This window comes from Schistocerca americana, chromosome 3 (assembly GCF_021461395.2).
Source record: "Schistocerca americana isolate TAMUIC-IGC-003095 chromosome 3, iqSchAmer2.1, whole genome shotgun sequence".
NCBI classification, from domain to species: domain Eukaryota; kingdom Metazoa; phylum Arthropoda; class Insecta; order Orthoptera; family Acrididae; genus Schistocerca; species Schistocerca americana.
Genome location: NC_060121.1, coordinates 620528997 through 620673175, shown reverse-complemented (window position 1 = coordinate 620673175; position 144179 = coordinate 620528997).

Below are 144179 nucleotides of genomic sequence, written 5' to 3'. Positions count from 1 at the left end.
TACAACTCTCCATTGACATCCGAGCAACCCTAAGTATTTGATTTATTTTCGCATTGAAAATTCATTGTAAACTTTCCTTTTCAGACAAACTGTAAACTTAGCTGTGAAAACCTTGTTCAGTTTACTGGCCATTATAGACACTGAGTTTTTTTGGCATCCAGTTGCTTTAGTTAACTGTCTTAGAAGTATAAATTCATCAGTTCGTTCTGTAATTTCATTATTAACAGGAAATGTTTGTATTTAGCCGAGGAGTTAGGCTAGACAATGTATTTGAGGAATAAAAATACTTATCTGTCTGCGATTATTTCTAGTAAACTTGTAAGCATATTGTCGTATCGCCGCTTACTCTCTCTGGAGAGGGAAAAGCGCGATTGGAAGGCAGTCTTTATTTAGTTTCTGTGGTGCAGCTATCTAGCAGTGCCGACGCTGCGGCCACAGAACGCAAATAGTGATAATTTAAGTTATTTCCACGGAAGTCGGGTATTTACAAAAGTGTTGACGGATCTTCAGTATTGATATATTTGAGAAATGATGACTCTGGAATAATATATCGTGTCGCGAGAACATGAATCAACCATGTCGCCACGGTTACAGGGCAAGTAACGTGGACTGGAACAAATGTGAGTGAACATTTCAATTGGGAGAGAAAGACATAGGTTGACCAAATTTCGGAGATCGTATCGGTAAGCAGTCACTTCACAATCGCTCACCCTCAAGCATGTGAGAATAATTAGTAATGCCAATACAATGAATCACCGGTAATCGGAAGAATTGTGCCATCTGTCTAAACATATAAAACTTTATTCAATTTCATTTTTAAACAGTGCAGCTCAACTGATAAGTTCACCGTACAATATATCTGGATACTACCAGATAAATTTTGATCTTATTACGTGTTTCCGCAACATCTCACAACTAGTAGGACTTTCACCTAATTGTGAGATAAGCCATGGCAACAGCCGTGCAGAATCAACCAAATAAGTGGATTTACGTACGCGGCCGTACAACATCTAATCCATCTACTGTGTTGACGCAAGTTCGTGCAGCATTCGCGAAGAGGGGAGACAAATTTTAGATTATTGCCCCCCCTCACCCCCATGCGTGTTACAAATGTATTTGACTATTATATTTTTTTGGACTAATATATTTTTAATAAACTCTAGATCTGGTCTTAACTAATTAGTCGCGGCACATATTCAACAAAATATCGTCACCCCGGAGTCAGTGGTAAGTACTTAAGCTGTACGAAATGACAAGGGGACGTTTGATTTCTATTTTCCTCCACATCTAGGAGACGAAGCACTTGCCAGGGTTGGGCGAAGATGAAGAAGGAAATTTTATGTGACCAGTCGTGGGAACCATCCCAGCATTCGCCTTCAACATTTGGGGAAATCACATAGAGATGATAACATCCAGGGACCACAGGCCCTGCAGATCACTCGCTGCTTCCAGAAACTGCTTCCATTCCTTTCTGCTTCGTGCTCGGTTCCTGTAGGCTTCTTCAGTTCTTCAGTCGCCAGAGCTGCCAGGTAGTCGCCAGGTCGTCCATGCAGCGCTGCCCTGGTCGTCCTATGGGGCGTATGGTGTTTGGTTTTCCGTCAAGTGCTTTCTTCACACGTCTTTCTTCTGGCATATGGGTTTCGTGGCCCGCCTACTGGATTCTTTTGTTGTTCAGCTTTTGTCTGATTGTTGATTCTTACATTAAGAAGTAGATTTCCTCATTATTCCTTTTCCTCCACTCTCCTTTATGGAAGACGGTTACCCAAACCTTCTACTCTGGTTTCAAGTCTTCATAATTTTTCCTTTTCTCATGCTCCAGGTTTCTGAGGAGTACATGACTGCTGGACATATCAGTTTGTTACGTATTCTCACCTTGTATTGTATTGTATTGAACTGGCGATCTAGAAACGACACAGAGGCTTCGTCCCCTCCGTAGCCCTCAGTGGTTCACAACCCCACAACAGGTTACAGCAGTACACTCACCCCACCGCCGCCCCCACACCGAACTCAGGGCTATGATGCGTCTCCCAGTGCCTCCCCCCCCCCCCCCCCCCCCCCCGCCGGGAACGTCTCACACCAGACGCGTGTAGCCCCATATGTTTCCACTGTAGAGTAATTTTGGTGTACGCGTACGTAACGGAATAAGGGGAACCAGCCTACATTCACCGAGGCAGATGGAGAACCGCCTTAAAAACCATGCACAGACTGGCTGGCACACCAAATCTCAACACTAATACGACATTAATAAGGAAGGAAGCTTTCCTTTTTTAAATATTTACTGTCTCACATTTACTCTGACACTGTGTTTTGTGGCTTGTTGAGGGTAAATAATTTGTTAAACCCTATTGTTGCTCTAAACCACTAAATAGCATTACCATGTTGGTCATAATTACTTGAGTGTATTGTATTTATTTATTCACCCTATGGTGGATAAATAAATGTAACTATTCAAACGACAAATAACGCTGCTATCCTGGGTTCGCACTTCCATGCCCATTCTGTGCTTAGGAATTTCAAAAAAATGGTTCAAATGGCTCTGAGCACTATTGGACTCAACATCTGACGTCATTAGTCCCCTAGAACGTAGAACTACTTAAACCTAACTAACCTAAGGACATCACACACATCCATGCCCGAGGCAGGATTCGAATCTGCGACCGTAGCAGTCACGCGGTTCCGTACTGAAGTGCCTAGAATCGTACGGCCACCGCGGCCGGCTAGGAATTTCAGTATTATTTAAACTAGCAAGGTTAGGGCCAGGTGGTCCTCTGTTACATGTAGCCAAACATTCTACAATTTGCATTATAATCATTACAATAAGCATGTTATAATCTATAAACGATATAAAACTTATATGGAGGTACAGGACGGTATATTTAAGTGCACATGGAGGTATCAGAGCAAGAGAAAACCAAATTTTGATGAATATTGACGAAAGAAAGTGGCGAGAAATGTAAAGGGACAGAATCGCAAGCGCGAAAAGTGGCCATGAACTCCTACTTTTGAACGAATGTTTTGTGGGTGAAAGAAGGGAGTGTTTCCCGATCTTTTTAAAAGTGACAGGGCATTGAACTGTGTGCACAGTGCGGGATAGTTTGTTCCAAAGATGCAAGAGTATCCACAGAGAGGGACTTTACAAATGTTGTAGTTTTTTGGATGGGAGCAGATAAGGTATTAGATAAGTGAGACACTTTGTTGAGATGAGAGGTACTTAACCTCTGATGCGAGTTACTAGGGTAGGTTTTCACTGAGGAACTGGCGAAGTAAACATAGCGTATTTCAGTCACATAACTCGCCTCGCCTGGCCGCAACCAACATTATCGGTTGTATGTAGCACTGGTAAGGACAAAAAGAATTATGTTTGAGATGAAATGCAGTCAAGCATTCGCGCTTTTGTTCTAACCGTCTAGTGTTCACCCTGATCATACCATACTGGATTAAATTGCGGCTGTGTCGGTTTGACAAAACACTTATTTAAAAAGTTTTCTTTTAACTCCAAAATGGTTTGAAGAGCATAGAGACAAGCAGGAACCCTATGCCATGTCGTTTACATATTTTCTGTCCTGATTATCAAAAATCAAATGGCTCTGAGCACTGTGGAACTTAAGATCTGAGGTCATCAGTCCCCTAGAACTGAGAACTACTTAAACCTAACTAACCTAAGGAAATCACACACATCCATGCCCGAGGCAGGATTCGAACCTGCGACCGTAGCGGTCGCGCGGTTCCAGACTGTAGCCTCTAGAACCGCTTGGCCACATCGGCCGGCTCCAAATTATCCCCAGTTACTAAAACTTCCTGACAGATTAAAACTGATTGCCATACTAGGACTCGAACGAGGGACCTTAGCCTTTTGCAGGCAAGTGCTCTACCACCAGTGCTATCCAGGCGCGACTCACAACCAGTCCTGACAGCAGTACTTCCGGTTAACACGATGTCCCCTACGCTCCAGACTTCACAGAGGTTTCCCTGCATACCATGCAGGAGTAAGAGGCCCGGAAGAACACTTCTTAGCCACAGCTAATCTCCTGTGTAGTTTGGGAAGTGCTAGACGAAGTACTGGTTAAAGTAAATTTGCGAGAACGAGTCGTGACGTGCTTAGAGTACTCAGTCGACATAGCACTTGTCCGCGAGAATCAGAAGTCCCTGGTTCGAGTCCTGACCCAGCAAATGGATTTAAGCTAACAGGAAGTTTCAAATCAGCGCACTCGCTGTTGCAGAGTGACAGTTCTTTGCGGAAACAATTATCATGGCTGTGGCGCAATATCCTTTCTTCCATTACTGCTAGTCCCTCAAGGTTGTAGAAAAACTTCTGTGGAGTTCCGAAGGTAGAAGACGATGCACTGGCGGATGGTAAGCTGTCAGGACCAGCATTGAGTTGTGCTTGGGTAGCTCAGTGTGTAGGTCACTTGCCCGCGAAAAGCCAACCTAGCACATCATATTTCCTGGTCTCCTAATCCAGTAGCGTCTGCTTTTGTTTTAAACATCGTAAGGCTTATATTAAAGTATTAAATAATTTGAAGACTTGGATAATTAAAAAAATGGCTCTGAGCACTATGGGACTTAACTTCTGAGGTCATCAGTCCCCTAGAACTTAGAACTACTTAAGGGGCTCCGGAAAGGCTCAAAATCATGAAAAGTTCAATTTTTACTTTTTTGCGTTTTCTGAATCTGCAGACTATTACCTTTTAATAGATATATAATTTATTCAATTCCGAATACTACAACTATTTTTAAATTTTTTTTTGAAATGTGTTTTACATGGGCGTGACCCACTGTGGCGCTGTTAAACTGCTGTCAAATGGTGTTATTATTAACGTCCGTGTTCATCAGGTACATTTTAGTAATGTGAGATAAAGTATGTGTTGTGGCTAACCTGTGTGGGAAAGAAAATACTTCACAGAATAAGCTTGGTTCAATGAGTGAAAACTATGAATGTTTTATGGGCGAATCGGATGTGAATGAAATATTTGATATGTCGGTTCTCAAAGGAATTTTTTCAAACTGTGTAAGATGTATTCATTGTAGTGAAGTTGGTCTGGAACTCTCCATAATAAAGCACGTAGGACTTGCTAGTGAAATACAACTGAAATGTGATAAGTGTTCATACATGACCACCTTTTGCAACAGTGTTGCAGTAACTGCAACTGAAGAAAATGGTAGCAAAATCTACGAACACAACAACGAGCGATACTTGCTTTAGACAAGGAACGCCTTCGGGCTGCAGACAGGGCTGTAAAGAGTCTAGAAACACAAGCAAGAGTAAACAGGAGGAGGAACAAGAGGAAGCTGGAGGAGGAGTTTGCAGAGGATGAAGATAATCCATCCTATGGACCTGGAATGCACTAAAAAGTTAATCCAATCTTTGTCGCTCGATTCCCAAAACTTTTATTTTCTCATACTAATGACATGTTTTCTAAGGATCTTCCAAACATATTTGTTTCAAACTTCCAGTAAATGTTACACAGTACCTTCTGCATAATTTAACACTGCCTTTTTCCAAAAAACTGTATATTTTTGAATATATAAATAAAAAATTGCAAAAAAATGTTGTGAATTTTCATTACAATTGAAAAAAAATCATCTTTAATAACTGAACTAAAATTTTGTAACATCCCTATGTTAAGTTGTAGCCCATATTCCAATAAATAATCTGTAAAAAAGTTCAACTTCCTACCTCAAATACTTTCTGAAGAAAGATGTAATTTATAAGCGTTATTTTAACATTGCAAGTATAGGGCGTTCCGGAGCCCCTTAAACCTAACTAACCTAAGTACATCACACACATCCATGCCCGAGGCAGGATTCGAACCTGCGACCTTAGTGGCCACGCGGTTCCAGACTGTAGCGCCCAGAACCGTTCGGCCACCCCGGCCGGCTTGATAATTAAAAACTGGAAGGTTTCCTTGCGGACCTGTTCGGTGTTAAAAGGTATTTAGTGTACATTTTGAAAGTTCTCGAAATTTGCTCAACATTGTAATATATGGACCTTAATTTGAGAGACCTCTGCCGTAGACGGAGCGATAGGAGAAGAATTTTTACACAGTGGTATTAAAGAAAATGAGGTTTGTTGACAAACGCCTACAAAAACTTCACAAAATTATCAACCGAAATACTGCTATGCTCGTTCGGTCAACGTGCTTTATCGGTAACTTTGTATGCAGCTGAGTGATTCGAGGCAGCGCATTTGGTGGAGCCTTGTTCATATAGAGAAGGGCGTGTGCCTTTGCGCCGGCGCTAGTGAGGGGATAAATGCACAGGCAGTGTCGCGGCACGCCTCGGCCAGCCTCCTCGCAGCTGCGACGTCAGCGGCCCTCGTAGCCCATTCACGAGCTGCCGCCGCCGCCGCCGCCGCCGCCCTTAACGATAATGGCTGTTCGTGCACAGGGTCCCTTCCCTGCACCGTGGCCGGCACGCCTGCTGCCACCGGCATTTGCTCAAGGACCGCGTTTCACTGCCCGTAATCGCTAATGCCGTATTCATCATCAAGGTACTGCCGGAAACGCTCCTCAGGCGCCTGAACGGTTGTAGGGACGTTGCCATCGCACGTTGAAGAAGGTGATCTCAGAAATGCTACGATATTTGCAATAAGGGACCGAGACAGAGACAGAGGAAGAAAGACAGAACGTTTAGCGACGGAACCATACTAACAAGGTGTAGCTGCACAAGATAGAATTAACACAGTGATAAATAAGTATCCAGATTGGCTTTTGGAAATACACTACTGGCCATTAAAATTGCTACACCACGAAGATGACGTGCTACAGGCGCGAAATTTAACCGACAGGAAGAAGATGCTGTGATATGCAAATGATTAGCTTTTCAGAGCATACACACAAGGTTGGCGCCGGTGGCGACACCTACGACGTGCTAACATGAGGAAAGTTTCCAACCGATTTCTCATACACAAACAGCAGTTGACCGGCGTTGCCTGGTGAAACGTTGTTGTGATATTTCGTGTAAGGAGGAGAAATGCGTACCGTCACGTTTCCGACTTTGATAAAGGTCGGATTGTAGCCTGTCACGATTGCGGATTATCGTAACGCGACATTGCTGCTCGCGTTGGTCGAGATCCAATGACTGTTAGCAGAATATGGAATCGGTGGGTTCAGGAGGGTAATACGGAACGCCGCGCTGGATCCCAACGGCCTCGTATCGCTAGCAGTAAAGATGACAGGCATCTTATCCGCATGGCTGTAACGGATCGTGCAGCCACGTCTCGATCCCTGAGTCAACAGAGAGGGGCGTTTCAAGAAAACAACCATCTGCAAGAACAATTCGACGTCGTTTGCAGCAGCATGGGCTATCAGCTCGGAGACCATGGTTTGCGGTTACCCTTGACGCTGCATCACAGACAGGGGCGCCTGCGATGGTGTACTCAACGACGAACCTAGCTGCACGAATGGCAAAATGTCATTTTTTCGGATGAATCCAGGTTCTGTTTACAGCATCATGACGGTCGCATCCGTGTTTGACGACGTCGCGGTGAATGCACATTGGAAGCGTGTATTCGTCATCGCCAAACTGGCGTATCACCCGGCGTGATGGCATGGGGTGCCATTGGTTACACGTCCCTGTCACCTCTTGTTCGCATTGACGGCACTTTGAACAGTGGACGTTACATTTCAGATGTGTTACGACCCGTGGCTCTACCTTTCATTCGATCCCTGCGAAACCCTACATTTCAGCAGGATAATGCACGACCGCATGTTGCCGGTCCTGTACATGCCTTTCTGGATACATAAAATATTCGACTGCTGCCCTGCGAAGCACATATCCCAGATCTCTCACCAATTGAAAACGTCTGGTCAGTGGTGGCCGAGCAACTGGCTCGTCACAATACGCCAGTCACTACTCATGATGAAGTGTGGTATCGTGTTGAAGCTGCATGGGCAGATGTACCTGTACACGCCATCCACGCTCTGTTCGACTCAATGCCCAGGCGTATCAAGGCCGTTATTACGGCCAGAAATGGTTGTTGTGGGTACCGATTTCTCAGGATCTATGCACCCAAATTGCACTCAATGCCCAAGTGTATCAAGGCCGTTATTACGGCCAGAAGTGGTTGTTGTGGGTACCGATTTCTCAGGATCTATGCACCGAAATTGCGTGAAAATGTAATCTCATATCAGTTTTAGTCTAATATATTTGTCCATTCAATACCCGTTTATGATCTGCATTTCTTCTTGGTGTAGCAGCTTTAATTGTCAGTAGTGTATAAGGCACCAAAGAGGCAGTTCTGATCATGCGCGTGATGAGGGAAGGAAGACTGAAGACAAATCAGAAAAAGTCCAAAGTGATGAAAGATGTCCAAAGTTCTCAGGAAAACAGGTGTATTAGTTAAAGGCAACGACGGAAATAAAATAAATATTCAGAAGTGGGACTAAAACTCACGATCAAAGGGTATCAAGACACGCTGATTACATTGCTATCGTCAGTCAAAGTGAAGGCGTGTTGGAGATCCTATTGATTTGTATGGGCGCGCTAGTGAAGTACATTGCTATGGACTGAGAGTAAACCGAAGGAACACGAGTAGTGAGGAGTAGCAGAAATTAGACTATCGGTAAACTTAACCGTTTCAGTCCGTGGGCAGGCATACGAGTACTTAGAGTTTTCGCTTCTTAAAATTCATAGCAGGTTGTTATCAACTCAAGTCCTGAGCGACACATTCGTGCTGGCTGCGTCATTTCAGTTTGTGTTGCTTGATCGCATCACACACAGCTTGCAGAACCTCTTAAGGCATTTTTCAGATATCGCTCACCACACAGGCTGCCCACAGTACGCGCTCCGATGGTATTTCGAAATAACACATTACACTGTACCTTCGATTTACCTTATTTGTTGCATGTAATACGTGAAAAGAGTCATTTATTTGACTGATATGTGTTTTTACTAGACTTAGTTCTTATGCTGGCCACAATACAAGGCGAAATATGAAGTAGATATTACGAATATTTCAGATTACATCCTTAAAGCTTTTGTCCGCAGCTCGTGGTCGCGCAGTAGCGTTCTCGCTTCCCGCGCCCGGGTTCCCGGGTTCTATTCCCGGCGGGGTCAGAGATTTTCTCTGCCTCGTGATGAGTGGGTGTTGTGTGATGTCCTTAGGTTTGTTAGGTTCAAGTAGTTCTAAGTTCTAGGGGACTAATGACCATAGATGTTAAGTCCCATAGTGCTCAGAGCCATTTGACCCATTTTTGAACCTTAAAGCTTTTTCTCAATTTCCTATACAAGGTAAATCGTAAAATTTTTTATTTTGAGTGGCTATATGTACGTTGGTGTAAGGAAACAGATTATTATAATGTCAACAACTAATTTATGTTACCATTTTCAGTTATCAACGATGAATAAATACTTAGCATGCTGGAGGAGACTGGTTTCAGTCTCTTATTCTGTTATCATCCTGTGCAGGGCGCGAGCTATTACTTACAAGTCAAGTGCTCGAAGAAACATAGGTCACAAGCTGCGACATTACCGGGAATAAAACAGTGACCCGAATACAGATTAAATTTAATTTACGTCTATCGTCAAAACCTTTTTGTCGACAGATTACCGGTTTTGTACTATAGTGACCATCTTCAGATCTGCGGCCAAATGAGGGAAAACATAAATACACTAGTCGATTGTCTACAGCTTAAAACAATAAAATAGACCACAATGAAAAGTACTACTGACATCCATATACATTTCTGCGCTTTAAGTCTGAAGAGACAAACCTGTTTCATAAAAAACAATGTCCTAATGTACTATAGCCATAGTGGCATCGTCAAATGTTAAACGCAAAATCAGAACCAGCATCGTCAGATAGATATAAATAACAGCATATGCAAGAGTCATCTTGTCAGCCTCACTACTGTTCAAAACAAACTGCCGTACATTAGCCACAAGATGATTGTGCTGTAAGTCCACCAGACGTCGCTACTGTAGCCACACACAAGTCTTCAATGATTTAGTGAAGAACGTAAAATATAGGGGGGGAAGGATACAATAGGTAAACTCTGTAACGGGCTTGTAAGGTATAAGAGGCATTACAGTAATAAAAAGGGATTAAATGAAACACGACAAAAGTTACATTGTGAGAAAGAGGAAGAGTTGAGAGACAGTAATTGACATATGCTTAAGTGCCAATATTATAGATAATGACATAAATAATAAACAGCTTTCATAGTGCACATAATAATATAAAAACTATAAAACAAAATGCTAAAGAAGCCACAATGAAAGAAAACATACTGCCGCACATAATCAGCGGCTTCTGTTAGCGCTAACGCCAGAATTACTCATAGGCGAGAAGTGGTTAGAGCAACGTGACCGCCAGAGGACCCATCGTACCCTGCGGCACGCCGTTGCAAGAAAAGAATGATAAAACTCCGTATGGCTGCAGTAAATTAGGACATTGCTTTTTATGAAACAGATGTGCGTCTTCATACTTAAAGCGCAGAAATGTATATGGATGTCAGCAGTACTTTTCATTATGGTCTATTTTATTGTTTTAAGCTGTAGACAATCTGCTAATGTATTTATGTTTTTCCATATTTTGCTGCATATCTGAAGATGGTCATTATAGACCGAAACCGGTAATCTTTTGACAAAAAGTTTGTGACCAAAGACGTAAAGTAAGGGAAATTTAAAATATAGGTCAAATATCAGAACAAAAAATGGCCAGAATGTCAAATTAAGACATCTGTCAGCCGTCTAAATTTCGTGATTGTTATTTTACGGGGCAATCAATTTCGCCGATTTGTTACGCCATCCTCAGGCTCCCTGACCGACGTGTAGGAAGATTACCATCTCAGGTCCAGCCAGAATAGGGGACAGTGTTCAGTGACTGGTATCCGTAGTTTTTTGAGAGAGCGATCACGTCAATCATCACTTACCGACCAGTTAGATTGCATAAAAATTTTCCTGATTTAACTTCTGTAATTCTTGGATTGTGTGCAAATGTCGTGCACCAAGAAAGGAGTACGAAAATGTAATATTGTCACTAATAAAATTTAGACTGAATTTGGCTAATGAGAAGATGAAGTCTTGTCACGTGGGAAGTTCCTCACGGCGCTCCAGAGAAGTATATGCCGATGAATGGGAGAACTCTGAGGATAGTACAACCAAGAATGAACTGTTGCCCCCAGCCAAGAAACAGAAGTCGATATGACCAGGTTAATCACTGTCTCTACTACGCAGAGGCGAATAATGTATCTAAATGGCACTGTTAAGGGGGCTGAACAGTACGCAAGTAGTGCAATTAATATTTGTCTTACTTAAAACAACCATTTCTTAAAACCTCATGAATCATAGACTACTGGGAAACTGGAAAAGAAGATAATCCAGACTTCTGGTATGTGGCACTGCTTAAGGACGTTAAGGTCTAGGTGGACTAGTAAGACGGGAGATGTTAAGACGTCAGGGAATAACTTTCTTTGTACTACAGGGAGTTGTAGATTGTAAAAACTGTATAAGAAGACAGAGATTGGAATACATCCAACAGATCGTTGAGTATGTTGCATGAGAGATGGGAGCTACGGGTTCGTACAGGAGACAGATTCGAGGCGGGTCACGTGAAAGGAGTCATACGATTGAAAACCATTGGTAGGTGCTAGTAGGAGTCGCGCACTGAGGGTTCCGCACAAACTTAATTAATTGTGTAGGCAGTTCACCCATTTCGAGAATCGAAGGTCTGGACCATTTTTGCCTATTACCTACACTGGCAACATACCGGCCCCAGGGATTCCAAGACTTTCGAGAATGTTTAGTTTCTGATGTTAAAAATCGAGCTGGCCGTGGTGGCCGAGCGGTTCTAGGCGCTACAGACTGGAACAGCGCTACCACTACAGTCGCAGGTTCGAATCCTGCCGCAGGCATGGATGTGTGTGATGTCCATAGTTTAGTTAGGTTTAAGTAGTTCTACGTTCTAGGGGATTGATGACCTCAGAAGTTAAGTTCCATAGCGTTCAGACCCATTTCAACCATTTTGTTAAAAGTCGAACGACAAAAGACAAGAGAAATAGTTTTTCTTGTGATATAATACATGTATCAATTTTTTTATATTTTTTCTTTACTTGTACTGTGATAACTTCCTTCTTCCAAAATATCATGCTTTTACGCCAAGAGGAAGTCCACTAGGGGTTTTATTAAGCGAGCTTGTGACTATCAAAACAGGTGGCTCAAATGCCATATCTTTTGGCGGCATTGACTTGGCACGTTAACAGTTGTACACCACCAAAGGTCTATAGAATTAGTATGTGACGTAAATCTCAACTTGATACGTCAATCCATTCTTGAGAAAATGTAGTTTTTTGGATGGAGAGACAGACAGAAAGTCGAAAACAAAGTGACAAAAAATTCGTATGGTATAAACACAAGTTAACAGTTTCGGATTTTTCGCTGTGCCTGTACTGTGAAAATTTTCTTCATACCAATTTTTATGAGTTCAGACCAACAGGAAGTATCCTATACGTTTTACTGAGGGAGTATGAGAGTATTAAAGTACATCACATAAATGGCCATATTTTCTGAATGCACTGACTTAGAAGATACTCATTATACCACCAAAGGACCATAGACCTTTAGTACGACATAAATTTCAACTTGATATATCTAACCATTTCTGAGGAATAGGAGTTTTAACAAATGGACGGTCTGACAGTCTGTTAACATATGAAAAGAAAAAATAGTCGTGTGATATAAGTGTAAGTTTTCAGATTATTCCCTTTGGTTTTAGCGTGAAATCTTGCTTCTTGGCAAACTGCATGATTCTAGGTCAACGGGAAGTCTCATGTAGGTTCTGACGACTGAATCTTCGAATATAAAATATGTTACATAAATCGCCGTATCTTTTTATTGCATTAAGTTAGAAAATGGAAATAAGCGCACGGCATCGTTGGTCGGGAGGCCCAATCCGGGGAAGTTCGGCCGTCATATGCAAGTCTTATTTCAGTCAGCGCCATACTGGGCGACTCGCGCGCCGGTGATAAGGATGCCGCGCGGGATTAGCCGAGCGGTCTAGACGCTGCAGTCATGGACTGTGCGGCTGATCCCGGAGGCGGTTCGAGTCCTCCATCGGGCATGTATGTGTGTGTTTGTCCTTACGATAATTTAGGTTAAATAGTGTGTAAGCTTAGGGACTGATGACCGTAGCAGTTAAGTCCCATAAGATTTCACACACATTTGAACATTTGGTGATAGGGATGATATAATGATGAGGACAACATAACACCAAGTCTCTATCGGAGAAAATCTCCATCCCGACCGGGAATCGAACCCGCGCCCGCTTGCAAAAAAAAAAAAAAAAAAATAGCTCTGAGCACGATGGGACTTAACATCTGAGGTCATCAGTCCCCTAGAACTCAGAACTACTTAAACATAACTAACCTAAGGACATCACACACATCCATGCCCGAGGTAGGATTCGAACCTGTGACCGTAGCAGTCGCGCGGTTCAGGACTGATTCGCCTAGATCCGCTCGGCCACCGCGGCCAGCTGCCTGCTTGCGTGGTAGGCGAACATGTTACCACCCAGCTAAGCAGGCGGAGTTTAACTTAAAAGTTTAGATTTTGGAGGTCTACCACTTCCTAAGAAAAAAGGGTTATGAACAGTTGGACAGACAGACAGACAGGGTTTCGTTTTTACCAACTGGGTACGAAATTCACACTTATGCTCTTCTCAAAATAAATATGGGAACAAAACAATTTAAGATAAAATATTAAGACATGACTTGGATAACTCTGTCTTTGTATTAATTCGAATATTATAACGAGAGATACTGAAACAATGTTACGTATTTATAAACATATTTTCTGAATTGTCAAGAAAGTAAGCGAGAGAGATGTCAGGGCAACAGCATGGGGTCTATATGTTGATTAACGGCCTTTTCTTGAGTATTGGATCGATTTTTCACAATAGCAGATTCACTGGATGAGAGGTGAGGGCGAGGCCATTAAATCCAATCTCGTTGGAGGAAACTAAGATATCTTCTTGAATTTATCAATTTTCCGAGATGACTTTCCCAGACCATAAGAATATGTCCCTTGCCATCTTTGCCAAAGCCACTTACTTCAGAGGACTTTCCTATTTGTGACCCTTACCGTCGACCATCAGCAGATGCTGGTTAAAACACATATGGCTCATACAAAGTCTATCCCCATACCTCTCAAAATTGTAACAGAGATAGAACATTGCGTTAAGTTTTGTATGGATAAACAAGTTCTAACACCGTTACCAATTAGACTGCGTGCCGCCCTACCTTCTTCAATTCAAGAAGACAGCCTTTGCTGGAAGTGAACTATACGGGCATGAGACATAATTTTGCGCAAATGTCACATTCTGCTGGGTAACCACTTCTCGAGGAACATCCACCAATCTCAGGCCGGTCATTTCCCCACACTGCCCATTTACGATACTACTTTGTTTTGTATTTGTTTGTTTGAAATACTTGTTCCCTTGTCACGATTGTAAGCTATTAGTAGGCACCCCTGGGACCACCGTTAGGTATCCCTGCTGCTCGCAGAACCCACCTACACCATTATTCTCGTCTTCTGGATGGCCCCTTTCGAGACCGTACTGTGTCATTGACCTCCATGCAGTACCGAGAGCAACCTTTGGCACCAGCCCTTCCCACCACAGAAAACCCATGTGCAAAATCCTCTCACCTACTATGGTTAACCCTTTACTTACCATGGCACACCATAGGTCCGTCCGTGATGTTTAATATCTTCTCTATTACAAACTATGTATTTCATTTTTATGAAATTTTATGACTTTTCCTAATTGGTAAAGTTAGTCATAATATTGGAAACAAATTATAAAAAATTATATTTGACTTTGCATTTAGTTGATGGTGCACGTTTTCTCCCGCACGGGTCTCGTAGGGTCGTGCGGTTAGAAGCAATTTTTGAACGGCCAGAAGTCCGTCTGCGAAGCCTCTGTTATTCGCGCTGTTATTCTTTCGGTGCTCAAGAGTCCCCACTGTGATAAACACAACTTTACTTTGGTGCGTTATTTCATAACAGATGTCTTTTCTACAAACCGAATATTCACCGGAGAAGAGAACTATTAGAAGAGGAGGATAAGGGAAATGTAGGAGCAGTATTCTGATTCTGATATCCAACCTTATGAATGTGAGTCTTTCAATGATGACGATAATGAGCAGATGTCAGTGAAAATTCAGAACTACACGAATATGACGATCATGAAGAAACCCTTTCAAAAGGTGGAGAAGAACAATTTAGTGCAAATTCTGTTGAGTGTGACTTATTGTTTTCTCATTATGGCAGTTAAATATAGGCTACAGCCCCTCAAGTTGGAATTTCTCATAGACGCAGCAAAAAGATTGTATTGAAAGAAGACCAGGGACCAACAAGTTATTCGTTTAGGAACTGTGTTAATGAAGAACCTTGTTTTATGTTGTTCTTTCGCGAATCCCTCGTTGACAAAGTATGCATATTGACCTACAAGGGAAGTCGAATCATTTAGGAGGCCTGGGTGGATAAAGATATACATGACATGAGAAAAAGTTTATTGGTGTTCTGATACTGGATGGAGTTGACAAGTCAAGAAATGGAAACATCAGTCAGCATTGGAATCTTGAGAATGGCCGACCATAGTGCCAAGTAATTTTTATGTCTGGAAACCGCTTCTATGCTGTTCTGAAGGTGTTGCTCTTTGAGAGTGCAGCAGTGCGACGTGAACACAGTTCAAGTGACAAAGTGAAACCAGTCAGAGAAGTTTTTTAGATGGGGGAAACTACTCTTAGGGGTGCCTACATTCCAGGATGGTGCATGAACGTGATTCAACTGTTAGTCATATTTCGCGTAGCTGCACACTTCGACAATACATTCCATCGAAACCTGATAGATACGAATAAAGTTCAGGGCGACTAGTGACAGTGCAACGAGCTACTGCTGGAAGATGAAAGCGTATTTGAAGAAGGAGGAAGAAACTAGACCCATGGAACTTGGAGAGAATGTTGTGAAAACCTTGGTGATAGACCTTGAGGAGTCGGACGTAATAGCACCTCCGCTAATTTTTTTACATCTCTCGATTTAGCTCATTATTTGTTGTCAAGACATCTGACACTTGTCGGTACCATCCGTAAAAAACAAAGGCGAAATGCCTTCCGATTTTACTACATCCAAAGGACGTGAAGTATACTCTACATTATTCGCTTTTCTACCAAATGTGGTGATAGCCTCTTATGTTCGTAAGAAAAACAAAGTTGCTCCGTCCTTAGCTCTCTTCATGACCTACCAAAGATCTCCTCATCACAAGTGAAGAAGCCTGAAATTAAAATGACATACATTACCGCAAGGGGAGGAGTTGACGCCATAGACCAGAAAACGCGATGCCACAGTGTGAAGCGAACAACAGGGCGCTGGCCGTTGGCGGTTTCCTCCAACATGATTGCTCGAAGGGCAATGAATGCATACGTTAATTTGGATGATACCAACAAAAAAAGGACGTCGGACTTTCATCATCAATTTTGGAAAGCAACTAGCATGGCTAAATAAGACAATGAATTCATTAGTAGCACCAGATCCAGGAAGGACAGTGAAACCACCAGCTAAGAAAAGGAGAGGATGTGCATAGTGTAAAGAAGGAAGGTAGAAAAAGTCAAATTACATCTTGTTTCTGTATGCTCTGAAAACTCTGATATTGTCTGTAGACCCTGAGCAAATTTGCAATAAGAATAAAACCCCCCAGTAAAAGTATAAAAATTGTAATTTTTCAAAATGTAAACTTTAAATAAATAAAATTATTTTAAAAGATTTATACCTCAAAATTCGTTCATGTCATAAGTCGTCAAAATAAAGTAATTTTATGTCAGTTTAACTAACACGGGCCTAAGAGGCCCGAATGGTAGGCAACACTATACTGATTTTCTTGTAAATCCATAGTGTCTCCCCCCACATGAGTACAACACATAGAAAGTTCATACAAGCATGTGAAGCTGGCCAAAAAGTCATCTTTATCATGTTGTTCAACAGGGGCTTCACATTTCCGTCATCAAAGTGTTTACTCTTCATGCGAATTTCTGCTTTTTTGTCGTTTTGTAGAAGGTTAGTAGTGATAATGTCAATTCGCAGCAACCTTGATGATTTCTCCACAAAACAACTGTCCGCGATTTTCATTTCAATCAAGTCGGGGCAGGTGTCCAGGCGTGATTGTTCTTGTTCCAGAGTAAAAATGTGCGGGTCAAACTTTGTACACACTTTCCTCTTCTTCGAAACATTCTGCAGAATGTATTCAACCCTTGACTTAGATATGTTCAGCTCGATGCCACACTGTGATTTACAACACAAAAACATTGACACACATCGGGCCGCATATTCACTAATTATCGCTGCTTGCTCACAAATGGTCGTATACAGATGTGTTGTTAACATTTTTAGTACAAGCTGTTATCGCACATCTTAATTATACATAATTCACCATTCACTCAGGTGTTTGAGTACAAACGTTAAAAATTTTAAGTGTGAAACTGAATGAAAAGTCCAATAGTCCGCAATAGCTGTGTTTACGTAAGTCGAATGGAGACTCACACGACCGGTTTCCCAACTTTGAAGTTGCATCTTCTCATATATGTAGTGCTATGTCATATGCCTATAGTGAACTTCTGCAGAGTGCCGCAGAGTAACAATTGGCGTGGCTAGGCAAAATTCTCAGCCCTCTTCAGTAGATAAAACCATCATAAATGGTTAATGTCCAGTCCGTGTTAAAATAACTATGAACGGTCATCATAATCTTTTTGGCCTATGTCAAGAAACGGACTATGCCCCTTGTAAATGTTATCCAGAAAAATATTGGTTCCGGAAGCCGGTACGCTATTGTGTGTTCGTCACCAACGTATAGTAGCCGTAGCAGCTGGCAACGCAAGCTGCAAGGTGTGCAGAGTGTTGCCGGCGTATCTACGGCGGCTGCCATACTGGTACTGGGACGACTTCGCTAACTACGACTATTGCGGCCTATTGAACTTTTCATAATGTTTTATATTTTAAAAGCTGTATGCAAACACCTGTGATATGCAGAGTTAGTCTGCAGTCAGTTACGAATAATTACTTTATCTGTGGCTGCCCTAGTTTTAAAATTATCTGCCACCGTATTTGCTGCACTGGCATAGTCTTTACGCAAGAAATTAAATCAGTGTTGCAAATTATTTGACGGAAGGAGTAGGTATTGCAGTTGCCGAAGTTCTGCAACGGTACATGAGCCGCCAAGGTCTGCAATATTCAAGTTTACGGAATGGGAAGATTTAAAGAGGAAGTTGAAGTAATTATGGAAACTATCAGTTACGATTAACTGGTAGGTAATACGAAACATGCAGAGATTATTCCAAAAGCTTCTTTTTAGATTAGGTCAGTCAACGACGTATTAGGTATTTTTCTGTTTCCCGTTGCACGTTGATTTTATTAGATCGTAATTTACATACCACGAATCTCTTTTCGGCCATATTCAACTAATCCTGCAACATACAACGGACGTTACGAAATGGTTTTGCATGTTGTGACTGTGCAACAACATCAGCTGTTTGCAACAGAACAAAATTTGTGCAGGATCAGAACTCAAACCCGGATTTTCCACTTATCGCGATCTGTCTCCTTATCACGTTGGCTACCCGAGCACGCCTCCAGAACTCATTCAGACTTCCACATACACCGACCCACAATTGTAATCGCCAGAACAGTGCATGCACGGCTGAGGGACATTGTGTTGTGAAGGTACAGACACTGTATGAATACAGACATTGAAACTATCATTGATTCAACAGACAGATTTTGCATAAAATTACAAAAAAATTTAAGGTTGATGGCATACGTACATTTTGGTAGATATTTACGTTTTATGTGTGACAATATAGTGGCTTGGAATTTTTTTGAGGTTGTTTCTCAGTTTCCTTGCTGTTAAAAGTTTTTCAGAACTCTGTCTACAGTGCCCACTTTTTTATTTGCGCATTTCTTTGTTTGGGTTTCACAATCCATTACAGTGAGATATATCTTAACTATAAATTTACAGTTCATATTCATGATATTCAGTGATAATAGATAGATACACAAATAGTATTCTTCTATGGTTTCATGCATTGTGCAAAGATACACTGACGTGACGAAAGGCATGGAATAGCGAAATGTACATATACAAATGGTGGTAGTATCGCGTACACAGTAGGGATAGGCAAAGTCGTTCATCCTTGGGAACTAGTTACCTGGTGATAGGTCTTTTTTGTGAACCGTTCATTTTTACTCGTTCACCGTTCATTGTGCTTGGTACATGTTTCTTACGAAAAATTTAAAATTAGTAGCATAGGTGACTGAAGATGGAAGGCGCCGAGAGGGGGCACTTGCCCTCCCGCCTGGAGTACAGAGTTTTTATTCATAACAGAGTTCTCACACACTTGTAACTTTCGTGATTCCGCAAAACATCTCGTTTAGCCAACTGTAGCGTTATGTGGCTGGTCGCAGTGAAACAATACAAGGTAGCACAAACTGCTCGCCCATTACGCACGATTTGTTGACCGCTACGAGCAGAATAGATAAACACGTAATAGAAACTTCCTGGCAGATTAAAACTGTGTGCCCGACCGAGACTCGAACTCGGGACCTTTGCCTTTCGCGGGCAAGTGCTCTATGTGATAATTAGGTGGTGAAGAAATAACAAATAAGCTAATGCAAACAACTTCGAAACAATAGATGACGATTCGTAAGCTACGATGAGCAGTCTCGTACTCGGGGCCGATTTTTCGTGCGCCACTCTGTACCACTGAAATAATGTTGTGGGAGTTATCACATTCTCTTTACAAAATGTCACACCTTACACTCGATTACGAAGCGCGGGCTTCATTCGGTTGTAAGTCGGTCTGCCTTCCATGACAATTAACATGCTGTTTTACCTTGGAACAAAAAAAGAGGAAAATGGCCACTCGTGTGTGCCGTACCAACGCCCTTTGCATGTGTAATAACAAAAAATCTTGGCTTTTTACAAGTATTTCTTCTGCTGCTTATCGAAATTGTGAAGTAAGCTGATACGCCGTTTTGTTACCTGAAAAGATGTATGTATTACATATCACGTAATTTTTATGTAATTTGCGTAATTATAAAATACATTTTAATTACCGGTCGTGGACACTGAATAGAATAGGAAAAGAACCAGAAGTTCAGAGTTCAAAAAAGGTTTGAAACAGATCTAGAATGGACGTGAGAAGCGCACGAAACGAACAACAACTCGATACTGAACTAACTATAAGCAGTCGGCAGTGGAACTGCTACGAGTGGTCACACGAAGAAGGACGACACCGGCCGAGGGAGACCGGCCGACGTGCCGTTCAGAAACGATACCGACCGTTTCCCGTTTCCAGGAAGTATAAGTGGAAAGCCGCGACCGAAGTGAACTATGAAACACCGTTCCTTAGGAATCGTTCATCGCTAGTTCCGTTCATCATGGTGAACCGTTCCTTTGGACCCGTTATTTCGCGAATGACCCATCTCTAGTACACAGGGTTTAGAAGGGCAGTGCATTGGTGGAGCTGTGATTTGCACTCAGGTGATTCACGTGAAAAGGTTCCCTATTATGGCCACACGAGGTGAATTAACTTTCTGAACGCAGGACGGTAGCTGGTGCTAAACGCATGGGATAATCCGTTTTGGAAACCGTTGAGAAAATCAATATACCGAGATCTACAGTGTCAAGAGCGTCCCGAGAATACCTAATGTAAGGCATTACCTCTCACGACTGGCAACGCAGTGACCGACTGCCTTCCCTTAACGGCCGAGAGCATCGGCGTTTACGTAGATTTATTAGCGTTAGCAGACAAGCAACACTGCATGAAGCAACCACAGATATCAATGTGGGTCGTACGACGAATCTGTCCGTTAGGACAATGCGACGGAATTTGGCGTTAGTAGGCTATGGCAGCAGATGACCGGCGCGAGGGCCTTTGCTAACAGCACGAACCTGCCTGCAGCGTCTCCTCTGGGGTCGTCACCATATCGTTTGGACGCTAGACGACTGGAAAACAGTTACCTGGTCGGATGACACGTGATTTCAGCTGGTAGGAGCTGATGATAGGGTTCCCATGCGGCGCCGACCCCACGAAGCCATGGAACCAAGTTGTCAACAAGGCACTCTGCTTGCTGGTGCTGGTTCCGTAACGGTGTGGGCCTTGTCTGCACGGAGTGATCTGGATCCTGCGGTCCCGCTGAACCGATAATTTACAGGAAATGGTTATGTCCGGCTACTTGGAGACCATTCTCAGCCATTCATCCACTTCATGGTCCGCCCCGATAGCTGAGTGAATTGCCGGCGCGGTAGTTCAGCGTGTTCGGTTACAGGGTTAGCTACCCTCTGTAACAAAAAACCGAATGAACGGATCAACGAAGAACCTAAACGGGAGTCATCGGGCCTCCGCCCCGAACAAATTCAACGAACAATATAGAACAAAATGAGATTTGAAAAAAGAAAAGTGGTCAGCGTGACGGATTACCGTCCTACGGGTCCGGGTTCGATTCCCGGCTGGGTCGGAGATTTTTTCCGCTCAGGGACTGACTTTGTGTTGTGTTGTCTTCATCATCATTTCATCCCCATCCGGCGCGCAGGCAGCCCAATGTGGCGTCGAATGTAGTAAGACCAGCACCAAGGCGCCCGGACCTGCCCCGCAAGGGGCCTCCCGGCCACTGACGCCAAACGCTCACTTTATGGATGGAATTTATATGGATGACAGTGCGCCATGTCACAGAACCACAGTTGTTCGTGATTGGTGTGAAGATCGCCCGACATGAATCCCATCGAACATTTGTGGGACATAATCGACAGTTCAGTTCGTGCACAAACGCCTGCACTGGCAAGACTGACACAGTTGTGGAGGGCTACGGAGGCAGCATGACACAATATTTCTGTAGGGTACTTCCAACGACTTCCTGAGTCCATGCCACGTCAAGCTGCTGCACCACCCACGGCAAAAGAAGGTCTAACACTATATTAGGAGGTATCCTATGACTTCTGTCACCTAATTATGTAATTTCTGTTGATAGTTCTGCTAAAAAACTAAACTCCATCCGAACAAGACATGAAAGCCCAACGGTACTGACCGGCCGCCATGTCATTCTTAGCTCCCAGGCGTACTGGATGAGGATATGGAGCGGCACGTGGTGAGCACACCGCTCTCCCGGCCGTATGTCAGTCAACGAGACCGCAGCCACTACTTGTCAATCAAGTAGCCCTTCATTTTGTCTCACAATGGCTGAGTGCACCCCGCTTGCCAGCAGTGGTAGGCAGACAGAATGGTCACCCATCCAAGTGCTAGCCTAGCTTGACAGTGCTTAACTTCGGTGACCCGACGGCAAGGCCATTGACATAGAGAATTGTACTGCTTTGATTTATTTATTGGCATGATGAGGCGAAGAAATTTATCCGTTCCCTGTAAGGGCCAACAAAGTATTCAAAGTATTGCTTGTGCTTCAGTTGTCTCTGTTCATTAAGCTGCTATTGTGAAGATGGTGATAACTGACTTCATTAGTTGGAAGTACTTTTAGGAGTATTGTTCTTTGCGTAATTCGCATCAAAACATAAAACGAATACCGCGACAGTATAGCGGCGTTTGTTACGTAGTGGCGTTGAATGGCCAGCTTGCGGCACGGCACCGAACGAGGTAAGCAGGTAATGGCCGTGGATGCGCAAGCGGACACCTGGCGCGTGTAGCCTTTGTCCCGCGACACGCCGCCACTGATCAATAGCGCCGCGGCAGCGCATTGTCTGAATAGCAATATCCTGGCCGCCTGCCGCCGGCCTCCAGGTGTCAATCATCGAAATAATTAGTGGTATGGCTGCGCGAGCTCCCAAGCAGGCACCTGCCGCCTGCTGCTCCCGCACCCCTCTTCGCAGACCATCCAGCGCTGCGGGTCGCACGGTGCTTTATTTCGGTGGAATCGTAGATACTGATGAGTACGTGGTCACTCCTGTCGCTCTTGAGTATTACAGCGATTTGTCAAGAACACAGTACAAAGTTTATGAATTTCAGGATATCCATGCTCAATCCCATAGAGATATTCAACGGCAGCCGAGCGAGTAGCGCCCGAGAGGACAGACATATTGTTCACTTGGTCGGGTAGGATCCTACAACCACGCAAAGGCAGTTTCACATCATGTATATAGTAGATATCTAGAATTACTGTTTCAGCACAGCTAGTCATTAAAATTGCAGCGTCATGAAGACTACATCAAAAATCTCAAACTGACATCAAGTGTAGTACATGCTTGCACGCCATCCAGCCACGTTTAGGTGACCACCACTTATGTTTCTTTTTTTTTTTTAAAAAAAGTCTTTATTCAATTCATTACATTATGCATAATAACCCACTACCTGACTACATTAGTGGGTCCTAATGATGATACAGAGAAAATGCAGCTTGTATTCTACACTACAGGTAATTTTATTATTGTTGTTATTACTCTAATCTTACCGCTATGAGGTTCTAAGCTACTTAATCTACAAGGAAACTACATGCTACCTGCAGCGTTACAGGTGTGCCAGTGCTACTATAAACCTACTGGGTGTTGGCCAGGCCCACTGAGCTAATCCCAGTGGTCATGCCCCTGGCACTGGGCTTGCCCTTCACTTAGTAACGCTGCAGTCTATTCTAAGGTTATTGATTGGCGACTCCATAGTGTCCTGTGCACTACGATCAGATAATGGGTATACTTGAAAGGAGAGACAGCATTGGTCGCATATTTTTGTTTATTACCAATCACATAGACTCATGAGTCTATGTGATTGCCGTAAGCTTATTGACACCAGTGCTTACTAATTTAAGTTATATATTACAGCACTGAAAATGGTCACTAAGTGACCGAAAATCGATTTTGCGATAATAAACAAAAATATACGACCAATGCTGTCTCTCCTTTCTAGCATACCTATTCTAAGGTGTTATACTATCTTCTACATCTAATCGAATTACATACGTCATAATTGGTGTGCGTTCCAGTCCGGTGTTTATGTACCCCCCTCCCTCCTAGTCCAGAGCAAGGCGGATTCCAGCCGTGAAGCGGCTGGCCAAGTCCTTACTCGGCGGTACAGGAAGGGTGCACGAAGTCTAAGTCAGTGAAAAGTTTTTGCCTTTAATGATGATTGTCCCTTAAAAAGTTCTTAAGTACTTTTTTTGATATTTCATCAGTGAGTTTATTTAGGGTGTTAAAAGTATTGTCGTGCCTTAATAAGTGGTACGTGTCATTGTTTGGTAGCTGTTGTCTTAGATCATGGGCTACATCATCGAAGAGGTGGCACTCATACACCACAGGTTCTGGGGTACCTTGTACTGCACCACAGTCACACGCTGGTGTAGCCTGCTTCCCAAACCGACATAGATATGTTGGGTATGGTCCATGTCCAGTAAGAAAGTGCAGCATTCCTCTCGTAGGTGTGAAAAATGTAAGTCTTATCCTTTCCTCTATATCCGGTAGCAGCTCATAGGTTCTGCGTCCCGTATCCTCATTGTTCCATTGTTCCTGCCACAGTTCGATCCCTCTCTTTTTGATGGCGTACTTATCCTCAGCATAAACCCCAAGTATCTCCCTGATTTTGTCCCTGTTCTCCTTCTTCGCCCAGTTCCAGGCGGCCTGCTCACGAATTTTTATGTCCAGTGGACAGATCCCCATTAGCACTAACAGCGCTCCCCCAGGTGTTGTCCTGTAGGCCCCTGCTGAACGTAGAAGCATGTTCCGCTGCACTCGTCTTACGGCCATGGCAGGCATGACCCTCGTGAGTCTGTGTGCCCAGACTCCGGATCCGTATCCTACTATTGAGGTCAAGATACTATTGTGGTATAATTTGATTAAGCTGGGTGGAAGGTGAAATCGCTTATGACCAATTCCACTGAGATTGTTTAATAAAACCAAAGATTTTTTAGATACGGTATCAATGTGTGATGTAAAGTTCCACCTCTCATCGATGATTACACCCAGGTATCGGGCCTCGCGGCGCCGAAGAACTGGTGTGCCATTAATTCTGACAGTGGGGTTTCTGAACAGTTGGCCTTTGAGAAGTAGGTATGTGGATTTATTGGGCGCAATCGTCATTTTGCTTTTATGACACCACGATGTAAGTACGGTTAAGGCTCTCTCCACTTTCGGCTCTAAGTCCTCGCGGATTCGGCCGCCGACCAGCAGGAGGAGGTCGTCAGCGTACGCTATGACCTCTAGCACATCGTCACAGTTCTTTAGGTCTTCAAGAACTTATGTTTACTGGACGTGAACGTGCAATAACCACTCACAAACGGCAGGCAGCAGCACTCGTGGTGGATGTTATACAAAGCGTGTTTTGAGGTTGCGTGGGGGGGGGGGGGGGAGGGGGAGGGGGAGGGGGAGGGGAAGGGCGGAGATGCGAAATCCAGTGCATTCATTGTGGTGGCGTGAAGAAGGAGCGATTTATCTGACAACCAAAAGGACATGATCGTTCGCTTTCGGGCCATGGGTGGAAGTTTTGTGTTAACAGAAGAGCCAACACCGTGTTACGAGCGGAGGGCGAAATGCACGCGTTTTAGCTCACGCAGGCTGGCGTGCGGAGGGAAGAACTATACTGACGTGAGGTCTGGAACATGACAAGGAATGAGAATTCAGAAAGCGGACGTAATTAGTTTGATACTTAACTTTAATCCATTAATGATGAACGTCGCTCTTGACGGTACATGATTCACAATATTATCTGTTTAGAAAACATTCCTGAAGATAGTAATTATAGTAACTGAATAGGGCGCCTTGCTAGGTCGTAGCAAATGACGTATCTGAAAGCTATGGTGAACTGTCGTCTCTGCAAATGAGAGCGTATGTAGACAGTGAACCATCGCAATGACGGCTGTACAACTGGGCGAGTGCTAGGGGGTCTCTCTGGACTAGATCTGCCGTGTGGCGGCGCTCGGTCAGCAATCACTGACAGTGGCGACACGCGGGTCCGACGTATACTAACGGACCGTGGTCGATTTAAAGGCTACCACCTAGCAAGCGTGGTGTCTGGCGGTGACGCCACAGGAAGCACTTCCGAATAGGCGTAGTTTATAAACTGTTCGCTGGGCGCCCTGGTGAAAGTATGGACACGGATGCACGAGGCTGTGGAGATGTGGAACTGTTAATCAACAGACGACAAAGATGAACCAAGGGACTATCAACAACGTCTCCTCAACGATCGATCGCGGCAGGAGGCGCCTGGATCATGTACCCATGTTGACTGCTGTTCATCAAGGAAGGAAGCAGGAATTTGAGCGCAAATACTGCAGCTGAACGTCCACTGAGTGGCGACATGGAGCCTTTTCAAATGAATCATATTTTATACTCCACCAAACAGATGGCTGTTGGCGTGTATGGTTCTGAAACATCGTCGTAAGGGTCCAGGCCAGAGGAACGAGCGTTGTTATCGGGCGAATCATATCGTGGCGTTCCATAGGAGAGCTCGTCATTTGAGAAGGAACGCTGAATCCACACAAGTATGCGTTTACCCTTGTCGATCGTGTCCACACATACATGCAGTTTGGTTCTCCTCGACACGAAGGCATGTACCAATAGTACAATGCAACTTGTCACACGCTCGCAGTGTGTGTGTGTTGTTGGAAGAGCACCAGAATAAATTTACAGTACCAACTGGCCATCACACTCCCTGGATTCAAAAAGTCTTACCTACCGTGTTATAAAATTAACAGAAAAAGCTGTCATGTCTTGAAACTGTTGAAATGAATCTGTTCCAAGTACTCTTCGCTACTCACGTGAACGCCCACAAAACTGCCACTACTCTTCTCACGTCTATAAAAGTATAAAACCAGTAACAATGTGCGCTGGTACGTCGAACTACCCTGACAGTGCTGTTTCTCACTCTCTTCGCGCATACAACGCCAATATGGAGTCACTTATTCACACTCCAACATGTAGATTATGAAATCACTACAATAAGAATTAATTGCGTACGTGGTGGAATGTGTATTAATTACTCATTAGTGTTTGTACTTATCTCAATATGGAACCACGAATCACTGACCTTAAGCCTCGTCTTCGCTGATATGAAGTTACAATATCAAGACACTAATTGATCCCCCAAAAGTGTCGCAAGGTCTATTCGTGTTCTTTGCTATCTGTTTATAGAACCTGTACGTCAAATAACGGTGAGAGAATTTGCTGTGACTATGTGCTTTACTAAGCTGAACTAAAATAACCTTTCGATGATTATACAATTCTGCGTTGCAAGCCTAATTTAATCTTTAATATTTATTTTCCTGTTGCAGAAGAATGATTTCGTACGTAATTAATTCACTGAACTGCAGTGACATATCGAAGATTGCATACTTGATAGTTGTCGTAAAGAGTTTTTGTTATGGTTTTGAAGGCTGTCAGACTTGCATATCTGCGATGGTCCTACCTGACGTCGACAACAGTAGCCGGTAGCGGAAACTGGGTGTTGTAATACATGGACCGCTCCGTCTCTGGTGAGCTAAGCCAGCGTCAATAACGTTGTAGCTTTGCTTAATATCCAATAAATTCACTGAAAATGGCTTCCACTGAAACATTAGAATTTGAAGAATTTCTGCAAATGCTTTCTTAAAGAACTTCATGTTTAGGAGCACGCAATGCTGTGCAGTTTTTGAAATCATCTACAGGTAACATCTCCTCAAACTTACTTATATTTACACACATTGTTGGTGCAATCAAATGTAGTTTAAAATATTAGAAGGCACGATCGCTGGATGTAAAATTGTTTATTTCATAACCACTTTCGACAGCATATAGCTGTCATCTTCAGATTTTCAGATCTCTCAGAGACTGGTGTGTAGGTATGTTTATGGGAGATCGGAGAATGTGAAGAGGGCAGCTAGTTACTGTCGAAACTGGTCATGAAATAAACTATTTCGCATCAAGCGATCTTGGCTTCTAATATTAGAAAATAATTACGCTTCTCTTCACAATGCCTCTTTTCGTAGCTCCCATGTACATTTGATCGTATGTACAAGAGATTTTTGAATCCTTTTGCTTTCGCAAGCAGCTGGCGTATGTCCTTTTCAGTGGTGAGATATTCACGCACGTTTCTTGATGGTTTATGCACTGTGTCAGTATCGTGTCTCTGATGATGCAACCTGAGACTGTGCGAATAAGAGAAAAGCGTGCTTTTTAGTTGGCTCTACCTGTGTCTTTATGGCCTTTCATATCTCCAGCGTTACGACACGGAACGTTAGACACAGAAAAATCCTTTGAAACAAGGCCTAATAGCCTTAAAATTCGTCAAGGACCTAAATTCTAGCCTTGAAAGCCTTGGCTGTAGATTAACGTATGTTCAACAGAATGTCTGTTAACTGAAACGCCGCTTATCTGACCTGCCTTCTGTTGCAATCAATGTCGTTTGTCTCTAAGTGTGGCGGTTTTTGTTGTGTATCATCAACATCGACAAGTGCAATGAATATGGATGATACGATACTCTATGGTATTCTGCGGTTTGAATTCACTCTATTTTTTTTAGCAGTTGCATTGATTTGATTTTGTAAATGATACTGACAATATTATACACATGTATAATGCATTATTCCAACTACAACTTCTCCCGGATAATTATTTCGTTCAAATTGCACAAGAATTCCACCTGACTTAGTGTAATAATGTTGACTGTGAGCTGTGTTCATATCACTAAAATTACGGGTCGTACATCAGAGCTTTTATAATTTATTTTTGTCTTCGATGGATTTAATTATTCTTAGCAAATTCATCATGAAAAGGAACCACAGAATACCAACCGCACACAACATTGACGTATGTTACCAAAAAATATTTATCTCCTTGTTTCGTGCATAGTTTAATTTTGGCCACATACATCAGCAATGAAATTTGTTCAACAATAAGTACCATCAGCACTGTTCTTAGAAAATGCAGCCTAATTATATCAATTTTTTGTAAATAGAGTTCAGTACCACCGGTGCACATTTATTTCTTATACATCGGAAATTGAAAGTCTGCAGTTCCAAGTAATTTAAATTTGCCGCTGTAATAAAAGTTAAGATGGCAGCCAACAAAAGATAGAGGATTTTTTTAAAATTAAGATTTTCCTTTTCCCACTTAATCATTTAAATTGATGCTGCCATTAAAGAAATATTAAATTGTTTTTCAAATTAGTTTAACACAAACCCATGCTATTTTCAACTAGAAGTACAGACGAAGTTGCTATATAATCGCAACTGACAATGGCTGCGTTTATCGCAGCTATGATAAAACAATTAATACAAAATTATAATTAAAAGAGGAAGTGAATTTTCAATAATTAATCATAAATAGTTTTAACGCATTGGCTCTATTTGTTTTACCAGCAAATGAACATAAAAGTAAAATAATTTTACATTAAATGTTTTTCATTTAACAGACCTCAAATCGATTCGCATCTTGTGATGTACATCAGAAGAAGACGACAAAAGGGTACATCACAAAAGAAAAGAATGACATAGATTAACAAAGAATGAGAGACAAATATTGTCTCTGTTTTACACAATTATCATCCTTATAAGAAATAATTACATAATTGATGAATATTATCAACATGTTCATATTCCACTCGTAATAAAAAAAATATATATCGTGGATGTTATATTGCCAATTGGGCTAATAAAAAAGTAGTATATTAACCATTAAAGTAGTATAAACCATTAAAGCAGTATATTAACCATTAAAAAGTAATATATTAACCATGTCCCCCCCTTGAACCATGGACTCTGCCGTTGGTGGGGAGGCTTGCATGCCTCAGCGATACAGATGGCCATACCGTAGGTGCAACCACAACAGAGGGGTATCTGTTGAGAGGCCAGACAAACGTGTGGTTCCTGAAGAGGAGTAGCAGCCTTTTCAGTAGTTGCAGGGGCAACAGTCTGGATGATTGACTGATCTGGCCTTGTAACTATAACCAAAACATCTTTGCTGTGCTGGTACTGCGAACAGCTGAAAGCAAGGGGAAACTACAGCCCTAATTATTCCCGAAGGCATGCAGCTTTACTGTATGGTTAAATGATGATGGCGTCCTCTTGGGTTAAATATTCCAGAGGAAAAATAGTTCCCCATTCGGATCTCCGGGTGAGGACTACTCAAGAGGATGTTGTTATCAGGAGTAAGAAAACTGGCGTTCTACGGATCGGAGCGTGGAATGTCAGATCCCTTAATCGAGCTGGTAGGTTAGAAAATTTAAACAGAGAGGTGGATACGTTAAAGTTAGATATAGTGAGAACTAGTGAAGTTCGGTTGCTGGAGGAACAAGACTTTTGGTCAGGTGATCACAGGATTATAAATCCAAATCAAATGGGGGTAATGCAGGAGTAGGTTTAATAATGAATAAACAAATAGGAGTGCGGGTAAGCTACTACAAACAGCATAGTGAACGCATTATTGTGGCCAAGATAGACACGAAGCCCACGCCTACTACAGTAGCACAACCCCCAGGGGCTCAGCGTTCATTTGCTGAGTACGGGCTTGGGGACCCCGGGGTCCTGAGCTGGGGACTGGTCAGCGCCGCCAGTCTCCTGTCACCGTAACCCCTGGACGTGCTTCAGCGACCACCGTATGGTGCGGCGGTGGAATGTTGTGTGCTGCGGGGAATGGTAATCTTGGCTTGACAGCCTGGATTGCGAGGAAGGTAAACCTCTATAAAAACCCCTCAATCTTACGGTGTGCTGCGCACCTATAAGATGCATGGCTGTTGGGGTGGAAGAGTCGCAAGCGGGCAACCTCTGGGGCACCTGCCGCACCCCAGTTGTATACGGCTTACTCAGGCACGCGGGGCTCTGTCTGCGCGGACCTTTAGTTCCCTAGCTGCTTGTGGGACCGCAATGGACCCTTCGACCTCTACATTTCCCCCTACCAGTGGATTGGGTGGGCCATTGGTAGGAAAACACACCCCATCGAAAAAGCGACTTCGTGCTGCGAGTCCTCCAGCCCCTAGTGTTGTTCGATATTAATCAGACTGTCGTAACAGAGCACATGCTGAAAATCAGAATGTGTTTTTGGTTATTAAACGGAAGGAGGGTAGCATTGAGAGGGTTTCTCCCTTTTACATCCACAAGGGTCTTGAGGGAATTGCAGGTACACTGAAATCTGTTAAGCGACTGCGCAATGGTACTCTCTTAGTTGAGACTTCTAGTTTCCGCCAAGTCGCTTCTCTTCGGAAAGCACCCAGTCTCGGAGAGTATGCTATCGAGACCGAGCTCCACTCCACACTCAACTATAGTAAGGGCGTTGTGACATGTAGGGACTTGGTGGATATCTCCACAGACGAGTTGAAATCTGAGTGGGCTGACGAAGGTATTGTTGCCGTGCAGAATATTATGAGGCGAGTCGATGGGGACCTAGTAAAATCCGACTCGTTTATTCTCACGTTCAGTTGCTCGAGACTTCCAGAGCATGCTAAAGCGGGATTCTTACGTTTGCCAGTACGGCCATATTTCCCCAACCCAATGCGCTGTTTTAAATGTCAGCGCTTTGGGCATACTACATTGGGGTGCAATGCGATAGCCACTTGTGGTAAATGTGGTCAGCCTGCCCATGAAGGAGCTGATTGTTCATCGCCTGTGAAGTGCGTGAATTGCTTTGGGAGTCACCCTGTCTGGAGCCGGGTCTGCCCCATCTATCTCGAGGAACGGAAGATACAGGAGATAAAAACATCTAAGCGCATCCCCTATGGTGAGGCCAAGAAGCTCTTTAAGGCCATGCAACCTCCTGTGTTTACGACATCTTTCGCTTCCACCCTGAAAAAACCAGTACAAATGGCCACTGTTGCTACGCAAACGGAGGTTGCTAGTGTTAGAACTAATACCTGCCTTTGCCAGTGCACTTGTGCTGCTGCGGTTGTTTTGCAACCTGCGGCTCTCCCCGCAACGTCAGACAAGGCCGTGGTTGCTGACATTGGGGTACTTCCTGCCTCTTCCCCTATGGCACCTTCTGCCCAGGCGAGTAAAGCTCCAACTGCTGACAAGGCTCTGCATTCTGAGCCCCCTAAGACAAAGACGCCGAAGGAAAAGATTTTGCCACCTGAGGAGACTGGTCAGGGTCGGTCCGATGACGAGGCCATCGTACTGTCTGACATCTCCCGTGGGTCGTCATCGGAACTGATGGACATTGATGTCGACCGGGGGCGATCTTCTCGCCCAAGGAATAAATCTCCGGCCAGTACGGGCTCTCCTCCAAAACACAGAGGCAGGGTGAATGTTCAGCCACCCTGATCACTGGCTCCCATATTACAGTGGAACCTGAATGGGTTCAGGACGCATGTGGCCGAATTACAACTCCTTGTACGTGAGTTCCCTTTGTGCTTATGTCTCCAAGAGACACATTTTCGGGCCACTGATGCTCCTTCTTTACGGGGCTATACCGTCTATCGGAAAGATGATCTGACGGGGGAAAGGGCAAAGGGTGGTGTTGCGGTTTTTGTCCGTGACATGCACCCCTCATCTGAGCTCCCTCTCGTTACAGACTTGCAAGCAGTTGCAGTTGACCTTCTTGTGGGTCGGAGGCTCACAGTCTGTTCACTTTACTTACCCCCTCAGGATGCGATAGACTCTGAGGCTCTCACAGACCTTATTAGCCAACTTCCCCGCCCATTTCTTCTTCTGGGGGACTTCAATGCTCATAATGTCTTGTGGGGCTCTTCGACTACTTGCCCCAGGGGTCGCATTCTGAAAAGCCTCATGATGTCTGAAGAACTGTGCATCCTTAACTCTGGTGCTCCCACTCATTTCTGTACTGCTTCTGGGTCGTCATCAGCTATTGACCTTTCCTTTTGCTCTCCAGCACTCGCGGATTCTGCTCTGTGGGAGGTTGCTGCTGACCTCCATTCTAGTGACCACTTCCCCCATTGGATTCGCCTCCTGGATGAGGCTATGGCATTTCCGGTACCGCCCCGGTGGCACCTCTGCAGGGCTGACTGAACACTTTTCAGCCAACTGGCTGTTTTGGAACACCGTGCCAGCGTCCACGAATGGGTAGACCATGTTACGGCCGTGATCTCCCATGCTGCTGAATTGTCAATCCCACGGTCATCCGGTCATCCCAAGAGGCGTCCTGTCCCTTGGTGGACCACTGAGTGCCGCTCAGCTATCCGAGCCGTGCAGCTCTGCGCCGCTTCAAGTGCCGTCCCTCAGCTGACAATCTAGCGGCCTTTCGGGTGGCAAGGACCAAGGCGCGGCGAGTGATTAAAGAGAGCAAACGACGTCATGGCAATCGTTGTTGAACTCCATCTCCCGCTCCACTAGTTCTACGAAAGTATGGGAAGCCATCAGGAGGATTTCCGGGAAACTCGGCCAGTTACCTGTCACGGCATTGCTGCATCAGGGAAGTCTCCTCACGGCGCCGAGAGACATTGCCCAGACACTGGCCATGCATTTTGCGGGATCTACCGCCACTATTAACTGTGATCCAGATTTCTGCCGCTACCGCACTGCCATCGAGAGGGGTCACTTGGACTTCCGGTCTCCTAATTCTGAACCCTACAACTGCCCCTTCACAATGTGGGAACTGGATTCGGCGCTGTCTGTGGCTCATGATACTGCGCCTGGTCATGATCAAATCCGGTATAGCATGCTGCAGCACTTGTTACTGCCTTCCAAGGGAGTTCTCCTGAATTGTTTTAATACGATATGGTTATCCGGCACGTACCCTGACTCGTGGAGGGAGGCGATTTTGATACCCCTCCTCAAACCAGGGAAGGACCGAACGCATCCCAGTAGTTATCGAAGTATCGCCTTGACAAGCTGTGTCGGGAAGACGTTGGAACGCATGGTCAATCGTCGCCTGGTTTGGCTGCTCGAGACCAGGCAGCTCCTTAGCCCCTCTCAGTGTGGCTTTCGGAGATGTCTTTCCACTATAGACAACTTGACCCTGCTTGAGGCGGCCATCCAGCAGGCCTTCCTGCGTAACCAGCATTGTCTAGGTGTCTTCTTTGACATTCATAAGGCGTATGACACTACTTGGCGCCGCCATATCCTCAATCAACTCCATGAGTGGGGCTTTCGTGGCCGTCTCCCCATCTTCATTCGGTCCTTTCTTTCCCATCGCCTCTTTCGCTATAGGGTTGGTAATGTGCTATCTGATTTGTATGTGCAGGAGAATGGTGTTCCTCAGGGAAGCGTTTTAAGTGTCACCCTCTTTGCCGTCGCCATTAACAGTATCACGTCCACTGTCCGGAGTCCTGCCCAATGCTCCTTGTTTGTGGACGATTTAGCCGTTTTCTGTTCTTCCTCCAGTCTTGTCACTGCTAGTCGGCAGTTGCAGCTTACGATAAAGCGATTAGAGGCATGGACTGCGAAGACGGGTTTTACCTTTTCTGCAGACAAATGTGTGTGTGTTTATTTTAATCGTTCTCGACGTCTTTTTACCTTCCCTGAATTGCGTCTGAGGGACACCATTCTTCCTTTTAGCGACACTGTGCGGTTCCTGGGCCTCACTTTTGATTCAAAGTTGTCGTGGTTGCCTCACCTTAAAGACCTCAAGGTGCGGGCCCTGAAGGCACTGAATATTTTGAAGTGTCTGAGCCATCGGTCCTGGGGAGCAGATCGGGCGCGTCTGCTGCAGTTTTATAGGGCTTTCGTCCGATCGCGTCTTGACTATGGTTGCACCGTGTATGGGTCAGCAAGGCCTTCGTATCTGAAGATTCTTGACGCAGTACACCATGAGGGTATCCGGCTGGCCACTGGTGCCTTCCGTACTAGTCCCATCCCCAGCCTGTGTGCTGAGGCAGGGGAACCGCCGCTCGCCATCCGGCGGAAACTCCTCATGGTGCGACGGGTGTGTCAATTCCTTGCCTGTCCTACCTCCCCCGCGTACCCTACCGTTGCCCGACCGCCTATGGAACGTCTCTTTTCCAGTCGTCCCAGGGCAACGAGACCATTTGGGATTCGTGCGAAGCATTTGCTTGAGTCCCTTGGTGTGGAGCGTGTGGCCCCCCAACGACAAGTTTTTACTCGCCTGCCTCCCTGGTTGCTCCAGAGGCCCAGCGTCCTTTTAGACTTGTCGGAGTACCGGATGAGCTGCACTCCTACGTCTGTTTTTACCTCCTTATTTTACGATATTCTAAACCAGCATCCCGACCATGTACCAGTATTTACGGATGGCTCTAAACAGGGGGACTCTGTTGGTTGTGCTGTTGTTTTCCCTGATCGAGTCGTCAAGTTACGGCTTCCTGCGGCGTTTACCATCTTTGATGCCGAATTGTTTACGATCTTGCGGGCATTGAGGCAGATGAGATGTGCCCCAGTCGTAAGTTCCTCATCTGTTCTGACTCCCTGAGTGCCCTTCAGACCATGCAACACTTGTACCCAGCGGATACGGTCGTCCAGAACATCCATGATGCCCTACTCCACCTGCAGCGGCAGGGGAAGGAGGTTTCCTTCTGCTGGGTGCCGGGGCACGTGGGTATTAGGGGAAACGAGCTGGCGGATGTGACTGCCAAACATGCATGTTCCTTCCCTCACGTTGTTGAATGTGCCGTCCCCCTCCATGCTGTTACCTCCCTCCTGGGTTTTCGCGTTATGCGTCAGTGGGATGAGGAGTGGCTGGCAGTCGGTGAAAATAAGCTGCGTCTGGTCAAGGCCACCACGCGGCCATGGCGTACGTCCTACCAGTCATGCAGGCTGGATGAGGTTCTCCTCACTCGCCTCCGCATCGGGCACAGTCCCTTCACACATGGTTTTTTACTCCGGCGGGAGGATCCCCCAATCTGCAATGCTTGTGACGTCCGGATTACTATCCGCCACATTTTACTTGACTGTCTTTTATTCTCTGACCAGAGGGCGGTGGTTTCTTTGCCACCGGATTTGCCCTCTATTTTGAAAGACGACGCATCGTCTGTGGTGAGGGTTTTACAGTTTTGTGTCCTGTCCAATTTGTTGCCACGGCTTTTAGGGAGAGGGTTTTAATGTGCTGCTGGATGACTGGCTCACCCAGATTTTAGGTAAGAGGTCCGCCAGTCACGAATACCTCCTTGTTTCCCTTCGGTTTCTGTCCTCCCTTCCTTGTGTTTCCTTTCCTTTTTTTAGTGCACTCCTTCTCCTCTTGTTTTGCCTCTGTATGTGAGGATTTGGAACTGCGTCAGGTCTGTGTCTTTTAGCTGTTCCCCTTGTTCGCTGTTCGTCTTAGTCCCTTCACTGCATGTGTTCCTGTTTTTATGCGTTTGGGAGCTGATGACCCCGCTGTTTAGCGCCCGAAAACCTCTCTCTCACACACACACACACACACACGCTACAGTAGTACAAGGTTATATGCCAACTAGCTCTGCAGATAATTATGATATTGATGAAATGTATGATGCGATAAATAACAAACGTGTGGTTCCTGAAGAAGGGCAGCAGCCTTTTCAGTAGTTGCAGGGGCAACAGTCTGGATTTTTGACTGATCTGGCCTTGTAACAATAACCAAAACGGCCTTGCTGTGCTGGTACTGCGAACGGCTGAAAGCAAGGGGAAACTACAGCCATAATTTTTCCCGAGGGCATGCAGCTTTACTGTATGGTTAAATGATGGGGTCCTCTTGGGTTAAATATTCCGGAGGAAGAATTGTCCCCCATTCGGATCTCCGGGCAGGGACTACTCAAGAGAACGTTGTTATTAGGAGTAAGAAAACTGGCGTTCTACGGATCGGAGCGTGGAATGTCAGATCCCTTAATCGAGCAGGTAGGTTAGAAAATTTAAAAAGAGAAATGTATAGGTTAAAGTTAGATATAGTGGGAATAGTGAAGTTCGGTGGCAGAAGGAACAAGACTTTTGGTCAGGTGATCACAGGATTATAAATCCAAATCAAATGGGGGTAATGCAGGAGTAGGTTTAATAATGAATAAACAAATAGGAGTGCGGGTAAGCTACTACAAACAGCATAGTGAACGCATTATTGTGGCCAAGATAGACACGAAGCCCACGCCTACTAAAGTAGTACAAGTTTATATGCAAACTGGCTCAGCAGATGATGAAGAAATTGATGAAATGTATGATGAGATAAAAAAAATTATTCAGATCGTGAAGGGAGACGAAAATTTAATAGTCATGTGTGACTAGACGTCGAGTGTAGGAAAAGGGAGAGAAGGAAACATACTAGGTGAATATGGATTCGTGGTAAGAAATGAAAGAGGAAGCCGCCTGGTAGAATTTTGCACAGAGCATAACTTAATCATAGCTAACACTTGGTTCAAGCATCATAAAAGAAGGTTGTGTACATGGGAGAACCCTGGAGATACTAAAGGGTATCAGATACATTATATAATGGCAAGACAGAAATTTAAGAACCAGGTTTTGAAGTGTAAGACATTTACAGGGGCCGATGTGGACTCTGACCACAATCTATTCGTTATTAACTGTAGCTTAAAACTGAAGAAACTGCAAAAAGGTGGGTATTTAAGGAGATGGGACCTGGATAAACTGACTAAACCAGTGGTTGTACAGAGTTTCAGGGAGAGCATAAGGGAACAATTGACAGCAGTGGGGGAAAGTAGTATAGTAGAAGATGAATGGGTAGCTCTGAGGGATGAAGTAGTGAAGGTAGCAGAGGATCAAGTAGGTAAAGAGACGAGGGCTGGTAGAAATCCTTGGGTGATACAGGCAATATTGAATTTAATTGACGAAAGGAGAAAATATAAAAATGCAGTAAATGAAGCAGACAAAAAGGAATACCAACATCTCAAAAATGATATCGACAGGAAGTGCAAAATAGCTAAGGACAAATGTAAGGATGTAGAGGCTTATCTCACTAGTGTTATGATAGATACTGCCTACAGGAAAGTTAAAGAGACCTTTGGAGAGAAGAGAACAACTTGTATGAATATCAAGAGCTCAGATGGAAACCCAGTCCTAACCAAAGAAGCAGAATGGTGGAAGGAGTATATAGAGGGTCTATACAAGGGCGATGTACTTGAGGACAATATTATAGAAATGGAAGAATGTAGATGAAGATGAAATGGGAGATATGATACTGCGTGAAGAGTCTGATAGATCACTGAAAGACCTGAGCCGAAACACGGCCCCGGGAGTAGACAACATTCCATTAGAACTACTGTCGGCCTTGGGAGAGCCAGTCCTGACAAAACTCTACCATCTGGTGAGCGAGATGTATGAGACAGGCGAAATACCCTCAGACTTCAAGAAGAATATAATAATTCCAATCCCAAAGAAAGCAGGTGTTGACAGAGGTGAAAATTACCGAACTATCTGTTTAATAAGTCACAGCTGCAAATTAATAACGCGAATTATTTACAGACGAATGGAAAAACTGGTAGAAGCCGACATCGAGGAAGATCAGTTTGGATTCCGCAGAAATATTGGGACACATGAGGCAATACTGACATTACGACTTATCTTAGAAGAAAGATTAAGGAAAGGCAAACCTACATTTCTAGCATTTGTAGACTTAGAGAAAGCTTTTGACAGTGTTGACTGGAATACTCTCTTTCAAATACTAAAGGTGGCAGGGGTAAAATACAGGGAGCGAAAGGCTATTTACAATTTGTACAGAAACCAGATGGCAGTTATAAGAGTCGAGGGGCATGATAGGGAAGCAGTGGTTGGGAAGGGAATGAGGCAGGGTTGTAGCTCTCCCCAATGTTATTCAATCTGTATATTGATCAAGCAGTATAGGAAACAAAAGAAAAGTTTGGAGTAGGTATTAAAACCCATGAAGAAGAAATAAAAACTTTGAAGTTCGCCGATGACATTGTAATTCTGTCAGAGATAGCCAAGGACTTGGAAGAGCAGTTGAACGGAATGGACAGTGTCTTGAAAGGAGGATATAAGATAAACATCAACAAAAGCAAAACGAGGGTAATGGACTGTAGTCGAATTAAGTCGGGTGATGCTGAGGGAATTAGGTTAGGAAATGAGACACTTAAAGTAGTAAAGGAGTTTTGCTATTTGGGGAGCAAAATAACTGATGATGGTCGAAGTAGAGAGGATATAAAATGTAGACTGGCGATGGGAAGGAAAGCGTTTCTGAAGAAGAGAAATTTGTTAACATCGAGTATAGATTTAAGTGTCAGGAAGTCGTTTCTGAAAGTAATTATTTGGAGTGTAGCTATTTATGGAAGTGAAACATTGCCAATAAATAGTTTGGACACGAAGAGAATAGAAGCTTCCGAAATGTGGTGCTACAGAAGAACGTTGAAGACTAGATGGGTAGATCACATAACTAATGAGGAGGTAATGAATAGAATTGGGGAGAAGAGGAGTTTGTGGCACAACTTGACGATAAGAAGGGACCGGTTGGTATGACATGTTCTGAGGCATCAAGAGATCACCAGTTTAGTATTTGAGGGCAGCGTGGAGGGTAAAAATCTTAGAGGGAGACCAAGAGATGAATACACTGATTCAGAAGGATGTAGGTTGCAGGAGGTACTGGGAGATGAAGAAACTTGCACAGGATAGGGTAGCATGGAGAGCTACATCAAACCAGTCTGAGAACTGAAGACCACAACAACAACAACAACAACAACAACAGCCATGTTTATTTGTAATCGCCTTTTTTTTTATCAGGACACATAATCCACGAAGATTCATTGTTTTTAATGTCCAAATATTTGGCTTCAAATTAATTTGTCACAGAAAATTGTATTTGAATTGAGCAATAAAATAAAAAACTCTGTGACTGTATTGCCTCGGAAACTGCTTCGGATACCTCCCGTATTATCTTATCCCCCCCCCCCCCGCCCCCCATTGGAGTTAGCTGGAATCTTAAAACCGTGATCAAAACCGTCCAAGGGGCTTCAAGACAATACATTCACCTACTATTTACAGTCAGGTTTGACATAGTTGAGGTTGTATAAACTGGAATACGAACTTATGTTTCTGACGTATGTGCGAAATACATTGAATTTTTATGATTTTTTTAAATATATTTCTTGTGTATGACAAAAATTTCTTCCACGTCGACCCGTCGGAATGCAGTCAGGTAGTGACTGCTGCCGGTCCGCCCCTGGCCGCGTCGGCGTAGCGTCAACTGCCGTCGGCTGCGTCGTGATTGCGATCTGCTGCCGGCCGGAACTACCCCTGCAGCAGCTCTGGATTCCCTTGTGCCTCGTCATTCAGTTCAAGACGGGTACATGAAATGTCAAAATACATGTGTCAGTGACAAGATAAACACTCTTACCATCCTGTGGAGAAAATTTGTTGGGGTCCATATCACTCGCATTGACACAGAAGGAATCAATTTTGTCCTGTATCTTGACACTGTTCTGAACAATGTAGTGATTCATTTAGGAATTCATCACAATATGCACATTTCAATCACGGCACTGTTAATAACACACGTGTCCGTAGCGTGCTTTGTGTATACTCGGAGAATGTGATTACACTTTCTCTCTCGCGACGCGCTGCGAAGGCAACGTTGCATTGTTTTTGTGCGGCGCGGCTGGCTCTACAGTCAGTCACATAATATTTTACCCGCAAAGACGTTCCGAATCGAATTATTAGAGGTCACGAGTTCTTTTTTAACTGCTAATATTGGCAACAGAACTTAACGTCCATAGAGTTGCTGTTACCTTCGACACTACATGAGTGTTCTTAAGGTTTCTTGATCACAGTTTATCACTGTTCACATTTTTTGGTTAATAAATCAGTGTCCACTAGACTTTTGTGCTGTTCTTGTAAGACACAGATCAAGTTTCTGATTGCTGTGTGTACATGTCCGTAGTACTTACACACAGTCTATATGCGAACGACATCTTTCGTGAAAAGAGGTCTGGTACATTTGCACATATTTTCGCATTACAATGACTGAACAACAAGATCAAAATTTTATCCAGTTACGTAAACATCATACAGTATAAAACTTCAAGAATCTGCTACATTGTTGTGATCATTAGATCACTCTCGAATAATCGAGATAACAGTACACTTCCATGTTCATGACAAATACACATAGTTTATCATTTCTTGGGACAGAGATCCATGTTTGACATCTTTTAACCGGAATGTCCCTGATAAGTCATTTTATATGACTTCATATTGAAATGTATACATTAATTAGTACACAGTCGGATACTATTCGAGAGGTGGCTGACAGGATCACACAGCTCACACGTGACCAACACTCGTTGCATGTACGGGACTATATGACTCAATCTCATTTAAAATATTTTATGCATTTCATTGGTATGTACGCTACAAAAAATAATAAAATTTATTACATCTAATACAATAATATTTAAGTGAACTTTTATGAAGATACTGATTTCTTTTATTAAAATGTGTTTATCATGGAGATTCTTTCCTCCTTGCACAAATAATTCAAGAATATTATATTGTGACACTTGACGTGTAAATCTACAAACTATCAAACATATAATATCATTGCATTACTAAAACTAAACATCACATTGATTAATGTACGGTACATTAGCACCTCTTATTAGTTCTTTCTAAATACAAACATTTTATTACAAATATTTTTTCATGTCTTTATGGCAATATAGCCCCTTCTTCTTCGTCTAGGGAACCGAGTAAGCTAAGCTGCTCTACAATAGGTCTTGTGCGGGAATACTTTCATTTTATATTGATAATCTTTTATGATACCAGGTTGTTCAACGAATACTTAATGACGTTCATACAATAATTTAGTCAATTGCTTAGCCTCAGAAGTATTAATGCAAGTTGTCTCCTTTATTTTTTCTTGTATTGTTACCACGATGTCATTCACATCGCTGGGTACATCGTTATTTCGGTTTTGATTACGTATCTGCGGGTGCTCTTGGTTCAACATTAACATCTTCTGTTTACTGACAGAAAGGTGTACCTTTTGCATTAATGGAACGTTTGCACCGAACTCCTGATTCAACATCGAAGTTATCGGTCGCTGTTGGTGATTAAGATCACACGTCCCCCGGGCAAGATTAATTATACCTTCCTTTTCCTGAAGGAACTCATGTCTAAGTACCACTGGTACGGATAAGATGTCTATCAATAGGAACGTGCATGTCAAGCGATCATTTCCTAAGGTAACTTCCGCCTGTGTCTGGAATTTTACGGTTTGTGTCTTATTTCCCAATGCTTCAATAACCTTGCAATTTGCGACGGGTAAGATCGGTAATTTTCCTAGTTGCGAAACCTTCTTGAAAAATTGCATATTCATCACGGATACATTTGCACCTGTATCGAGCAGAATTGTAGTTGGTATCCCATTTATACTCCCGTTGACACATGCTTGAATTACTTCCTTTTCTATCTTATCAGAAATGACAGGTTTTTTATGTAGCTCATTTTCTAATTTATTTGCATTCTGATATAGAATCATGTTTATATTGTGCTTCTTCGACCTATTGCCTTCCTTGTTGGCCTCTGTCGCCTGGCGAAGGCCTACAGGGACCACAATTAGTTTGTCAGCTTCTGTGAATTTTGTTTGGTATCAGAAAGTACCTCTGTTACTTTTACATTTTGTGAATTTTCTGTTGTAGTTGGAGGTGGCCTGCATGTATCCCACCACGGTGGATATTGGTTGTTTGACATCGGAATAGCTTGGGCATAGTTTACCGGCTGGCCTGTATTAAAAGAACCTAGCGACGGTTGCCAATGGCTTGGTCCTGGTTGCTGCCAATATTCGTTATCTCCACGTATATTCTTTGGCTTATCTTTGTGCGGACTGTTTGGTCTGTGGTCATTCCGTCTTTTTCGGTTATTAATGTCACTATGAAAATTTGAATTCTGATTGTGATGCTGCCTTGGATTACCATTCGGCTGTTGGTATTCTTCGGCTTTCCTATAATCCTTGTTATTATTATCGTTCTAACTACAGTCTTGGTTGTATTGGTTTCTATTACAGTTATTGTTGTAATTGCTGTTTCCATAAGATTTATTTTTATTTTGTTTAGGACTAGCTTCGCCCCTATTCCCCTTGTTTGAATTCCATGAATTCTTTCCGTTCGGACTGTTTGTATTGCTGGTGACATCAGAAGTTTTTCTGGCATCTTCCTGCACAAGATCCAAGGAATCGATTACAGACAGAAATTGTTTTAAGTCGGTCTCTGTAACATTGAACCGTTTCTCTCTAATGTGGATTGGTAGTATACCTTTTAGTACTCGTAACAAATCTCTAGTGGAAACTGGCTCATCCCAGTATCTGGTCATGTTAACGTATTTTTCAAAATACTTCCTTAATGAACCTGATTTCGGATTATAGACTTCGGCATTGTATACTATTTTGCGAAGTCGCTCTTGAATAGACGCCGACCAAAATTGATCTAAAAACGCCTTTTCAAAGTCATGAAAGGTTTTACATGTTTCTGTGGCATTTAATGCCCATAATGACGCATCACCAGAGATAAGTGATACCACAAATTGTATCTTTTGTTGTTCTGACCATGATTTTGGAAGAACACTTTTGAAATTACGGATAAATACAACAGAGTGTACGTTTCTTTTGCTTTGTTCATTGAAGATCTGAAACTGCCGATGCTTGATGAGACTCTCTTCATGCATCAGAGTTGTTAGTTGCATTGAACTGCTACCATTTGCAGGTGTCGCATTTACCTTTTTACAAGTACACTCTGCTTCGTTATCATGATTGTTTCTTGTTGTCACGCTTTGCTGCGGCATAATCATTTGATTACCAAAGTCTGGTTTTCTTTGCGGCACAACAAGACTCGGTGTAGAATGTTCTGTGTTCGTTTGTCTGTCAGCATCAGTGTTGTTATTGCTGCATACTGACAGATTTTGTGGGTTACAGTTTTCAGGATACATCGCTCTGCCTATCTCGCTTTTGACTTGCCTATGAATTTCGGAAGAAATATCTTCCTGCAATGTTTCGACAGCTGTGGCTAGAGCTTTGAATCTATTTTCAAGTTTATCGACATCAGTTTGAAGGCTGCTTACCTGAACTGGAATTTTGACTAATGGTTCGATCGTGGATTTCACTGCATCGATCTTTTGTTTCACATGATTAGTAATTGCACTATCCCGTTCGATTAAAGTTTGATTGATCTGGCGGACAATTTCCTCATTTCTTTTAAGAAATATGTTGTTGATATTTGCAACTAATTTTCTTTCCCTTTCATCGTCTTTGATTTCTTGTTCCTGTCTCTCTCTAGCCCTTTCTTCCCTCTGCTGGGTAGTAAATTTTTCGAATAATGCTGTTAACATATCCTGTAACGGCATAGCTTGTGCGTTGTGCACTTGTGCCCCTAGGTCGGTACAAATAGTGTCTCTATTTTCTAACTGATTGACTGGTGGAGTGTCAGTTTGCTTCGGCAGCTCTTCAGTCTCACTACCTGATGGAACATCATCTACAAAATTGTCATCGGTAATTAAATTCTCTAATGACTGGGTAGGAGTGTGAACACATTGTTCTACAGGAGGATCTGATATCATTTCTGTATCCGTATCCTCACTAGGGAAGCAGGGGTAAAATACAGGGAGCGAAAGGCTATTTACAATTTGTACAGAAACCAGATGGCAGTTATAAGAGTTGAGGGAATGAAACGGAAGCAGTGGTTGGGAAGGGGGTGAGACAGGGTTGTAGCCTCTCCCAGATGTTGTTCAATCTGTATATTGAGCAAGCCGTAAAGGAAACAAAAGAAAAGTTTGGAGTAGGTATTAAAATCCAAGGAGAAGAAATACAAACTTTGAGGTTGGCAGATGTCATTGTAGTTAACATCGAGTATAGATTTAAGTGTCAGGAAGTCATTTCTGAAAGTATCTGTATGGAGTGTAGCCATGTATGGAAGTGAAACATGGCCAATAAATAGTATGGGCAAGAAGAGAATAGAAGCTTTCGAAATGTGGTGCTACAGAAGAATGTTGAAGATTAGGTGGGTAGATCACGTAACTAATGAGGAGGTATTGAGTAGGATTGGGGAGAAGAGAAGTTTGTGGCACAGCTTGACGAGAAGAAGGGATCGGTTGGTAGGTCATGTCCTGAGGCATCAAGGGATCACAAATTTAGCATTGGAGGGCAGCGTGGAGGCTAAAAATCGTAGAAGGAAACCAAGAGATGAATACACTAAGCAGATTCAGAAGGATGAAGTTGCTGTAGTTACTGGGAGATGAAGGAGCTTTTACAGGATAGATTAGCGTGGAGAGCTGCATCAAACCAGTTTCAGGACTGAAGACCACAACAACAACAACAATCCTCACTAGGTTTAACCAGTTTCGTGGGCCGAAAAATTTTATACATAATATAACACAACAAGTCATGTATATATATATATATATATATATATATATATATATATATATATATATATATATATATATATATATCACTGACACATATACATCAACACAAAACAATCTTATAAGTAACACACACATACATATATATATTAACACTGTAAACTCTTACATCTGTGTAGAGAAGCAGTAACTCTCTCGCAGCCGGTTTATTGGATGTGCACTACTTGGGGCTGCTGGTGTTCAATCTACGTAGAGTGCTGTAAATGTTGTTAAAGTGCAACTGCAATATTAACAAAGCAAAGATGCATCCCTGTTCATAACTATGTACTCTTCTGAAGTGGTCAGCTGTGCTCTATTTGATTCGTGTGTAGCGGTAGCTCTAGTGTTAGTAGTAACAGTGCAACTGCAATATTAACAAAGCAAAGATGCATCCCTGTTCATAACTATGTACTCTTCTGAAGTGGTCAGCTGTGCTCTATTTGATTCGTGTGTAGGGCTAGCTCTAGTGTTAGTAGTAACAGCAACTCGGTGGATAGGTGCCAATGTTCGTGAAGAACAATATGTACAAATAATTAATACGTTGTTGTGGCATTTTATACATGTAACAAATTACAAATTTTTTGTGGTTTTATTTAAATAAACAAATGTGCATAGGTGGTCCCTGTTCGGCTGCTAGTGTGGCGGTTTTTGTTGTGTATCATCAACATCAACAAGTGCAATGAATACGGATGATACGATACTCAATGTCTATGGTATTCTGTGGTTTGAATTCACTCTATTTTTTATTAGCTGTTCCATTGATATGATTTTGTAAATGACAGTGACAATATTATACACGATTATAATGAATTATTCACACTACAACTTCTCCCGGATAATTATTTCGTTCAAATTGCACAAGAATACCACCTGACGTAGTGTAATAATATTGACTGTGAGCTGTGTTCACATCACTAAAATTACAGGTCGTACATCAGAGCTTTTGTAATTATTTTTTGTCTTCGATGGATTTAATTATTCTTAGCAAATTGATCATGAAAAGAAACCACGAAATACCACCCGCACACAACACTGACGTATGCTACCAAAAAATACTTTTCTCCGTAATTTGCTCGTAGTTTAATTTTGGCCACATACATCAGCAATGAAATCTTGTTCAACAATAAATACCATCAGCACTGTTCTTAGAAAATGCAGTATGATTAAATTAATTTTTTTTAAATAGAGTTCAGTACCACCGGTGCACATTTATTTCTTTCACATTGGAAATTGAAAGTTTGCAGTTTCAAGTAATTTAAATTTGCTGCTGTAATAAAAGTTAAGATGGCGGCCAACAATATATAGAGGATTTCTTTTTTAATTAAAATTTTCCTTTTCACACTAAATCATATAAATTGATGCTACCAATAAAAGAAATATTGAATTGTTTTTAATGTTAGTTTAACACAAACCCATGCTATTTTCAACTAGAAGTACAGACGAAGTTGCTATATAATCGCAACTGACAATGGCTGCGCTTCTTGCAGCTATGATAAAACAATTATTACAAAATTATAATTAAAAGAGGAAGTAAATTTTCAATAATTAATCATAAATAGTTTTAACGCATTTGGCTCTATTTGTTTTACCAGCAAATGAACATAAAAGTACAATAATTTTACATTAAATGTTTTCCATTTAACAGACCTCAAATCGATTCCCGTCTTGCGATGTATATCAGAAGAAGACGACAAAAGGGTACAAAACAAAAGAAAAGAATGACATAGATTAACAAAGAATGAGAGACAAATATTGTCTCTGTTTTACATAATTATCATCTTCTTAAGAAATAATTACATAACTGAATGAATATTATCCACACGTTCATATTCCGCTGGTAATAAAAAAAAATGTATATCGTGGATGTTATATTGCCCCTTGGGCTGATAAAAAAATAGTTTATTCACCATGTTATAGAGTCTTCTTAATAGTCTGATGGTGCATCCTGAGACTGTACGAATAAGAGAAAGGTGTGCTCTTTAGTTGGCTCTATTTGTGCCTTTCTGGCCTTTCATATCGCCAGCGTTACGACACGAAACGTTAGGCGCAGAAAATCCTTTGAATCACGGCCTAATGGCCTTAACATTCGTCAAGGACCTAAATTCTAGCCTTGAAAGCCTTGGTTGTAGATTGTCGTATCTTCAACAGAATGTTTGTTAACTGAAACGCCGCTTATCTGACCTGCCTTCTGTTGTAGTCAATGTCGTTTGTCTCATTAGAGACGTTCAAAAGTTTATCTCTTTCTATATACGAAACAATAGGTTATACACCAATTTATTATGTCGAAGTTCGCTTAGAATTGCGATGTTCGCATTACCGGATCAGAAAGTGCTGAAACCGATAGTCAGAACGCCGTAATTTTTAAGCGATCTTGGACGTAATAAATTCTTACATAACGTTTCAAAGGCTGCATACTCCTCTTTGGAAATATGTCAAATTTTAGGGCAGTTTTGACTGGCATTAGGAAGGATCTCTCCTGAGTTAGACAAGAAGATATTGGTATTTGCAGTATCGCAGGAAGCAGATGCTAACCACAGCATTACGAATGGTTGTTCTCTTACGTAGTATTGACGCATTATGCGTTATTAAGAAGTGAAAATACCGCGGGATGAGAGGCACGCGAACGCTTCCACCGCTAGCATTCCACTAAGCAAATTGCCGCTCTTGGCTGGAGGCGAAGGTCTGCAACAAGTGTTGCCTCCATCCTCCATGCTTGCCTTTTAGTTTGGAATCCGCCTGTTAAAATTCCTTACATTCCACGTCCCTCAGGCCGGCATTGTGAGAAACTGAACGAGAACCAAAAGTGGGGAGAACGATGGTGGAACGACTGGAAGTAAAATCAGTGAGTACATGAGAGCATTAATACTTTCATGTGTGTGTGTGTGTGTGTGTGTGTGTGTGTGTGTGTGTGTGTGTGTGTGTGCGCACCTGATTCCGGTTAAGGTAGTTGGTGAGTTACTTGCCGCCTTACGGTATCGGATAATACAGATTTCCTTTCGAATATCGGAGAGATTGGGTGTCCTAGTTGAGACATACATCCCGCTTACGAAGAAAGTCGGATTCAGGTCTCGTATACTAATGCCGAGATTGTATTATCCGTGAGTTCCCTAATGGCTATAATGTAATCCAAAAATAGTACAGTCCAAACATTGTGCACACCTGCTTAATAGCATGTTTGTCCGTCATTGGAACGAAATGCATCATTGATGCTGCGTATTAGGTATCCAAAAGTTTGCTGGTAGGTTTGCAGAGGTACGTGGCATGAAATGTCTACTCAGAAGTCACGTAATTCGCATTAACGGGTCACTGATTTGCGTACGCGGTAATGGCTCTTAATAGCGACATACATGGGTTTCTTAGGATTTACATCAGGAGAATTCGGTCATGAAAGTGAGTTCAGTAAAATGGACCTAAAACCACTGTAGCACTGCTCTGGCTCAGAGACAGAGACAACTACATCGCCGTCAGCGAAGACATCACTCATGACGGGATACAGGTGGTCCGCAAGAGTCAACATGTCTTCGAGATCTACCGCTGGTCCCACGCAGGCGCAGGGAAATGCATTCCATACCATAATACTGCTCCCACCAGCCTGTGTCCGTGACGCGTTGCGCGTTTCGAGCCGGCTTTCACCTCGATGGCGGCGTTTGTTGAGACGAGCCCACCGACCTAGTGCAGCAAAACTGTTATTCTCCCGAAGATCCGACACGTTTCCATTGATCGACGGTCGAATCCCGATGGTCCCGTGCCCGCTGAAGTCGTAACTGACGATGTTGTTGGGTCCACGTGTGAATATGTGGGGGTAGTCTGCTGTGGAGCTCTATGCTCAACAATGTACGATGGACGGTGTGCTCCGAAACAATTGTGCGTGCACTAGCATTGAGCTTCTTCATCAGAGATACCGCATACAATTATCTGTCCTACTGTACAGGCAGATAAGCTCCCGTACAACCATTTAGCGCCTAGCGATAGTTTCACTGTCCAACCTTTTTCCGTAGATGCTGACGACAGTAGCACGTGAACATTCGACTATCCTCGCCATTTTCGAGATTCTCGTTCACAGGAACTGTGTAATAATAATCTGCCCTTTGACAAAGATGTTTATGTCAATGAATTTCCTAATTTGTAGTCCATATCTTCGCTAGGGTGATCCCACGTCCGTATCTGCCCCGTTTACGTGCTTTCGCTACCGCGTCACATGCCCCCAGCGCCAGCAGATGGCATCCAACCCCGCAGTGGACAGTGGTTTACCTAATGCCGAAAGTCAGATTCCATGGCACAAAAAATTTAATGTTCAATTGTGATGGAAGATGCTTTAGTTTGATCTGCATTTTTTTCTTTTACGTGTTCGCATTGTGCTGATTGTAGTGAAAGTTGTAGCTATAAGCCCAGCAGAGGTGGGGCCTGTAAACTAGGACGTGAGAACCGCTCTTCGAGTAGCACGAATATAGTGCTCTGCTGCAGAAGTGATCAAGCCTAAATTGACTGATTGCCCCACAGTTAGGCCTATGAATCATCGTAAGTAACTTAGTCAGATAATCTCTAAACGAGAGTGTTTGTCGGCCTATTAGCTACTGTTATCTATAGATCCTCTTTTGTGTCAAAACAACCTGCACCATCATGTCAATAAAAACATTACTTTCACGGTTTGGTGTAGGGAGATGCTCTTTAATTGATGATATTTGTCTGCGACGGAAAGGAACAGAAACAGGCTTCCTTGCATTACAGTATTTCGACTTTTATTCACTGTCTGTGGGAGGCCTGTAGGGTCAGCGTTACGAACGAACACACTTCTAGTTCGCTAGTTCGCTAGCTGTGCATTGTGTTCTGAATTACACTTCATTGTTTTCAGAGGATCCTTATTACACCGCAGAACTGCCGTCTCACGCAGCCTTATTAAATTTCCTCAAGGAGCCAGCAACGCTCTTTATTGCTTCAGTTAAACCGCAGCTCTGCGTCTTCGCATTACGGCGGCAGTGGAATCCTGAATACAGGGCAGAAGTGAAGCGTTAAGCGTATGCTTTCGCACAATTCATCTGCTACGGATAGATTCAAACGATATGTATGAGGTGAAGTGAATTTTGTTGGAGCAAAGATTTTAAACTAGTACATCTACAGAGTATTTACATATGGAGAGATGAAAATGTTGACGTTAGTTTTAGGAATAAAACAGGACAAATTATTTCAGTGTAAGTGCGATGTCAAGTTATTTAAATAAGATAAAATATGTGGCACCTCAACTAATGAACTATAGACACAATACAACAGCTGTACGTAGAAGCAAATAAATGAACAATAAGCTTCGGTGACGTGTTCGAACAGTTGGGCTGAACAAAGTAATCTTGCCTTTAATGGGCCGTAAATTACGAACAGATGAGATATGCTAAAGAAGTTAAGCCAATAAGTGAAGCAACTGTGATTATACAAAATAAAATTTTTAACACAACAAGGAAAGTTATAGTAACTGAAATAAACAGAAATGGGGCATGTGAGTGAAGGAGCCTATATGGCCTGGATCGGATTATGAGTAGTATCTGCAGTTTGAAGTGACGATTAAGAGAACTGTGTCTAGTCACTGAGTACTAAACGTGGGCAGGTGGATATATGTTTATTAATTTCCATTGTTTCAAATTAGTTGATCCTCCTTCCTTTACGGATGTGTCGTAATATTTCAAGTTGCAGGTTGTATCTATGATCTTCTTTAAGCAGATGGTCTGCAAAAGTAGAGTCTCGTTTTTACCACTTCTGTTATGTCCTTTAAAGCCGCTGCATATTGCACTGCCAGATTGATCTATATAGCATTTGCCACAATTATAAGTAATTTTATATATTTCACTCTTTTCCAAAGCTGGAGTGCTGTCTTTACCATTGGACGAAAAGTGTCCAACAGCTACTCGATCTCCCCTCAGTCTGGTTCGTACGAAATCTTTATGGACAATCTCCACTCTCTTACGAGGCTGCATACAGGTTTAGGTATGCTGATGATGTACTGTGCTTACAGACAGGTACCACAAGGTAACTTCAAAATTCATCAAACAACTAAATTCTAATCACAGTAATATAAAATGCATTACAGAGCTCGGGGTAACTGCATAAATTACATGGATCTAACCATAGACATCAGTGACCATATTCATATTTTCAAGATTTATAAGAAACCTACTAACACAGATATTGTAATACCTGCTAATTCTCATCACCCGGTGAGCCATAAGCACACTGGCTTTAATTCAACGGCACATCGTTCAAAATACATCCCCGGAGTGAAGATAAATTCCAAATGGGATTAAATGCAATCAAACAAATGGCATCAAACAATGGCTACCCTCTTCCTCAATGGACTCCACAATGCACAAAAAACAGAAACAACAGATGCACTCTCTTCTTTACTCTGTTCTCGACCCACCACTTAAAGAGCACAAAAACGATCCATAAACCCTTATTTAGAAAAAGTTTGATTGGATTTAGCCAGAAAGCTTAAATTCAGGAACATAAAAACATCGTTTCATGTTCACAACACGGTTGACCACTTTTTACGGGAAAAGAATCGTCCACTCGCAAATTTTTGTACAGCGGTTGGAGAGAATGCCGTTGATAACAGTTAGATGTTAGTGTGAACGCAACCTCTGCTGAAAATGTTTCCTGGTAAAAAATTAAACTACATTCAATGTCCTACAGAAAGTACCCTGTTAATTTTTTATCCAGGACTAATAAGAAACGCGTTGCAAGGGAAGGAAAACTCACTGACTACTACAAAAGTGTTTTAATAGTATAAAATTACTGTTTACTGTTGAATGAAGTGGTTTAAGAACAAATGTTAAATGTTAAAGTGCAATAGGGTCATATTAAAGGACAACTTGTGTTCTATGGATGCAACAGGGTGTAACGGTCGGAGGTACATGATAGAAGTTCAAGAGATGGTAGGTCATGCACTTACCTCGTTGGTAGGTCTACACAATGATGCTAATCCCCTCTCTGTCTACTCTAGTATGCCACATGAAGCAGCTACAGGGTGTGAAACAGTGTGCAGATGTTCCCAGGTGGCTGTTCATTTTCCACACAATGCAAGCACTACATGGCATACAGATGTGAGTCACTAATAATACTAAAACATGAAACACATATGGTCAGAATATATGCACATCTCTGTACACTGGTCTACATTGCTAGAGAGGAAATTAATTATTAATTTTAATTCCAGCCTTGATCACAATGTTTATCTGTAATCAGGTTATTAATTTCGATTGAAAATGACCATCTCAAGGAATGGAAAAATGTAAACACATAGAGGTAGCCTAATTTACAAATGTACTCCGCATTATACAAATGTAAAACAGAAAACACTGTGAAACAATTGTACATCATATTTATACATGAGTATGAGCGTGTTGCATTATACATATCATGCCATTACAAGTTTCAACCATTTTTTAAAATTATGTCATCCTATATGGTAGGGGTAGCGTATTTCAAGGAAAGGCAGCTTCTTCCACTATGAACACAGCATGCTTTTGCTTTTGCAAACAGACGATACCTCCCTAGAATTTCCTGTGCAATGCTCTTACGTAAATAGACAAAATAACTTTAATAACATTGGGTTTATGTGGGGAAGTTATTTTCAGTTCGTTAAAAGAGTACGTATTTGCAGTTGTAAAGACAGCATTATGAGCCAGATGCATGGTAATATCGATTCCTGTACTTTAGGAAAGACTTTGTCTAGCGTTGCATAGCTACAGCTGTCTTGATATCCAGATTGGTGACACCTGGGGCGGCTGCACGATGGATTTAAGCACGCGCAGCTCACAAGGAGACCGTCTGACGTGTGGGTCACAGATATTGATCAAATTTGGCAACGACGTTCTATATAGAATGTAAAGTGACACGTGATTCGACTCTCCGCTACACACTCCCTAGTTCTCGAAATAAAAAGAGCTCAGAGGTGATGACGGAAAGTCAGATTTCAATGCTACACATCGAAAGATTGTCTAATGTTTGAGTTTTCAACTTCTGAAGTTTCCATGCTCCTACTTGGGTACTCTTCATTCTATAGCTCTAGCAGAGCGAGGTCGGGGATCGAGTGGTCAAGACATTAAACTACCAAATGAATTGTCGTTGTTAGATACTTGGTCTTTTCTCATTCGATATTTTTTTCGGTGTATTTGATTATATTCTGAATATCAGAATATTTTTTATTTAAGAAAAACATCAGCAGTTCTGATTATATATAGTAATACACCGAAAGTGTATTATTGCGTAATTCTAACTCATCGTCGTTCGTAAGCGTTCTCGTAATCTGCACCATGTGCAACACAATTGTCATATTTCCCAGGACATTGTTTGTGAACAACGTATCTCACTCGCGTAGCTAAAAGCAGACTACCAAGTATCAGTCTTCACGCGTGCCAAGCGTATAATAGAATATCATTTAAGACAGGCACGGACAACTCGTTATGGATCAAGGCGTGAATTTTGATAGCATCCGCTTCAAGTTGCAATTCTCTGTTTGCTGTGATCTTCCATGATTTTGAAGTCGTGCGATGAAATTCCTTAGCTGTCGGAAAAAGTAACCGTCACACGACTGGCAAAGAGAGGTACATTTCGGTGGTGTCACTTTCACGGTGCAGGCCGGTTGAGCATCAACCTCTACAAAGGTCCTGTCGTAGGGCGCCATGTACCACAATGAAAATATGAATACGTTACGTACACTTATTTGATTATTGTGCACGTCTACTGATGTTTTACTTTAAAAAAAGGTAAAGACAAGTGTCCCAGTTACCAGAAAATTATCAGTTTCCCCGAAAATTATCGAATAAACAAAAAAAGCCACGACCAAGAACCGAACACGGACCAGCGGTTTGGTAGTCTAAATCCTGACAGCACGATCTCTGACCACTCAACGCTAGACGTTTAGAATGAGAGCATCCAAGCTATAGCATTAAAACACAAAAATGTTAGTAACATTATATATATTTTGAAGGAACCTTGCGTAGTATAGCCACCTGTAGTTAGGACCCGTCGTGTTCACTGTATCGGCACGGTTGATGTTTAGTTTTCAGACCGAGTCTCCACCTAAATGGGCGTTGCATGGTTATCCTGTCTGTGCAATGACGACCCATATTCTGGACTTGGGTTTAGGGAGTGGTTCTGTTGCTTTGACTCATGGAGAGACCCACATACTGTTCAAGATTTGCTTCGGCCTTATGCAGGAACAACGGAGACCGACATTTTTCTGGTTGATCAGTGTTGGTCAGGATCACAAGACCCTCCCCCCCCCCCCCCCCCCACCTTCTCCAACCCCTGTGCATCACTTCAGTGTCGTTTGTTATTTTGACTTTAAACTGGTCTAGCTTGTTCTACTGGCCGTGTTTGGCCCATATCTTTGTGTGGATCGGCATCTTTGGGACAAGACTCTTGCTAAAGCAGATACTCTCACATCTGCAAGAAGGTGTCAGTTACAGAAGGCAGATATGTTCTCTAAATTAAAGTTTTATTGTCTGTTGTCTCCTTTATTTAAGTGTTTCTTTATTTATTTTCTTATCTGGTACTAATAGGCCAAATGGACTCAGCTGTACGCCCTCATGTTGCTGTTGTGGTTGTGAATCCGCCTGTCATTCACTTGCTGTTAGAAACTTAATTTGTACTCTGTGTGTATGTTTTAGAATTTGTTGAGAAACATTCTGAGAGGTCGTTGAAATCGAGCCGTTACTGTATATGATTAATTTATAAGCTTGAATCCCTTCGCTTGCTTGAGATATAGTTGCTCATAAAAGTGCCTTGTAAACCCCTCAGGCTACTTCACAGACGTTTATATTTTGAATTTTCTGCTTTTTATTTTTACTCATACTAGTCAAATACGAATTCCTTATGGTTGCTTCACCACTGTGTATGTAAAATTAAAAAGCAAAATTTTACTTCACAGGTCTATAAATTAAATTCACCAGATACTGCGATTATGCCTATTAACGGAAAAGCAGTTCCCTTTGGCTGCTGCACAGCAGCGTATGTAAAGTTATTATTTCTTTGTCTGTGTGATTGACATTTATTCACTCGAAAGCCTGCCACGCACGGTATTTATTAGTGTTACAGTCTGTATGACAAGCGTACATGTTGTTGTTGTGGTCTTCAGTCCTGAGACTGGTTTGATGTAGCTCTCCATGCTACCCTATCCTGTGCAAGCTTCTTCATCTCCCAGTACCTCCTGCAACCTACATCCTTCTGAATCAGTGTATTTATCTCTTGGTCTCCCTCTACGACTTTTACCCTCCACGCTGCCCTCCAACACTAAATTGGTGATCCCTCGATGTCTCAGAACATGTCCTACCAACCGATCCCTTCTTTTTGTCAAGCCACATACTCCTCTTCTCCCCAATTCTATCCAATACTTCATCATTTATTGTGATCTACCCATCTAATCTTCAGCATTCTTCTGTAGCACCACATTTCGAAAGCTTCTATTCTCTTCTTGTCCAAACTATTTATCGTCCGTGTTTCACTTCCCTACATGGCTACACTCCATACAAATACTTTCAGAAACGACTTCCTCACACATAAACCTGTACTCGATGTTAACAAATTTCTCTTCTTCAGAAACGCTTTCCTTGCCATTGCCAGTCTACATTTTATATCCTCTCAACTTCGACCATCATCAGTTATTTTGCCACCCGAATGGCAATACTCCTTTACTACTTTAAGTGTCTCATTTCCTAATTTAATTCCCTCAGCATCACCTGACTTAATTCGACCATATTCCATTATCCTCGTTTTGCTTTTGTTGATGTTCATCTTATATCCTCCTTTCAAGCCACCGTCCATTCCGTTCAACTGCTCTTCCAAGCCCTTTGCTGCCTCAGATAGAATTACAATGTCATCGGCGAACCTCAAAGTTTTTATTTCTTCTCCATGGATTTTAATACCTACTACGAATTTTTCTTTTGTTTCCTTTACTGCTTGCTCAATATACAGATTGAATAAGATTGGGAAGAGGCTACCCTGCCTCACTCCCTTCCCAACCACTGCTTCCCTTTCATACCCCTCGACTCTTATAACTGCCATCTGATTTCTGTACAAATTGTAAATAGCCTTTCGCTCCCTGTATTTTACCCCTGCCACCTTTAGAATTTGAAAGAGAGTATTCCAGTCAACATTGTCAAAAGCTTGCTCTAAGTCTACAAATAGTAGAAACGTAGGTTTGCCTTTCCTTAATCTTTCTTCTAAGGTAAGGTCGGTATTGCCTCACGTGTTCTAATATTTCTATGGAATCCAAACTGATCATCCCCGAGGTCAGCTTCTACCAGTTTTTCCATTCGTCTGTAAATAATTCGCGTTATTATTTTGCAGCTGTGACTTATTAAACTGATAGTTCGGTAATTTTCACATCTGTCAACACCTGCTTTCTTTGGGATTGGAATTATAATATTCTTCTTTAAGTCTGAGGGTATTTCCTCTGTCTCATACATCTTGCTCACCAGATGGTAGGGTTTTGTCAGGACTGGCTCTCCCAAGGCCATCAGTAGTTCTAATGGAATGTTGTCAACTCCCGGGGCCTTGATTCGACACAGGTCTTTCAGTGCACTGTCAAACTCTTCACGCAGTATCGTATCTCCCATTTCATCTTCATCTACATCCTCTTCCATTTCCATAATATTGTCCTCAAGTACACCGCCCTTGTATAGACCCTGTATGTACTCCTTCCACCTTTCTGCTTTCCCTTCTTTGCTTAGAACTGGGTTTCCATTGGAGCTCTTGATATTCATACAAGTGGTTCTCTTTTCTGCAAAGGTCTCTTTAATTTTCCTGTAGGCAGTATCTATCTTACCCCTAGTGAGATAAGCCTCTACATCCTTACATTTGTCCTCTAGCCATCCCTGCTTAACCATTTTACACTTCCTGTCGATATCATTTTTGAGACGTTTGTATTGCTTTTTGCCTGCTTCATTTACTGCAATTTTTGTATTTTCGCCTTTCATCGATTAAGTTCAATTTTTCTTGTGTTACCCAAGGAGTTCTACTAGCCCTCTTCTTTTTACCAATTTGATCCTCTGCTGCCTTCACTACTTCATCCCTCAGAGCTACGCATTCTTCTTCTATTGTACTTCTTTCCCCCAGTCCTGTCAATTGTTCCCTTATGCTCTCCCTGAAACTCTCTACAACCTCTGGTTCTTTCAGTTTATCTGATACCTTCTAGTATCTCCAGGATTCTTCCATGTATACAACCTTCTTTCATGATTCTTGAACCAAGTGTTAGCTATATTAAGTTATGCTCTGTGCAAAACTCTACCAGGCGGCTTCCTCTTTCATTCCTTAGCCCCAATCCATATTCACCTACTATGTTTCCTTCTCTCCCTTTTCCTACTCTCGAATTACAGTCACCCATGACTATTAAATTTTCGTCTCCCTTCACTACCTGAATAATTTCTTTTATCTCATCATACATTTCTTCAATTTCTTCCTCATCTGCAGAGCTAGTAGGCATATAAACTTGTACTACTGTAGTAGGCGTGGGCTTCGTGTCTATCTTGGCCACAATAATGCGTTCACTATGCTGTTTGTACTAGCTTATCCGCATTCCTATTTTTTTATCCATGATTAAACCCACTCCTGCATTACCTCTATTTGACTTTGTATTTATAACCCTGTATTCGCCTGACCAAAAGTCTTGTTCCTCCTGCCACCGAACTTCACTAATTCCCACTATATCTAACTTTAACCTATCCATTTCCCTTTTTAAATTTTCTAATCTACCTGCCCGGTTAAGGGATCTGTCGTTCCACGCTCCGACCCGTAAAATGCCAGTTTTCTTTTTCCTGATAACGACGTCCTCCTGAGTAGTCCCCGCCCGGAGATCTGAATGGGGACTATTTTACCTCCGCAATATTTTACCCAAGAGGACGCCATCATCATTTATCCATACAGTAAAGATGCATGCCCTTGGGAAAAATTACGGCCGTAGTTTCCCCTTGCTTTCAGCCGTTCGCAGTACCAGCACAGCGAGGCCGTTTTGGTTAATGTTGCAAGTCCAGGTCAGTCAATCATTTAGACTGTTGCCCCTGCAACTACTGAAAAGGCTGCTACCCCTCTTCAGGAACCACATGTTTGTCTGGCCTCTCAACAGATACCCCTCCGTTGTGGTTGCACCTACGGTACGGTCATCTGTATCGCTGAGGCACGCAGGCCTCCCCACCAACGGCAAGGTCCATGGTTCATGGGGAAGCGTACATAGTATTGGAAATTTTCTTGTCTTAGCACGTTAGTGAACTAGCAGTTCCTTTCGACAGCTTCACAGCCGTATATGTAGAGCTTTAAAATTTTAATACTATTTTCTCATGTGGTTCATGATTACTGGCGCAAAAGCCTGCTTCACTGAAGGGTACATTATTTCAAATCACTGCTGTCCCAGATTGTGCGGGCTAGTGTGGTAAAAATTCCTTCTGCTTGCTTTCTCAGATGTTTATGTAATTACTTACTGATTGATACTTACTGATGCCACTGTTCATTCCGTATTCGGTCTGCTTCATGGATGTATATATATACGAGGGCAGTTCAATAAGTAATGCAACACATTTTTTTTCTGAAACAGGAGTTGTTTTATTCAGCATTCAAAAACGCCAGGTTATTCTCCAATGTTTTAGCTACACAACACTATTTTTCAACGTAATCTCCATTCAATGCTACGGCCTTACGCCACCTTGAAATGAGGGCCTGTATGCCTGCACGGTACCATTCCACTGGTCGATGTCGGAGCCAACGTCGTACTGCATCAATAACTTCTTCATCATCCGTGTAGTGCCTTCCACGGATTGCATCCTTCATTGGGCCAAACATATGGAAATCCGACGGTGCGAGATCGGGGCTGTAGGGTGCATGAGGAAGAACAGTCCACTGAAGTTCCTCTCGGGTGCGAAGACTTGTGTGAGGTCTTTCGTTGTCAAGAAGAAGGAGAAGTTCGTTCAGATTTTTGTGCCTACGAACACGCTGAAGTCGTTTCTTCAATTTCTGAAGAGTAGCACAATACACTTCAGAGTTGATCGTTTGACTATGGGGAAGGACATCGAACAGAATAACCCCTTCAGCGTCCCAGAAGACTGTAACCATGACTTTACCGGCTGAGGGTATGGCTTTAAACTTTTTCTTAGTAGGGGAGTGGGTGTGGCGCCACTCCATTGATTGCCGTTTTGTTTCAGGTTCGAAGTGATGAACCCATGTTTCATCGCCTGTAACAATCTTTGACAAGAAACTGTCACCCTCAGCCACATGACGAGCAAGCAATTCCGCACAGATGGTTCTCCTTTGCTCTTTATGGTGTTCGGTTAGACAACGAGGGATCCAGTGGGAACAAACCTTTGAATATCCCAACTGGTGAACAATTGTGACAGCACTACCAACAGAGATGTCAAGTTGAGCACTGAGTTGTTTGATGGTGATCCGTCGATCATCTCGAACGAGTGTGTTCGCACGCTCCGCCATTGCAGAAGTCACAGCTGTGCACGGCCGGCCCGCACGCGGGAGATCAGTCTTGCTTGACCTTGCGGCGATGATGTCACACGCTTTGCCCAATGACTCACCGTGCTTTTGTCCACTGCCAGATCACCGTAGACATTCTGCAAGCGCCTATGAATATCTGAGATGCCCTGGTTTTCCGCCAAAAGAAACTCGATCACTGCCCGTTGTTTGTAACGCACATCCGTTACAGACGCCATTTTAACAGCTCCGTACAGCGCTGCCACCTGTCGGAAGTCAATGAAACTATACGAGACGCAGCGGGAATGTTTGAAAATATTCCACAAGAAATTTCCGGTTTTTTCAACCAAAATTAGCCTAGAAAAAAAATGTGTTGCATTACTTATTGAACTGCCCTCGTATTATTTGCTGTGTCAGTTATTTGCCGATGTGTATGACCGAATATGTCTGAGTAAATTTTGATAAATTTTCTGGTATTCCTCAGAACCTAACGATTTGTTCTGAAGCGCAGCCTTGTGGTGAACGTGTATCACTTGCTTTCGCAATATAAAAGGAGCTCTGGGATAGGCCTACACCAGAAAATAATTTTATTCAGACATTATTTTATTTGCACTCGGCAGCTTACTACTCCAATATCTTAGATCCCTTGCACTTCATTACTATGTACTAAGATTCAGCCACTGGAATTTTCAAATATCTACGACACTGAAGAGCCCTTCCGAAATGCAATTTGATGTCAGTACATATTCGACTTTGTCGGTTCAATTGTCTCCGCTATCACAGGTCGGAATACATTTCACAGCATGAAGGTTATCAAATGCTTTACCCCATTCTCTACTCTCGCAACATCCAAAGGTGCCCAGTAGCATCCCTCTACAACATATGTAAGTCACGTACGTGTTATGGAACTTCAGACAGCGCAATGCATTACAGAAGATTATTGTTCTAGACTTCAACATGATTAGTCCCTTTCCACCAGACGTATTCACACTCACCTTGGAAGATATACTGTGAAAGTGTGGTGAGTGGCTCCATTCAGTACAGCTCTTTCTACAAGAACCAGCATTTCCTAAATGAAGGAAATTTACGCCCAGAAACACAATCAATAGTGAGGGGAGTGCAGTAAGTTTCCAGTCATTCAATTACTTCAACACCAAGTGACTACACTTCAATTGTATGCATATATGATGTGCTGTAAACTATAGATAAAAGCAAGGTGTCTCATCTACCAATACAATCCGTTTCCCAGCAACACGACACAGCTCACTGACAACGCCACATTTACAAATTATACCCATCTCAGCCATTGTTTACAAGAACATATTCTGTATAAATCCTTCCTTAACAACTGCAAGTACAGGGTGACAATTATTGAACTATATGAAGAAAAACGTAAATTAGTTACAAACTACGGCGTGCACATACATTATTCAACACATAATCTTCACTGCAGATATTCAGAGTTAGGTTATGATATGTTCGATATGCCTGCTATCGTTGGCGATGATGTGACTCAGGCGAACAGCGAAATTCTGCATGACCCGCTGAAGTGACGGAACAAAGATGTTGTCGTTGATCTCCTGAATGACTGTTTTCAGCTCAGCGATGGTTTCGGTGTTATTGCTGTACATCTTGTCAGTAGTATACCCCACAAAAAGGAGTTGCATGTGTTCAGATCCAGAGAATATGGTGGCCAGTCAAGACCCATGCCAGTGGCCTCTGGGTACCACGGAACCAGAACGTGAACCCCAAAGTACTCCTCCATGGTATCAAACACTCACCTGCTTCGTTGGGGTCGAGCTCCATCTTGCATGAACCACATCTTGTCGAAATAAGGGTCACTTTGGGTAATGGGGATGAAATAATCTTTCAAAACTTTAACGTGCCGTTCGGTAGCCATGGTGCCTTTAAGGATAATCGCACCGATTGTTCCGTGACTGGACATGGCACACCACATAGTCACCAGTTGAGGGTGAAGAGATTTCTCGATTGCGAAATGCGGATTCACAGTCCCCCAAATGCGCCAATTGTGCTTATTGACGAACCCATATAAATGAAAGTGTGCTCCGTCGCTATACAAAACCGTACATGCGCACACTAATTCCCGTCATGCCCCGCGGCCAATCGGCAACAATGAGCGTCCTAACGCAAGCCGTTCAGAAGTTATGAGGATTGTACTTGATATAGTTCAATAATTGTCGCCTTCTAAGTACAGATTTAACAAGCTGAAAACAACCGTATTATATATAAGCGAGTTTAGTGTAGTTATTTTCTCTACTCATGTAAGAGAACTGGGCAGGAAATGCTGGGATGAGGGGGTATAGTCCCACGGTAAACTAAAATGCGAGCAGCGCTTATGGTGGGAGAAGTTGCCTATCCCGAAATATCACTGCTGCTGCCATACGGGTTGACTAATAATTAATTTCCATTATGCAGTGTAGAGAAGTGAGTACGTAGATTACAGATTTTGTCCATATGTGTTGCTTGCTTTAGCATTATTATTTTCTCATATCTGCACAGTAAGTTGCTTGTGATCTCTGAGGTGTGCTACTTGCTTCTTGTGACACAGTGGTGTAGACAGAGGGAGGAATCGCACGCTCGTTCTTCAGTTTGCAGACCTATCTGGAGGGGAAGTGAATCACCACAATTCGGTGACATACCGTCCCTCGCGCTTCTTCCTTCCTTTCTCAGCCCATCCACCCTACTGTATCCATAGAGCACAATTGGCCCCATAATACGGCTATATCCCCACACTCACACCCCACAGGTGGGGATTTTTAGTATGTTATTCATGACACTATACATCCTAACAGTCTACAAAAATTGGCAATTTTTTCCCTATTTGACCAGTTTTTGTCTTCGTTGGCTGGGGTAATATAGATTTGTGTGTTCTTGTGCTGCTTTTTACAGAGCTACGTCGTTGGATCTGTTATTCCATTTACCCGTAGGTAAACTGGTTCTTGCTGTTCCAAGGCGAGGAAATATTTTCATCTGGCTCATAGTCGTTCTTGGCGAGAGGGAATTCATCGTTTAATTTCCTGACTATGGCTTTGCTTTTGCTCAAAGGAAATGTATTTAAGCAATCACAGTTTGGGTAGGCAAGTGCAGTGTCAGAACGTTCATGCTTTTATCACAGCACTGCTAGTCTATTTGGCGATCAACTTATTGTTTCCGCCTACCGTATCGGTGCAGTAACTTTCTCTGCCACATTCAGTGAGGCTCAACTTGATAGGCAGATAATTTGTAGTCAGCCGGAGAAATTACGAGACTCATAGGGCTACAAAACCATATGGTAAGCAATCGTGTGTAGGAATGAGCTAATTCCATAAATTCCGGTGCTATAGTTTGGACGTTGTATGACTCTGAGAGGTCCTTAACTCCATTAGTACTGCCAATTCCTTCATTTATTCATTTTTAAGTAAATGCATCAAATTGCTGATACACTAAATATTTCTGTAAGGTACTTTCGTACTGCATTAAATAAATGATAAAACTGAACTGTCGATTTTTCGAAAGAGAAGAAATAAATACTTCGCCAATAATCGCTAACCATTAACTGCAGTGAAAGTTACATGAAGACGTACCTAGTTTTGATCAAAATATTCCTGGTGCGCAAAAATCGTTAGGGTTTGGAATATTCCAGTCTATCAGTCACTATTTGAGTGACTGGTCACATTCCGAAAACTCGGTAATGATGAAATCTTCTCGGGTGATCAGCTGAGTGGTAGCATCATCTTGTCGGAACGTTTCGATAAGTTAAGTACCCATGGTCTCCAAGCGCTTGAAGATGATGAGTATGAAACTCATCTAAAAGTTCCGACAAGACGACGCCATCACTCGGTTAATCATCCGAGAAGTTTCTTCATTTGAATATGCCGAGAAAGCCTGCAATCAGCATAATTCCTTATTAGTCGGCGTCAGGATACAATATTTCGATGTTGATATCGTTAAAAATGCGTATCTAATTTATCTCAAAGTTTGTTCTCCCAAAGCTGTTTAACTCTGAACTGAAATTTAAATACAAGAACAAATGCAATCGTAGGGAATTGAGTTTGTGTTTGTATGTGTATATGTTTTCTAGATGTCTTTGCTTATAAATGTACAGATCTGATTTAAAAACGGAAGACACTCTGTGTGATGAAAATGAATATTTCAACATGGCTCTTCGACTGTCGGGAATTATCTTTCCAAGACGTTTCCTTCATGCTTACTTGTTTACAGGACAATCTGAACGTTGATTACACGTCGTTAAACATTTGTGTGGATCTACGCTCATGGAAATCCTGCACCCAAAATAGCGCGTGTCTGCAGCGGCTTAGAGAGAAGAAGGATTTCAACTGCCGGATTATACGCAGCTGAAACACAATGGCGAAGGCAATCGAGAATTCTGCCTTCAGAGAGTAAACTCTCCGAGGTCGGTAAACACTTCTCCCCGCTGCGATATTCGCCTGCAAAAAAACGCCCGCTCGCTAAGGGCTGTCCATGTAGACTTGGCCGCTTTCTGAACTTCCGACGAATTCACCACCACAGTTCGCCGTCGCCGAGATTCTCAACATTATTCGTGTCAGCAATCGTATAAACACTACGAGTCAATAGTTTCCATCACCTGTCACAACTATGGATTTGTCGTTAAGACAGATTCCGTTTATAGCAGGACTGGCCACGTGTGCAGCATGTCCAAAGGCCAGACACTAACTCGGCTTTCTTCGGTCAGTCTCGGATGTATTCGGAACACCGTGTCATCTCATTTAGCATTGCGGTTGGCACAACTCTTTGAGCTCGGCAGAATCGTAATGTCAGCGTTATTTACCCTTCGCTATTTGTTTGTGGTGCGAAGGACGTTCATGAATCCAGTGGCTATTTGCACAAAAAGAAGCAATCTAGCGATCTTACGTCACATTCCTTTGAAATGAATGGAAGCAGAGAAGGATGAGAATTCTGTTCACATAAGCGACTGGTATCCAATATGAGGTATGAAATTACATTACTATACGACGTAGAAAGAATTTAAAGATTCTGCTGACAATGAAAGAGAAAAAAAATTTACAACGCTCGACAAATGTGATTCATTTTTCTGCACATCAAGAAGCACTTTGTGCTAAATTTGTAGGCGTGAAGCAAGCGAAGAAATCGGTGGTATGAGCTGTAAAATTTCTGAAGTCACTCGTATTATTCCTTTGTCAGCTGCAACAGCTTTCAGTGGAAATGAACGAAGTGTATGGAGACTTCTTATACTAATGGACAGTACGTTGGTCAAGTCAGGGGGAATGCCTGGAACGATTTTTCGATTTGAAACTCACTACTGTTGAATTTATAGAGGAAAAAGAAGTGCACGAACGAAAATAAGAACATCAGGAAGGGATTGCAGACTTCGAAGTTTCAGTAGGCTTGACTGCACACTGCCCACAGTGACATATTGCAGGGTAACTTCTTCGATTAGGATGTGTTTAAAAAGAAAATTGCGTTGTAGGAGAGCCACATACTGAGAATAAAGTTCCCTAAGCACACCGGCGCTAAAGGAAATGTGAGGTCTGAAAAATTCACTATGGATTTGAAAGAATTACAAGAATATCATGTGAGTGTATGATGTTGGTCCTTTTGGAGATGTCCGAAAGAACATGAACCACGCATTCAAATGATTCGTCTAGATGGACAATTGATCCACCTTCTTCAGTGGGGCTGTAAAAGTTCGACCCACCTCCTGCGGGAATCTCAGAATAGAGAGCATGAAGAAAATGGACAGAGACTGTACGGATAGGTGGCGCTCGGTGGGAATGTGAATCGGCCGTGAGGCGTCCTGAGATAATTCGCGCAGTTGCGGTAACATTGTGGCCCAGACAGGGCAGCAGTTAACGCACAGGCCTAGTAAGCAGGAGATCCTGGGCTCGATGCGCGGTACAGTACATATTTTCACTCGTCTACATCTACATCTACATTTATACTCCGCAAGCCACCCAACGATGTGTGGTGGAGGGCACTTTACGTGCCACTGTCATTACCTCCCTTTTCTGTTCCAGTCGCCTATGGTTCGCGGGAAGAACGACTGTCGGAAAGCCTCCGTGCGCGCTCGAATCTCTCTAATTTTACATTCGTGATCTCCTCGGGATGTATAAGTAGAGGGAAGCAATATATTCGATACCTCATCCCGAAACGCACCCTCTCGAAACCTGGCCAGCAAGCTATACCGCGATGCAGAGTGCCTCTCTTGCAGAGTCTGCCACTTGAGTTTGCTAAACATCTCCGTAACGCTATCACGGTTACCAAATAACTCCTCCGTCAACCCGATCTGGTACGGATCCCACATTGATGAGCAATACTCAAGTATAGGTCGAACGAGTGTTTTGTAAGCCACCTCCTTTGTTGATCGACTACATTTTCTAAGCACTCTCCCAATGAATCTCAACCTGGTACCCGCCATATCAACAATTAATTTTATATGAGCATTCCACTTCAAATCGTTCCGTACGCATACTCCCAGATACACTCCTGGAAATTGAAAAAAGAACACCGTGAATTCATTGTCCCAGGAAGGGGAAACTTTATTGACACATTCCTGGGGTCAGATACATCACATGATCACACTGACAGCACCACAGGCACATAGACACAGGCAACAGAGCATGCACAATGTCGGCACTAGTACAGTGTATATCCACCTTTCGCAGCAATGCAGGCTGCTATTCTCCCATGGAGACGATCTTAGAGATGCTGGATGTAGTCCTGTGGAACGGCTTGCCATGCCATTTCCACCTGGCGCCTCAGTTGGACCAGCGTTCGTGCTGGACGTGCAGACCGCGTGAGACGACGCTTCATCCAGTCCCAAACATGCTCAATGGGGGACAGATCCGGAGATCTTGCTGGCCAGGGTAGTTGACTTACACCTTCTAGAGCACGTTGGGTGGCACGGGATACATGCGGACGTGCATTGTCCTGTTGGAACAGCAAGTTCCCTTGCCGGTCTAGGAATGGTGGAACGATGGGTTCGATGACGGTTTGGATGTGCCGTGAACTATTCAGTGTCCCCTCGACGATCACCAGTGGTGTACGGCCAGTGTAGGAGATCGCTCCCCACACCATGATGCCGGGTGTTGGCCCTGTGTGCCTCGGTCGTATGCAGTCCTGATTGTGGCGCTCACCTGCACGGCGCCAAACACGCATACGACCATCATTGGCACCAAGGCAGAAGCGACTCTCATCGCTGAAGACGACACGTCTCCATTCGTCCCTCCATTCACGCCTGTCGCGACACCACTGGAGGCGGGCTGCACGATGTTGGGGCGTGAGCGGAAGACGGCCTAACGGTGTGCGGGACCGTAGCCCAGCTTCATGGAGACGGTTGCGAATGGTCCTCGCCGATACCCCAGGAGCAACAGTGTCCCTAATTTGCTGGGAAGTGGCGGTGCGGTCCCCTACGGCACTGCGTAGGATCCTACGGTCTTGGCGTGCATCCGTGCGTCGCTGCGGTCCGGTCCCAGGTCGACGGGCACGTGCACCTTCCGCCGACCACTGGCGACAACATCGATGTACTGTGGAGACCTCACGCCCCACGTGTTGAGCAATTCGGCGGTACGTCCACCCGGCCTCCCGCATGCCCACTATACGCCCTCGCTCAAAGTCCGTCAACTGCACATACGGTTCACGTCCACGCTGTCGCGGCATGCTACCAGTGTTAAAGACTGCGATGGAGCTCCGTGTGCCACGGCAAACTGGCTGACACTGACGGCGGCGGTGCACAAATGCTGCGCAGCTAGCGCCATTCGACGGCCAACACCGCGGTTCCTGGTGTGTCCGCTGTGCCGTGCTTGTGATCATTGCTTGTACAGCCCTCTCGCAGTGTCCGGAGCAAGTATGGTGGGTCTGACATACCGGTGTCAATGTGTTCTTTTTTCCATTTCCAGGAGTGTATTTTACAGAAGTAACTGCTACCAGTGTTTGTTCCGCTATCATATAATCATACAATAAAGGATCCTTCTTTCTATGTATTAGCAATACATTACATTTGTCTATGTTAAGGGTCAGTTGCCACTCCCTGCCCCAAGTGCCTATCTGCTGCAGATCTTCCTGCATTTCGCTACAATTTTTTAATGCTGCAACTTCTCTGTATACTACAGCATCATCCGCGAAAATCCGCATGGAACTTCAGACACTATCTACTAGGTCATTTATATATACTGTGAAAAGCAGTGGTCCCACAACACTCCCCTGTGGCACGCCAGAGGTTACTTTAACGTCTGTAGACGTCTCTCCATTGATAACAACATGCTGTGTTCCGTTTGCTAAAACCTCTTCAATCCAGCCACACAGCTGGTCTGATACTCCGTAGGCTCTTACTTTGTTTATCAGGTGACAGTGGGAAGCTGTATCGAACGGCTTCCGGAAGTCAAGGAAAATAGCGTGTACCTGGGAGCCTGTATGTAATATTTTCTGGGTCTCATGAACAAATAATGCGAGTTGGGTCTCACACGATCGCTGTTTCCGGAATCCATGTTGACTCCTACATAGTAGATACTGGGTTTCCAAAAACGACATGATATGCGAGCAATAAACATGTTCTAAAATTCTACAACAGATCGACGTCAGAGATATAGTTCTATAGTTTTGCGCATCTGCTCGACGACCCTTCTTGAAGACTGGGACTACCTGTGCTCTTTTCCAATCATTTGGAACCTTCCGTTCCTCTGGAGACTTGCGGTACACGGCTGTTAGAATGGAGCAAGTTCTTTCACGTATCGAATTGGTATCACGTCAGGTCCAGTGGACTTTCCTCTGTTGAGTGATTCCAGTTGCTTTTCTGTTCCTTGGACACTTATTTCGATGTCAGCCATTATTTCTTTTGTGCGAGGATTTTGAGGAGGAACTGCAGTGCGGTGTTCGTCTGTGAAACTGCTTTGGAAAAAGATGTTTAATGTCTCAGCTTTACGCGTATCATCCTCTGTTTCAATGCCATCATCATCCCGGAGTGTCTGGATATGCTGTTTCGAGTCACTTACTGATTTAACGTAAGATCAGAACTTCCTAGGATTTTCTGTCAAGTCGGTACATAGAATTTTACTTTCGAATTCACTGAACGCTTCACGCATAGCCCTCCTTACGCTAACTTTGACATCGTTTAGCTTCTGTTTGTCTGAGAGGTTTTGGCTGCGTTTAAAGTTGGAGTGAAGCTCTCTTTGTTTTCGCAGTAGTTTCCTAACTTTGTTGTTGAACCACGGTGGTTTTTTCCCGTCCCTCACAGTTTTACTCGGCACGTAGCTGTCTAAAACGCATTTCACGATTGCCTTGAACTTTTTCCATAAACACTCAACATTGTCAGTGTCAGAACAGGAATTTTCGTTAGGATCTCTTGGGTAGTATGAAATCTGCCTTCTATTACTCTTGCTAAACAGATAAACCTTCCTCCCTTTTTTTATATTCCTATTAACTTCCATATTCAGGGATGCTGCAAAGGCCTTATGATCACTGATTCCCTGTTCTGCACTTACAGAGTCGAAAAGTTCGGGGCTGTTTGTTATCAGTAGGTCCAAGATGTTATCTCCACGAGTCGGTTCCCACCGCTGATTCCGCGAAATGTCCCGATGCAGCTGACATCAGTAATCCCTTCCCTTTCCTTTTAGTTCACCTCCATCTACCTTCAATTTACATACAACTACGAGGATAGTTTTATATAGATTCTGAGAAAATTATTTATCTTACAGCTGTTTTCGAGACTTTTGCCGTTTCAGTTCAGAGCGCCCCTGGCAAGTGCAGATGTAAAAGACTGACCTTCAACGTAGTTCCAGTTTTAATGACAAATCTTATTACGTTAAACCTGTATAGGACGTCTACATTGCTTTATTCATGCAGTCTCCATAATTAGGTTACCAATGAGTTACAATACTTACTTTCGATTATGAGACTAAATAAGTTACTATTAGGTGGCAGTTTGAGTGCGAAATTCTGTGGAATTGTCTGCTTCTCTCTGTATGCCGACAGATTGTAGGCGAGAAAAATTAATTGTATTATGTCTTTAATCCCCCCTCCCCCCACCAATGTAAATAATACTGAATATCTGCTTTGTTTGTTATCAGTGTTGTTGATAAATGTGAAATGTTTACCCCTCTTGCCCCTCCTGGCGCTCAGACAGCGTGGTGTGGCTGTGGGGGAAATGTGATGCGAGGCTGAGCGCTTAGGCACTCTTGCCTGGCCATGGACCGCGAACCGAAATTTGGCCAGCCCTGATATACAGTATTGGATCGTATATAATATACCCGTTCTGACAATAACAAAGTATAAACGTACAAAGACTAAGCGTCTCCGTTGCGTATTTCTCCTGTTGTTCACATAAGCCATAGCCGCTGACAAGTATCCACAACAGCACTGACACGGCTTTACCTAAGATATTTCCATTCGAACATGTCTAATTCCTTCAGCTGTCTGTGTGGCTAACAGCATTAGTCTACATTGCATTGTGTGCTTCTGATAGTGTGCTTGTATGCCCAGTCAGGTTCATGCCATATTACCTCCAAACAGAACGGAAGCAAGAGACCGTAAGTGAAGACCAGACTGTTCTTGTAGCTCTGCATCAGGAAGGATATTCTAAGAGGGCAATAGCAACAAAGGTTAACATAGACTCATCTACAATGGTTTATATATTGCAGAAGATCAAGCAAAATGGTGTCAACGCAAGTGTTTCGCGATCTGTAAGACCCCGACTAACATGATACAGGGAAGGTGAGTTCATATGTGTATACAGTAAAAGTCAGAGGACTCGTACTGAGCCTGACATTCCCAAGAAAGCAAATAGTATGCTACAACTCCAATCTCTGTCCCAACAGTAAAAAACCTTCCTCGTGAACAAGGTTTAAAGGGCTGCACAGCAGCCAAAAAAGCTTTATTGCGGAAACAAAATAAGGTGTAAAGATTGCGATTGGTACAGTAACACTGAAACTGGCGCGTCCAAGTTGTTATTCACAGAAGAATCTGAGTCTGAAGATTTCGGAATCCATCATCGAATGTTTGTTCGTCGACCTCATGCAGAACATATGGAGAGTCAGTACGTGACGCGAATGATGAGTCATGGTGGAGCGTCAGACATGGTGTGGCCATGTTTTGCGGCTGATAAAATCAGTGAGCTAGTGAGAATTATTGGAACATTTACGATATCGCTGTACACTGTTCAACAAGGCAGTTCCATTTGTCAAGATACTTATTGGCCGTGCGTTTGTTCTGCAGCAGCGCAGTGATCCCAAACAGGCTTCCAAATTGTGCGGAGGATATGTCAGTAGAAATGCGAAACGTGGGAGCTGACAAGACAGTCACCTGACCAAAATCCCATTAAACCCTTACGGGATGAATTTGAAAGGGAGAGGTCAGAAAAGTGAGGTCATTTCATGTTGGGGATCTATAGAATAATTCACAAAAATAGTGAACTCTAGTACCTGCAAACACACTACACTATTTTATCTTCAAGATGTTAAGAATTAGTACAGTTCTTCTCAGGGCAAAAGGTCGATTCATTGAGAAGGCTAAAATCTATATCACATTATATTGTACTTACTGATGGAAAGAGAAAGTAATTACTTTTTTGGTCTATTAAGTTTGTAAATTGTGTTTGTACATTTAAATGCAGCAAATAGTTTTTATCGTCAGTGATTGAAAACTTTTGACCGGCAGTGTATGTGTGAGGTACAACGTTCATCAACTCGTCGTTGTGCACTGACGTCCTTACTAAACACTGCTTGAAACGAAAAATGTCGAAGAGTACCTAAGAGGGCAACCACGAATCATTTGTATAAATCTGCTGAAAGTTAGTACTGCGGTTCATCTTACAACTTCTAAACCCTTGCTTACAATTTAATAAACAGAAGGAAACCAAGAAAATCAGATTATAACAATCCAAATATTCGAAAAGAAAGTGCACGATAGACTGAAACTCCTCATCCTCAGAACACGCCTACAATGAACGACCATACTCATATAACCGACAACTCCATCCTCATCTATGCAAGTGATACATCAACCTTCGTTTCCTCCAAATTCGTTAAAGGCCTTCAAGAATTCTTCTCCTGTGCCAACCTATTCATCTCAGAGTAACACTTGCAAGCTACGTCCTCAGTTTGATGTTGGATGTATCACACTCTCTATCTTCCTCTACAGTTTTTACGCTCTGCAGCTCCATTTAGTACTATCGATGTTGTTCCCTGATGTCTTAACACATGTCCTGTCATCCCGATCCTTCTTCTTGTCAGTGTTTTCCACATATTCCTAACCTCGCCGGTTCTGTGGAGAACCACCTCGTTCCTTACCTTAGCAGTCCCATCAAATTTTTCAACATTCCTCTGTATCACCACATCTCAGACGCTTCGAGTCTCTTCTATTCCGGTTTTCTCCCAGTCCATATTTCATTATCATACAACGATGTGGTCCAAACGTACACTCTCAGAAATTTCTTCCTCATATTAAGGCGTCTATTTGATACCGGTAGCCTTCTTTTGGCCAGGAATGTCCTTTTTGCCACTGCTAATCTGCTTCTTATGTACTCCTTACTCCGTCATGGGTTATTTTACTGCCTAGGAAGAATTTATTAACTTTCTTTACTTCATGGTCCATAATCCTGGTATTAAGTTTCCGCTTCTCATTTCATTCGTCTTTCCTCGAATTACTGTCTGTCCATTCTCTGTGTTCATTACAGTATTCATTCCATCCAACATATCTCGTAATTCTTCTCCACTTTCACTCTGGAAAGCAATATCCTCAACGAAACTTTTCATTGTTGTTTCTCCACCTGTATTTTAAGCGCACTCTTGAACTATTTTTTATTTCCGTCGTTGCTTCTGCAGTGTATAGATTGAACAGTAGGGACGAAAGACCACATCCTTGTCTTACACCCGCTTTAGTCCTGCTACTTCGTTCTTCGTCAAATGGTTCAAATAGCTCTAAGCGCTATGGTACTTAACAACTGAGGTCATCAGTCCCCTAGACTTAGAACTACGTAAACCTAACTAACCTAAGGACATTACACATGTCCATGCCCGAGGCAGGATTCGAATCTGCTACCGTAGCAGGAGCGCGGTTCCGGACTGAAGCGCCTAGAACCGCTCGGCCACAGTAGCTGGCCGTTCTTCGTCTTCAAGTCTTATTTTTCCCGCCTTGTTCCTGAGCATGTTGTGTATTACCCGTACACCCCTATAGTGAACTACTTTTATCACAATATCTAACATGTTGCACCATTGACATTGTCGAACGCTTCTTCCTGGTAGACGAATCCAACGAACGTGTCTTGATTTTTCTTCGGTCTTCTTCCCATTATCAACCGCAACGCCAAAAGTGCCTGTCTGGTGCCTTTACCTTCCGTAAGGTCAACATCTCTTCAGTTTCCAATTCCATACTTATGTATATCGTTGTTGTTAACAGTTTGGATGAATGAAATGTTATGCTGACAGTGCCATAATTCTCGCACTTCTCGGCTCTTGCTGTCTTCGGAACTCTGTGGATGACGTTTTTTCGGAAGTCAGTTGCTGTATCGCCAGAGTCACAGATTCTACACACCAACGTCAATAACCGTTTTTTTACAACTTCCCCCAATAAATTTAGAAATTCCGTTGGATTTTTATCTGTCCCTTCTGCCTTATTTGTATTTAAATTTTCCATAGCTCTTTTAAATTCTATTAGTGGGTCCCGTATCTCTTCTCTGTTGACAGCTGTCAAACAATTCCTCCCCCTCACAGAGGTCTTCGGTATACTCTCTCCATCTATCCGCTCTTTCCTCTGCATTTAAAACTGGAATATCCGTTGCACTCTTAATGTTATCGCCATTGATTTTAATTTCTCCGAATGGTATCTTTACTTTGCGATACGCTGAGTCTGCCCTTCCGAGAACCATTCCTTTTCCGATTTCTTCACATTTGCACGCAATCATTTCACGTTATCCGCCCAGTACGTCCTACTTATTTCGTTCATAAGTAACAACTATCTGTATTTGCATATTTTTATAATTTCTTCTTTCGTAGGTCAACCGAAGTATTTCTTCTGCCACCCGTGGTTACTTCGAAGGTACCTTTCTTGTACCTACATTCTCCTTTCCAACATCTGTGATTGCCCTTTTTAGATTATTCCACTACTGAGCTATTCATTATCGCTATCTCTTTTGCCTCAGAATACTACAAGTCTATATCTTCATTCCCTAGTTCTTCCAGATCTCTCTCCTTTGCCAAAAGATTCCTCCTGACGAATCTCTTAAATTTCAGCCTACTCATCACCATTACCAAATTGTTATCTGCGTCGGTATCTCCTAGTGGGTACGTCTTGCAATCAAGTATCTGACTCCAGAATCTCCGCCTAATCATGACGTAATCCAGCTGGAATCTCCGCATATCTCGCGATCTTTTCCAAGTACGCCTCCTCCGGTCGTGACTTTAGAACAGAGTATTGAGAATAACTAACTGATATTTATTGCAGAACTGATTTAGTTAGCATTTCTTTTATTTTCGCGAATGATCACAAAACATTTGGTCCTTCAACACGGCTTCCGGTCAGCAACGATCATCTACACATCTATTTTATAACATGTCTGCTCTCATTCCTATTATAAAGCCCATATTTTCTCGTAACTCTCCTGTACTACTTCCCATACAACCGCATTACAATCCCCCATAAGTCAGTGTTGGTTGCAAATTTTTCTATCTATTTATTCGCAATTATGCATTTCGCACCTGTGGGGCATCTCTAGATTAATCTAGGAGTGTAACATAACATTGTGAGGAATAGGTACATTAAAAACGGAGGGATGGGAATAGTATGTGACAAAGTTCCAGGGTATGTAACCATCTCTGTAAGTAACAATGACTGTGAATTTACGTAATAAGTAAAGTGAGGAACCAACATCCGTCCTCTAATACGGCATTAGGATAAAAATCATAAGAAAACATCGTCCTATCGGCATTAGGAAAATAATATCATAAGGGACACGAAACCGGGAATGAAATGCCGAAATATAACTACAATATCCAGTGGAAAGAAGAACTAAGGCGAACCAAGAAAAGTATTTAAAAGAGCTTACATAATAAGGGGCCAACCGCATTCCGGAGTACACAGCATAGAGCGGAAAAAATGCAAATTCAATGCGGTCTTAATCAAAGATACATCAGAACTAGCAGCTTGCCATACAAACATAGTACCGTAAAGACAAGATGATACAACCGTAGAGACATTCGTTAAGTGTAGACGGCGTTAGTTAACTAACATACTGAAGAAAACGGCTGTACAGTAAATTGCCGGCCAGAGTGGCCGAGCGGTTCTAGGCGCTACAGTCTGGAACTGCGACACAGCTACGGTCGCAGGTTCGGATCCTGCCTCGGGCATGGATGTTTGTGATGTCCTTAGGTTAGTTGGGTTTAAGTTGTTCTCAGTTCTAGGGGACTGATGACCTCAGAAGTTAAGTCCCATAGTGCTCAGGGCCATTTGAACCATACAGTTAAATTACTTAGGCAGAAAGCAATTATGTTAACAGTGAAATTATTACTACAGGGTCGGCCGCGGTGGCTGAGCGGTTCTAGGCGCTTCACTCCGGAACCCTGCGACGGCTACGGTCGCAGATTCGAATCCTGCCTCGGGCATAGACGTGTGTGATGTCGGTAGGTTAGTTAGGTTTAAGTAATTCCACGTTGTAGGGGATTGATGACCTCAGATGTTAAGTCCCATTGTGCTCAGAGCCATTTGAACCATTTGACCCATATTATTACAAGTATAGAAATAAAATACTGCAAAGACACAGGCTGTGTAGGGATTAAATGATTTCTGTAATATATGAAATTGCTTGTTAAAACATGCCTAACGGTAATACTTAAGATGAGAGTAAAGCAGAACATAAAAAACAACTGAAGTTAAAGGAATAAATGAGGTAGTCTCACATTCACCATAAAGAACTATTGGCGGGTTGCTATAGTGTTTATCATAATATCACAGAAAAACATTTTCGCTCTAACTGATTGATTATTCAATAACTAACCATTCCCTGTACCCGAGTGCTAAGGAATTTCCATTTTCTCTAAAAGATTTAGCTTTGTCTCTTGTGTGGACTGTATGCAAATTCTTCGAAGTCGGGGTCCAGCGGCCACTTATTTTAGGTGCTCAGCAAAAGCCGAATGCTGTTTAATCTGCCCTTTCGTGATAATTAAATGTTCACTGAATCTTGTTCGAAACTTCCTACCAGTCTGGCACACATTTTAAGCTTCACAGTCGACGAACTCAATTCTACACCGAAGAGCCAAAGAAACTGATGCACCTGCCTAATATCGTATAGGGCCCCTCGAGCACACATTAGTGACGCAACACGATGAGGCATAGACTCAACTAATCTCTTCAGTAGTGCTAGTGGGAACTGACACCATGAATTCTGCAGGAATGTCCGTAAATCCATAAGAGTGAGAGGGGGTGGGGATCTGTTGTGAAAAACACGTTGCAAGGCATCCCAGATATGCTCGATAATGTTCATGTCTCGGGAGCTTGGTGGCCAGTGGAAGTTTTTAAACTCAGAAGAGTGTTCCTGGAGTTACTCAGTAGGAATTATGGACCTGTAAACTGTCCCATTATCCTTCTGTAGTTGACCAAGCCCGTCGCGATGCACCATGGACATGAATGGATGCAGGTTATCAGACAGAATGCTTACATACGTTTCACCTGTCAGAATCGTATCTAGATGTATCAGGAGCCCCATATCACATCATCTACACACACCTCACACCATTACAGAGACTCCACCAGCTTGAGCAGTCCCCTATTGACGTGCAGTGTCCATGGATTCTTGAGGTTGCCTCCGTACCCGTACACCTCCATCAGCTCGATACAATTTGAATCGAGACTGTCCGACCAGGCAATATATTTCCAGTCATCAACATTACAATGTCGGTGTTGACGGGCTCAGACGAGGCGTAAAGCTTTGTTTCGTGCAGTCATCAGGGGTACACAGGTTAGCCTTCGGCTCCGAAAGCCCATATCGATGATCTTCCGTTGAACAGTTCGCATGCACTTGTTCATGGCCCAGCACTGATATCTGCACCAGTTTGCGGAAGAGTTCTACTTCTGTCACGTTGTACGATTCTCTTCAGTTTTCGTTGGTCTCGTTCTTGCAGGATCTTTTTCCAGCCGTTGCAGTGTCGGAAATTTGATGTTTAATCGGATTCCTAATATTCATGGTGCACTCATGAAACGGTCGTACGAGAAAATCCCCACTTCACCGCTACCTCTAAGATGCCGTGTCCAGTCGCTAATGCGACGACTTTAACACCACATTCAGACTCACTTAAATCTTGATAACATACCGTTATAGCGGCAGGAACCGATCTAAAAAATGCGCCAGACACTTTTTGTCTTTTATAGACTTCGCCGACCGCAGCGTCGTATTCTGCCTGTTCACATAGCTCTGTATTTGAATACGTACCACTGTACCACTTTCTTTGGAGCTTCAGTGTGTAAACCCTGGAGTCAGCGTATTTGTCTAAGGTAGATACTTCATTACCGATACTGGACTTTATTTGTCAACAGCGACGTCCACATGGTGTTTTCTAAATAGCTATGCGAACTCATACATGAAGTGCCTGTGAAAGCGACTCTGACAAATCTGGTATTACCAGGCAACTGACGTAGTGGAAATTTAGATTCACCAGGACTGGTTTTTCGTTGATAAAGACCATCTATAATGTTACGGTTCTATTCGTTGCTGATTGCAATATACATGATGTTTGCTATTTCTTTCTCGATGGAAAGCTGACATAAGAGAAGTTTCGTGATACAGAATCATTGATTAGAAAAAGCTCATATTGTGCCGATAAGAATGACAAGAAGAGGAATGGTTGATAAAAGTGACAAAGTTGGCACTACCTCCCTCTAGTCGTAGTTTCAGATCCAGATAACTGAGAAGCCTGTTGTCATCCATTAGCTCGTGATTCAAAGCCACCTGAAGGTGTAGCTAACTAAAAATTATCAACTAACACGGAACTCCTTGCACACCAGCTTCAAAGACAGTAAAAATGTCATCGACGTTACGGCTGCAGAAAAGGATCTACTTGGATCCATACCTGTGGCGTTCTTAAAATAACTACATTCTAAATAACTAACAAGAACATCGGCAAGGGAGCCCGCCAGACAGCCACCCGAGCCTAAGCACCTGTTTGCTTATAAGACTGGTTACTGAATGAAAAACGGTCATATGAAGTGGTTAATTCAAGGAGTGAAATGGCTTCGGTGACCTCGTCTACAGTGAGTCGATGCTGCCTAGGGAGATTGCTTTCGATAAGGATAATAGAATCATTAATGGGGATATTCGTATACAGTTTTTTAATATGTAAAGAGAATAGAACCCTGTCGTAAGAAAAAGCTTTGTCACACAATAGATTAATCAGTTCTCCTCTGTTACGAATTCCTAAATTTTCTTCAACGTCAACACTCTGTTGCAAAAACCGTATTATATATGTAAAAACTAGTTGTCCTGGGCTTTCTATCCCATTGGAAACTCGGTGAATCACACACCCTGGTTTATGAATCTTCATTTGTGCACATAGCGTAGGGGATTTAGGGTTCATGAGTGGCCTTGCAATAAAACGATAGTAGTGAGTACCAACTTTGGGACGTGTACATAAAGCGTGTTTCAAAAATAATATACGTTTTTCTAACGCAGATATTTATTAAACTGTAAGAAATACAATTATGAAACTTGGGACACATATTTACGAAACTTTCAAATTTGGATAGCAGATGTTCAGCGTGTCCTCCACCAGCGACACGAACAATGTCACATCGATACTCGAATTACTCCCATGCTCGAGTAAGCATGTCCGTCGTCACTGATGTTATTGCAGTACGTATCTGATTCTTCAACTCTTCTACGTTCTGTGATAGTGTTGGTGCGCAAACATATTCCATAATTAAACCCCACAAGACGAAGTGACAGGGCGTCACATCCGGTGACCGTGGAGTCCAGGTGCGAAGACCTAAGTCGCCGGTTGCTTGATAACCAATCCAATATCATTTAGATATTCATGCACTTTGTGAATGCAGTGAGGGCACGCCCCAACTTTTTAAAAAGTGAAGTTGTCCTCGTTCAGCTTCCAAAACAACCAATTTTGTAACTTAGCAGGATCCTGCAGACCGTTCACCGCATTTCCATTAAAGAAAAACAGACAGTAAAGAGATGAATGCGAAATTGCAAGAAACACATTGATTTTGTGTGAATCTAGTACATATTCAGTGTGTGCGTGTAGGTTATGTAGGCCTCAAATTTGTTGGTTGGTTGGTTGTTTTGGGGAAGGAGACCAGACAGCGAGGTCATCGGTCTCAGCGGATTAGGGAAGGACGGGGAAGGAAGTCGGCCGTGCCCTTTGAAAGGAACCATCCCGGCATTTGCCTGGAGCGATTTAGTGAAATCACCTCAAATTTGAAGATCGTGTTTGTTTATTTACACACTAAGATGAAAAGTCGCTTCACCAGTGAACACAACGCGTTGTGCGGAAGTGTTATCATGATCAGTAGCATTCTGAAGCTGGTTGGCAAATTCTATCGTTAACGTTTGTCGTCATGGCTAGAGCCTGTAACGACTGTAACTTGTACGGCTTCATAACCATCCGACGTCTCAAAACACACCAAACTGCTAATGTAGGATGTTGAAACTTCCGACTGGCATGACGAGTTGATTTTTTAGGACGACGTTGGAAAGCGGTTTGAATTCATGCGACACTTTAGTCGGAAACACGGGGGCAACCAGGACCCTTTCCTTTATAACCGCGTCCTGCGTCTACAAACTAACAATACCATCGGCGAATGTCTCACCCAATCGGGGGATCAGTTTGGTACCTCCTCCGAAAACGTCTTTGCACAATAATCAGTGAATACACTTTGCAAACTTGAGAACACAAAATGATTTCTGCTACGGATTATCCATTTTGCAACCCGTAACGGTAACTAAGCAAACAGAAGACAACCTACATTTTGCGCCAATGAATATAAACTAGTTAATATATTCGTTCCTTCAACACCTAGCCGTGGCACCACGATCGATAGTTTTAACAACATACTACTTCGTAATACTTAAAAGCATTCAACAGCTAGATCGCATTAAATTCTTCTATATTTAAGACAACCAGTTTCGACGAACTCTGTTGTCATCTTCAATTCTTAAAAGTCTTTTTGTTGTAAAAAGTAGTCAGTATACATTGAAATCTCATGCCAAATTGTCAAGAGGATAAAAAGCAGCACATTATAAACGGTTTGTCCTAATTAACTAACTAACATATTTAAAATCATAAAGCACCTTGTGCAAAAGGCATGTCCTTTTGTATATCGCTCACAGATGCTTGTTACGTCACAAAAACGCAGTACATACACTATGTGATCAAAGCTCTTCGGACACCTGCCTGAAAATGACTCACAAGATCGTGGCGTCCTCTGTCGGTAATGCTGGAATTCAATACGGTTAGCCTTGATGACAGCTCCCACTTTCGCAGGCACACGTTGAATCAGGAAGGGGAATAGCAAGACATTCTTCACAAAATGCTGCACTGAGGAGAGGTATCGATGTCGGTCGGTGAGGCCTGGCAAGAAGTCGGCGTTCCAAAACATCCCAGAGGTATTCCGTGGGATTCAGCTGAGGACTCTGTTCAGGTCAGTCCATAACAGGGATGTAATTGTCGTGCAACCACGATGCCACAGACCGTGCGCTATGAACAGGTATTCGATAGTGCTGAAAGATACAATCGCCATCCCCGAATTGCTCTTCAACATTGCGAAGCAAGAAGATGCTTAAAACATCAACGTAGGCCTGTGCCTTGATAGTGCCACGCAAAACAACAAGGGGTGGAAGTCCCCTCCATGGAAAACACGACCACATCATGACACCACCGCCTTCGAATTTTACTGTTGGCAATACACACGCTGGCAGATGACGTTCAATTGGCATTCGCCATATACACACCCTGCCAACGGATCGCCACATTGTGTACCGTGATTCGTCACTTCATACAACGTTTTTCCACTTTTCATTCGTCTAGCGTTTATACTCCTTACACCAAGCGAGGCGACGTTTGGCATTTACCCCCGTGATGTGTGGCTTAAGAGCCACATAAATTTCGGGCGTATTATAGTATTTGAGAGTTGTAGCATCGCGTTTTAGTACCTGAATAGTGTAAATTCGCGTAGTCTCCCTCCGCCGCCGAGCAGTGTCAGCAGTGCGCAAGTAGCAGCATTACTGCATTTACTAAGCAATCTTGTATTTTAATAACCGTTTAAATTTTGCCGATTTGTTTGGGCTCTCTGTAGATTAGTTCAGACGTTCTTTGCAAAACAGTTTTTAGCATGGATAGGGACTGCAACTGCTGTGTTCGGATGCAGGCTGAGTTGGCATCCCTTCGCTCCCAGATTCAGGCAGTGTTGGCTTCGGTCACACAGCTTGAGGCTGTTGCCAATGGGTATCACTGTGGGGGTCCGGATGGGGGTTTGTCGGGGACGGCCAGCTCGTCCCACGCATCCCCCGATCGGACTACGACTGTGGTTGCCCGGGATACTGCCCGCATTGAGGCTGATCCCTCACCTGTGGTAGAGTGGGAGGTCGTCTCAAGGTGTGGCAGGGGGCGAAAGACATTCCGGAGGGCTGAACGGAAGGCCTCTCCAGTTTGTCTGACGAACCGGTTTCAGGCTCTGTCTCAGGTTGATACTGATCTTCGGCCTGACATGGCTGCTTGTCCTGTTCCAGAGGTTGCCCCTCAGTCTGCAAGATCCGGGCGGTCGCAGAGGGTGGACTTACTGGTAGTTGGGAGCTCCAACGTCAGGCGCGTAATGGTACCCCTTAGGGAAATGGCAGCAAGAGAGGGGAAGGAAACCAATGTGTACTCCGTGTGCATACCGGGGGGAGTCATTCCAGATGTGGAAAGGGTCCTTCCGGATGCCATGAAGGGCACAGGGTGCACCCATTTGCAGGTGGTCGCTCATGTCGGCACCAATGATGTGTCTCGCTTTGGATCGGAGGAAATCCTCTCTGGCTTCCGGCGGCTATCTGATTTGGTGAAGACTGCCAGTCTCGCTAGCGGGATGACAGCAGAGCTCACCATCTGCAGCATCGTCGACAGGACTGACTGCGGACCTTTGGTACAGAGCCGAGTGGAGGGTCTGAATCAGAGGCTGAGACGGTTCTGCGACCGTGTGGGCTGCAGATTCCTCGACTTGCGCCATAGGGTGGTGGGGTTTCGGGTTCCGCTGGATAGGTCAGGAGTCCACTACACGCAACAAGCGGCTACACGGGTAGCAAGGGTTGTGTGGCGTGGGCAGGGAGGTTTTTTAGGTTAGATGGCCTTGGGCAAGTACAGAAAGGGCAACAGCCTCAACGGGTGCGGGGCAAAGTCAGGACATGTGGGGACCAAGCAGCAATCGGTATTGTAATTGTCAACTGTCGAAGCTGCGTTGGTAAAGTACCAGAACTTCAAGCACTGATAGAAAGCACCGAAGCCGAAATCGATATAGGTACAGAAAGCTGGCTTAAGCCAGAGATAAATTCTGCCGAAATTTTTACAAAGGTACAGACGGTGTTTAGAAAGGATAGATTGCATGCAACCGGTGGTGGAGTGTTCGTCGCTGTTAGTAGTAGTTTATCCTGTAGTGAAGTTGAAGTGGACAGTTCCTGTGAATTATTATGGATGGAGGTTACACTCAGCAACCGAGCTAGGTTAATAATTGGCTCCTTTTACCGACCTCCCGACTCAGCAGCATTAGTGGCAGAACAACTGAGAGAAAATTTGGAATACATTTCACATAAATTTTCTCAGCATGTTATGGTCTTAGGTGGAGATTTCAATTTACCAGATATAGACTGGGACACTCAGATGTTTAGGACGGGTGGTAGGGACAGAGCATCGAGTGACATTATACTGAGTGCACTAACCGAAAATTACCTCGAGCAATTAAACAGAGAACCGACTCGTGGAGATAACATCTTGGACCTACTGATAACAAACAGACCCGAACTTTTCGACTCTTTAAGTGCAGAACAGGGAATCAGTGATCATAAGGCCGTTGCAGCATCCCTGAATATGGAAGTCAATAGGAATATAAAAAAAGGGAGGAAGGTTTATCTGTTTAGCAAGAGTAATAGAAGGCAGATTTCAGACTACCTAACAGATCAAAACGAAAATTTCTGTTCCGACACTGACAATGTTGAGTGTTTATGGAAAAAGTTCAAAGCAATCGTAAAATGCGTTTTAGACAGGTACGTGCCGAGTAAAACTGTGAGGGACGGAAAAAACCCACCGTGGTACAACAACAAAGTTAGGAAACTACTGCGAAAGCAAAGAGAGCTTCACTGCAAGTTTAAACGCAGCCAAAACCTCTCAGACAAACAGAAGCTAAACGATGTCAAAGTTAGCGTAAGGAGGGCTATGCGTGAAGCGTTCAGTGAATTCGAAAGTAAAATTCTATGTACCGACTTAACAGAATATCCTAGGAAGTTCTGGTCTTACGTTAAATCAGTAAGTGGCTCGAAACAGCATATCCACACACTCCGGGATGATGATGGCATTGAAACAGAGGATGACACGCGTAAAGCAGAAATACTAAACACCTTTTTCCAAAGCTGTTTCACAGAGGAAGACCGCACTGCAGTTCCTTCTCAAAATCCTCGCACAAACGAAAAAATGGCTGACATCGAAATAAGTGTCCAAGGAATAGAAAAGCAACTGGAATCACTCAATAGAGGAAAGTCCACTGCACCTGAGGGGATACCAATTCGATTCTACACAGAGTACGCGAAAGAACTTGCCCCCCTTCTAACAGCCGTGTACCTCAAGTCTCTAGAGGAACGGAGGGTTCCAAATGATTGGAAAAGAGCACAGGTAGTCCCAGTCTTCAAGAAGGGTCGTAGAGCAGATGCGCAAAACTATAGACCTATATATCTGACGTAGATCTGTTGTAGAATTTTAGAACATGTTTATTGCTCGAGGATTATGTCGTTTTTGGATACCCAGAATCTACTATGTAGGAATCAACATGGATTCCGGAAACAGCGATCGTGTGAGACCCAACTCGCTTTATTTGTTCATGAGACCCAGAACATATTAGATACAGGCTCCCAGGTAGATGCTATTTTTCTTGACTTCCGGAAGGCGTTCGATACAGTTCCGCACTGTCGCCTGATAAACAAAGTAAGAGCCTACTGAATATCAGACCAGCTGTGTGGCTGGATTGAACACTTTTTAGCAAACAGAACACAGCATGTTGTTATCAATGGAGAGACGTCTACAGACGTTAAGGTAACCTCTGGCGTGCCACAGGGGAGTGTTATGGGACAATTGCTTTTCACAATATATACAAATGACCTAGTAGATAGTGTCGGAATTTCCATGCGGCTTTTCGCGGATGATGCTGTAGTATACAGTGAAGTTGCAGCATTAGAAAATTGTAGCGAAATGCAGGAAGATCTGCAGCGGATAGGCACTTGGTGCAGGGAGTGGCAACTGTCCCTTAACATAGACAAATGTAATGTATTGCGAATACATAGAAAGAAGGATCTTTTATTGTATGATCATATGATAACGAAACAAACACTGGTAGCAGTTACTTCTGTAAAATATCTGGGAGTATGCGTGCGGAACGATTTGAAGTGGAATGATCATATAAAATTAATTGTTGGTAAGGCGGGTACCAGGTTGAGATTCATTGGGAGAGTGCTTAGAAAATGTAGTCCATCAACAAAGGAGGTGGCTTACAAAACACTCGTTCGACCTATACTTGAGTATTGCTCATCAGTGTGGGATCGGTACCAGATCGGTTTGACGGAGGAGATAGAGAAGATCCAAAGAAGAGCGGGGCGTTTCGTCACAGGGTTATTTGGTAACCGTGATAGCGTTACGGAGATGTATAATAAACTCAAGTGGCTGACTCTGCAAGAGAGGCGCTCTGCATCGCGGTGTACCTTGCTCGCCAGGTTTCGAGAGGGTGCGTTTCTGGATGAGGTATCGAATATATTGCTTCCCCCTACTTATACCTCCCGAGGAGATCACGAATGTAAAATTAGAGAGATTAGAGCGCCCACGGAGGCTTTCAGACAGTCGTTCTACCCGCGAACCATACGCGACTGGAACAGGAAAGGGAGGTAATGACAGTGGCACGTAAAGTGCCCTCCGCCACACACCGTAGGGTGGCTTGCGCAGTATAAATTTAGATGTAGGTGTAGATGTAGCCGCTCGACCAAGAAATCCAGGTTCTATCACCTCCCCCCTAACTGTCATAGTACTTGCAGTGGATCCTGAAACAGTTTGGAATTCCTGTGTGATGGTCTGGATAGATGTCTGCCTGCACTTTACAACCCTTCTCAACTGTCGGCGGTCCCTGTCAGTCTATAAACGAGGTCTGCCTGTACGCTTTTGTGCTGAACGTGTCCTTTCATGTCTCCACTTGATTATCACATCGGAAACAGTGGACCTACGGATGTTAAGGAATGTGGAAATCTAGCATAGAGACGTATGAGACAAGTGACACCCAATCACCACGTTCGAAGTCCGTGAGTTCCACGGAGTGCCTCATTCTGCTCTTACGATGTCTAATGACTACTGAGGTCGCTGTTATGGAGTAGGTGGCAGTAGGTGGCAACACAATGCACCTAATATGAAAAACGTTATGTTTTGGGGGGTGTCCGGCTACTATTGACCGCATAGTGTAATACGACATCCGTTTACACAAACGCGACGTATTTTAAAGAGTGAAAATCCACTTTAAGTGGCGTAAAAGGTATAATTACCTCAATGGTATATTATACGCAGTGTAAAGTGGATTTTCACTGTTTAAAATAAGTCCAATTTATTTGAACTAAGTAGTGCTATTTACCGTGTTTCTTAAGACCCGAAGATGACAGCAAATCTGTCGAAACCGGTTGTCTGAAATAAAAAAATATTTTATATCATCTAGGAATCTGAATGTTTTTTAGCAAGTAAAACAGATCACTTCAGTACTTTCAAAATGAGAAAATTCAACTTTGTAATACGTATATTCTTTATGAACCATCCAGTATGTAATTGTGGAGGCTTTTTGCTTCTGGAAAATTTATTTTTGCGTCTGCGGCAACGGATTGTAGCGAAATTCCAGTCTTTGCCTGTAGGAAACACAGGCAAACCTCCATAAACTATTACCGATACAACAACGCCTTGTTTGTTAAACCTCGTGACCATGAGCGCCGTGTTTCCAGAAGCTTCACTTCACACTGTGCTGACGGTAAGCAGGTGGTGAGTGGAGACGGGCGAGCTGTGCTGCGCGGCAAATAGAAAAGTTCATAGACGTCCTATGTTTGAACCAGAGTTAACTGTTTTAGTTTTCACATTGGTGAGCTTGAATTGCTGTCAGAAGTGTTGTGTTGGGCTCATTGGTAGTTTATTTTCACGATTTTGGTAATCTTTCAATATTTTTAAGTTGATATAAATATGCTTTGAAATTGGATACTAAGATCTGGACAATAGCTGAAACTCGGAAGCAGGTCAGGTCAGAGACAAATATGGATATTTTCAAAGACATCGGTAACGGAATGAAATAGGTACACGTGGCGAGGAAGTATGGACTGGCACATCAATGTTAATGAGATGCGTCCGCAGATCATATTAATTAATGGCCCGTTGACAAGTCAAAAAGTCTTAGGTGTGGCTAAGTTGTTTGGCGAATCTAATTTTAAGGCAAGTAGCGGATGGTTGCAGAGATTTAAGGAGAGACATGGAATCATTTGTAAAGTGATTTCAGGCGAAGAAAAATCGGTACCTTTAGATGATGCAGAGTGTTGGCAGATAAACACCATACGTAAACTGGTGGAAGAATACAGCTCTGGAAACACGTACACTGCAGATGAGACGGGATAGTTCTACGGGCTGATGCCAGAGAAAACGATGGCCTTTAGAGGAGAAAAATGTAAAGAAGGGAAGCAATCTAACGTACCACTAATTGTTCTTCTCTGCAGGAACACTTCAGCGCCACATACGACGACACCAATGGTGATCAGGCGATCGACAACCGATACTTAAGAAATGGAACGAGCTTAACGAGTAAGAGTATATGAATTTAATTTTACTTTCCTTTAATTTGTAAGTTGATTCATTAGCTGCAGCTGTAATTTTATAAGTATACTTGAAGACTGTATACAATAAAGTACTCTAACAGATTAATTTTGTAATTTTTCCTTATTCCCAATGTCATTTCTTTTATTGTTGCCCATTAGAAGACAAATCAAAAAGCATGGATGTCGTCTGCTTTCTTTAGTGAGCGAGTTTTATTGTTTGATAAAGAGCTGGCAAGGAAAAATGAGAAAATTCCTGGTGGATCATTGTGATGAGGATGATAACATGCGCCAGCATTGAAGAATGTATTTCTAGACATGGGGATGGTTAAGAACTTCAAGACAAAATACCGTTCAGATCTCCTTCCACAGGTGACCTCAATTATTGAAAGAAAGAAAGAAAGAAAGGTGGTCGGTCCCCAAAGGCTTGTAACATGATTACTGGAGCCTGGAACTGTGTAGAGCCGAATGTGATTGCGAACTACTGCAAAAAACAAAAAAGAATTGGTGTGAATGTTATGGTGGATGAAAAAACTAATGCTGGATGATATTCAGACTGATCCTGTGATGTATTCAGTAGTAAGCGGTAAAACCATAGATGTATTAGTAATGGCTTCTGTGTCAGTGAATGATGAGGCGTTGTTGTTTGAAACATACACCGAGGAATCTATCATCGAAGAAGTTTCTGATAACGACAATGTTGTGATAAGTGAGAATCGTCCTCCTTTGATAGAGGCCACAGTCATTTGGAAAATATTCAGCAAGTAGCATCTTCAACCCCAGTGCTTCCGCGCAACAGTTCATATCGTTAGAGGAGACTGAGACAAGAAAATCGTTAAGAAAAACAAGGAAAGGAAAATAAGTGAATTCTTCTGTACACAAGTAAGTTACTCTACTAATAAATGGAGTGGACAAAATCTGTTTCATTATTTGTCTCTGAATGTTATTTTTCTTCAGAAAAGCACTATAGTACTGTATATACCGATATTTAACGTACTGTACTGTAGTAGTCACTATCAACAAGACCTCTTTATAACAGTAACTCAAATATAACAACATAATTTTCCTGGAACCGTGAATATTACTCTATCGAGGTTTGAGTGTATCCCAAAAGGCCAATTAGCGCATCAAAACTTTATACCTAGAAGTCTGCATAAGGTTTTTCACTTCTAGTTTTTCTTTTCAGACAAAAATGAAAGTATCTATAGGTGCAACTTGTATTGCTTTCTAAAATGAGTTGTAAGGAAACTGATGAGATTTCTTTCTAAAATGAGTTGTAAGGAAACTGATGAGAACACTTTCAATACATTCAAATTTACATTCATCAGTTGAAATTTGGTATGGATTATGTTGTTGTTGTTGTGGTCTTCAGTCCTGAGACTGGTTTGATGCTGCTCTCCATGCTACTCTAGCCTGTGCAAGCTTATTCATCTCCCAGTACCTACTGCAACCTTCATCCTTCTGAATCTGTTTAGTGTATTCATCTCTTGGTCTCCCTCTACGATTTTTACCCTCCACGCTGCCCTCCAATGCTAAATTTGTGATCCCTTGATGCCTCAGAACATGTCCTACCAACCGGTCCCTTCTTCTCGTCAAGTTGTGCCACAAACTCCTCTTCTCCCCAGTTCTATTCAATACCTCCTCATTAGTTATGTGATCTACCCATCTAATCTTCAGCATTCTTCTGTAGCACCACATTTCGACAGCTTCTATTCTCCTCCTGTCCGAACTATTTATCGTCCATGTTTCACTTAAATACATGGCTACACTCCATACAAATACTTTAAGAAACGACTTCCTGGCACTCAAATCTATACTCGATGTTAACAAATTTCACTTCTTCAGAAACGATTTCCTTGCCATTGCCAGTCAACATTTTATATCCTCTCTACTTCGACCATCATCAGTTATTTTACTCCCTAAATAGCAAAACTCGTTTACTATTTTAAGTGTTTCATTTCCTAATCTAATTCCCTCAGCATCACCCGATTTAATTTGACTACATTCCATTGTCCTCGTTTTGCTTTTGTTGATGTTCATCTTATATCCTCCTTTCAAGACACTGTCCATTCCGTTCAACAGCTCCTCTAAGTCCTTTGCTGTCTCTGACAGAATTACAATGTCATCGGCGAACCTCAAAGTTTTTACTTCTTCTCCATGAATTTTAATACCTACTCCGAATTTTTCTTTTGTTTCCCTTACTGCTTGCTCAATATACAGATTGAATAGCATCGGGGAGAGGCTATAACCCTGTCTCACTCCTTTCCCAACCACTGCTTACCTTTCATGCCCCTCGACTCTTATAACTGCCATCTGGTTCCTGTACAAATTATAAATAGCCTTTCGCTCCCTGTATTTTACCCCTGCCACCTTCAGAATTTGAAAGAGAGTATTCCAGTTAACATTGTCAAAAGCTTTCTCTAAGTCTACAAATGCTAGAAACGTAGGTTTGCCTTTTCTTTTATATATATATATATATATATATATATATATATATATATATATATATATATATATTCTTCTTATATTGGATTATAGTGAACCGAAATGTATTTTCGATACTTCCAATAGTACAAGTTCCCGAAATTCCTGAACTGTTTTCAAAGGTGGATTCAATTTCTTATTTTAAATATCCAAATGTTTACTAGAGCAGCAGTCTTCATTGTCAGTACTTTGCACCCATTTAGCAAAATTACGTCCAACTGCAGCCGGCCGTCATAAAGATGACAATAAGTTGATGATTTAAATAATGAAAATGTAGCAATTACTTATTTTTTTGTGCTTAGCACAACGAGTTTTGCGAATTTATTCTCGTTTTCAGGGCCATTTGCACTTTTTTTGCATGAATATGTTTGGTGATATTTGCTTGTTTGATTTTCTGCCTCTCTTGCGTCTTTCTGAAGTTAGAAGATATCGTGGCTCCTCCATTATACAGAATATCACAGACACGCATATCATCACGAAAGAGAGGCTTAAAACCACACATGCAAACATCACCAAACATATTCATGTAAACAAATGCACAAATGCACTTGTAAATAAGAATAAATTCTCGAAACGCGTTCTGCTAAGCATAAAAAAGTAACTGGTGCAGTTTTCATTATTTTAACCATGAATGACACAGTTGCAGGCTATCTTGAATCATCTGATATGATGAACGATATTAAGTGACATTAAGTCGTATCTAAAATGAGAAGGTGAATTACTGCTTGCCGTTCGATCGACATTGAGGGCATTCGAGACTATCTTTCTTGGTCGTGGTAATACTGTGAAGTCATTACGACCCACTGATTTGCATCGCCACCGTTAATTCGGCACCTAAATAACGTGTGGTGGAGATGAGTATTCCCTCAGATACTATCGGCGTGTATTTTAACAAATGTTTGTAACAAGAGTGTTTTGAATGCATTGACTTACTGAAGTTTCGTAGATACTCTGATGAACACTTGTTTCTCCATCAGTGATGTATTAAGAAATGTGGGATTATGGCAAGGAATGCATGTTCTTCAAAATGAAATTTTCTGGAACTGCTATGTACGTGACGAATAATGTTTCCGAGTTTTATTCGTCTTGTCGTAATGGGTTTACAAATCCTGACACAGTCAGTCAAGGAGATCCATAAATGTCAGTATAAATTTATTTACATTTGGCATTGATCCAGCAGCCACTATGAATTAAGACGCGAAGGAATTACAGACGTGGCTGCGAGTAAGTATTGATTTAAATCAATAGGAAAAGTTAAAAGTTTGTGCTAGACCAGCATTCGAACTGGTGTCTCCTGGTTAGTAGGCAGATTCTTTGACTACTAAGCCATTCTTTACCCAGTGGTGGCGTGCTAGGGTAGTCCATGTAGTTCCGACGACCATTTTGTCCAGATGCCCGAACGAACATTCCTACGTTATTCGGAATAATACAGATACTGCAGTGTCGCATATTTTACTTTGGTCAGGTGTTCACAAGCCTGAAATGTCAAACTGATGGCCCTATAATTTTATTGCTTGAATACTCTTGCCTTTTTGGGTAATGTGATGATATCTTTATCGTAAATCAGTTTTTAAGGTACCTGCTTCACTAGTTTTTGTAACATTACCTCAAATAACCTTCTAGCAACTGTATATATATATATATATATATATATATATATATATATATATATATATATATATATATATACATTTTTTTGTTCATTTTCATCTTCACCTTATTCTTCCTACAACGCTATCACGTTCCAGGAATATTTCCGTAGTGTAAGCCGTGGGTGTACTCATACCGTCGATATGCTATTTTGCTTTGCATCTATCAAAGGTTTCCTTTCGACATCTCGCATCTTGTTGCTTCTATTTTCTAGTTCTCCAAATCTGCATTATATGTTTCAGGATATCGCATCGTTTTCCCCTACGATTTACTTTTGGCTTATACGTTACTCCCCTTAGATTCATTCATAAGCAGACTGTTCCACCGGACTGTTTTAAAGTTTGACAAAGTTCTCACCAGAGCAAAAATTCATCATGGAAATAAACGCTTTCTGTTCGCTCGCTTTTTGTTCACTCATTTGTTACTTTTTATTGATTTGTAGCTCTGAAATGACAACTTGGCTACACAATTACTGCCCTTGTTCTTTCATTTACACGACTAAGGAAAAATCCAAATACGTACCCTTGTTACTGACACAATAGGCTAATTTTTGTGCTTATTTCACCCTATATTTCCGTCCAATTTTCGCTTCATTTTCTCTGACACGTATATTTTTCACAGGAATGCTGGCGTACATTAGTTATTCTTGTGGCATTTAAAATTTTAATTCGTTCTCATCTTCATTTACAGTGTAGATGAAGTAACTTTAGAATTTCATAATAACATATGGAAACGAAACATTAGTCACTAAAAGGTAACGCTCAACATAGAAGTAAAACTAAAATTTCTTTAAATTTAAAAGGGATTGGCTCGTACTTAATATTTCACTTGAAAGTATGAAAATATATCGGTGTATACAAATAAGCTGATAACATTGTGCCATGGATTCATCACATCAACATAAGCTATCCCAAATTTTACATCACATTCCTAACGAAAAGGCAGCGAAAGTAAATGCAGAAACAGTTCCGAAAATGCGCTATAGCATAATTTACCCGAAGCTTTATTAGTAGACAATAACATGGAGAACTGGAAGGAATTCAAGCATAAACAGGACCCCTGTGCTGCAGAATAAGGATTTCAGATGCATTAGCAATTTGCTCTATAGGCACCCCGACGGAGATATATTCAGAGAATGATGTATTGTGTGTGTCTATGAAACAGTTTTAATTAAGGAATAGCCTTACATATTTGTTAAATATTGACGTACTAATATTGTTGATTAACGTCTTGAAAAGTAACGGATTAAAGTAATTGATAGGTGCTAGACACACTATGTATAACTACCTACCACACAGGAAAAAGGCATACAAAAGCCAGACGTATTTGGAAATAAGCTACTGAGTAGAAACGTGTCTATACCATGCAAATGAATGTTTAGAAACTAGACGCCACGAGGAGAGTATCTCAGCGAGAGGATCTTCTTCAAATCATGGATATATACAGACAATAAGTACTGCGTAAATTGTTTGCTTTGTTTCAGTGCTTGTGCTGCCCACTTTTCTCTCCGTTTGCGTTACCTCGATGTGCACAGTAGGCAGGTGGACAAGAGTTATATGGTAAGAAACTCAGTGAAGTAAGGGGAATGAGACTGTGTAAACATGTGCATATTTCAATAAAAATGTTTCTGGGTTTGTGACTGCATTGTCAATACGTAAAACTACCGACATTTCAGTCATCGTTGCAGGGTGTTTTTGTTTACAACAAAAGCACTGTAGCAAGTGATTGAAACGTAGATAGTTTTACATATGACAATGCGGTCACAAACCTAAAAAAAAATTTATTAGCTGTGACAATGACGTTTATGTGTGTATATTTGTTTCGGAGTAAATACACTGACGAAAAAAAAAATCGTAACACCAAGAAAGAGTTGTATAATGTAACAAAAGTTGGTAGGCGTGTTTCTACGGCTGAAAGATGGCGTCTACTCAGGTTTCACGTCAGCTGCATAAGAGTGGCGTTGGTAGCGTCACTATGAGGACTAAAGTCAGATCTGCTTTAAATGGTCATGAGAGTTACCTTTGAGATTGGGCGTGGTAAGTTGATGTTAGTCTAGCACACCTTTAAGGAGACAAAGACGCCGTTGTCAACACCTCACTAAGTTTGAACGCGGTCGTGTAATAGGGCTACGAGTAGCTGAATTTTCCTTGTGCGATAGTGCATAAAGAATGTAGCGTATGGCTCTGGTACATCGTATTGCACCTGCCGCAGCAATTTGAGCAGCAGTTGGCACTTTAGTGACACAACGAACTGTTACAAATCGCTTACTTCAAGGACATCTCCGAACCACTGACCCTAAACCACAGCCATTTATGACCTCAGTGGTGTCAAGTAGGAGATCGTTGGAGGACAGAGTGTAGGTCTGTTGTGTTTTCCGTTGAAAGCTGGTTCTTCCTCGGTGCCAGTGATGACCGTGTGTTGGTTAGGAGGAGGCCACTTGAGGGCCAGCAAACAACCTGTTTGCTTGCCGGACACGCTGGAACTGCAACTGGAATTATGGTCTGGGGGTGCGAGTTCGTATGACAGTAGGTGTACTCTCGTTGTTATCCCACGCACCATGACTGCAAATTTGTACGTCAGTCCGGTGATTCGACATGTTGTGCTGTCAGTCATGAACAACATTTCAGTGGCTATTTTGCAACAGGATAACGCTCGCCCACGTATCAGTGTTGTAACGCAACGTGCTCTGCAGAGTGTCGACATGTTACATTAGCCTGCCCGATCACCGGATCTGTTTTCAGTCGAACAGTTGTCGGACATCATTGGACGACACCTCCAACATCATCCAGAAATAGCATTAACCGTCCTTGTACTGGCCGACCAAGTGCAATATGCATCGAACTCCATTTCACATGGGGCCACGCGGGGTAGCCGTGCGGTCAAGGGGGCCTTGCCACGGCTCACGCGGCTACCCCCGTCGCAGGTTCGAGTCATTTGTCGGGCATGGGTGTGTGTGTGTTGTCGTTAGTGTTAGTTAGTTTAAGTTGGATTAAATAGTGTGTAAGCCTAGGGACCGATGACCTTAGCTGTTTTGTCCCATAGGAACTTACCACAAATTTCCAAATTTTCCATTCCACAAACTGACATCCCGCACCCGTACACCGCAATGCATGCACGTTTGCAGCTTGTATTCAACGTCCTGTCAACGGTTAATAATGTACCAGCATTTCACATTTGAAATGGCTTATCTCGCAGTTATATTAACTTATGATCTTGCAATGTTACTCATTAAATATGTTACCTACACGAAAATATCCCCTAAATTTTGCTTACTACATCTATTATTTTTTGGTATTGCGATTGTTTTCCGTCAGTGTAATAGTAACACTGAAATATAGTTATGGTTTCCAGTATTTATATACCTTTCTATGTAATGTGATAATTTTAAAACCATTTATTGAATAATTCGAGGACAAATAACTAAAACTACTAATTCCAGTGCTGGCATGCACGGTATGCAAACAGAGAGCGTATTTCACCGAAGTGGATGAAAAAGAAGGAAAATCAGGAATAACGTATCGTCAACGACTAGTTCTTTAGACGGAGCAGAAGATCGAATTAGTAAGGGAGGGGGAAAAACATTACCTGGACTTATTTTTTTACTTCCGGCAGTCCACCCTGACATTTGCCTCGAACGAATCTCAGCAACCAAGGGAAAATTGTATCAGGATCACCGGATGGGGATTTAAACTACAGGCCTTCCGATCTTCGACTCCACTGTCTCACCAATGCGGCACCCCGTAGGGCGACTCGGTTTGTGATATCATTGGCAAGCCTGGATGTCCTCTGTACTAAGAGTTATTTCGTAACTGTCAGACGTAACATTTACCAAAGAGACTACATGTTCGCTTAGGCTACTGAAATTTTAGTGCCCTGTCCGGAATACGGCTTCCTGGTAGCAAATCAGTACATGCTTCTAACTTAGGTGGTCTTAAATACAACGTAGTGGACCGCTCATTAAAATCAGTAAGGTTCGTCAAAAGACAAGTGATAAATAGTGAGGCTGAATATTTAATAGCTTTGGATGACTCAGCTTTAAGGCGCGTGTTAATGGTGATCTAGGGTGGGATTTGGGCTCGTTTTGAAAATGTATCATATGAAGAAGAGTAAATGGTAGTTATGAATGTGCTGTCCATGTCTTGGTCGCTATAAACGAAGTACTACTTCAGAAGAGGAACGATTGTGGCAGTAATTAGCAGAATCGTTTTGATCAAACTGCCATATCATTGGCTCTCATTTAGAACTATCTCGGAAAACCTACACCTTCATTCTCACTCAGCAAATCACCCTGTGGTACGCGAAGCAGGGCACAAGTGTAAAAAGCATCATATACTCACTTCCCACTCCATTCGCGGATTGTACACAGGCAGAAAGATTATCTCTGCCCTTATGTACGATCTCTAGGGTCTGTGATTTTTGACGTCATTAGATACGAAAAAGGAAGATTAGAATTTTACTCCCCGTCGGAAGTGCCATCATCAGAGATGGAGCGCTGGCTCGTTTTCAGGACGGACAAGGAAGAAAATCGACCGTGCTCTTCCGAAGGAACCATTCTGGCATTTGCCTCAAATATATACGGAAATCATGGAAAACCCAGGCCATGATGGCTGGATGTAGGTACGAAACTTCGCCCTACTGAATCCGAGCCTATTGTGCTAACTATTGTACAGGGTGGTTCAGCTGTCACCACTTACAGATTTTATGCAACCCGCATTGCATTCAAACACAATACGCGATATTTTCATAACTTTTCGCTCACTATGTGCAAGCTGTTAGTCCTGTCGAAAAAATGAACAGGACATTTTTGTGGTAAGTGTAACGTGGTTAAGTTTTGCGCCAGGGTACATTTCTGCTGTAGGGCACGGTTTTGGAGTAATTCAAGAGAAAAGTGTTTGAAGGTAGCTTGTCTACGGATTTTTTGTGAAAAATCCTAGAACTACGGACTCTATAGAAAACGTATCCCAGCCTTCAAAAACTACGCACAAGATTTTCATATTCTCTCATTTGCTATGTGCTACCTATTAGTCCTTCAGAAAAAAATAAACTGGACCTTTTCGTAACAAATTTAATGAAGCTAAATTTTTTACTGGATACGTTTTCGCTAGACGTCGTATTTTTAGAATTATTAAAAAAATGAAAACTGTACAAAAATGACGTCCTAAAGCTTTTTTCTTGAATAACTCGAAAACCGTGCCCTACAGCGAAAACGCATGCTGGTAAAAAGTTTAACAGCTTTACATTTGCCATGAAAAGGCCCTGTTCATTTTATCGGTAGGTTTAATATTTTGCACATAGTGAGCGAGAGAATATGAAAATCTTGCACACACATTTTGAAGCCGTTACGGGTTGCATAAAACGCATAGGTAGAGCCAGCTTAATCACCTTCTGTAAGAGTGAACTCCATACACTGAGTAACACGTTGTTATCATATGCCAAGTAATTGTTTTTCGAATGTTGCACTGGACTGCAAAGTAACAGGTATATGACACTAATTTTCAACATAGTCATCAAGTCTCAGTAAACAACAGTCGGAACGTTTTACCAGTTGTTTAGTTCCTCGACAGTTGGGATCAACTCCTTGGTTGCGGAGCCATTCGGGAACCGCTGCATCAACCTCCTCTGTATTTGAAAATCTCAGTCCATGAGATGTTCTTCCTCGATTGCCCGGATATTTTCCTCTTTGGTCGATGCCGATGGCCTCCCTTATCGGTCAACATCACCCACGTCTGTGCAGCCTTAATCAAAATGTTCAACCATTTCACTATGGCTTGACGCCAAATTGCATTTGGCCCACATACCGCAATAATTTCTCTATGAATCTGCGTGCAAATTTAGACACCTTGCCTGCAAGAATCGTGGGACCGCGCGACCGCTATGGTCACAGGTTCAAATCCTGCCTCGGGCATGGATGTGTGTGATGTCCTTAGGTTAGGTAGGTTTAAGTAGTTCTAAGTTCTAGGAGACTGATGACCTCAGAAGTCAAGTCCCATAGTGCTCAGAGCCACTTGAACCATTTTGCAAGAATCGTACTGCCACTTGTACTCCAACTTTGGAGTATTTTTCCAATTGCGGTGCTGTTTCATTCTCACACTACGACGTTCTCCTATCCCGTATCGCCGTAGAACCATGTTGCCAGAGACTCGACACAAGTAGTCTCTTCTGACAATGCGCTAGTCTTGTTGTGCAATAGTCTTAGCGTGGGACGACGAGTCTTCAAATGCTCTTCTCGATACACAGTGTCTCTTCTTTAATGTCCTCCGCCGCAGTGAAGTTAGAATGTCTGCGAGCATCTCAAGCTGACTAGCAGAGTTTTCTATCAATTATTTTTTCTATCTCTACCAATAATCCAAGTCTGTATAGATCTCTGGCCAACAAGTAGTATACAAGAACTGCTCCATCAGCTACGTTACAATCGATCTCTTTCGACAGAGAATTACTCTTTCCTTCTATATGATAGGATTTGGCTGAAAGCGGTTTGAGCTGGAATTGTGCAGGGGTAGACTTTTTTTTAAAACAGGGTGTGTTACTAACATAGTTAGTTTTACACAACCACAATGACATCAATAGGGTGTTAACCAGTTAACAATAATTCAACATTATTATGCCCAGAGCTAATCCTTATGTAATTAAGAAATTAAATAATAATAAAATAAATAAAAAACTTCCTATTTAGTGCAATATGCATACAACTCAAATTTGTTTCAGTCCCTGTGATACATAAGCGGGCACCAACCAAGAACAGCAGATTAGAAAGAACAATACTCAAAGTTTCTTCCTGATTGTAGATCAGGAAATATGGAAATTTGTGGTAAGGTCTTATGGGATCAAACTGCTGAGGTCATTCGTCCCTAAGCTTATGCACTACTTAATCTAACTTAAACTAACTTACGCCAAAGGCAACACAAACACCCATGCCCGAGGGAGGACTCGAGCCTCAGACGGGGGCAACGGCACGGACCGGGACAAAGCGCCCTAGACAGCGCGGCTACAATCGGGCAATCATATAAACACAGTGCAATTTAAACAAAACCACAACTGGTTCTACTTATACCACACAGGTCCTTCTTCGGTAACTTACTACTGCCTCATAAAACAGGGCTACCAGGTCTACTTCGTCTGTGGACAACATCAACATAAAATTCAGGCAACTTAAAGCTGTGTACGCTAGTTCAAACGGCTTCAACATAGTTTCAAACAAAATATTGAACTGTCCCTTGTACCAATCTATAACACGCTCTTAGGAGGTAGATAAAACGCAACACAAAGTGCACACTCTTCTGATCCCACGGCCACACTATGTAACATTTGAACTTGTGACTAACACTTAGTATTCGAAACGCATACGCCAGCCACTGGTTGTGTTTATTGTACACAGTACTCGCCGCACAGTAATCTCAATCTGACAACAGTCAGATGCCTATCAAACACATATCTAGTGTTCCTTGTATTAAATCTACACAGCCCAGTACATTGACGTGACCACCTGCCAGATATCTGGAAAACCATATTTTGTAACGCTAGACGTGACGGAAAAGAGTTTGTGAAGTTCTGGAAGGCACCGACACGGATGTGGAGCCAGGCCGACTCCAGTGCCATGGCCAGCTGCGATGGGGTTCTCGACTAAAGACTGATGACGCAGACAGCCCGAACGAGGTCGTTCCAAAAGTGATTTACTAGGCCTCCAGAATGATCATATAGTCCAGGGAATGCCATGAATACATTCTCCAACTATAACGCTCCCTCCTCCGGCCGGGATCCTTGCGACGATTGTTGCACGGACGTCACGCCAACGGCCTTCTGTCCAGATGAGCATAAAACATGATTCACCGGTAAAAACCACCTGCCGCTACTTAGTGGACGTCCAGCTGTGCTACTGGAGTGTAAATGCCAACTTTTGTGGAAGACGAACAGCAAACAGCATTGATGCATGAAACAGGCACCGAATACAGAGGCCTTTATGCAGTAATATACGCTGAACAGTCGTTGAGGAGACCCAGTTAGTGCCCACTTGGTTTGTCTGAGTCTTCCGTTCCTCAAGAGTTGCAGGTCTACTCATCTACGGCCCATGGTTCACCACAGATGACCCAACGACTGTTTTGGTTCTCGAAATTTTCCCACACACTGTATAGTTTAACCACGGCGACATGCGTACGGTTCATAAATTCAGCTCTTTCAGAACCGTTTCCACCCTTGGGCTGTAAACCAATGGTCACGCCCTTTTGGACGCCACGTGAATTGTTCCGTTCCCGCATTACGACAACGACGGCATTGTTTTCGGTATCCCCCGCCATGTTTTATATATTCTCCCTCCACGGTTAGTCCTGACACCAGCCTTCTGTGAGTGATCAGTGCATTTTGACGTCGCGCATAGACAATGGTTTCATTAATGTGACTGGACCGTATATTACACCAACAACAAAATAACTCTTCGTCATCCTGCCATCTTGCCTGGCTAGCAGAGAAGACTTTTCCTTCCTCCAGGTTGGTGACGTCCATGATGGCTTGGCTATACCCCATCGAATATTTGAATCACAGGCTGCCCAGCTCCTCGGTACTCCACTAATCAGCTGAAATTCAGTCTCAGTTGCTTATGCAGTTCCTGCGTTGTTCAAGGCGACAAATTGAGTCTTCCACGCGACATGCGAAACTACTCCTGGCAGCACCCCATACCGGGGCTGTCAAAGCACCCGTCCATCACTGAGCATCAAGCCTTCCAGCAGAGGCTCACATTTTTATCGCCGCATCTCCCAGTCCCGTTGACTAACACCTCCATGCATCCACCGACGACTTCTTCCTCGCCGTCCACACAGAAACTACTGCACATTTGAGGGTTTCGCTTGATTCCAGTCACTGATCGCTGACAATGCAGTCAAATTACTTCAGATATCCGTAAAAGCGAACCAAAAGCAGACTGAATTACTTTTATTTATATGGGGGGTCAACCGCTACCCTCGAGGGCTGACACTTATCTGCAGTGTCTCTCCATTTTGTAGCACGGTTGCGACTTTGTAACCTCCCGTTAGACAACTATGTCATCCACGGACATTGTCAGTACTACATACTTTTCCCGAAAATCATCTTTACCCTTTGTGTAAAAAAGTTGTCACATGTTCCTACAGGCGATAGTACTGGTTAAAACTAGAAGTTCCCACAAAGGTATGTCCAGAAAACAAAACCTGTTGAGATATGGGCCGTTAAAGGTGCACAGTTCACAGCCTGAATAAAATCTATAGATGCGACAGGATTCACAAGAGGTGGTATTGTAAACTGGTACAATAGCACATGTGGGCTTTGCAGAAGCTCAGGCAATCATCAGGCATCAGAATCGCTTCGGTTCAATGTATGCTCAAGAATTGTGACAGAGTCACAGCGCGACACACTTTGCTGTGTATCACCAATTTCTGCGCGATCAATTACCAGCGGTTATGGAGAACGTTACTATTTCAGAGTGGTAATAACTGTGGTTTATGAAAGGCAGGGGCCAGTATCAACGGATGGTGTGACAGTAACGTGTTATGGTTGATAGATTTGTCGGGGAGATCCGGAAGCATGGCATCCAAGTTCACCATACAAGAATCAGCTGCATTTGTGGCTATGATCACATTTTAAGGCACTGATGTATGGCCAACAAGTCGTCCCTGTGGAGACGTTAGTGTGAGCAATGCAAGTGACGTAACCCAGATGGAGCTAGATGCGTTTCAAAGAGTCTGTGATTCACTCCATGCCTGTAATATCAGCACTGCCTACACAGTCTACTTCTACGTAGCAGGTAGGTGGGAATGAGAGCACTGAATGGTCCACATCTCAATAGGTACTGGTTTCTGGGCATATAGTCAAAGGAACTTCTAGTTTTCACCATTACTACTTTCTGTGGAAATACAAGTAGTAACACATTTTTTAATGTCTTGTGAACATTTGACTTTGTTCGATTACTATGAGATTCATTTCTGATAAACTCTCTCAATGAAGACAATTCTGTTTTTTTTTTTTTTTATAGAGGGGAGGGGGTTCATCATCATGGATGAAAACTTAACATTAACGTTAAAATCTTGAGCTTGTTCTTCTTGCGCCGGAGCCTAAAAACAACTCACTATTTTCCTTTTATTAATTTTTGCGTAATATGCGTGAACGTGTTATGCAGACGGCGAAGAACTGTACAGCGGATTTTCAAGAAGACTAGAACCGCACATGGGTATGTAGTTCTTTGTATCAGTCTTGCGACATTTGCGATTAATCGGAACGAACTGTGCCTTTTTCCTAAACACACGAATATTCAAGAACGCTCGTAAAATTACGTTTGAAGTGTTCTCTTTCGTGATTTTCTTGCTTAACTTTAAAAATTGTAACCTTACATATTTACTATGTGGGATCTACGCTCTAACCCCATGGAGAAAATATACGTTCGGATATAATTTTTCCCTCTAATAAAATTGATAATAGAGAGTGATGTTAGTGGGGGTCTATTGTATGTGGTGAGACGGTATTTGGGCGTATGATGTCCTGCATTTGCTATTTGTCAGAATTATTCTTCTATATTTTTCTGCTTTAGCAACCATAATTTCATAGTAGTAATAACGTGTATAATTGATTTCCTAGTTATGAGAGCTTTCATTTGTGAACGAATAATTTTCAGGCGCTTTTGCTTTGACAGTGTGATGTGAACCATTTTGTTATTAATTCTCTGACGAGACAGACACTGGAGTCTGTAGATTAATACACTTTTTCTTTAATATGATGTTTTTGCTTGTATTATACTTGATGGCGGGCTTCATCGTGGAATCTAATGTTGACAAATCTTTTTATGAATTTACTGAAAACATTTTTTCACTGTTCCACAAGACATTAAAAGGCTGTAGTTAGACATGAAATTTGGAATTTGGCGTTGAATCTCAAGTTGGGTACATAAACTAAATTCGCAAAATGGTGTGTCGTTAATGCCATTGCAGCTACTCATCTCTACCGGTAACCAAAATTATTGCAATTTTTGTGTTGTTGGATAGCGAAGACTGAAAGATTTGTTCAAAGCAGCTTCGGAAAAGTATTTTAGTGCCGACCTTGATAGTTGTTTCATTGCACTTTCATTTTGCCAACAATTTTTAATTTCTGAATTCGCGAATTTACCTATGTAACATTCAGTAAGGACATTCCATGATCAGCTGCCATCAGTCGAGCCAAGCTCTTTGAAGTATGTCTCCGTAACACATGTGAGTGTGTGATAAGTGAAGTTGTTATAACGTCGCAAACTGGAAACCGATATCTGCCATGTAAGTAGCCCCAAACTTAAGCTTCTGGTGGAAATATTTTGGTAAAAAATGCCAGCGTATATCATTTACAGGTGTGCTAGTCGTTATGATTATAGCCTAAAGTGTAAAGGAATCATATTTTATTCTTATGTGGATTATTTCAAGGGATATTTTCTTTTATAAACATGAACCATGTCCTCTGGCCAGAGCAACGCTGCCACGGTCAACTGGGTTGGCAGGAAGAACAACGTGCCACAAATTTAAAATTCAGATTTGGAATCTGCGTTTCCCTGAGTTTGCTACAGTTAAATTTAAGTGGCTGTCCCACTTTACTTTAGGTTCTCTTGTTACTTTAACTGTAGTGGTTTGATGACTGTACTTTGACTTTAGATTTCCTATCAATACAACTGGAAGTACGCTCTGACTGAATGCCGTGAGAAAGAAAGATTGCAAGCCATCCAGCATAGCAAAATATTTTCCCAGCGTTTTCGTGAACAGGACATAGACGGAACATCACTTCTTCGTTCCGTATAAAGGAAAGTGCTGGATTGCCAACATATTTCGCTTCTAGGTTACTGAAAACGCATAACAAAAGGTAAGTTACATTAACGAGGCCAAATGCGTCGAGTTACTGTATCAAATATGCCTTCTACGTCATAAAAACATGACAGAAACATGACAGAAATTTAGAACACGAACCACGTATAAACGTTAGTCTGCCACTGTTTAGAGGCTACTAACATGGCTGGCTCTCCCAAGGCTATCAGTGGTTCTAATGGAATGTTGCCTACTCCAGGGGCCATGCAAGTAATCCACAATAATTAACCCTTCGTCATCCCAGAAAACTGATTCAAATCTGAGACAAGCCTAGGCCTGTAGCGCCACCTTATCTTACTACATACTCATAATAACACAACTGAGCTTGCTTGCAACTTTCCGAGAAGAGCGAGTGTCGAACACACCATGCGGATATAAAGATTCTAACAGGCTTTGCATTGTACTCTACACTGAGTTGAAAAAAGTCGTGGGATAGCGTAATGCGCATATACAGATGGCGGTAATGTCGCGTACACAAGGTGCAAAAGGGAACATAACCATTTACAGTCAGTGATCGGTTCAGTTTGACCAGAAGACCGAGTCCATTCCATGTAGCCCACACAGCCCAAAGACTTTGAACGCGGAATAGTAGGTGGAGCTAGACGCACGGTACATTCCATTTCGGACATCGTTAGGGAATTCAGTATTCCGAGATCCACATTGTGAAGCACGTGCCGAGAATACCAACCTACAGGCATTACCTCTCACCACGAACAACGCAGTACCCGATGGTCTTCATTTGACGACTGAGAGCAGCGGCGTTTGCAATAGAATCGTCAGTGATAACGGACAAACATCACTGCGTGAAATAACAGCAGACATCAATGTAAGGCGTATGACGAACATATCCGTTACGACAGTGTGGCGAATTTGGCATTGACGGGCTGTGGCACCGGTCGATCGACGTGACTGCCTTTGTTAACACCACGACGTCACCTGCAGCGCTTCTTCTTGGCTCGTGACCATGTTGGTTGAACCCTATATAACTAGAAGTCCTTGGATTTTTAAGACGAGTCCTGATTTAAGTTGGTAAGAGCTGGTGGTAGGATTCGAGTGTGACGCCGACTCTATGAAGCCATTGATGCAATTTGTCAGCAATGCGCTGTGCAAGCTGGTGATGGCTTCATAACTGTGCAGGCTATGTTTACATGTTTACAGTCTTCTGGTCAAACCGATCACTGACTGTAAATAGCCACGTTCGATTACTCTGAGGCCATTTGCAGTCATTCATGGACTTCCGAAATAATGATGGAATTTTTATGTGTGAAAATGCGCCATGCCATTGCTCTACAATTGTTCGCGATTGGTTTGAAGAACATTCTGGAAGGTTCGAGCGAATGATTTGACCACCCATACCTCCCGATATGAACCTCATCTAACATGTACGGGACGTAATCAAGAGGTCAGGTCGTATACAAATACCTGCACCGGCAATACTTTGGTAAGTATGGACGGCAATAAAGGCAGCATGGCTCGGTGTTTCTGCAGGAGACCCAACGATCTGTTGAGTCCATACCACGTCTGATTGCTGCACTACACCGGTTAAAAGGCCCGGAATGATATTAGGAGGTAGGATTTTATCACTTATTTATATTTTGTGCTCTCGAGTCAGTCCGCGGCGGTTCCGATGTCTGCAGTTTTCGAGATTTTGGGAGAGATACTTGGAATTAATTTTGTCATTTCAATAGTGAACGTTTAGGTAGTTCCAGTCGTGTGATTTAAATATCCACACTGATATTTTCCTATCATTCTGCACAGAGAACTCATGCTGATAAAGTATAATAGTGTCGGTGCATGCAGTAGCACAAAGGCTCACAGGCTGCTCGTCTTTCGTAAACTGGAAGCTGATTTATGAACTCTAAAAGTACCTGTTCAGTTAGTTGCAACGTATATCACATCATTCTCTCTAGCATTTTGAATCGTTTCTTGTCTTTCTGGAAGATGGATCTGGAGAACACGTAATTTTGTGGCTTTCTCTAGAAATCAAAGTAATGTGTACTGAGAATACATGCAATTTTTCTGGTCGGTCTGCTAAGTTTTGCGAAAAATATACATCAGCTGTATTGAATATTTCTGTTAATTATTGTATTAAATTCAAGTCATTCACTTGTTATTAAATATAAAATAATTACGTGCTGGAGTTTCGCTGTCTTGTAGACACTTGTCGCTGCTGTCTTTATTGCATCAGTTACAATTTAATGTGTGAATAAACAAATCATTCAATCGCAAGCTGCTGTTTCAGTCAACTCATAGGAAATCTGTATTCCGCTTTGTGCGTCAGTGATTAAGAGACACAGTAAAAGATGTCATTCAGTGTTGATGATGATGATTGGTTTGTGGGGCGCTCAACTGCGTGGTTATCAGCGCCCGCACAAATTCCCAACCTTTGCTCAGTCCAACCTCGCCCCGTTCGTGAATGATTATGAAATGATGAGAACAACACAAACACCCAGTGTTCTCGAGGCAGGTGAAAACACCTGACCCCGCCGGGAATCGAACCCAGGACCCCGTGCTCGGGAAGCGAGAACGCAGCCGCGAGACCACGAGCTGTGGACAGTGTTATTCGACCCTGTGCTAGAATGCAGGTGGCTGTGGAAGACAATATACAGTACTTGTTGGTATAAGGGTGTTATATTTCGTGAAATATCTGGCAGCAAGGCGTTCCACATTTCCAGAAGTACGTGCAGATGTTGCTTATTGATTTAATAAAGCGTTTAAGTAATACACGGTCGAGTCACATTAATGTGACCAGCGCCTATGTTCGAAGTCAACGTGCAATGATCACTCGCAGAAGTCAGGTGGCAGCACTAGCGGTGGAAGGTACGTAAAATGTGTCGGGGAGAAAACCAGTGCAGTCATTGATGTAATGTGGAAACGGAGCGACTTATCTGTCATTTAAAAGGGCATGATCATTGGCATGGGGTCGAGGGTGTAAGCATCTCCGAAACGATTAAGTCTGTAAACTGTCCGTGTGCCGCCGTGGTTGAATACACCGTGCACGGCATGGTGGCCCTAACCAAAACCGGGTCCGAGGCACCTGTGGTGCAACATAGGCTATGGATGACAGGGGTGAACGACGGCTACAAAGATGTTTACTAGCGAATAGGCGTGCAACTGTTGAGCAACTGATCTTCCAGATGAACCAAGGAGCTACCAATAGAGTTTCCTCAACAATGGTTCAGCGAACGGTCTTGCGTGTGGGCCTCCGTAACAGGCGCCTTGTTCATCCAACTAAGCTGACTGCGGTTCATCGGCGATGAAGACTATAATTTTCATGGCAATACTGCAACTGAACACCCACTGAGTGGTGAGAGGTGACCTCTTCAGATGGAAATGCCGTGTGGCTAGTGCGCCCCGTCGGGTTGACCGTTCGCCTGGTGCAAGTCTTTCGAGTTGACGCCACCTCTGTGACTTGTGCATCGATTGGGATTAAATGATGATTATAAGGACAACACAACACCCAGATCCTGAGCGGAGAAAATCTCCGACCCAGCCGGGAATCGGACCCGGGCCGTTAGGTATGACATTCCGTCGCGCTGACCACTCAGCTACCAGGGGCGGACACCTCTTCAGATGAGTCTTGTTTTAAGTTCCATCGACGTGAAACGTCTGAAAGCAGACACCCTGCAACATTCGTCGGCAGGGTCCAGGAAGTAGAAGAAGCGTTATGGCCTGGCAATTGCTTTCGTGGTATTCCCTGGGTGATCTCTTCATTCTCGAAGGAACAATGGATCAACACAAGTGTGTATCTATTCTGTGGGCACTATGTCCTCTCCTATATCCAGTTCGGTTACCCTCGGTACGGTGGCATCTGGCAGAAGAATAATGCAACACGTCACACAGCACGTAGTACACGCGCGTGGTTTGAACAACACGAGTTGATAGCAGTCTTCTGGCTACCAAACTCCCCGTTTTTAAATCCACTCGATAATATGTGGGACTACCTCGGTCGTGTCGCTGACGCCGTGGATCCTCAACCAAGAAACCTAGCACAGCTGACCATTGCACAGACGTCGGCATATCTCCAAATTCCTTCCGTAACGTATTTGACGCTCTTCCTGCAGATATCGCAGCGGTCTGTACTGCAAAAGATGGGCATTTGGTCATTTGATAGGTGGTCTACAAGATTACGTCTGGCCTTGAGTCGTGTTCGGATAGCCGAATGTTACGGCGACAGCTGGAAATAAGCGAGAAATCTGAGTCCGAGTCCCGGTTCTTCACAAGTTTTCATTGCCGTCATTCCGTTATTCAACTGATGGTCGCTATTATTCGCAGCTGTGAATAAATTTCATGTATGTAGATAACAAGGGTGAACGATGGTGCAGAGTTGTGTATGGGCGAATATACGTGCAGGTCTTCAGCAACTGAATGCCTAGATAAATCAGGGAGCTCTAAATAATTTCTGCTCAACGACAGTTCAGCGATAGTTGCTGCGGATGAGCCTCCATAACAGGCGCATATTTCGTGAACCTACGCTGGCTGCAGTTCATCGGCGACGAAGGCTGTACTTTCCACTCTAGTACCGATTAGCGACAGAGGCGAATTAAGATGAATCGCGTTTTATTCCTTATGAGACCGATGGCCGTTGGTGTGTACGACTGAAACGTCTGAATGCAAACAAACAGGGACCGTCATGGTCTGGGGAATGTTGCCGTGGCACACTGGATCAACAGAAGTGTGCAAATATCCTTGGCGGTCATGGCCACCCCGACATGCAATTGTTCCCCCCCCCCCCCCCCCCCCCCCGCCACGGCACTCTGGCATCTATCAGGACAATGCAAGTGTCACACAACTCGTAGTGTACGTGAGTGGCTCGAAAAGTTTGAGGTTGAGTTTAACATACTCCCTTGACGAGCAAACTCCCCGGACGTAAACCCGATAGAGAATCTGTGGGACCACGTCGATCGGGCTTTTCGCACCATAGATCCTCAGCTGAGGAAACATAACGCAGCTGATCAAGTCACTGGAGTCGGACCGATTCCACATCTATGTCGGTACTTTCCAGAACATCACTGACTCTCTTCTTGCACATCTAGCCGTGGTCCAGACTGCAAAAACACTTATTCAGACTTCTTACATTAATGTAAGCAGGCAGTGTAATTCTTTTCGAGTCTCGAGTCACACATAAAACGAAACATCCTCATAGTACTGCATTTGGCTGTAAGCTGCAACCTTACACATTGTACAGTTTTTGGACGGAATATGATGAGTCATTACTTATTGCTTGATACTCAAGTACACAGCTATCCAAATTCCTTTAGCGTTCAGCATATTTAAATGAGTGTGTATGTCCTGTGGCAACTTCTTTGATCATTTATGGTCAGATCGCTTTCACAATTTGGTTACTGTGTCCTACATATAGTATACCTAACTGCCCAAGACAGATAAGATACCGTCTTAACGCGTAACACGCGGCTTACAACCTTAATCCCGGTGAGCAATGATAATTGACTGAAGATATCGAGATCCTACCAACCGATCCCTTCTTCTAGTTAAGTTGTGCCACAACTGTTTTCTGAGGCATCAAGGGATAACAAATTTAGTATTGGAGGGAAGCGTGGAGGGTAAAATTCGTAGAGGGAGACCAAGAGATGAATACACTAAACAGATTCAGAAGGATGTAGGTAGCAGTAGGTACTGGGAGATGAAGCTTGCACAGGATAGAGTAGCATGGAGAGCTGCATCAATCCAGTCTCAGGACTGAAGACCACAACAACAACATAGAGATCCTCTCACCGTCCAGTCCTTGATGCCATCTTCATGGACAATTTTGAATCACATTTCTTTCGAAAATAATCCACCTTCTTCCAAGGTAGGATACTGCTTTAGGATGTTGATGATGTATTGTGCTTGTGGGCTGGTACTACCAGACAACTTCAAAAATTCCTCAAGCAACTAAATTATAAAGACAACAGCATAAAATTCACAATGGAGTTTGAGGGTAACTGCATAAATTATTTAGATCTAACCATAGACATCAGTGATCATGTACAAAATTTCAACAGTAATAGGAAATCTTTCATCACAGAGATAGTAATGCTGGCCATTTCTCGACATCCACAGTGATCCATAAACAAAGTACCTATCATTCTATGATACATAGCCTAATATCCATCACCATCAGTGAAGACAATTTCCAAATGGAATTAAATGCGGTCAAACAAACAGCATCCAACAATGGCAATCATCCTACTTTAGTGGACTCCATAATGCACAAAATGGAGACACATGTGTACTCTCTTCTCTATCCTGTATTTGACCCACCACCTCAGGAATGCAGTAAATGGTGCACAGTTCCATACTTAGGAAAACTCTCACTGGATGTATCTAGAAACTTAAATCCTGGAATATAAAAACAACATTTGATGTTCTCAACACTGTTGGATAGTTTTTGTCCGATGGTAAAGACAGCACTCCAGATTTTCAAAAGAGTGGGATACTTAAAATTACATGCAACTGCAACAGATCCTATGAGGGCCATTCTTGCAGAGCAATATGTACCCGACTGAAGGAACACCGCAGAAATTGGAAACTTAGAAAACGAAACTCTACTTTTGCCAAACACCAGTTTATAGAAGGCCATAGTTACAAGGTGCAACGTGAAGTATTACATCCCATCCATAAAGGAATGAAGATGAACTAACTTGAAATAACGGAAAGTAGTAAACACATGTCTATCAACCCAAGTTTAGTACTGAACGAGCTGATACAATATCCTTACCACTTCTAAATGTAGATCCTATTCGTATTCTCATCCAGGCCTTGTTGTAAACTACCCTACTGACTCACATGTGCCATTTCCTTTATTTCAGTTGCTATAATTTCCCCCGTTGTGTTAAAAAAAGCTTACCTTGTATTATCACAGCTGCTTCACTCAGCTGTTTAATATCGCTATTATATCTAATCCGTTGGAAGGTTCTATTAAAGACAAGATTATTTTGTTCAGCGACATCTTTGGAATACGTCATCAGAGTTTATTGTTCAATTACCTTCTTCTACGTACAACTGTTGTAATTTGTCCACAATTCGTTAGTTAATGTTGCACATATTTTATCTTAGTTAAATAATCTTACATCGTATTTAGACTGAAATCCCTCTTGTTTTATTTCTAATTCCAACATTAACATTTTTCATCGGTGGAAATGGAGATACTCTGTACACGCACTAGTTTAAAATCTTTGATCCAAGAAAATGTCACTTCACCACGTACTTATCTTTGTACCTGATGACGAGCGTAACAGCCGAAAACCGCTTCGTGTAACAAATAATAAATTTTGTACAATATTGCACTTGCACTGCTTGTGTTTCATTGATAACTATAGAGTAAACCAGTGACTGAATGCAACTACTTCTTTAGTTGAGTGGAGTGTCCAATTGTAAAAATATGGCATCATTTATATTTGTCAGACTGAGAAAATAACATTCTGTGTTAGGCTGGTACAATAGTCCCCATATGCTTATGATAATTATGTAGCGTTTCGCGTAATGTCACCCAGCCTAGAAGTGGCTTAGTGGTATTATCTCACTCCTACAATTCACGATTTCCTCAACCGACATACCGTCGAAAACATGATCTAACGAAAGTGTCTATCGTACACAGACGGTACGATCTGTGCCGTTCTCTGTTGACACAGATCGTAGTAAAATGGGATATAGACAAGACATCAGGCACACTAATCAGAGGCAGACACGTAATGCCAAACAGAAAACGAAGGGGAAGATCGCTAAGACATGCCCATTGGTATGCGCTACTAAATTTACAAATATTCTGAGGCAAAGATGTGTAATCTGCAGAATTCATTTCAAGACTCTGGTCGGAAAAATAATTAACAAGACGCGACGCATTCAAAACGAAGTTGAGTAAGTGGAAAGATTTTTCCACAGATACATAAAGAAAGAGTCTGATAGATACTCAACAGGCCTACGAACTGATATGTTCTGTTCATCTTAGCTTGTATCAACGACCGGATTATAGAGTAATTGTACACACCGAACAACGATTATTAGAAGATAAGAGCACTCACTAAATCAGGAAGGATTTGTGGCTGGCAACAACATTGTCAAATACGATACTAAGGTTAAGGCTTCATGTGAACAGCACTTACATTAAACAAAAATGGATACGTCCAAATTCCTGGATGGAACATCAAAACACACAGTCAAACCTTAACGGAAATAGTTTTTTCGTTCAACAAAAATATCACTCAGATGCTAGCAAAAATAAATAACCACCAAGATTTGATACGAGACTGTCCAGTCCGAATGCACCTAAGACAGCAGAAAGGTACATCAGCACATACCACAGGGCTCACAATAAATAACAATAAATGTTGAAGTCGGTTAAAAATCAAGCCTTTGTCCATGTGGTTGCAATTGGTAATTCTGCTATCTTTTTCGTAGTCAATGTTTACAGAAATAATAATTTTAACGATGCACATAAGAAACAAAAACGCTAATACGAAAACATTGGAAATCACATACACTTTTAATAAAAATATGTCACAGTTACTCTACATGGCTTGTGTCTGAACGTTTACAATTATTAAGTGTCTGTATATGAAAAGATTGTCATTAAGAAATAAAATACATTTGTAATATGATTCAAACGATAAGAATACTGTAGAAAGACAACTATGACTTCAATGGCTCAAGAGAAAAACAGATCTCTAGAGAATACAAGGGCAAATTAAAAGAGGGAAAATACGCATCACAATTCACTACTTCCTTAGTTGCAACAAAAATGAAAGTTGTAGGAAGTCAGTGAAACACAGTCATCAATACGTTTCTTGCATATCAAACAGATACATGGAGAATTTTCTGACTCGTTACGAGTCTTCTGAAAACTGTTGAATAGACTGTTGAGGGAAATGAAATACCTCGTTGGAAGAAAATGACTGACAACTTGTGAAAGCCAGTCGACAAAATCACCGCCTGCTGGAAACATTCGTTATTTCTTGCAGGTGGCTTGCATCACGTTAATGCCAGAAAATATTACACTCGGCCTTGGTCACGATGCCACAATACTTTCGATATGATTTTCGATGCTATCTAACAGCGTATGCGTATTCCAGTAAAATAACTTGCTGAAGAAGTAAAGCCATTGGCTACAGAACATGAAATTGACTCGTTACTGGCAGCTTCAATCGATTTTTCTGCTGACGTGTGAAAGTACTCACCTGATCGATCGTCAGTGACATTGACTTACAGAATACACCAAAAATAAATCTGTCGTCAGACTTACAGTGCTAGTCAGTATTCCAGTCTGATATCAATTCATAATGGCGTTAGGTTATTACAACAGCGTGGACGCTCTTTTGAAAAGTCGCATACCTGCACTCATTGGGGCATAGCATTCAGTGTAAGTACTGATATACGATAAGCCGTCAGCTGCCACTGTTTATTACTTAATAATATGATGGATGTGGTGATCGATTTTAAAGGTCTCTGGTCTATCTGTTACCAGATATGTTTTATCTCCCTTTGGAACGTTAAACGTACGTTACCCATTCCCAGTAGTGAATCTCATTTGCGTCCCTCGACATACCATCAAAACACGCGAGCCTCATTTACAAAATGACTGTAATGGGTACAATTTGTGGGGGGGACTGACAAATAAATTGCGTGAACGAGGATTAATATGCCTCACTCACTGCGGCGCGCGAATGCTCTCCGCAGACCTCTCACAATATTTTTCTTTTTTCCCTGTTGCACTCATTTACGTACCAGCTTTTGTGCTCACCCTAGTTCTAGGTTCCAGTTGCGCTATTTTCTTAAATACATGCACTGAATTTGTAGAAATTTTTAAAATCAGTAATGAGGTAACGGAATCATTGGTGATAAAGGAAAATATGAAAATACAGTCAGGTGAGCATAGTTGACAACTGCCTCCACAAACACGACCACCTACTGGAAATGTCTACACAGTAAACTAGGGCCTTTGTGATAAACCAGAAAAAAAGCTCACGTAGAGACCATCAGTTACTAATACGCAGATTATATCTTCCGATTCTTTTATTTTCATACTACACAACCCACTTCGCCACTTTTTTTTTGTAAGTGCACTAATATGGTTAAGTTAATTGAGTTTAAATAATGTTACAGGTAGCAACAGGTACTGCAGTTACAGTTGGTCCGTATTTACATTAACAATATCAGGCGAAAGATAAGTTGTGCTGAATACGTAACTTATGAGCTACTGTACAGTAAGGAAAATCCAAGCCTTAGAAAACGCTATAATAAATTGAAACGTCCGTCACTGAAATACACCATCTGTGGTTTCTATCTTGAATTGACTTCCTCTACTTACAGCTTCTCATTTTAAGAGTTCACATCCCATAACAAATGATTCTCGAAGTTGAACATTTAGGAGGATATCATTGGAACAAAGATATCACTCCCTAAGGCTATGGTAGGAAACACATACATCAAGTGTAATGGTCAAATGAAAATACCGTACCAAACGCGCATTACAGCAACACAAAACATCAGGATTTGTCATTGAACCAAACGGTACAGAATGTACAGGTGAGAAAATGTAAATTGTTAACTGCTAAAACTATAACGGAAACTAGAACTCGGGGGAGTATGTGTTATTCAGTGCTATAAAGGTGAGCACAGATTTATATGCATGCCTAACAGTGCAAATATGCAAAAGAGATGTTGAAATAGTAGATGCAATGAAAGTGTGATCTGAATCACATCAATATGAGCTACTCCGTTCATAGCCAAATATCAGCAACTCCAGGGGAAAGGTATTTGCCTCCAAACCTATCGAACAATGAATGATACCTCTTGTTATCGCGATTGTGACCCTTCCTGCCATCGGCTCTGGACGTTGTCAGTGTGGCAAAGCGTTGCATGGTCTGATGAATCCCGATACCTTCTTCATCTTGCCGATGGAAGGATGCGAATCCGTCATTCTACAAGGGAACAGCTCCTTGACATCTGTTATGCGGGAGGAGATAAGCAGGCGGCGGTTCCATTATGCTCTGCGGATGATTCACGTGGTCATCTGTGGGTCCATTTGCATCGTGACGACCAAGAAGTACCGTACAATGGTTACAGACCACGTACATCTTTTCATGAGATCATTTTCCCGACTATCATTTTCCGGATGGCTATGGTATTTTTCAGCAAGATAATCCGTCATGTCATAAGGCCAGGAATTTGCTGGAGTGGTTCGAGGAACACAATGGTAAGTTCCACTATATGTGCCGGCCCCCAAATTTGTCAGATTTGAATCCATTCGAGCACATTTGAAAGGTGATTGAATGTGGCGTTCGACCTCATCACCCTTCCCGGGCCGGCCTGGGTGGCCGAGCGGTTCTAGGCGCTACAGTCTGGAACTGCGCGACCGCTACGGTCGCAGGTTCGAATCCTGCCTCGGGCATGAATGTGTGTGATGTCCTTAGGTTAGTTAGGTTTAAGTAGTTCTAAGTTCTAGGGGACTGATGACCTCAGAAGTTAAGTCCCATAGTGCTCAGAGCCATTTGAACCCTTTCCGGAAGTTGTAGCAGATAAGTGACCCGTGTTGTACGGGTACCGCCTTTCATCAGTAATCGAAACCTTTTCGGTCCCAGGTTCGAAACTCACCACTAGTTAAGGTTTTTATTGCTAGTCACTATTGACGGTGAAGGCTTCCGGTATACAGGCTAACCTCATTCTGCCAAAGGCCTTGTCAAAGAGAGCGGAGGAGTGGACAGAGGTACAGGGTATTCTCTTGTCCTTGGGGTGAGACACTGCCCCTAGAGGTGGAAAAGTCAGCGATGATCAACGGCATGAGGACGCTGAAGGCAACGGAAAACATTGAATTAAAGAACACACCGTGTATCGGCAGGATATGAGCCCTGTAATTGAAAAAGTATCATGATGATCTCTCCATTGCCAGAGATTTCGGAATAGTCATCCATTCGGATCTCCAGCAGGGGACTGTCAACTGGGAGGTGACCATGAGAAAAAGATTCAATAACCAACAAAAGGATAAAGATATAGTAGGGTTCAGTGAAGTGAAATGGAAAGAAGATAAGGATTTCTATCTGATGAGTATAGCGAAAATGGTATAAGAGGAGTATGATTTGTTATAAGAAAGTAGGGCAAAGAGTGTGTTACTGAGAACAGTTCAGTGATAGGCTTGTTCTTATCAGAATCGACAGCAAACCAACAGCGACAACAATAGTTCAGGTATATATGCCGACGTCGCAAGGTGAAAATGAAGATACAGAGAAAGTATATGAAGATATTGAAAGGATAATACAGTACATACAGGGAAATAAAAATCTAATAGTCATGGGGTCCTGGAATGCAGTTGTAGAGGAAATAGCAGAAGAAATGGTTACAGGCGAATATGGGCTTGGGACAAGGAAGGACAGAGGAAACAGATTAATTGAGTTCTGGAACAAATTTGAGCTAGTAATAGTGAATACTGCTCTCAAGAACAACAAGAGGGTGGAGTATACTTATATAGACTCAGATCATAATGTAGTAGTGACGAAGAGTGTGTGTGTAGGTGTGAAATCTTATGGGACTTAGACGAAGAGTAGGTTGATGTTTAAAAGACTAGTCAGGAAGAAACAACACGCAAAGCAGTGGGATACGAAAGTACTAAGGAATGACGAGATACACTGGAAATCCTCAGAGGCTACAGACAAGGCGATAAGGAATAGCTCAGTAGGCAGTTAGGTTAAAAAGCAACGGACATCCCTAAAAATGGCAATCACCGAAGTTGGAAAGAAAAACATAGGTACAAACAAGGTAACAGCGAAGATATCATGGGTGACAGAAGAAATGCTTCAGTTCATCGATGAAAGAAGGAAATACAAAAATCTTCAGGGAAATTCAGGAAATTAAGCCTTCGGTGAAATTAAAAGCAAGGGTGGTAACATCAAGAGTCAAACAGGTATTCCGCTGTTAAGCGTAGAGGAGAGACCGGATAGGTGGACAGAGTGCACTGATGACCTTTGTGAGGGAGAAATTCTGTTTGATGTGATAGAAGAATAAACAGGAGGCTATTTAGAAGAGATTGGAGATCTAGTATTACAATCCTAATTTAAAAGAGCTTAGCAGGACTTAAAAGACCAAATAAGGCAGAAGGAAAAGACTAGAGTCCATCAGAATTACTAAATTAATCGGGTTAAGTGGCAGGAAGCAAAACGACTGTTCACGTTGGTGTGCAGAATCTACGAATCTTGTGACATACCATCTGAGTTTCGAAAAAATATCATCCACACAATTCCGAAGACTGCAAGAGGATGAAAAGTCCGAGAATTATGGCACAATCAGCTTAACAGTTCATGCATCCAAGTTGATGACAAGCATACTCTACAGAAGAATGGAAAGAAGAATTGAGGATATGTTATATGACGATCATTTTGACTTTAGGAAAGGTAAAGGCACCAGAGAGGCAATTCTTACGTTGCGGTTGACAATGGAAGCAAGGCTGAAAAGAAGTCAAGACATGTTCATTGAATTTGTCGACCTGGGAAAAGCGTTAGACAATGTAAAATGGTGCAAAATTTTCGAAATTCTGAGAAAAATAGGAAGAGACGTGTAATACACAATATGTACAAGAGCCAAGAGGGAATAATAAGCGTGGACGACCAAGAATGAAGTGCTCGGATTAAATATGGTGTAACATACGGATGTATTCTTTCGCTCCTACTGTTCGGTCAGTACATGGAAGAAGTAATGATGGAAATAAAAGAAAGGTTCTTGAGTGGAATTAAACTTCAAGGCGAAAGAATATCTATGATGAGATTCGCTAATGACACTGCTATCGTGAGTGAAACTGAAGAAGAATTACAGGTTCTGATGAATGTAATGAGCAGTCTTATGAGTACAGAATATGGATTGAGAGTCTCATAGTGGTAGGAAACAAGTCGTTTCAAAACGATTCTTCAAAAATAAGAAGAAACATTTTATAAAAGAAGCACGAATGGTATATGCTTTAATACTAAACACTTGGTTTTAGCATATAACTACGGGTTTTCCTCGCTCGATAATTAAAAATCCATTGGGGATACAGTAACAATATTTACACTGGAATCAGAACGTATTGAAAAGGGATAATTATTGAGAAACATGTTGCAATGTCTCTGATAATATCAACATTTTGCTATCTCAAATTATTCGTCAATTTTCTTATTCGAGAAATCTATATCTATAGAGATAAAACGCGTTTTCTCCGTTTTCACTGTCCAAAGCGTATAGCGCAACACAATAGATGGACTACTTCTTAGAAACCTCATCACTTACTTCCAAGACGACGTATGAACTTCAAATGTTTGCTCAAAGGTGACTACAACCTCCTCCTGTAGCTGTAAGAAGGCGTGGCGCCCTGTGACGTCACCATCGGGCTCGACTACGCTTCAAACAGCAAGGTCTATACACAAGCCAACAATAAACTGGATGCGTAGGGTACATACGTCCACAATTCTGCCCAAAGCCACCGTGGATGTGTCACACGACGGAACGTCATCACACCCCTTCTTAGACATATTTCACTCCTTTTTTGAGGCCTCTACGATGGAGATCAGAACGATGACATGAAATCAGGCGGTTTGACTGTGGGCGATTGAAAAAAAAATTTCGGACGCACCGCCGTTCCGAATCGACTCTGGATGTCGTTAAGAGCGTGGCATAATTCGCGTCAGTGAAACCACCTCTTTCTATGGTGCATTGATTGCTTCACATTTCGTTCTCGGAAACGACATTTCTCATGGGACGAGCAACAGAACGACGTTCTTGGCAAACTCTGACGCTGCTGACACCCCTAGATGTTTCAACCCATCTGCGAGGACACTGTGCTGCATCGCCACGGAACGCATCGCACCCTACTGGAGAGCAGTGCAGCAGCAAATTGGTTTTCATGTACAGGTTGGAACCGCCAGCAACCGTTCAAAGTAATTCAATGTAATTTGAGGGTGATTGGAACCAGCAAAGGGTGTTTATACTCATCAGCGTACGTGTGGGCTATAACGCAGGCGTTGTGACATTGACACAGGAGTGAATAAAAAGGCAAAGGGTACTTCAAAGTCACCGCAGCTCGTAAGCACCCTCGTTGTTATTCGCTCTCTTTTACTGAGACTTTTAAAAATTTGGCCTTACAGAGAAAATCCGGAAAGTAGTCATAGACGCCTGCAGGCAGGGAACTGGTATCGAAGGGGCGCCAAGTGGCTGTCTGCCAGCAGGCTTGTAAGGCTACTTCACAGTTTTGGTCTATAAAGGTACATTTTTAAAATTCTCAATGAATGTGGGCACGTGACACCGATGGTATTTCTGAACTGGGAGGGGGCAGAGTGGTGGGAAGAGGTCTTAGAGGGACCCTTTGGCATTGTATTCACACATGTGTCACGGTCACATCCCTCCATGATCACGCCAGAGGAGTGCATGAAAAGGAGGGCTGAAAAAGGATGAGCTGCCATTGCTGCTTCCAATCAGTTCAAATTTCGTCAAATAGTTTTGAGTGATCCCTAGTGGTTCCTACCTGTACACGATAACTGAATTTGCGGTTGTGGTGCACTCCAAAGAGGTCTGATTACATTCAGTGACGATGCACCGTAAGAATGTTCTAAGACCCATCACTGCTCTTAGAGAAGTGTTGAAATATGCAGAAGCGTCAGCAGCGCCGAAGATTGTCAAGAACGTCTCCTGTTGCTGATCGCAATGAGAACTGTCGTTGTCGAACGCTAAATGTGCAAGAATCAACGCACCAACGAAAGAGATGGTTCCACTGATGCCGTTTGTGCCCCTCTCCCCTTAAGAACGTTTCGTGTCGATTCGGAGTGACGATGTATCTGCAACCCTTTTCTTCGTCATCCACATGACAACTCCGTGATTTCAACGATGGGTGTCACCGTTCTGACCTCATTTGCGGAAGCATCAAAGAAAGGAATGAAATTTGGGTAAGAGTGGGTGTGACGACCTTCTTTTTGTCTGACACGTCTACGGTGGCGTTGGGCAAAAATTTGGTTAAATTGGTGTCAATGTGACATCATTAACCAACCTTATAACTCCCATGAATGTCATGAATTCTGGTCTTCTTTTGCTATTGTCGACACCTTGCTGTTTGATGCTTTGTGGAGCCGAGCGTGACGTCGCATGGTGCCACGCTTTTGCTACACTACAGAGGAAGGTTTTAAGTACCTCTGAGCCTTGGTACAAACTAATACGTCACAGTGGAGACAGTTACGGGCCTCTGAAAACGTTATCGTTGAACTGTGTTACGCAGTGTAGATCAGGCGTTTTTTTCTATTTCCCAGTAACAAAAATTTAACCTTTTCTTTTACATGAGAGGTGCGAGTGAAAATTAAATGAGGTAGGACACCGATGAGAGTAGGTCTTTATGTCAAATCAGTGATGGGACTTTCCGCTGCACAGCTTAATTTTGGGCTCTACCCCAAAGCTCGCTCTCTTTTAAAGTATCAGTCAAAATATTCCGTCGTATCTTATCAGTGGGAAAACTGCTACCAGTGTTAATGATTAGGTGAAAAGGAATTGCGAAGATAGTGTCATGGACTAGAAAGAAAGGAAGAAAATTAAACATTTCGTAAATATCTGCAACCACATTAAAACAGACTTGCTTCGATGAGCCAAGGCATTATGGCTAGCTGCCTATTAGATTGTTGCTCCAACTTTTGAACACAATACATCAGTGAGTCCACGTGGCTTGGATTCGTCAAGAAATTGGTAGGTTTAGGAGGTATGTAACACCAACGTCGATTCTTGAAGACCTTAGTAGGTTTACGACGAAGTACCATCAGATGCCTACACACAGATCGCGCAATGTCCGGGGGAATATTATATGGGTGCGGAGTTAACGACTGATTGTGTCCCAGATAAGGCGTGTTTGGTGACCATGATATCAATATGAATTCAATATCATGTTCCTCAAATCACTGCACTATGATCACGACCTTGCGAAACGACGAGTTTTCCTGTTGAAAGATGGCATCGTCTTCGGGGAAGACAGCAAACTTAAAGTGATACTGTGGTTCGCAGTAGTCTTGAAGTAGTCCGCAGCTATCTTCGTGCCTTGAGGTAATACCACATATCCCATGCCCAGATGGCGGTCCCCAATACCGTAACAATGCTCTCAACTAGTGTCGGTCCTCTAGAATCTCGAGTACATAGTTTTTATGTATTACAGAACCATCACTGGTTAGTACGACCTACACTCGTAGATAAACTCCAATGTGTTGTTGGCATTGCAGCTCCTGAAATTAGAAACGAGATAACTGCTAGATGCGAGAAAAATAATGCAATGTCAACGGAAGCACACCCTTTATATCGCCATCAGCCAGCACATCTTCGGCTGAAATCAACCCTACGCAAATACTGACGCTCTTACAGGCATACCACAGCAAGCAACGATCTCAAAATGGTGAAAGGAATGTTAAAATTTGGAAAAATGGGTTGTTCCGAAAGAAGAGCTCACTCCCAGTCATTCAGAGAAGTAGACAACATGGAAGGCTCTCAGCAGACTACGCTCTTGTACCACGAGATGAAAGAACGAACTGCGGATGTGGGACATTCTTGTGCAGTCAGCTTTTTGTAAGTGTAGTGCTCTGCAGACTAACCACCATCTACTACAGCTGTCTTCATCTCCAGCCACGTGCACCAATGCACCATTGAGAGCTAGCTGAGGGGGGGGGGGGCGGCAACGATGAATACACTCGACGTGAACAACTTCTAGTCAACCGGTGAATAAGATTATCCAATACTTTATACTGCTACCACGATAATAAAAATAAATCGCTCCAATGATTGCCCATTCGTTTTATCTCTTATTACTTAGTTCCCTTGCGGTAGTGTCTTATTTACTCTAAATGTTTTGCCTTTGCTTTTAATATCTCCGGAAGTCGTTTTCATAATACTATATTCATTTGTCTTTCCGACAGCTGATTCTATTAGGATTTATGCTCATTCTTCCTACAGCTATCCCGCGTTCGCTTACTTACATTTTCTACGATTCCATTTCCATTTCAGATACATTGCTATATTCCTTCATATTCCTCAACGTATTTGTATTCCCTTCTTTCGTTTATCAGTTGAAGTACATTGACAGTAGCATGTATTAACATTTACGCCTTGATGCATTATTGACATTTTTTTGTCATGTTGCTTATATAGTATGACGTTGTCTTTCAGGCGGTGGTTGTCGAATTACTCGCGGTCCTTATTCTCTCTGTACTTCTACGTATTATACAATCTCGTGTTTGGACATTATCAGAGTAAAGACTCGTCAGTGGAGGATGTACGTTGTTTTATGTAATAGTTATTTTATGCTTGACTTGCTGTTATACCGTTATTCTGCTTCGCTACCAAATGCAGACCTCTCACATTCCCCATGGTCACATCCCACTTTACGGTTACCACTGGGATATCCAAACAGCGGACTAATATCGAAACTTCTGCTAATGGAGATATAAGTTAGATTTTTAAAATTACGTGTTATATTTCCTGTGAATGCAACCTTTCATTGTAGTTGTGATGCTCAAACCAAAGAGTGATTTAATGAAGCTCTCCACACTAGTTTAATCTGAGCAAGCTTTTTTGGAAGTGCATAACTACTACATCCTACATCTATTTGAAGGACCTTACTGCAGTAAGGCCTTTGTCACCCTCTACAATATTTACCTCACTTTTAATTCCTTCCACTGCTAAATTGAGGATACTTTGATGCCTGAGAATGTTTACTATCATCGAACCATTCTTTTGGAGAAGTCGTGCCACAAATTTTTCTCCCTATTTCTCGTAATTCTACCCCAAACTAATTTCAGCTTTCTGCTGTACCAGCACATTTCAGAATCTTTTATTCTCTTATTGTAAGTTCTGTTTATCTTCCACAGTGCTCATCCATATAAGGCTACCCTCCAAATATTGTCATAAAAGAACTGTACCATATACTTATACTATACAGGGTGTCCCAGCTATCTTGTCCACCCAAAATATCTCTGGAACAATAACAGCTATTGGAAAACGACTTTCACCGGTATCAATGTAGGGCTGGGGCCCATGAATGTACATATTTGGAAACATTCTAAAACGAAAGCATATGTGTTTTTTAACACAAACTTACATTTTTTTAAATGGACCTCCTATATTTTTTCTTCAGCAGTCCATAGCATGACAAAGCACATACACCGTTGATTGCATCGCAATATTCCCATTACATCCCGAGATATTGAGACGCGAAGTTGATGCTTGAAACACCCGACATGCGCTGCTAGCGCACGTCCTGAGGCTCAGGCGTGACCCTATGCTGCCCGTAATCGCGATGTGATTGACATGTGTAATCACACGTCCATACTTATCAAGAGGTCCGAAACAAATAATACGCTCTGCTTCCATCAACTCTCATAAGCACACAATGGTTTCCCTCTTGCACGTTTTACGTATCTACGTAGACAATATGTACCGATTGGTGTACACCCGTCGGGTTGTCTTATATATCCTGCACACCCAAAATAAGATTTATCTAATGCGTTATATGACCCATTGTGCCTGTCGCGCAAGGCCTGGCTCTACCTAGTCAAGTGTCCAACGTAGTTCCCACTACTGCCACAGTTACTGCTTCGCCTTGTTTATGATTGCCGACCCATGCAAACTCCTGTACTCCACCACCCTCCGAGCAATTCATTTGTTGTTGCTTTGGCGTGCAGTACACCGCTTGCCAGTGTAGTCGCGCATCAGAGTAATCTAGTGACGGCACGGAGGTAGTACACATAGTGAATAAACGTTGTGTTGTGGAACTTATACTGTACAGTATAATGTACACATATGAAGATATGGTAGAAATGCTGCTGATCTATGGAGAATGTACGTTGACGGGATATACGTTATGAGATTGCTTGTTTGTTGATAGTACTGTTAGCGAACATTATGATTATTAAGTTAATATGTCTGTTTTCTACCCTACTCTACAAATCTGTACTGTACCCTGTTGTAGGTGCACGAAATGCTGTTCAGGCAGAACGACTGTACAGAAGACGATTCCCTGACAAGCCATCGCCTTCGCACCGGATGTTTGCTCGTCTCACATCTCGTCTACGTGAAACGGGAAGCTTAAATCCAAGACCTCGACATTGTCCTAGAACACGCCCATATGAAAGTGCTGAAGTTGCTGTGCTCGCTACCATAGCTTTGAATCCTCAAATCAGCACACATCAAATTGAACGTGAAGTTGGTGTGTCGAAATCAAGTGCACAGCGTATTACTAAACGTCATAAATTTCATCCTTACCATGTTCATTTACACCAGGATCGTCATGGAAATGACTTCCGCAATAGGGTAACATTTTGTCGGTGGGCTCAGCAAAAACTTCTAACTAATCCAAATTTTTTTGCAGATGTTCTCTTTACCGACGAGGCATCATTCTCCAACAAAGGAATTGTCAATATGAGGAATATGCATTATTGGTCCGCAGACAATCCAAAATGGCACCGTCAGGTAGAGCATCAACGTCCGTGGAAAGTTAATGTTTGGTGTGGGATTATTTGAGATACCATTATCGGACCTTTCTTTACAAATGGCATCCAAAATGGCAGACAATACTCCAGATTTATACGACACAATCTTCCTGTTCTCTTGGACACCGTACCTCTGAACCGGAGAATGATCATGTGGTATCAGCATGACGGATGCCCTGCACATAACGCCTTAGTAGCGCGACGACTTCTGAACCGTTAAGTTCCCTGGTAGGTGGATTGGACGAGGTGGCCCAGTTAGGTGGCCTGCCCGATCTCCGGACCTTAAACCGCTGGATTATTTTCTTTGGGGAGCAGTGAAGGATGCTGTTTACCAACATGAACCAACAACACCAGAGGACATGAAGCAACGCATTATTGATGCTTGTACAGCCATCAAAAAGGAAACAGTAGCACGAAGTAGGGCATCCCTCATCCGCAGAGTTACCCTATGTATGTAAGCCAATGGACATCATTTTGAGCATGAGATGTGAACGCTATGTTTAGTATGTAGTGCTGGTATCACAGTGGAAGTTTCTACAAAGGGCCATTTTATTCAGTGATGTTAAGAAACATTTGTTTGCAACAATTTGTAATTTAACACATTAGATAAACATAACATTGATAATTATGTGATAATAGAACTAATTGGTTAAACATGTTTACATTCATCTTCTATGTCCTAACTGAACTTCCCAAATCAAAACATTTTTTCCTAATCAACGGTAAAACTTTTAGTCCACTTATTCGTTTCACTAAAACCATCAACATGAATTTTACTATTACGATTGAATGATTAACTGTCACTTGCGCTAGATCTACAGTAAAGTAAAGTTTTAACGTTAAACGGCATTAGCTTTTTAGTAACGGATTAACGATAAGCGAAGTTAACTTTGTGACTAACGTTGCGGTACACAGATATGTTACAGAACCGCATCACCCCTAGCCTTTCCTTTTTATTTGGTCATCAGTTTACTGGCGGCCCGCCACGAATTCCTTTCCTGTGCTATCCTCTTCATCTCAGAGTAGCACTTGCAACCTAAGTCCTCAATTATTTGCTTGACGTATTCCAATCTCTGTCTTCCTCTACAGTTTTTGCCGTCTACAGTTGCCTCTAGTACCATGGAAGTCATTCCCTCATGTCTTAGCAGATGTCCTATCATCCTGTCCCTTCTCCTTATCAGTGTTTCTCACATATTCCTTTCCTCTCCGATTCCGCATAGAACCTCCTCATTCCTACCTTATCAGTCCACCTAATTTTCAACATTCGTCTATAGCACCACATCTCAAATGCTTCAATTCTCTTCTGTTCCGGTTATCTCACAGTCACTGTGTCAGTACCATACAATGCGGTACTCCAGACGTACATCCTCAGAAATTTCTTCCTCAAATTAAGGCCGGTATTTGATATTAGTAGACTTCTTTTGGCCAGAAATGCCTTTTTTGCCATAGCGAGTCTGCTTTTGATGTCCTCCTTGCTCCGTCCGTCATTGGTTATTTTACTGCCTAGGTAGCAGAATTCCTTAACTTCATTGACTTCGTGACCATCAATCCTGATGGTAAGTTTCACGCTGTTCTCATTTCTACTACTTCTCATTACCTTCGTCTTTCTCCGATTTACTCTCAAACCATACTGTGTACTCATTAGACTGTTCATTCCGTTCAGCAGATCATTTAATTCTTCTTCACTTTCACTCAGGATAGCAATGTCATCAGCGAATCGTATCATTGATATCCTTTCACTTTGTTTTTTAATTCCACTCCTGAATCTTTCTTTTATTTCCATCATTGCTTCCTCGATGTACAGATTGAAGAGTAGGGGCGAAAGGCTACAGCCTTGTCTTACACCCTTCTTAACACGAGCACTTCGTTCTTGATCGTCCACTCTCATTATTCCCTCTTGGTTGTTGTACATATTGCATATGACCCGTCTCTCCCTATAGCTTACCCCAACTTTTTTCAGAATCTCGAACAGCTTGCACCATTTTATGTTCTCAAACGCTTTTTCCAGGTCGACAAATCCTAAGAAAGTGTCGATTTTTCTTTAGCCTTGCTTCCATTATTAGCCGTAAAGTCAGAATTGCCTCTCTCGTCCCTTTACTTTTCCTAAAGCCAAACTGATCGTCACCCAGCGCATTCTCAATTTTCTTTTCCATTCTTCTGTATATTATTCTTCTCAGCAGCTTCGATGCATGAGCTGTTAAGCTGATTGTGCGATAATTCTCGCACTTGTCAGTTCTTGCCGTCTTCGTAATTGTGTGGATGATGCTTTTCCGAAAGTCAGATGGTATATCGCCAGACTCATATATTCTACACACCAACGTGTATAGTCGTTTTGTTGCCACTTCCCCCAATGATTTTAGAAATTCTGATGGAATGTTATCTATCCCTTCTGCCTTATTTAACCGTAAGTCCTCCAAAGCTATTTTAAATTCCGATTCTAATACTGGATCCCCTATCTCTTCTAAATCGACTCCTGTTTCTTCTTCTATCACATCAGACAAATCTTCACCCTCATAGAGGCTTTCAAGGTATTCTTTCCACCTATCTGCTCTCTCCTCTGCATTTAGCAATGGAATTCCCGTTGCACTCTTAATGTTACCACCGTTGCTTTTAGTGTCACCAAAGGTTGTTTTGACTTTCCTGTATGCTGAGTCTGTCCTTCCGACAATCATATCTTTTTCGATGTCTTCGCATTTTTCCTGCAGCCCTTTCGTCTTAGCTTCCCTGCACTTCCTATTTATTTCATTCCTCAGCGACTTGTATTTCTGTATTCCTGATAATCCCGGAACATGTTTGTACTTCCTCCTTTCATCAATCAACTGAAGTATTTCTTCTGTTACCCATGGTTTCTTCGCAGCTACCTTCTTTGTACCTATGTTTTCCTTCCCAGCTTTTGTGATGACCCTTTTTAGAAATGTCCATTCCTCTTCAACTGTACTGCCTACTGCGCTGTTCCTTATTGCTGTATCTATAGCGTTAGAGAACTTCAAACGTATCTAGTCATTCCTTAGTACTTCCGCATCCCACTTCTTTGCGTATTGATTCTTCCTGACTAATGTCTTGAACTTCAGCCTACTCTTCATCACTACTATATTGTGATGTGAGTCTATATCTGCTCCTGGGTACGCCTTACAATCCAGTATCTGATTTCGGAATCTCTGTCTGACCATGATGTAATCTAATTGAAATCTTCCCGTATCTCCCGGCATTTTCCAAGTATACCTCCTCCTCTTGTGATTCTTGAACAGAGTATTCGCTATTACTAGCTGAAACTTGTTAAAGAACTAAATTAGTCTTTCTCCTCTTTCATTCCTTGTCCCAAGCCCATATTCTCCTGTAACCTTTTCTTCTACTCCTTCCCCTACAACTGCATTCCAGTCGCCCATGACTATTAGATTTTCGTCCCCCTTTACATACTGCATTACCCTTTCAATATCGTCATACACTCTCTCTATCTGTTCATCTTCAGCTTGCGACGTCGGTATGTATACCTGAACTATCGTTGTCGGTGTTGGGATGCTGTCGATTCTGATTAGAACAACCCGGTCACTGAACTGTTCACAGTAACACACCCTCTGCCCTACCTTCCTATTCATAACGAATCCAACACCTGTTACACCAATTTCTGCTGCTGTTGATATTACCCGATACTCATCTGACCAGAAATCCTAGTCTTCCTTCCACTTCACTTCACTAACCCCTACTATATCTAGGTTGAGCCCTTGCATTTCCCTTTTCAGATTTCCTAGTTTCCCTACCTCGTTCAAGCTTCTGACATTCCACGCCCCGACTCGTAGAACTTTATCCTTTCGTTGATTATTCAATCTTTTTCTCATGGTAACCTCCCCCTTGGCAGTCCCCTCCCGGAGATCCGAATGGGGGACTATTCCGGATTCTTTTGCCAATGGAGAGATCATCATGACACTTCTTCAATTACAGGCCACATGTCCTGTGGATACACGTTACGTGTGTTTAATGCAGTGGTTTCCATTGCCTTCTGCATCCTCATGTCGTTGATCATTGCTGATTCCTCCGCCTTTAGGGGCAATTTCCCACCCCTAGGACAAGAGAGTGCCCTGAACCTCTATCCTCTCCTCCGCCCTCTTTGACAAGGCCGTTGGCAGAATGAGGCTGACTTCTTACGCCGGAAGTCTTCGGCCGCCAATGCTGATTATTTATCAAAATTTAGACAGTGGCAGGGATCGAACCCATGACCGAAGACATTTTGATTATGAATCAAAGACGTTACCCCTGGACCACGGGTGCGGCCCTAGCCTATGGGATAAATACCTGCTGGAATGGACGACGTTAATGCAGGATGGCAGCAGACCGTATTATTCGTTTCGGACCTCTTGATAAGTATGGATGTGTGATTACACATGTCAATCAAATCGCGATTACGGGCAGCATAGGGTCACGCCTGAGCCTCAGGACGTGGGCTAGCAGCGCATGTCGGGTGTTTCAAGCGTCAACTTCGCGTCTCAATATCTCGGGATGTAACGGGAATATTGCGATGCAATCAGCGGTGTATGTGCTTTGACATGCTATGGACTGCTGAAGAAAAATTATAGGAGGTCCATTTAAAAAACCTAAGTTTGTGTTAAAAAACACATATGCTTTCGTTTTAGAATGTTTCCAAATATGTACATTCATGGGCCCCAGCCCTACATTGATACCGGTGAAAGTCGTTTTCCAATAGCTGTTATTGTTCCAGAGATATTTTGGGTGGACAAGATAGCTGGGACATCCTGTATATTAACACATTTCAGTTTTCCAGAATATATTTTTTTGCATTAAATACAATAATAACTCCTCTACTAGCAACGAAGTTGCCTCAGAAAACAGAATGTAATTTGCGTGAAGACTTCAGCTCGACAACATGATAAGAGATAATGGATATTTGGAAAAGTAAGATTTGCTTGATGGATGGAAGGGGAATTGCTTAGAAAGTATAAAGAAAGCATAGATCTTCTGATATCAACAGATACATTTTGCATCTATCTCAGAAAATAAGGAAAAGCTGAAAGCTTGTAAATATGTCGGAAAATATTTTATGTTGTGTAGTGGAGCACAATAAAAAGAAAGAGAAGATCAAGGTGTATTAATATACACAAACAGAAACTGAAGAAAAATTTAAGAAATCTGAATACATACGAACGAATTATAACAGCCATAATAAAAACAGAAAGAGAAAATCTGACTCTGATAGCAGTTTATGCTTCCGACGAATATAAGATTGGGGAATCAGTTACCTATTATGAGACACTGCAAAAGATTACGGACCGTTAAAATTCTGTTTACTGATACTGTTGCAAGGATAAGAAACTCTTCAGTACCTAACTTTACTGGAAGGCTCGGAGAAATTTTGTAATAAGAATGGGCAATTATGTACCGATTTTCCCACTTTAAATAGTTTAAAAAGGTACTTAACCTACAAAAACAGTACAGGATATGGAATTTTCTCATTTAGAGATTTTGAATGTAAAAAACTAATCAGCAGACAAAATCGCATTACATATTTCTTCATCTAATACAACCGGTTTCAGCACACTTTTTTGTCGTCTTCAGGTCTGTAAGAAAATGCACTTACTTGGAACGTGTCTAATAAGTTAAGATGTAACATTTGATATAAAAGTTTTAGTTTAGTATTATAAAAACAAGAATTGGACTTTTGTATTTACGTACATTACAACGTTTTTGTCGTAAAACATATTCATTTTACGCTGAACGTTATGCACATGAAGTCAAGGGGATAAAAATCAGCACATTATAAAAGGATCGTCATCGCTAAATTATTTGAAAATATAAAGCACCTTGTGCAAAAGGCCATTCTGACTAACAAGCATGTGAGAGCAATATGTGTATGGACATGGCCTTTTGCAGAAGGTGTTGTTGTTGTTGTTGTTGTGGTCTTCAGTCCTGAGACTGGTTTGATGCAGACCTCCATGCTACTCTATCCTGTGCAAGCTCCTTCTTCTCCCAGTACCTACTGCAACCTACATCCTTCTGAATCTGCTTGGTGTATTCATCTCTTGGTCTCCCTCTACGATTTTTACCCTCTACGCTGCCCTCCAATACTAAATTGGTGATCCCTCGATGCCTCAGAACATGTCCTACCAACCGATCCCTTCTTCTAGTCAAGTTGTGCCACAAACTTCTCTTCTCCCCAATCCTATTCAACACCTCCTCATTAGTTATGTGATCTACCCATCTAATCTTCATTCTTCTGTAGCACCACATTTCGAATGCTTCTATTCCCTTCTTGTCTAAACTATTTATCGTCCATGTTTCACTTCCATACATGGCTACACTCCATACAAATACTTTCAGTAACGACTTCCTGACACTTAAATCTATACTCAATGTTAACAAATTTCTCTTCTTCATAAACGCTTTCCTTCCCATTGCCAGGCTACATTTTATATCCTCTCTACTTCGACCATCATCAGTTATTTTGCTCCCCAAATAGCAAAACTCCTTTACTACCTTAAGTGTCTCATTTCCTAATCTAATGCCCTCAACATCACCCGACTTAGTTCGACCACATTCCATTATCCTCGTTTTGCTTTTGTTGATGTTCATCTTATATCCTCCTTTCCGGACACTGTCCATTCCGTTCAACTGCTCTTCCAAGTCCTTTGCTATCTCTGACAGAATTACAATGTCATCGGCGAAACTCAAAGTTTTTATTTCTTCTCCATGGATTTTAATACGTACTCCAAATTTTTCTTTTGTTTCCTTTACTGCTTCATCAATATACAGATTGAATAACATCGGGGAGAGGCTACAACCCTGTCACACTCCCTTCCCAATCACTGCTTCCCTTTCATGCCCCTCAACTATTATTACTGCAATTTGGTTTCTATACAAATTGTAAATTGACTTTCGCTCCCTGTATTTTACCCCTGCCGCCTTCAGAATTTGAAAGAGAGTATTCCAGTCAACATTGTCAAAAGCTCCCTCCAAGTCTACAAATGCTAGAAACGTAGGTTTGCCTTTCCTTAATCTAGCATCTAAGATAAGTCGTAGGGTCAGTATTGCCTCACGTGTTCCAATATTTCTACGGAATCCAACTGATCTTCCCCTAGGTCGGCTTCTACTAGTTTTTCCATTCGTCTGTAAAGAATTCGCGTAGAGTATTTTGCAGCCGTGACTTATTAAACTGATAGTTCGGTAATTTTCACATCTGTCTACACCTGCTTTCTTTGGGATTGAAATTATTATATTCTTCTTGAAGTCTGATGGTATTTCGCCTGTCTCATACATCTTGCTCATCAGATGGTAGAGTTTTGTCAGGGCTGGCTCTCCCAAGGCCATCAGTAGTTCTAATGGAATGTTGACTACTCCCAGGGCCTTGTTTCGACTCCGGTCTTTCAGTGCTCTGGTGTTGTGTGATGTCCTTATGTTAGTTAGGTTTAAGTAGTTCTAAGTTCTAGTGGACTGGTGACCATAGATGTTAAGTCCCATAGTGCTCAGAGCCATTTGAACCATTTGAAGTTCTCGGATGGGATTTTCGGACAAACACTGGGTACAGCTGAACGATTCGGTAAAGCTAAGAAGACTGCTACATGCTGATGACTTTACATCGATTTTTCAAGGCAATGTGGTTTACAAAAATTTAAAAATTATATAGAATGCGTACTGAACATAATACTGAAACATCTTCCTGCAAATCTAAGGCAATGACTTTTATGGAAAATATTCAATGAGCACTAAGCGGTTAATGAACAGCTGTACAGGTAAAATCTTCTTTTATGATTCTTGAACCACGTGTTAGCTATGATTATGTTGTGCTCTGTGCAAAATTCTAGCAGGCGACTTCCTCTTTCATTTCTTAGCCCCAATCCATATTCACCTACTACGTTTCCTTCTCTCCCTTTTCCTACTACCGAATTCCAGTCACCCATGACTATTAAATTTTCGTCTCCCTTCACTATCTGAATAATTTCTTTTATTTTGTCATACATTTCTTCAATTTCTTCCTCATCTGCAGAGCTAGTTGCCATATAAACTTGTACTACTGTAGTAAGCGTGGGCTTCGTGTCTATCTTGGCCACAATAATTCGTTCACTATGCTGTTTGTACTAGCTTATCCGCATTCCTATTTTTTTATTCATTATTAAATCTACTCCTGCATTACCCCTATTTGACTTTGTATTTATAACCGTGTATTCGCCTGACCAAAAGTCTTGTTCCTCCTGCCACCGAAATTCACTAATTCCCACTATATCTAACTTTAACCTATCCATTTCCCTTTTTAAATTTTCTAACCTACCTGCCCGATTAAGGGATCTGACATTCCACGCTCCAATCCGTAGAACGCCAGTTTTATTTCTCCTGATAACGAGTTCCTTCTGAGTAGTCCCCGCCCGGAGATCCGAATGGGGGACTATTTTACCCCCGCAATATTTTACCCAAGAGGCCCCATCAACATTAACCATACAGAAAAACTGCATGCCCTCGGGAAAAATTACGGCTGTAGTTTCCCCTTCCTTCAACCGTTCGCAGTACCAGCACAGCGAGGCTGTTTTGGTTAGTGTTACAAGGCCAGATCAGTCAATCATCCAGACTGTTGCCCCTGCAACTACTGAAAAGGCTGCTGCCCCTCTTCAGGAACCACACGTTTGTCTGGCCTCTCAACAGATACCCTTCCGTTGTGGTTGCACCTACGGTACGGCTATATGTATCGCTGAGGCACGCAAGCCTCCCCACCAAGGGCAAGGTCCATGGTTCATGGGGGGAGGCAGAAGGTGCTATATGTTTTTAAATATGTTAGGGATGACAAACCTTTTCTAATCTGCTGATTTTTTCCGCTTGACATCTTGTGTGTGAGGTTCAGAGTAAACGGAACATGTTTTACAACAATAAGGAAATATATAGTACCAATACAGGTTTTTATAAAACCAAACTAAAACTTTTATATCAAATGTTACTTCCTAGCTAATGAGACGCATTCCATGTTAAGGTTAAAAGAAGAATTAGAATACTTACATTTTCAACATCATCACTGAAGAAGAATAAACCAATACTGAAAACGCAATAAAAAGGTTCAAATGACAAACAGGAATGAAAAAAAAAAATCACCAAAAGCATGGATAAAAATTTGGTCAACAATAGTTGCAGAAGCGACTCAAGTAAAACAAACAACATATAAAACTATCTTTCCAAAACGATGTAAATCTGCAAACAGTAGACTAACTACGCATAAGGAATAGTGAAGAGGGCTCACCAGCAAGTTTTGGATCGATACATTAGTAACAAAGAACATGATATTGATGACCATCGGTAGATACCATATATAGCTTTGAAAACAAATAACACAGAAAAGGGTACAATTTGTTAGAATAATATTCCTTAAGCAGAGTGAATTAATACAACTGAATCCTGGTATGAAACTAACATGGAAGAGAAGAAACAAAAATATCCTTAAACGGAAGATAAATTCTAGATGACGTAACAACGAAAAAAATCACAGCAGCTTTGAAAACGACAAAAGTTGTAAATGGAATTAATGCAGCGTGTATTAAATACTGGAATATGATCACTACACTTTAAATTGTTGCGTTTGTTTGAAATGTGCTTAAGGCAAAAATAATGTAGCATAGAACTGAGAGAAGGCAAAATAAATACTGATATAAGATATAGGAAAAATTATGTGAAAACAACACATTGATAGCTTAATTCACAAAGTATATAAACTTTATCCAAGAATTTTAAACGCAATACTAAAAACAATAACAAAATCTTTATTGCTGAAAGGGGGGATTTAAAGAGGAACGTTCAACGAGTGATAGAGTGATACAGGTTTAATTTTTCGAGAATTAATTGAAAAGCAGAGATATTTTGACAAAGAGACGCATATTGGTTTTCTAAACGTTCAGTAGTCTTTTGATAACTTGGCAAGAGAAAAGTTACGGTGAATAATACAGCACAGGGGTTACACCTTAGAGCTTATATCAGGTGCCAAAAATCCTTTTAAAGAAATATCAGTAAGCTCAGATATAAAACGCTGTTCAGTATTTACACCGACGGTGAAGTTCTCATCAGATGGCCGGCCGGGGTGGCAGGCTCGATTCCTGCCTCGCGAATGGATGTGTGTGATGCCCGTAGTTTAGTTAGGTTTAAGTAGTTCTAAGTTCTAGGGGACTGATGACCTCAGAAGATAAGTCCCATAGTGCTCAGAGCCATTTGAACCATTTGAAGTTCTCAGTTGGGATTTTCGGACAAACACTGGGTACAGCTGAACGATTCGGTAAAGCTAAGAAGACTCCTACATGCTGATGACTTTTCATCGATTTTTCAAGGAATGTGGTTTACAAAAATTTAAAAATTATATAGAATGCGTACTGAACATAATACTGAAACATCTTCCTGCAAATCTAAGGCAATGACTTTTATGGAAAATATTCAATGAGCACTAAGCGGTTAATGAACAGCTGTACAGGTAAAATCTTTCAACTGTTTTGGGATGTAAAATATCGGATGAATACGAAGAAGATACTCAGATTAAATTGAATATAGCTGGAAATATATCTGAAACAACTAATTTTAGATATAAAACACGGAAAAAACATGATTGAAATTTCATAAATCACTCTCGCTGCCAATTATGTTACATGAAAGTGAATTGTGGCTATTGAAAAAAAGACACGAAAAGCAAATACAAGGAATAGAAAAGAGGTTTATTAGGGCGGTGAAGAGTTGGAAAACAACAGATAAAACGCAGAATATTCGAAAGGAGTTGAAAGTTTGGAATGTGAAAGAAAAACTGGGTGAAAACAAAAAGAAATAGAGTGAACATTTGCAAAGATTTGATCGTCAGAGATTGTCACGCAAGATAAACAGCTTTAAACCAAAAGAGAAAACATATCCAGGCAAACTGAGAAAAAAATGATGAGATAACAGACCACAATTGACCCAACATGGAAAGCGCTGAAGAAGAAGACAATCTTCACTGCCATTCTGTTACTATGCCACCCAAATAGCAAACCCTAATTACTACTTTCAGTGGCTCATTTCCTTATACAATTCCCACAGCATCACTTACAGTATTTGACCTTTGTTTCACATTTGTAGATGTGCATCCTTTAATCTCTTTTCAAGACACTATCCATTTTGTTCAACTGATCTTCCAAGTCTGTGCTGTCTAACAGAATTATAATGTTATCAGCTAACTTTATAGTATTTATTTGTTCCCGCTAAGCGCTTGCTCAATGGAAAAATGTGAATAGCGTCAGGTATAGGTTGCAACAGTGCTTCACTCCGCATTACTACCCCCCTTCATGTTCTCCGACTCATTACTAAAGTCTGGATTCTGTGCAAATTGTAGAAACCTAATGCTTCCTGTAATTTATTCCTGCTGCCTTCAGGATTTCAGGCAATGTATTCCAGTTAATATTGTCACAATATTTTAAGTTCTCCGAAGTAAACTGAACTAAACATAACTACTAACAGGCATTGAATGCCCGACGGTACCGACCGACCTCCGTGTCAGTCTCAGCCAAAAGGTTTCAGTGGGTGCGGATATGACGGGACATGTGGTCAGCACTCCGTTGTCCCGATCGTTGTCGTTTTCGTTATCGGAGCCGCTCCTTCCATATCAAGTAGCTCCTTAGCAGGGCCCACAGGGGCTGGGTGCACAAAGCTCGCCTACAACATTTGGCAGACCGCACGGCCAGCCATCCAAGTGCTATCCAAGCTCGACAGCGTTTAACTTCCATGGTCTCACGGGAATTGGTGTTACCACTGCGACAAGGCCGTTGGCTTTATGTCATCTGAATCTTGCTTAATATGGAGATCGGTGCACTGGGGAGGATGAAGTATTGACATGGTGTATTAATTCACATTTTACTCGTATTGTGATTAAATTTCAGTTCATTTATGCCATTAACAGTATGTCTTGCATAGCAGCTGCAGGGTAAAAATTCATGCTTAGTCTCTAGAAGGTAGGTATTATACACATTAAAACATAGTGTACGCTTAATTTTCCACACAGGAATTATTTTGTGAAACGTATCTTCATTTCTGACTTCAATAAAATACAAGACGTTCTGATGATTGTATAAAGGTGCTGAAACAAGTTTGGCCATAAGAATATCCTGATCGTTGCACCGTCAGGCGGAGCCCAGTTGCCAAGCTTTGTCTACAAACACGACTGCTGCTAGAGCATCAAAACCTAAATGATGTTTAGTACATACACTTTACATCTTAACAATTTTCTCAGCGCAAAACTAATTGACATACACACTTCTGATTGCCTCTGGAGGCCATAATTGCGTGAACCGGTCGAATTATTTGTGGCCATAAGGTAGCTTGTACTGCGTCGTTTCCAAACGACTAACACGGACGTGTTATACGTCACACTACATGACTTTTTCTGTTAATGCAGGCAGTAGGCAGAATAGTGTCTGAGTGAGCTACAAATAAGGAATTGAATCTTTGTTCTCATTGTTATTACCAGTTAAATTGAGTTCTACATTGAGATTCTTTTGCTATTACTGGATTTTGCTTCCATCAATATATTACGACTCCCATTTGATGGAAATGTGCATAGCACAAACCTCGCCAGGTGAATTACATCTTTTAATGAATGATTTTGTCCTGAGGTTTTTGTCTTCGTTGTTATGACTTTACACACATTCTACTCCGTTAAAATCTGACTAAAATCGTACTCATAGAGGGATTTTGTTCCGTAAATCATATAATTGACTTTTACTAGGGTACACACAGTTATCATTTCACTTCGGCTAGTAAATCGCTGTGACCTCTAAGAACTACATTATTTTTATATGATACTATTTTTATATGGGGCGATGAACCAGCCACTCTTTGGAACTAGAATCTAAAAAAATTGTAAGTTAATGTAAGTTGAGATAGAGAGATGCTGGTCATGTGATGTATATTCTCTGTATTATGGTGGTGACGATCCTGGTAAATATGTTAAGGAATTTGTGTATATATACATGTATTCTACCCCACATTCTTCTTTCTGTGTCTATTCTGTATCTGTATACATATTGATAAAAATATTGAGAATTAGTGTACCCCATCATAGTGTCTGTTAATGTCCGGTCAGATCTCAGGAACTGATGTAAAGTTTTCAATACAGTCTGCACTTACAGAAAAACTGATTCGCGAGAGAGTTTTTGTGTGTTACTTACCATCGCTAAGTAATATTAATTCTGTAATGCTATCTTTTTATCTATTCCACGTTTAGTCCGCGCTTGGAGTAACATCTGGAGTCAGTCATGAAAGTTACGTGACTGCTGGAGGTGGTATTTGACAGGGATGGCAGACAAGTAAGACCCACCAGAGGTCTAGACAGCAGTGAAGCTCGACCAGAATCTATAGACATCCACATGTATTATAAATTATAGTCAAATAGTTCAAATGGCTCTGAGCACTATGGGACTTAACATCTGAGGTCATCAGTGCCCTAGAACTTAGAACTACTTAAACCTAACTAACCTAATGAAATCACACACATCCATGCCCATGGCAGGATTCGAACCTGCGACCACTGCGGTCACGCGGTTCCAGACTGAAGCGTCTAGAACCGCTCGGTCACAAAGGGAGGCAAATTATAGTCAGCCCCGCAGCCTTTCTCTGTCTCAATGTGAAGGCTAACCTCATAAACTACTGTTTGGATATTAATAATTTCTTTTCACAGACAGATTAATTCACGAGGAAGATGTGCATAAGTTTAAGTCAATGTATATTATATTTCAAAGTTCCCCGCCTGGTTTGTATATTCGGGGTAGTCTCAGGTACTATTGCACGGATTTTGATATGATTTTCTTGATGAAGTTTTCTGTATACCACTATATATTATGAACAAGTTGACGGGCAAAGCCATTTACTGCAAACCATGTATACATACAGGGAAAAGATACGAAGATAGGCCACTCCAAATACATCGAAAAACAATAACTAGTTCGAGGTGCGGTTATCACCACTCGTAGTGGACACCATATGGTGAACTTCCTGGCCTTACAACTAGTACCTTTTATCGTTTATAGGCGCCGAATTTTCCTCCCCCCCCCCCCCCCCATGAACCATGGACCTTACCGTAGGTGGGGACGCTTGCGTCATTCAGCGATTCACATAGCCGTAATTTCTCACGAGGACATGCAGATTTACTGTATTGTTAAATGATAATGGCGTTCTCTTGGGTAAAATATTCTGGAGTAAAATAGTCCCCCATTCGGATCTCTGGCCGGGGACTACTCAGGAGGACGTTTTTGTTAGGACAAAGAAAACTGGCGTTCTACGGGTCGGAGCATGGAATGTCAGATCCCTTAATCGGGTAGGTAGGTTAGAAATTTTAAAAAGGGGAAACGATAGGTTAAAGTTAGATATACTGGGTGGCAGGAGGAACAAGACTTCTGGTAAGATGAATACGGGGATATGAACACTACATCAAATAGGAGTAATGCAGGAGTAGGTTTAATAATGAATAAAAAATAGGAATGCGGATAAGCTACTACAAACAGCATAGTGAACGCATTATTAAGGCCAAGATAGATACGAAGCCCACGCCTAACACTGAAGTACAAGTTTATATGCCGACTTGCTCGGCAGATTATGAAGAGATTGATGAAATGTATGATGAGATAAAAGAAATTATTCAGATAGTGAAGGGAGACGAAAATTTAATAGTCATGGGTGACTGGAATTCGATAGTAGGAAAAGGAAAAGAAGGAAACGTAGTAGGTGAATATGGAATGTGGGTAAAGAATCAAAGAGGAAGCATAGCTAACACTTGCTTAATGAGTCATAAAAGGATATTGTATACATGGAAGAAGCCTGGAGATACTGAAAGGTTTCAGATAGATTATATAATGGTAAGGCAGAGATTTAGGAACCAGGTTTTAAATTGTAAGACATTTTAAGGGGCAGATGTGGACTCTGACCACAATCGATTGGTATTGAACTGAAGATTGAAACTGAAGAAATTGCAAAAAGGTGGGAATTTAAGGAGATGGGACCTGGATAAACTGACAGAACCAGAGGTTTTAGAGAGTTTCAGGGGGAGAATTTGGGAACGATTGAGAAGAATGGCGGAAAGAAATGCAGAAGAAGAAGAATAGGTAGCTTTGATAAATGAAATAGAGAAAGCAGCAGAGGATCAAGTAGGTAAAGAAACGAGGGCTAATGAAATCCTTGGGTAACAGAAGAGATACTGAATTTAATTGATGAAGGGAAATAATATAAAAATGCAGTAAATGAAGCAGGCAAAAAGGAATACAAACGTCTCAAAAATGAGATCGACAGGAAGTGCAAAATGGCTAAGCAGGGATGGCTAGAGGGCAAATGTAAGGATGTAGAGGCGTATATCACTATGGGTGAAGTAGATACTGCCTACAGGAAAATTAAAGACACCTTTGGAGAAAAGAGAACCACTTGCATGAATATCAAGAGATCAGATGGAAACCCAGTTCTAAGCAAAGAAGGGAAAGCAGAAAGCTGGAAGGAGTATATAGAGGGTCTATACACGGGCGATGTACTTGAGGACAATATTATGGAAATGGAGGAGTTTGTAGATGAAGATGAAATGGGAGATATGATACTGCGTGAAGAATTTGACAGAGCACTGAAAGACCTAAGTCGAAACAAGGCCCTGAGAGTAGACAACATTATATTAGAACTACTGATAGCCTTGGGAGAGCCAGCCCTGACAAAACTCTACCATCTGGTGTACATTATGTATGAGACAGACGAAATACCCTCAAACGTCAAGAAGAACATAATGGTTCAATTCCAAAGAAAGCAGGTCTTGATAGATGTGAAAATTACCGTACTGTCAGTTTAATAAGTCACGACTGCAAAATACTAACATGAATTCTTTACAGACGAATGGAAAACTGGTAGAAGTCGACCTCAGGAAGATCAGTTGGATTCCGTAGAAATATTGGAACACGTGAGGCAATACTGACCCTACGACTTATCTTAGAAGCTAGATTAAGGAAAGGCAAACCTACGTTTCTAGCATTTGTAGACTTAGAGAAAGCTTTTGACACTTTTGACTGGAATACTTTCTTTCAAATTCTGAAGGTGGCCGGGTTAAAGTACAGGGAGAGAAAGGCTATTTACAATTTGTACAGAAACCAGATGGCAGTTATAAGAGTCGAGGGGCATGAAAGGGAAGCAGTGATTGGGAAGGGAGTGAGACAGGATTGTAGCCTCTCACCGCTGTTATTCACTCTGTATTTTGAGCAAGCAGTAAACGAAATCAAAGGAAAATTCGGAGTGGGAATTATAATCCATGGAGAAGAAATAAAAACTTTGAGGTTCGCCGATGACATTGTCAGTGACAGCAAAGGACTTGGAAGAGCAGTTGAACTGAATGGGCAGTGCCTTGAAAGGAGGATATAAGATGAACATCAACAAAAGCAAAACGAGGATAATGGAATGTAGTCGAATTAAATCGGGTGACGTTGAGGTTATTAGATTAGGAAATGAGGCGCTTAAAGTAGTAAATGTGTTTTGCTATTTGGGAGCAAAATAACAGATGATGGTCGAAGTAGAGGGGATATAAAATGTAGACTGGCAACGGCAAGCAAACCGTTTCTGAAGAAGAGAAATTTGTTAACATCAAGTATAAATTTTAAGTGTCAGGAAGTCTTTTCTGAAAGTATTTGTATGGAGTGTAGACATGTATGGAAGCGACACGTGGACGATGAATAGTTTAGACACAAAGAGAATAGAAGCTTTCGAGATGTGGTGCTATAGAAGAATGCTGAAGATTAGATAGGTAGATCACATAACTAATGAGGAGGTATTGAATAGAATAGGGGAGAAGAGAAATTTGTGGCTCAACTTGACTAGAAGAAGGGATCGGCTGGTAGGACATATTCTGAGGCATCAAGGGACCATCAATTTAGTATCGGAGGGCAGCGCGGAGGGTAAAAATCGTAGAGGGAGACCAAAAGATGAATACACTAAACAGCTGCAGAAGTATGTAGGTTGCAGTAGGTACGGGGAGATGAAAAAGCTTGCACAGGATAGAGTAGCTTGGAGAGCTGCACAAACCAATTTCTGGACAACAACAACAGTCGCCGAATTATGACAACAACTTTACTTCTTTTTTCTTCTTGTTTATTAGAACTATATATTTTGTGGTATTTAAAAGAAGCTTCTAAGAAATCTGTCCTTGCAGGTATTATAGAGGAAGTTCTAGAAACTGGACGTGTGGAGAATAAAACACGCCGTGAGAAAGAAGACCAACCGATGAAAGTAATGAACCTAACTTTTTGACAGCAGTAACACACAATCCAAATGTCACTATGAGGCGTCTCCGAGCTACGAGGGGGATATAAATCTGTGTGTTCTGCAATCACTACAATATCCTTTTCACATTTCACGTAATCTACAACTTCGTTGCAATAACTTTCAAAACTGGTTACACCTCCCCGAATGGTATTCACGAAAAGTGCATGGTGGAGCGGCACGTCTACGCAAAACTTCGTTTTAGGCAGAGGCATCGTTTATACGTGGATAAGTCAATCTTCGCAATACGCAGTAGTCGTCGGCTGAAAATTTTCGCTGGCTTCAAGAAGTATACAAAAACAAATCGCGTAGGCTATTAAAGTTTGATGCGTGTTTTTCAAGAGCGGCACCATTCGTCCCTGTTTTATTGGTGGTAATGTAAATACATTCAGTTTTTTTCGAATTCCCATGATATGATGCTGCGGCAGTTACTGGAAGACTTTCCACTATAAGTAAGACACTCGGTGTGGTACAAAATGACGGATGTCCCCCACACTGACAGATCGCTTTAGGGGAACAGATCGTTCAGGAAACGTAATATGGTCTGCGCACTCACCAAACTTAAGATTTCTTTAGTTTTATCTGTGGCCAAATTTGAAACAAGAGGTGGATTAGGAAATAATGACGACACCCGCAGGCATGAATTGCCATATAACATGGGTTTGTGCTGCCGTTAACTCCAGATGGAATTCAACGTGCAGCATTATTTCCCCAGGATCACTTCGTACCACGTATCAAGCTCAAGGTGAATATTTTGAGCACTTGATATGACTGTCATGATAATAAACACACGAACCGAAGCACTGCTACATGCATTTTTACATTTTACTTTGGTGGAACATCTCCTGTTCTCCTGATGATGGAACAGTGGACTCCGGCTATGTTATCCTTTTACTAGTTACCAAGTCCTATACATGCTATGTCTTTGAAGTTCTCTTAGAAATTTCATTCAAAAGCCACAGAAAAAAAGTGTAAAGTCTCATTAGAAGAAAACGAAGTCGGTGTCGTGATTCAGCGACAATTAAAGATAAACGTTACTTACGAACGTCAGGAAATTCGCTGTACTATTCTCTATAAGTTGGCGGAAACCTCACCTGATACTTTTACTCATTTTGGATATGTTTGCAGTGGTCGGTCTTAACTGCCGCACGGGTGAGAGAAAGAGAGAGAGAGTTATTTACATGTTCCATAAGTCATTTGAACGATTCTTTTATTGAAATAATGTGGAGCGGGTTAATTAACAGGATATGTATACATCATAAGTGTTAACGTTAATGAACGCATTATTTTTTAGTCCTACTAAGCAACTACATTTTAAAAAAACACAAACACATATATTACTGGCCAACAGCGTTTGAAAAGAGATTCGTCAATCTAACAGAAGTCGTCCAAGAGAATTGATTTCAAGTTATTTTAAAACATGATTCGCTACGTGTCAGGCATTTTACGATATTTGGCAAACCATCGCTTGTGTGAAACTCAGCTTGCCCTTTTCTCACATGATGGATGAAGGGAAAGACGTAGATTCCATATATCTGGATTTCCGGGAAGCATTTTACACGGTGCCCCTCTGCAGGCTGATAACGAAGGTGCAAGTATATGGAACAAGTTCACAGATATGTTAGTGACTCGAAAACCTTCTAAGTAATGGAACACGACTGCGAGTATTCATCAGAGACAATAGTATCGTCAGGAGTGCCCCAGGGAAGTGGGATAGGACCGTTGTTGTTCTGTAATACATAAATGATTTGGCGGACAGGGTAGGCAGCAATCTGCCGTTGTTTGCTGATGATGCCGTGGTGTACGGTAAGGTGTTGAAGTTGAGAGATTGTAGAAAGGCACAAGACGACTTAGACAAATTTCCAGTTGGTGTGATGAATGGCAGCTAGCCCTAAATTTGGAAAAATGTAAGTTGATGCAGATGAGTAGGAAGATCAAACATGTAATGTCCGGATATAGTATTACTAGTGTCCTGCTTGACACAGTTAAGTCGTTTAAATGCCTGGGAGACCGCATATAGGAAACTGGGGCGACCTATATGCGGCCTCCTTTACAGGTACTGCTCGAATGTTTTGCATCAGTATCAGGTCGTATTGAAGGAGGACTTCGACGCAAAACAGAGGTGTTGTGTTAGATGTGTTTCCGGTAATTTCGAACAACACTTAAGCATTACGGAGATACTTCGGGAATTGAAATGGGAATCCCTGGGGGGGAAGGTGACGTTCTTTTTGAGAAACACTATTAAGAAAATTTACAGAACCGGCATTTGAAGCATACAGAGGCATACAGAGAGTCGTTTTTCCCTAAGTCCATTTTCGAGTGGAACAGGAAAGGAAATGACAAATAGTGGTACAGGGTGCTCCGCCACGCACCCTGTGGTGGATTGCGGACTGTCTATGGAGATGTAGATGAAGTTGAAAACTTTTGTTGCTTTTGTTGAACTTACATGTTTAATAATAGGTAATAAACGTCATTTTCCTCTAGTGTCGTAGGTATGGACATCACTGTTCTCCCCAAATCGTAATGGAATATTTTTGACGAATTTCATTAGCAATAATAAATGAAGAGTGTAAGTTTGCATTTGTTCTACAGTATCACTTTTACTGTATTAACAGCTTTTCATTTATTATAATGTTGTTCTACTAAGAACCGATGGAACATTCAGTTAACATGAATTTCATTAGCCAAGATATGAATATATTCATTGTGGCGGCGCAGTTAAAATGCTTAGGTATTTGAGGAATTACCTCTAAGACGTTCCTAGGTGAACACCCCATATTATGCTTACAGCTCCCTTTTGTACAATCAATACTTTCCCTCTAAGTAATGAGTTACCCAGAGAATTATTCCTTAGGACATTAGTGAGTGGAAATAAGCGAAATATGATTGGTGGTTAATTTGTTTATTCCCTAGATTAGCAATTATACGAACAGTAATGCATGCCGAACTTAATTGTATGTAAAGCTCAATAACATGCTTCTTCCAGTTCGAAATTTATCATTATGTACTCTCAAAAGTTCAATCATTCCACCCTGCTGACTCCTGCCTATGTGCTACATCAATTGGTGGTACGAGTTTGTTGTACGGAACTGAATATAGTATGTCTTTTCAAAACTTTGCGAGAGTCCGTTTCGAGAACCACTTTATAAATCTTCGGAAAATGTCATTTACAGTTGCTTCTGTAGCTTTCCCTCTAATGGGATTTACTACAACACTGGTACCATCTGCAAAAAAGTACCAGTTCTCCGTGCTGAATGTTAAGTGCAGCCGGCCGGTGTGGCCGTGCGGTTAAAGGCGCTTCAGTCTGGAACCGCGTGACCGCTACGGTCGCAGGTTCGAATCCTGCCTCGGACTTGGATGTGTGTGATGTCCTTAGGTTAGTTAGGTTTAATTAGTTCTAAGTTCTAGGCGACTGATGACCTCAGAAGTTAAGTCGCATAGTGCTCAGAGCCATTTGAACCATTTTTTTGTTAAGTGCAAGGTCATTGACATATAAAAAGAATAGGACCTAACCCAAAATTGCAGCCTGTGGGGAAACTTTTTGCTATTTCTCCTCAGTCACTAAAACCTGCTACCATTCCTATATTGTATTAATTTTTCAGTACAACTTTTTGCACTATATTAGTTAAAATATGATTCAAAACAGCTCTTTTCCAACCCATCATTTCCATAAAACTTGAGTTTTTCTAAGGGAGTAAAATGATCTACAGAGTGAAACGACTTGGAAAGTGACCTAAAATACCAACTGGCGATGTTTTATTATTTAAGAGTTGTACAGCTGAAGATTGCATGTACGTTCTTTTTGAATTACCCTGTAAT